This window comes from Polypterus senegalus, chromosome 3 (genome assembly GCF_016835505.1).
Source record: "Polypterus senegalus isolate Bchr_013 chromosome 3, ASM1683550v1, whole genome shotgun sequence".
Lineage (NCBI taxonomy): Eukaryota > Metazoa > Chordata > Cladistia > Polypteriformes > Polypteridae > Polypterus > Polypterus senegalus.
The window spans coordinates 243,901,274-244,045,452 of NC_053156.1; the positions used below are offsets into that span (position 1 = coordinate 243,901,274).

A 144,179-nucleotide genomic window follows, 5' to 3' on the forward strand; every position below is an offset into this window, starting at 1 on the left:
GGTAAGACTTGGTCTCCCCATGCACACATGTGACTTGCAAATGCTACGTAAGGCATTGTCGCGGTAATACATAACGGCAAGCAACAATGGTGATGTTGCTGCCGGAGTCAAACAAAGCCACCACCGAGTGCCCATTCAACATCACCACTCCCATGTTTGGAGTTGCCAGCGGGTGCGACGGAGTACAGTACCTTTCTTTGGAGGCTCAAGTGCAGTCCATCGGCTCCGTTGCTGTGTTGAGTGGACAGGTTGGCAGTAGGTGACCGGTCTCCCCACACTTGTAACAGCGTGGAGAGGCCGGTTTCTCTTTGGGTTTCAGTGGTGCTTCCGCAGCGCGTCGAGAGGGCTCGGGGTGGGCCACCTGTCCCTGTCGGTTCCCACGTGCTTGCCTTTCGGACCCCCCGGCTTGGTAGGCTGCGAGCTGACACTCCAGGACCTCCAGGAGTCCTGACATGTCCTTGTATGGGTGGCGCCGGACCTGCTGGGCGAGGGAGCTAGGTAGGGCGTTAACCAGGCCCTCACAGGCCACCTGCTCCACTACCTTCCTGGCTTGGGGACCTTCGGGCCGTAGCCACCGCCCCATTTTTCCCCAAAAGTTGAAGGCCTGCGCTCGGGCTGGCTTCTATGGGTCAAACTGCCAGGACCTCCATTCAGCCGCCTGCTGGCCCAGCGTTATGCTGTAGCGTGCCAGGATCTCCTGTTTCAGGAGGTCATAATTCGCGGCCTCCTCCTCAGGGAGATCGTAATAGGTGCGCTGCGCGGGTCCCTTCAGATAGGGCGAGATAATAGATGCCCACTTGGACCGCTGCCACTCGTTCCAGGTGGCCGTCCGTTCAAAAATGCCGAGGTATGACTCTACATCGTCAGCCTCTGTCATAGGCACCAGAGGCGGGGGCGTAGGATGAGGTAGATCAGGTCTTACTCTCCGGGCCTCGGCCAACTGGGTCCTCGTTTTCTCCAACTCCCTGTTGGTAGCGGCTTGAGCCTGTTGTAGGGCGACGATCTGTGCATTCATCCCCTGAAGTACTCAAGTCCTGTCCTTCAGTCATTTCTTTCGGACAATTATCCTGCCAGGTATGCCAATGTAAAAGACTCAATATGAGGCAGCAAAAAGGTTTGGGGTTTTCCGACCCCGTATATTGTCTACAATCCAGAACTCAAAAATCAGGTCAAAAGTATAAACAAACAGTTCATACGCGCGACGCCATTCTAGGTGTCGGCGGCCATTTTATAGGGGAGGAGCCGGAAGTGGAGGAATGCTGGGAAGGAGGCGTGAGGGATGATGGGACTGCTGATGTCAGGCAAGATGGCGGAGGAAGGGCGGAAGTGGACGTACTGCGGGAAAGGTCCTATGTTCCTAGTTCTGGAAAACAAAGGAGAAAGGTTAGTACCCCGCCACTCCCTGCCGGCAAACGTCTTCAGATGTGTTTTAAGGTCCATCCGCGGCCTCCTACACGCGCATGTGTGACACATATTATATCACAAATGTGATCAGAATTAATTAATCTCATGATATTTATGTAATAAAAACTGACATAAGACATTGTCTAGCTGTGGTTAAAATTTCTTAGGAAACAAGGAAGAAGAGTGGTGTATTGATCTAAAGCTAAGAATTGTGTTCAGAGAGTGGATAAGTCTGCATATGAGTGTATATAAAGTGTAAATAAAGGTTTGACAGGCATGCTGGTATGAAGGTTAAGAGAAATGAGACACTTCCTATACCTGATCAGTTAATTCACCAGCAATTGTATGACTGAAAAAGGTTTAAGGAGGACAGGATAAAAGAAAGTATGCTGATCATTTTAATTGTGTGCTTGCATACTAAAAGAAAGCACACATACACAGGATAGACTACAACAGGGTTATATTGGTAAAGCTGGGAAAAGGACTGGTTGAGGATTTTGGAATAGCAGAGTTGGAAATCAGGTTCATCATAGGCACCCTTATGACATTATGTATCTTTGTCAGTTGTTAATTGGTTTTCATCTAATGCTTTAGAATCTATGATTTTGGGTAAGCTTGGGGGATTGTTAAGTATGCTTTTTGGAGTATACCTGTTATACTTAACTGACGCTGTAGACAGAGGACTTTTTAATATAGCATTATATTTTGATCTTCAGTTATCCACCTCACTGAGAAATGGACCAGAGTCCTGTGAAGGTCTCCAAGACTTAAAGTGTGCGTATTTCTGTAGCACATCTAAGTGATCACCATTTACTTTAACAAGGTACTCCTTTTAATTTGGTAGGTGAATGTTGGGTTTGTGAGATGTCAGATATGAGATGTCAGTTTGGGAGATGTCAGATATGCTTCATCCCTGATGCTTTTAAAACATTACATATTTATATTCCAGGGCTCCATTGATTATCAACAATGTCCACAGATTAAACTTTTCTTTCAGCAGCATGTGTTTTATTCTTGTCCCCTCTCCCATCTATATTGCACAGCCAATATCTGCTTGATCTTTATGTTCTGCTAGTGTGTCCGTGCTTAGTAAAAGCATCAATGCCATGCCTTTTTTAGGTCTCAGGTACATTTACTTTGTGCCTAGATTTTCTGTTTATGTTAGGTCAGTTTTCCATAGTCTCCATCTTCCTGGGTAAGGGTTGCAAAGAACCTTTGATGTAGAGAACCTTAGACTGATAACTAAGAAATTGTATTTTCCAGCACTACTCTCTTTTACAGTCTCGAAGTGGAAAGTCCAAGTGCTTTCTAAATCAGACTTCCATGATATAGCTCAGGCACTGCTGGTGTCCTCATCTCTTCAGATCTTCCTCTTTCTGAAAGTTAGCTTTTTGTCCATGGTGTCTGTATATATTTCATGTTCCAGTGCTTCCATATACTTCCATTATTTTGCGTTTCAGTGTTGTCATACTGTTGATCATTCCACACTACTTCCAGCTGCTGCTTAAACTGAACCAATTGACTTTGAGCTTATTGGGTCCCAATTCAACATGCCCTCCATCTTGATCTGACAGAAACTCCATTGTCTAATGCATTTCTTATTATTTTGATTGATCACTCCTACCATCAACTGATGGATGGTTTGCTGGTTTCTGGTTATTCTATGTGCACATTATTCTCATGTATAGTAAAAGGCTGCCCTCCTCTTTCCACCTTTGCATACATGAGCATTAATTTTAGCCACTGGAAAAGCTGCGAACATCTTTTCAAATTCTTGTTAAGCTTTTGGAAGTATAAATGATCTTGGTGCTCTCTGGAACCACAGAGGATTTTCAACTTTTTCAGGAATTCCAATTAAGTATAATGCCCTTATTAATAAACTTTTGATTTCATTGCTCCTTCCTGTTTCTACTTGTTATACTGGTACCCCTGATGAAATCTCTGAAAATATTTCTTTTGGCAGATTTACACATTTTGCTTTCTAATGAGCTGTCTATTGGTGATGTTAAAACTCTTCTGGATGCTGCAGCCAATGTCGAAAAGCCCTCTTGGGTAAATTTTAATTGTGCACAACACCTCTTTGATGGATCATGTGTTGTACCTGATGGCCACAGGGTGGCACCCCAGTCCCATTACAGTTGCTTGCATTAACAGCCTATGGCCTCTGTAATGTTTTAAAGAAGAGCATGGGTGCACTGATCAAACAAATGTGGTTCTCCACAGGGCTTTCAGCCTTAGCACTGCACTGCTGTACTCACCGCACAGTGTGTCAGCAATATAATGTAAATAAAGAGCCACCTGTGACTGCAGCAGCTATAGAAAATTATACTTTATTGATTTCTTTTACATAGAAACTTATAATTTATTGATGTATACATAGATTTCATTAAAGTGGGAAAGTAGCTATTATTTCAGTACATGTTGGTGGCTGTGGTTGTATTTTCTAAAATGGATGGAAGAAGTAGCATGGAGGAAAGTTGACTCTGAGCTCTTTTGAAAGAAGTAAATCCTAGGTATTGAATTCCATGAAAATAGTGACAGAGGTTCTCACCTTGTTAATAATGAGATGAAAGACTTACATAACAGACTTCAAATTAAACGATTACTGCATTGTAATTATTGCAAATAGCCTGCTGGACTACTGTAGTGGAATAGTCAAATGAAATTATAACATCAAGTTGCTTGAAAAATTACCTTCAGTCTTGATATTAATTGGTGGCTAACCCAACAGAAAAAAAGGACTTTCTCTTTATGAAATTTTAATGGGCCCTCCCATGAGGCAACCAGCATCAACATCTTTCATTTCTAAATGAATATATAAATGAATTTTTATTTTATGGCAGAGAAAAAAATGAACTTATTCTATAGCATTAACAAAAGTCTTGTGCTCTGTATATTATTAGGAGGCCAACCTTACTAACGTAGTAATCACATCTATACTTACGTTTTCCAATTAGAAAGTTCCTTGGCTCCATGATGGAAGGGTCCACTCCAGGTAGCACCGTAAAACAGTATGGATCTATGCATCTCAGTGTCATCCAGCTCCAGTCATGATGAGATAAAGACCTTTCTTTCCAAAGTTCTGTCTGTTAAGTCTATTCGTGAACCTGTCTGTAGTGGACATTTGACTGTACAAGATGTATATGGATATTTCAGCCCTAGCACTGAGAAACTTCAGACCAACAGCTACCTTGACCTCAAAGTGGAACCAAGACATCAGCCTTGCAATATCCTAGTGCTGATGAACTACATTCGTGAGGCAGAGGATAATAAATATTGAAGTAGACTATTTGAAAACAACACTTATGTGGGCAATTAGCGGACCTCACATTCATTGAATGTCTCATCCTCATTCTTTACATCAAGGATTTTTGTTATCTTGTATTTCATTTAGAATAGTAGATTTTTAGGCATAACCTGTTTTATTGATTTTTATTTATTTTGCTGATGCCTTTTTCAAAGGCAATATACATCTTGAGAGATACAATTGATTACATCTCTTTGGTTTTCCCAATCTGAGCACAGGCAAGAGAAGTGAGTTGCTAATAGTCACAAAGTAACAGTAGTAGGAATTGAACCCACAACCTTAGAGATTGAAATCCAAATCCTTACCACTACACCACACTGCCTTCTACATATTGTATGATTGTGGTGATACCTCTGTTTGAAAGAAAGGATGAATTTCTTCAAACTCCACAGCCTGCTTTTTGGCTATACTGGCATGGTAAATTATATAGATACTAATAAATGCATCCCAGTTTGGAAACCCATTACTAAAACAAGCTTCTTCTAACTCATCTACGAAATGTAGATATTTTTCTCAGATGTCTATTCACTGCATTAATCTTACTTTTTTGTTTTTTATATGCCCAGAGTTCTTACTGTTCATACCCTACCAGTTACTTATAGCGCTGTTTACCCTGTCACTGGACACTCAATTTCGTATTTTTCTTAATTTGTCTTTATCTCCAAGATCCACAAATGATCTGTGTATTTTCAATCATGTTCCCTATAACTATGATGGCTACTGCTATATTTGGACACTTGAATATGCTTATAATTAATAAGACTTACAGTATGACCATGGGGAATTTAACAATGCTCTTATTTAGAATAATATGCAAGCTTTTTCACTTTTTCCTATTCGGTAGTCTCTTACTTTGTGTTGCTTTTAGCTGCACTAATTTAGTTTGTGAACACAATGTTCATTTGTAGTTTCCCAATGAATTGCTTTATTTAGCTCATGTGATTCCCCATGTGGCTGTACACTCTGAATTTCCAAAACCATCCTATTATAAAAGGCAAAAGGATGCCCTGGCCTCTTAGAAACCAGCGCCTGTGCCTAAAAGGCCTCGGTATGTTTATTCTTCATCTGCTGTTATTGTAATTGCATTAAGGTAAATTAACTGGCTTCTGCGATAGAGGCAGTATTCAATTCTACACACTCTGCCCTGAACATAGCGTCAGCAATAATCGTCGCTGTTGGGACTATGGTCCTGCAAAATTGAATGGCACTGGATATGTAGTTGGCCTCTCAACAAGGCACATATGCTGCTGTTGGATAGCGATATTGCAATCTGTGAAAGAACCAGCCTCGACACACACAAAAAAGTTTGGGGCAGCCACCCGTATATTATTCCAGGCTGCAAAAGGGTTATGAAAATCGCACTAGTGTGCAAAAATTGGAGTCCAAGAGCGAACAGAGGTATATGGAAGTTGACTGGTCTTTTAGGGCAGAGAACCGCAAGTAATGTCATTGAGGTACATAGCCGGAAGTGACATCCTCCTTGGGGTGGAACTGAGAGTGACATCATTCTTGAGCCCGGAACTGGAAGTGCTGTTCTTAGGGCTGGAACCAAAAGTGGTGTCGTTGGGGTTTAATCAGGCAGAATTTCCCATATGTGGTCTGCAGAAATAACAGAGGAAGATTTAGTGCACCCTGCCACCCCCTGGCCTGATGTGGAATTACTTTCATTTGGTCCATTCAGCTTCCTTCTATATGCACGTGTGTGACAACTTATTTTCCAGATTCCTCTTATAACATTTCCTCCCTGGCTGAATGTATTTGTAAAGCTGCAGCAGATGTAGATCATCTTGTGTTCACCCTCATTTTTACACTTATAAAATGAATGATGGCTTGGACATAGAACCATAAAACCTGTACCGCGGTTCTATTTTATCATTGTTACCATAGGTATTTTGTTTTGCTGCATTAAATTGTATGTTCAGATTTACCCCTCAGCTTGTATTCCTGTTCTTTCTTCTCTCTTCTCCTTCTACTCTACTTCTACAGCTCCTTCTCTTCCGTTCCCTTATCCTCTAGAGTATGAAGACATAAATGCTAAGAGAGGCATGGTAAATATATATATATATATATATAGCAGTAAAGCTGCTATATTTATTAACTCCAAATCAGTTATAGATCTTTAAGAGTGTGTCATCTCTATACAGCCAAATCCACCAATTAAGACTGGAAACAACTAAATGCAAATGCAATCATGAAAGTCATGCTGACTATTCACGTGGATATGCAGTCAAAGATTTTATACTGCCACATGAAAATGATAGGCACTGATATGGCAAAATAGTGTTTTATTGGGAGATCAGAGAGAACATGATGACAAAAGCAAAGTGGGAAAGAGCCTGAGAAATGAAAAATGAAAAGATCACAAAAGTCCAATGCATTAACCAGAAGTAAAGTCAAAATAAAAACACAAAAAGATCTTCAGACAGTTTCTTTTTTTCCATCTGAAAAATCTTTCTTAATGTCTAAACAGCATTTTTAGGAGAAGTAAGATAGTATGATGTAAGTTTTCTTTAACCTTTCTGTAAGATTTTCAAATAGCTGATACAAAAGAAGCTGATTGTAATTATCCAGGAACCTGAATGATAATGTTAATAGCATGCCACCATCTTTTATTGTGGTGGCATGATGACATTGCCACTTCTGGCCAGTAAAAATAGCACTCTGTTGCCAACAACATGGCCTGAAATAGAATACTTATCTTAAAATTGTGTGGTTTTTTTATTATATGCTTCTGTTGTTTGAACATTTTGTATTTTTTCCTCACTTCCTTTTTTGATCTCTAGTAATGTTTTTGTTATTCTCCCCCAGTCACCTTCTCCACTATTAATGTATTAAGACTATTGGATATAACTGAACGAGGCCTATATAAATTTCTTGGCTTAAGGTTTCTGTTAAGGCATTAGAAATTCCAAGTTGGCATTGTTCAGTTTCTGTTCGTGCTTCCATTTCCTAATAGTGAGTTTTATGGGCCTTTTGCTTATTTTTAATTAATCTGTTGGCTTGCTGACAATTTTTACTACAGCATTCCTCACTATTATAAACTGATATGGATTTTAAAGGTTATAAATATTAATTGTCAATTAATAGCAAAATGATTAATAAAAAAGCTGTTGAAAACATTAAATACTACATTAACATGAAGAAGCATTATCATCACCATCAAAACAAAATTTTTTGGTAATTTTCTTGGTTTACCCAGGTTCACTAGTTGTCCTCCATAATTCAATTTCTGCAGTACAAAGCGGGTATGGCAGCATACATTTTTCAGTCCAGATGCCCTATATGACAACAATTTAATATATTATGACATAATATTAAATATTATTACATAATATTCCAACATCAGGTTACAGTGGTATCAACTTAAGGCAGCATTGTTACCTATTAAAAAAAACAAACAAAAATGCCTTTGGTATGTACTGTATGTTGCATTTCATAGTTTCAGGAGTTTGTTTTCTAAACAGCTTTCCTGGATTTTTACCACTTTTATTGTCTTTAGTCTAACATATACTGTAATTAATGTATCAATACTGTCCCTTACTTAAATATAAAGTAAAAAAAAAATCCCTTGTGGGTATCATGACACACAAATAAGTCTAAAGTGCTATTTATGGCTGTGTACTTCGCACATTTATCCTTTCCTGCCAAGAATGGCATCAGGTTGTGGATCAAATTATATGGTAGAAATATGGAGAACTGCAAGGAGGTGTTGGTGACTAAGACATAGTCTAAATTTGGATTTGAGATTGGATAGTGAAAGCATTTTTGCATACTTAAATGCTGCCAAAGACAGATGGAAATTCAACAGCAAATTGAAAAAGTTTTAAAAAATGTAGCTGAAAGATTGGCATAAAATTCAAGCAAATGTTCTAAACTCAGTATTAAAACATTTAATTGTTTTCTGTGTATATGTTTAAGTGTGTACTGTATAAAATGCCCACAGTATACATATTATATATAATACTATGCACAAATAAATACACATATACATCATCCACACATTCAACTATTTTCAAATCACTTAAATCTAATTGACCACCGTGGGGAAAACAAATTAAATTGCTGTATTAAAAATTATTTAAACACAGGAAACATGCTCTCTTAAATAAAATGTATAATAATAGGCAGTGGCATTACAATATATGTGTGTATATTTTCGGTTCCCCTTCCTAGAACAGAATAACTTAATTCATACTAATGAAAAAAGGAAACACAATGTTTCCTGAAATGAGAAAAACTATACCTATAGATTAATTATATAAGTACAGTTAAACTATACTTATAGTTTATGAACTTCAACAAAACGCAAGGCAGAGGATCATTACAATGTCACAGGCAGGAATGTCATGTACCAGTTCTGTCAGACACCATGAATTAAGTTTTTCCACTGTGACCCAACTGCAGGCAAGGTTTCAGTAAGGCAGCTGGACAGATGGCTGTCTAAGATATGTTCAGACTTAGGTGACCACACCAGAGCATGCCCGACACATTAGACAACTGAGAGATTGTTTCAGATCTACCACAGTTACAGCTTCTGAAAATGCTGACAGTAGAAGCCCCTGTTGAAAGAAAGGAGAAAACTGGGAGTAGACTTAAGATACTGGATTTGTAAATCTCATGCCACACATCCAGTATCTTTTCATACTCAAGCTCACAATCTAGTACTGCTGTAGAGAAGGTGTCCTTGGATGAGAACATTTACTGTTAAATAATGGTTTTAATTATGAAATGGTAAATAGTGGTTTCATTTGAGAAGTGAAATGGGATCAAGGATATGCACTTAAAAATGACCTGGGAAAGGTAGTTGGTATGTAACTGGACTCACCTTTATAATAATTTATATAAAATACAATACCTCTTTGTACCCTTTAGCCCTAAGCCAGAAGCCCCACTTGCTAAGCCATACCTGCTATATGTGGGGAAACTCTCAATTTTCTGTCAACCAATAGTTAGCAGAGGCTCTGGCTGTCAACAGAACTTCTTACACTATTCACCAATTACTCTTTAACCTCTTGAAATGTTCACTCAAGCTTGGAATTAAAATGCTTGCAGAGTCAGTATGTAATGAGGTAGACTGAAAGCCATCCTTGCGCTGAAAAGGGCCCATTTTTGTAGGTGCAGAACTTTAAATATTAATAGAGAATAGTGCTAAGTGGAGAATCTTTTTCCAGTTTTTTTTTCAGTAGGTTACACTGCAAAAACTTTTCCAATTAGCCATTCAGTAGTTTGTCCAAATACTCTCTGGATGGTATCCAGAGGTAAGGTGAATTCTTTTGTTCATTTTAGCAAAAAAAAAAGTATCCAGAAAATGATTACAAATTTCATGTCTGCTCCAAGTCAAATCCTTGACAGTGCTAATTTTGTAAGTAGCAGTGAGTGTACATCTTTCAAACATGTATCTGCAACAACAAAACTTATGCAATACACTTGGTAGGAAATCAGTAATATCACCAAAAATTTTGTAAAATGACCTGCTGTTATTTAATAATTATAACATTTCTGTTCTAATAGTTTCTGAAACAAACAATCATTCCTCTGCTAGGTTATCTAGTGAGGTAAGGCCTACCTATGTTTTCTTTACTAGATCCAGAATCTCACTGGCATCTTTGTTGTAGTGGCACAAAGAAATCAATCAGAAGATATTAAAAGTTTTAAAACAAGATTAATATCAAATTTTCCAAATTGTCTTGGCAGGGTACTTGCTCTATAAGAAATATCAAAGGAATTGATTAACGAATAAAGCCCATCAAAACCACCTTGCATTTAAGCCCTTCAATGTTTTAAGATAAGATAAATTCTTATGATATGTAAAGATCAAAAAAGGTGTTTAGCTCCGTCAAGTTAAATATTTTCAAATTTATTTAGTATATATTGTAATACAAAGTTGGCCTTTGTGGCAACTCTTCTTATCTAAAATATCAATGGTATTTGTTAACAAAATAAATATAAGTAAGGGAGGAATACGGGGAGAACCAAAGTACAAATTAAACAAAAGTAAAAACAACTCGTCTCTCTGAGTTTATCTACATGCCATTTGTCTGGTATAGGGCTGGCTCATCCATTCTCCAGTAACTAAAAGCATTTCCCATCTCTGACTTTCTCTATCTCTCTCTCTCTCTGGACCCTGACTTTTTCATGCTGCTGTTGGAACTATCATGCTCAAACACTACTCCTGGCCCATAACTAAAATACATTTTAAGTATGAGGCAGCTTTAAATTTCTTGTGAGTGTCACTTCTGTACAAGCATCAGAAGAATATCTTTTTCCACAGAGAATACAGAGTCTCTATTTAGTTGGGTAGTACCTTAGAAAGACTCCACTAGATAGGTGTGACCGTAAAACCAAAAAACATTAATAGCATTATCAAATTATGGCTATATCCCCACTACTACAATTTCATTTATAAATGGTGCTTTTAAATGAAAATGATCTCCGTCCATATTAGTATTTTCATATATATATACAAAAGTATCTTTGTCCACACTAAAACGACCAAAAACGCATATGATGTAAATGTTTGCCCACACTGGGCATGTGTGCTTCATGTGGAAAATCCTTGTGAAGATCAGATTGCCTTGTGCGCAAGTAAGACTCTAATAATGCATTCACAACATAGAAAATGAAATAAAAGCCATCATGTCATATTAATGCATGGATCACAGTTGAAAGTCAGTCTTCAGAGCTGGCAATGGTAGTCTTGTCTTTCAATAAAACTACCACAAATGTTAAAGTGACACTTAAGAAAAAAGTGATCATCTCTTTGTTAATTCGTGAGAGGAGTAATCATAAGCAATTCACAGCAACTGAAGTGCATCTTGTATCAAACTGCATTTGTAAGCTCAGTAGAGAAAATAAATTAAAAAAATGCTTTAGCTTGTGTCTTCATCTTTGCTTTACTGCATTGTGCTTCTGTGTCTGTGTCCTGTATTCTTGTGAGCCTTGCTACATTATACAGTTGTCCACTTTATTAAGCAATTTTATTATTAATTTTGCTGCTCCTCACTGAATGGATCAATTTTAAATAAGAAACATTGAGTTATTTGCAATCTGATTTTCACAGGGCTCTGAAGGTTTAGATAGATAGATAGATAGATAGATAGATAGATAGATAGATAGATAGATAGATAGATAGATAGATAGATAGATAGATAGATAGATAGATAGATAGATAGATACTTTATTAATCCCAAGGGGAAATTCACATAATCCAACAGCAGTATACTGATACAAAGAAACAATATTAAATTAAATAGTAATAAAAATGAAAAGAATTAAAATACAATTAATGTTCGCATTTACTCCCCCGGGTGGAATTGAAGAGTCTCACTACAACTGTAACATCACCAGTATAGTCATTGAGTCAGTGTCCAACCTGCTATTTCACCAGTATAGTGACCAGTAAATTACTTGCCTTTTGTGCATGTATGCAGCATTCAGACTGCACAAAATACAGTTTAAATTCATTAAGGTAAACAATACAACAAGTTCTATGGAAAGCAAAACTTCTGTGTCCACTATGTTGGAACATAGTTTTATTCCATGGAGGGTAATATGAGACATTGTAATGTGTAGGATTCAATCAAGGAAGGGCTACTTAATAAGCACAAGCAAATGAGAATGCAATTAGAGTCTATGTTTTTGAAAAACTGCATTTCTTCCTTCCATACTGAAATGCCAATTTGGCATTTTCAAAAGTATATGGCTTTGGAGAGCATTTTCAAAAGTGTTTGTCTTTAGGGGTTGAAAATGCTGGGGTAGTGTGGATAAAAGACGTTTGTGTTTTTAAACCAAAGCATAATAGTGTGGATGTGGCCTGTATTCCAATTCTGTCTGAGTTTGCCTTAAAATAAATACTGCATCTTCCCCCTGAGGCCATATTACCTTCTTTTGTACAGTGCTTTGCTGCCTGTTCACATTCTGGGTAATCCAACAAACACAAAGGACATAGGATCGTGGTGATGTCCTTGCTCCTGGCAACCTCGTAATTCATTCAGTAGACTGAATAAATACAAATATTGACTATTCTATCAAGACAAACTCTTGCAATGAAAAATGAAAAGGAAATATGGTGACAAAGTAGAAAATGAAATAATGTGTTGGGTATTTTGAAATTGTGCAAATAGGGAATGGGGCTAAATAGGGTAAGTACAATCCTTAGATTAGAAAGATTCAGTGGATTGGATTAGGCATTGCATTGTTATACTAACAGTTAGATTGTCTGTATTGATCCAAAGGCACCTGGCAGTGCACTGATAACTCTATGGCCTCCACCTGATGATACTTAGTTACACTCCAGCTCCTCCTAATCCTAGTCAAGATAAGAAATTTCAAAGGGATAAAAAATACTAGGCCACTAGTTGAGTGGTTTCATAATAAAGTGGTTATTATTTAACTCATGTGGAGGAACAATGTTATACTCATTGTGAAAGTATTTTTTCTCTTAGCACACAAAAAGCTAGGGTGCATACATCCTTAATGGTGTGCATTTGACACTTCCAAGTGGTTATCTTACCAGCAAGAGAAGATGGACAGAACTTGGTGTTAATGATATATATGTAGGCTTGATGTATCTTCATCTTGTCACTTGCACTTCTTTTCACAATGCAGTAAGTTTTGCTTGCATAGTCACAGGAAATTAAATAACTTATAATTCATGTTGATGAGAATAGCCTGAAAATATTCATTTACTTAGACATTGTATACATTTCTTTAGATTGGGTTCTATTTAAAATAAATTTAACACTGTTCAAAAAATATACAATTTTCAGCTGTCCTATACACATGCTCTGTGACCAAAATATTTGCTTTATTATTATTTGCATGTGTACGTTAAGTGTTTCAATATAAAACAGTTTATTCATTCTCAATAATTCTTTTTGAAAAGCACAATTTCCTATTCAACTTTCAGTATTCGCCCAGCAGTTGTGGACACAAATCAGAAAATCCTGCATGGCAAAAAAGTCCATCAAAAGACACACAAACATACAAGCAACGTTATGTAGATAAATGGGTACCAGCAATGTACCTTTGGATAATGAATTCATACATAAGGACAACGTAAAAATGCCATACAGTAAGCACTCGGGCTGGGAACTTGAACAGGGTTTAAGTGCTGTGACATAATGATGCTCCATACTCAGTAACCATACTGCTTGAATTGTTATATACTGTATAAAACTAAACATTGCATAAATCTGAATGATGACTATCTGCTCACTTAACAATAAAGCATGCACATTTGTTTAATTACCTCGGTGACATTTTGCATTCTATAATTTCTAGCAGGGCTTTTTTTCCTGGCTTCCTTTCATAAATTCCTTTCTTGTGGAATGCCTTAGAGATTGTTGATTCAGTGCAGCTACTGACTTTTTCTGCCTCACTACAAGTCATTTTAGGTTTTGCAGTGGCGCCCATGAAAGAAGAGTTATAAAAGGTTAAACAATTTAGATGGATGACTAGATTCAGACAATATGGTAGTAGTTTAACATTTTTTTTACTCTGATAAATTGGGATGCACTGAACTCAATGTCTTGAAAATGATTGTGTACCCTGTCAGAGACTTCTGGTTAATTGTAATCAGAACTCTGACTTACTTACAATCTCTTTTGTTTTCAGTTTGAAGCTTTCTTCCTTTTTCCTCTTCTGACACAGAAACACAGAGAGAAAGAGAGAGAGAAGAGAGAGAGAGACAGTGCTAGTCCTCAAATTATTTTAAAATGGGAGATTCACTGATTTTCTACACAGATGCAGTCTAACAACTTTCTCTGCAACTTGTTGAGCTAGCTTATTGTATTTAACCACATTTTACATCACAGGCACAAAGAGGGTTGCTTTTACTCTATATTCTATTTTTCATTTTCAAAAGATTTGTAAAAGTTTTTGCCACTATCTCATGTAGCATGCAAGGTTTTGTAAAATAATTCAAGGAAAATCATAATTCCTAATGTTTCAGGTTTTCAAGATAAAAAATATAGAAAAAGATGTAAGAGACAAAATATTTTAAGTTACCATGAAAGTTGATCTTACACAATAACCTAAAATCCCACTGAAATAATGAACCTAAATGTTTTGTTAGAATAACTGGTTCTAAAGATGTCACCCTTACTCTCTGGTCCCTCACTAGTAATCCTGCTCTACACTGTATAAAAAGCTACATGTTAAAAATTAATGTAACAGTGAAAGGGCACTATGAATGTGGTTTTTGAAGAAAGGATGACACCAAGAGCCCAAGAAGTAGAAATTTTTTATTTTTTTATTTTTTATTTTATTTTAATGATTAAAGATGAGAGAATGATTAGCAGAGTGTGTAAACAAAGTAATAAAAAAACAATGTAAACCAACTCCTAGCCCCAGAGACAATAAGGCATTAGCAAGGAGGAGGCTTTAAATCCTATGCCAGAACAGCTTTTGGACATCCCCTGGAACCATTTCTAGACTGAGGGTGACTCTTTTTTGCTCTTGGAGAACTACACTTGAACCCTCTCTAGCAGCTACTGGTGCCTCAGGACCAAAAGGAAGCCAATCAACATTCTGCTTGTTGTGCTAGATGTGCCCGCAGCCTAGTCTTTGATGTAATGTAGTTTTTTTGCTCCTTGTCCTGTCAGAGGGACTCTTTTGGCCAAGATGTCACCTTTGAAACCATATTTTGTTACATAATAAAATTAAGGACTGGGGAAACTTGCCTTCTCCTACTTATACTTCTTGCACTCTCTGTTTTACTAGAAACCATTGTGTAATGTATTTCAAGGGCAACTATTGCATCTGGAAAGAAACATCACCCTGACATTACATTTCTTTCTAATTTAACAGGACAAAACATGACATCTTTCACAGGGTTTGTCTCCTTCTTTGCAAGCTATTGTCTGGACCTGTCTCACTCATACCCACATACCTACTGTCCCAACCAACATAATATATAAATTAGTTTGAAATAAACTTCATTCATGGTCCCTTTTAATCTGTTGAGATAGCCAAAGTACCTGGCACACTGGCTAGCACACTGATAAATAATTACCCATCAAAAGTACTAGGAATTGTTAATGGTTTATTTTGAACTGATAAGATAGCAGTGTATAAATACAAAATTAAATATGTCACAAGTCTAACAGACTATAGTTCTAGAAAACTTTGAATAAGCATTTTATAAAAGAAGTGTCAAGTTCTGGGCCTACAAGAAAAAATGGACAACTAAGTCAATGCATTTCTTTACAGATTTACTGCACAACTTATTAATACACTGTGAAAATGTATAATAGGTTACCTCTCATTGGGGTTATGTATAGGTAGATCATTCTCATTTATAAATGTATAGGGTTTTTGTACGGTACTATGCTATAACATTTAGGGAAAATGAAAAATGTATTATATCTTAAAAACAACTGAAATTACATTAATTTTAAAAAAATCCTAAATTGTTATTACAGTGTCCTTTTTGTTTTTAAACTACATGTTGGAAGCAAGTACTGTGTTTGGGACAGCTTATGGTTACTGACATTTCATAGAAATCTCCTTTAAGTTATATTAATTGGTATTATAGCGTTAATCTTAAAACTGATCAAAATGTAACTACCGCTGGTTATATTTTTGCACTGTCAGGACTATTCCATGTTATACGGTATGTTAATGCCATTAAACATACATATTAAAAGTGTATTCCTACTTTATTTCTATTAAATCTTCACTTTTTATTTTTGATAGTATGATGGACTGTTTCCTGTCCAGTGTAGCTTCCTGCATTGAGTCTGTTGCTTTTGGGACAGGCTCAGTCTCCCGTGACTCTGAACTCAGAATGACATGTTTTGTTATAGCTTTACCAACATAATAATATGCCCACTGCCCCCATTCCCTCAATGACACTGACTTGGATTAAGTTGATAGGAGAATGCCATGATTTGTGTAACTTTGAATTTGTTAGTTTAAAAAGATAACTGCAATACTTTGTGTGCTGAAGACTATAAGTACTGGGATTGGCACTATTAACATTTGTTTAGAAAATTATTCTCATTGCATTGCATACTTTCTTTATGTAAAAAAATGTTTAAAAATTCATTTTAATTGAATTTAATGTACTGTATTCTTCTTAAGAACATTTCCAGTTATGAGCTCACCACACTATAAGAAATTACAAATATCAAATGAAAAATGAAGTGTAATAAATACAAACTATAAATAACTTTGAAACATACAAAAAGAAATGTTATGAAATGTATACCAAAATATGCTTATACAATCCAAAGTACCTGCCACTGCCCTATACAGTATTTCTGTATAATGGATTAAAGCAGTGGTTCTCCCCTAGGGGGGCTCAAAGTAATAAAAATGGGGGCGTGAAGATGTGAAAAAAAGAAAACAAGAATCAAAAATATGAAAAAAACATCTGTTGAAACCAAAACAAATTAACTTAAACTACATTCTGATACTAGAACAATAAATATAGAGTTAGATAAATATCGACAAAAGTTCAGTAGGTATAATAAAATATGTATCTACATTTCAAAAAATGTTAGGGGGGGCACGATTAAAACTGTTATGAAAACTCGGGTCGCAAATACTTAACAACAACAACATTTATTTATATAGCACATTTTCATACAAACAGTAGCTCAAAGTGCTTTACATATTAAAGAATAGAAAAATGAAAGACATAATTATAAAAAATAAATCAACATTAACATCGAATAAGAGTAAGGTTCAATGGCCAGGGGGGACAGAAAAAACAAAAAAACTTCAGACGGCTGGAGAAAAAATAAAATCTGTAGGGATTCCAGACCATGATACCGCCCAGTCCCCTCTGGGCATTCTACCTAGCATAAATGAAACAGTCCTCTTTGGATTTAGGATTCTCACGGAAGGGCTTGATGATGATGATGGTCACGTAGACTTCTTCCTTTTAATCCGTCCATCATTGTTGGAGCATCATGAAGCTTTGAGTAGGTGGAGGTGGCGCAGGCCACCACCACAAAGAAACCGGAAAAAGAAACAGAAAAGAGAGAAGGGGTCAGTACCGATTTTAGAGCCACCATGAATAGTTGTTATGATGAATTGAACATACAGAGTATCAGTATTAAGTTAAATTACGATTAAAATGAAGTTATAAAAAGGCCATGTTAAAGTAATGTGTTTTCAGCAGTGTTTTAAAGTGCTCTACTGTGCAAATACTTAAATGTTGAGAAACGCTGGATTAAAGTAAGAAAGTCAATATTTATGTGTTTTTAAATGTTGACCCGTTTGCTATTACTGGTTGAAATGCTGGTGTCCTGTTTGCCATCTACACTAACTCGCCATGCTTTCATGTGTTTTCATGAGTTAAGAATTTGTTCTTTTTGCGTATGATTGGATTCTGTCATTTCTGTGACTCCTTGTTATGTTGGAACCATGAACATTACTTTGTTGTATTTACTGATTTACGAAATGATGAAAATAAACTGGATGGCTTGTTAAATAATTGAATCATTGATACTGCATATACTATAAGTTGGGCAAAACTATTGTATTTTGTGTTGTTCCCTCTATTTAATCCCATAAACTGCATATATTAGGTTGGGTTAATTGTAATATAACTGCAACATTTCATTAACATCCACTCAGCTGTTTTGGAGTAATGAATGGATTTTGTGATGTTGGCCCTCCGATTATAACAACCCAATGAAATTCTTGAAATAACATAAAGCTTGTATTTTAAATTGCATGTAGAATAGCTTAAATACAAAATTTAGTGAAAGTAGACAAGGTCATTTTTGAGTGATGCATGATTTTTGCATTGGTCCGACATTATACCATACCACCACCTCTAGCTGTCATTTTCACTGAACCACTAATGATGATAATATAGCCTTCCCTGTAAGAAAGGGCAAACCAAAACAATATGCCAAATTCATTACCATCGGTTGAACCATTTTATCATAGTAGTGTGGTTTTGATTTTCTGATGGAAGTTTTGAAAAACATTATAGACCTTAATTTGTAATGCAAAATGCCATGAACTTTGAGTAAGCTATTTTCAAATTAAGCATTTTGAACCCCCCCCCCCCTAAAATATAACCACCTTTTTAAATTTGTAAAATGCCAAGAAGCCTGGATTTTAAGATGGTTCAGCTTTATTATGCATACAAAATTTTATTAAGATTGACTCGACCATTTTGGAATAATGTGCAGTTTTTAGGCTGCCCCAATTACACTTCCCCACCTTGATTAGATTGTTAAAATGCCATATCTCCTACATTTTAACATTAAACTATGTGCACAATTTCATGAAAATTAGTTCAGCCATTTTTGCATGTTTGGTAAACACACCAAACAGAAAAAAGCAGATAAGATGTGATCTGAGGGTTGAAATGAGGTCCTTAATGCGCAAAATGGATAAATAACATTAAAAAAGCCAAAAACTTCAAAAGACAAACAGTGGCTATTTTTTTATTTATATAGATAAAGACTGGTTTTAAGTAAAATGTTCGATTGTGTTAGGCAAGGAAAATTATAAAAATGTACATTCTGTAGGCAAATTACTGTTTCATTCAAAATAAAAGAACTGAAAATTAGTCCATCATATATATTGACACAAAAAACAAACTTATTTTATATCATTTTTTAGGACTTCCAGCTGCTTGTATTAATTTTTCTTCTCCACCCACAATATCATCTTTACAAAAAGGTGTTGCAGTTATTAAAAATCAAAGACATTGGACATTGTCTGTTTGCATGGTCAAAAAACAAACTTTTATTTGAGGGCTCATTGGTTATCAGCTTTCAGGCACAAACTTGATCCCATCCCTAACAAAAATCATATGATTTTGTTAGGATGAGTCACAGACCAGTGAGTTTCTAGGAAAGATAAGTATATGACTGGATGTCAGAGGAGTAAGCTGTTGAATGCCCTTAGCTCACTAAGATAATTTTAATGAAGAGTACAACTGAAAATGACTGGAAAAGTTATGAAGTGTGATGGGGTTGTGAGTGTTATCGTTTTACAAATCAAAGTTAATATTATGTTAGCAAATTACATCTCCTAAAGGCTACCTATTAAAGATAACTGGTCTTAGCCCCAAGTCCTGAGGAACGCTGTGTCTAACCGTGGGGAGGAATAAGAAACTTCAAACTTCTGCACATGCTGAAAATTATTTGGTCTGAAGTAAACCAACTAAGAACTGTGCCTGATGGGCCAACTAAACCCTCAAGCCAATATTTATAGTGCATTATATTTCCAAAAATAGTAGGAAACCTTAACTCCTATAATATAAGGACTTTTAAAATGAATTTCATTACACTTAAGGAGAGATAAGAATTGTTCCTTATATGTTAGGCTGTAGATGAGCACTAGAGATTTTGAATACAACTCACACTCACATGTAACTTATTGAAGCTAATGATATTCAGTAGTATAGAAAATGTAGTTCTGGTGTTATTAAATTTACAGATCTTTTAACTGATTCAGCCATAGATATGGGTGATGGTCCTTTATTAACTATTGAAATGGTTATAATTACACAGAAAACATGAACATGTCTTTTACTGACAAATTCAGAAAAAAACAAATTACAAGGAATTTACAAAGCTATATGGAAATGTAGCACTGTTGCTAAAACATTTATATATAAACAGTGAACTATAGGGAATTTTTCTCTAATAAATGCAATTAAATTTGTTCTGAAGGCAAAAAAATACAACCTTTCATTACATTGTCATTCTACATTTTTTGCAGGCATTACTCAGTCTCAATGATAACACACATTAAAATACAGGATATGTAATTGAACAGCTGCATCAATTGATACATTCTTAATATTTCAAGAAAAACACTTTACTGCTGGTTCTAATGCTGGGAATTCCCTCAACTCTATATGATAATAATTTGTTAAGAAAATGTAAAAAAAATTCCTATGTTCACATTTCGTACTGTTATTTGGATGATGTAATCTGACCTGTGCATGACTTATGATTTGAAGACATGTCAGTGAAACTACACAAGTCATATGTGCAGTAGCAGAGCATTTAGGCTTTGATGAAAATTTATCAGAATATATTACCAGACTTTGTTTTGGAAATAATTAAGTTATGCAATGTACAGATGTTCAGGTAGGTGCTGTCACGTTTAAAAGTAAAGAAATTTGCTAGACACATATTAAATCTGCAAATGGGAACACAAGTGACTGCCAGATTGAAAAAGAAGCTGATATGCTATTACTATTTGCATTTGTTCTCTCAAAAGAGAGCATTATATGTGGTCTCCAGTGTCTCAAAAATCTACGTGGACATGATAAATGAGGAAGTAATATCAAACCTGAAGCAAAAATTACCTAGAATGTCTGAGACATATTTTGCCAAAGACATAAAACAATATTAATTACAGCAGGCATCTCAAACTTGGTTCTTGGAGAGTAGCAGTAGCTGCAGGTTTTCATTTCAGCTACTTTCTTAATTTGTAAATGATTAGTGCTGCTAATGTCAAGTACTTTGTTGACTTGCATTTCACGGAATCACATTTTAAGATTACAAAGGTTAAATGGTTTATTTCTTAATCTAACAGGGTGCCAGTTAACAAACAGTAAGTATTGAAATGCTTAAATACATTTGCGTGTTCAGAGAAAAAGAAAATAAACCATATTATTCATCAAAGTAAATTATTATTATTTATTTAGCAGAAGCCTTTATCCAAGGTGACTTACAAAGCAATTTACAATATATATAAGAATTAAGGTGCAAGCATCAAAGCAACAGAAAACAAGATAAAAAAAGCACAAGGGAGTAGAAACACCACATAATTATATTTATAACTAGACTAAGACAAAAATCAGTACCATAAGCTCTTTGTCAGTGCAACAACAGCTATCCTTTAGGAGAGAAACTAAGCAGATACAATATATCAAGTGAAAAGGTGTGTTTACAAAAGATGCCTAAATAAGCAAATTAGGTACAGTGAGAGTAGATAATAGGAAGATCATTAATAGGAAGATCATTCAACATTTCTGGGGCAAGAATAGAAAAACACTGTCCAGTCTTGGCAGGTCTGGCAACAGAAGGGATGGTCAGAAGAAAGACAGAGGCAGAATGGAGATTTCTTGAAGGAACGTATGGAGAGATCAAGGATTAAACATACTGAGGAGCACAACTGATCAGAGAACTTTAGACCAAGAGAAGAGTTTCGAAGTGGATCCTCACAGCAACAGGAAGCCAGTGGAGAAACCAAAGCAAAGAAGTAGTAGGAGTGAAACAACGAACATCAGTCAAGAAATTGCATTTTCAAGAAACTGAAGGGGGCTCATAGGAACTGGAGGAAATCCTGCTATGAGAGAGTTGCAATAGTCCAGCTGAGAGACAACCAGTGCCTGAATGAGTTGCAGTGCATAATTAATAATAAATATTATTATTTATGTAAAAAGAAATGACAGGAATGAATGAATGAATGAATGAATGAATGATATATGAAAGCAATGAGTCTGGAGTCATACTAAGATTCCTGACCATGACTGATAGTGAAAGGGTGACATCTTCAACAGCGATGCTTAGAGACAAATTTGAGGAAGGGGAATCAGAGGGCGAGTACAAGGTATCTGACATTGAAAAGTTAAGGTTAAGGTGATGATCATTCAGCCATGATGAGATGGCAGAGATACAGCTGGATATCGGGCTGAAATCTTTAGTATGTAAGAGGGAAATGAGAGGAAGATCGGTGGACCACTAACATAGAAGTGGTAAGAGAAGCCATGAGAAGAAATGACATTGCCTAAAGATCAAATGTAGAGAGAAAAGAGAAATGGACCCACCACTGATCCTTCAGGAACAGCTGTAGAAAATTTCTGTGGAGAAAATGCATTACTAAGCTCTAATGTAGGAGTCTAAAACACCAAAATGGATTCAGATTTTTGTTAGAATCAATTGTATGTTTAGATGCCAGTTCCTGATGTTAATGATATATGTTACTTTGCTATAGTCATGTGGCTTGGAAGTGTAAAGTATATTCTATTAGCAGTAGTAATTGGCTACTACTTTAAAAAGTAGCTGGAATAAAAACTTGCAGCCCCAGCCCAATGGGGATTGAGGCTGGGACCCCAAATGGTGGAATGGAAATTGTTTTTAAACGTATTTATACTTATTTTTTGCATTGCTCTCATTGTAGTGAATATATGAATTCAAAGTAAACCTATAGTGAAAGCTAGAAAAGGCAAGTTGTATTGTGGATTCAGAATCCACAAGGTGGCCTGTGGTAAATCTATTACACAACTCTTATAATACTTTAAAAGGCAAATTCTGCAGATGTTAAAGCTTTAAAATTAATACACTGAATATACTACAGGTCTATTAATAAACATGGTATATGTTAAATAATTGATACTGGAAAAAAATGTTCAATGCAACCAGCACAAAGTGATAAAACTTTTGAAAGAATGTATTATCTCACAGGGTTTTATTTTGTGTATTTTTCAGAATAACTTTTATTCTTCTTATTTATCTAGATCAGGGGTAGTCAAAATATTTAATGAAGGAACATGGCATTTATAAGTTTTCACAATTCCTAATCTTCTAATCAAACTCTTCTTCCTGGTGGTAACTTAATTGTCTTGTTTTTTTTTCTCTTCCTGCCTGTAGTAAATCTGTTTTTTGTTAAATTTTTGACATATTTGTCTTCAATAATGCTTTTGGCATCTATCTAGCTAGCTCATTGACATGAAATTATTGTTATTGTTTTATTTTTTTGAAACAGCAGGAGTTTGCACCGAAGATACAAGGGTGAGGAAGAAATAGTAGTGCAGGGGTTAGAATGGCTGCCCCACTGATCCTGGGACTTCACTTTTATTTCCAATCTGCCCAAGGAAATTTGGGTGCTGCCTGCATTACATCTATTTCCACATCCTAAAAGGTTAATAACTGAATATAAAATGTAATAAAATAGGAATATGACTGGGCATTGTCATCGAGAAAAGTCTTATTCAGGTGTTGATCCCCTTGCTTCTAGCAATGTTTCCACAATCCTGTACTGGGTAAAGCAGGTTGAACTCAATGACAACAAATGAGCACTAATTCTGTGTTTTTATTTTATTTTATTTAAACCCTTGCCCTTCTACTGGAAGTTAACATAACTATTTAAATCTATTAAACAGCTACAGCTCTAGTTCCAACCTCGCTGTGCTTCTCAAAATAGACGCCACATAACATAACATAGAATTCTCAAAAACAACTAATCCAGTTCTGAATTGTGGGGTGTTAGAACCCCAGCAGCACTAAGTGCAAGGTGGAAAATCATCTCGGATGGCTCACCACACCACTGCAAACCTTACTCAGGCACATCATTTGGAGATGTGGAAGGAAAATGAGATTATTTGGAAGACATGCAGAACAGAGAGAACTTGGACAACAACCATGGAAGGGAATCAAATAAAGGATGGTGGAACCATGAGGCAACATCACTATTTACTGCACTTCTATGATTTAAGTTCTTTGGAATGATGTGAAGTTTGCTGTCTTTGGAAAAGAAAACACAAACTGATGGATCATTTGAGGTTGAAGAATGAGAAGTCCAGTTAAACCAAATTTTCAATACATTATGCAAATCACCATTTTATTGAGAAATTGGTTGCAATAAATAACTGCAGTCAACAGGGTGTTTCATAGAATAAGCTGTGTCACCTCATATTATCCATAAATACTAAAACAGGTAGTTTCCAATTAGTATAGTGTGCATGGAATAATCCAGTCACAGATGTAAATGGCTTAATGGAATTGAAAAATGAATGATGCTTTGTATTTGTTGTTACAGACATGTCAGGTTGACACATTTCACTTTTGTTCAACAGCGTTTTTTGCCTCTCATTTTAATTGCTAACCTTTTAAACCAGCTTAGAAATCATGGATGACCTATTTGAGGCTATTGAAATATACCAGTTAAAGTACAATATATATTAGGACTAGTGAGCTACCCAAATATTTAAAAATGAATAAACTGCCTTCCATAAGACAGTGCCCACACGTACTGCTTTCACTCATCCTTAAATTTATATATAGCTGAAACTGGTTCAATAAAGTACGTTTAAATCCATCGTGAATTTAAAACAATTTTAAACATTAATGTGGATATTATAAGTCATGTAACTGAGCAAGTAGCTTCTCATGTTAGTTGAAGTAAAAGAAAAACGAACTGATTGAGTAAAACTGAACTTGACACTTCTCAATCGACACACGACGTTATTGGCGGCGCAGACACCGTTATTAGGCCGTAACGAGGCCCAGCGGCCTGCAGGAGGCAGTACCCACGCATTGGCGCCTCCCCTGCTGTGGTTGCAGCGTTTCTGTCTGCAGTCCTTGCAGCTCCACCGTCTGTCACTCTTTGCAATCACGGACTTAATGGCGTCTTTCCAGTCTGTTCGTGCGACCGTGTTTTAACAGGGTGTTTATAATGTAGCAATCAGGTGCCCTGTGTTTGACAGAGACGTCGCTCGCTGTAGGCTACATTCAAGATCAAGAATGTAATGAGTAAGGTGCAAACGACATATGGACGTCACCCTGATGGTTGGCAGGAAATAGGAACAGTTCCCTTTTTCGCTTCTCTTGTGGGGTAAAACACGTAATAAGAAGCGACTCGAGAAAAAGGTGCCGTGACTTGATTTGTTTTCGTCTGATTTAAATGACTTCAGGATTTGGATGTGGATTCGAACGCTGCGAGCGTATCTTTTTTTCTCTTCAGCTTTCCTGGCTTTAAAGACCGCTGAGGACACGGGCGGGAGTGGTGCCCCATACCGTAACCGTATGTTACTTTTTGCATCCAGTTAGCGATACAATTGCAGGCACCATAATTTTCTCGTTTAATCTGATTGGAAGGATAATCTCTTCAAAGCTCTGAGAATCACAACCGCTACACGCAGGGATTGGAGAGTAGGACGTGTGTGCCTAAACGGAGAATAAGGAAGCGATCGAAGGACTGAAGAGAGGAGGTGAGCCACCCCTTTTAATTGTAGGCGAACAATTACTGTAATTTAATAAGGCAAGTAATTTAGCAGAGGCATTGCAAGGTGCTTTTTGCTGTAACGTCTGAAAAGGGAAGATAATCTGTATGTGATGTTAACATGATGTATGTGAGAGTGGCGATGGGATTGTGCCAGCTTTCAAGATCATTTTTATGTACAGTACGTGTGAAGAAGTGGGTAAGTGTGAAAGAAAGCTGTTCAGTTCGCAGTGCTCAGTTATAAGCGCAGTAGCTGGCCCTGATTAAGCACCGAGATCGTCACCTCAGGTGAAGGTGTACTGAATGTCACGTTGAATTTCTTCAAGTACGAGAATAAAGTATTATAAGCTCTACAGAAGCAGATTGAAGGCTAAAGAATACTGGCATCATGCTAGTCAAGGCCTATAGGGATTTCTGGAGAAAATGGAAAAGCGGAAATTTATAGAGTAAAGGGGATCTTACTTTTTGGACTGGACGGCAGTTTCATGCTGGATAGTTTTGGTGCATTCTATCATACTTTTTATGATATACTTTTTTTTAGGATTCATAATCCGTTCATTTAAACATCACCGAGAATTATTTGTTTTTTTTTTAAAAAAAACCTTGGCTGTTCTAATCATAAGTCGATCTGCAGTCTTTTTTATTTAAATGTAGGTAAGCATTCTAGATGTTGTTTTTTGGCGGATCCCTCAAGTTAATACATTTTCCATAAACTCACTGTTTTATTAATAGGCAGCTTTTGAGAGGGAAGCCCCATGATAGTGTTTTTAAGTGCATGATATGTCTGCTATTGCAGTTCCTCTTGTGTTTCAAATCCAAGCTGTCACCTCTCACGTTCTTCAGCGCCCATATGAGTGATGGATAGATTTTTGGTGGCTGGAATGAACAGAATGTATGCTAAATTTTAGTTTTTATGTCAGAGTCCAGAAGGCATTTTGTTTCTTCACATTATAGCAACTGTTCAGTTATTTCAAGGCTATGGAAATCACTGTACAGTGTCAATATTGGTCATAATCTCGCTCATTTGATTCTGTATAATTTAAACACAGGTTCATGGTATTCTGTGAAGGTTTGGCCCCTGCTTTGCAGTCAGTCTTGTTTCCTTGCTATATATTTCTTTGTAAAAATATTGAACTAAAGTGAAAAGTGAAAATTTTATGGTAACTTTATTTGTGACTTGGAAATCCATCTCACCTGTATCCCATCTTTATCACCTTATAGTGTTCAAGTATTTCAACGTGTCTTTGCACATCCTGTCCTTTTACTATTGAATGTCTTTTTCACTTCAGACTAATTTAGAATCAAAGGAAAAGTGTCCTGTTAATAATACATTTTAAAGTAGGAAACTGGTCAGAAGTCCTGTGATACTTTCTGGCACTTTTAGCTTTAAGGCTAAAAGACTTTAGGCACCTCCAAAAATGCTAAAGTAATACAAAATTATTTTCCCCCTGTAATGTAAACAAAAAGTGTATTTTTAACAAAACTGGTCACACTGAATATTTTTATATATCAGCTGTAAGCACAATCCCAAGCCACATTACTCATTATAAATCAAATTATAATGGAAGCAGAAGCAAATTTTATAATTTGTTAAATATATGCAATGAGTCTTTTGTAGAGTATGAATTGACAATATTTTGGTTTGCTTTCCATTTCATTAGTTAATGAAATGCAAGTATTTAGGTCATTTAGTAGTATTATTATTAGTAGAAGTATTGCTATGTGTACAGTAAAAGGTGGAATCAGCATGTAACACATCACTACACTCCAGCACCATGATAAGCAAGACTTTTTATTAAAATGGCTAATTGATGTAAATATGTTGACAATTTTATTGACAGGCAGAACTGTTATGGTGCTTTTTTTTTTTTTTAAATAAATTGTTCATTGTCTCAAATTTTTCTTTATCACTTAATCAGGTTTTGCAGTATGTACAGTTCAGTCTCACATTTTTTTGGAATCAAAATTAGAACACTGTCTTTATTACAGGTCATTGAGAGCATGTTGTAAAAGGCTGAATATTTACTTTTTTTAAAATTTCTGTTATTTCCTTGTGCATTTCAGTATTCTAAAGGCGTAAGACATTGAGAACCTGGTGCAACTTTGAATATTATTATATTTATGGTGGGCTGGATATTCCTGGATGGTTATTTCTGTTTCTTTTGCTTTTTCTGAGGAGAGTTGGGGAGTGGTGTAACAGCCCACAGATACCAAAATGTATGCATACCTCAATTTAGGCATTTGTATTGCAGCATATTTTTATTATGTCTTTTGTCAAATATTATTATAATTAACAAGTAAATCCCAGTGTTATCAAACTGTAGATTTGTATGTGTGTATAATTTTATCTAGGGTATTTTTTTTTTTTTTGGGCTTCAGCCTTTTCTAACTATTTTGATGATCCATGCAGCATGTGTTTTTGCTACAAGTATTTTTAGGCTACTTTTTAATGTGTGGCAGTTTCATTAGGTGCTATGTGCTGGTACTGAAGTGCTAAAAGTAGACAATCAAAAGAGATGGGACATTTAAAATAGAGGTGGCAGCAAATCACTCTGTACAGAAGATGTTTGTACAAAAGTAAAATGAAAGAAGAGCATTGGAAAGAGTTATCAACCACTTCTGAGTAAAAGTTTGCAACTGTAGTAGCGCACACAGACTAGAAATGTTAGATCTATTTTTATTTTAAATATGTAGACTCACATTTAATTCTTGTATACATGTTAAGTAAAAATACAGTGCTATAAATTATGGTATTTCAGTTACAAATACTCTAAATGCATCATGGGGCTTTTGGGAGAAATCACTTTATATTTTATTACAGGATGCAGTGATTTGGTTCAAGCACCACTGTTGTAGTTGTGGATAAAGAGAATGTAATGAAGTTCAGTTTCTTGCAAATTTTCTACATATATACCAAGGCATACTGTAGGTATCCATAGTCCTCAATCCATCCACTTTCCTTACCCGCCTATTCACCACAGGTTTACTGGGCAGCTGGAGCCAGTCCCAACAGTAATCTGGTGCAAAATAGGAACAAACCCTGTGCAGACATTTGCATTAAAACTATTCCAACCCCACCATCGAGAAATCAAGATAATTTGACATACTGTAAGATAGATGAATGTGTGCAGAAGTATATGCCCCTTTTCTGAAGATAATGGTCAAAATAAGGCAGAAAGCATCCCTGAATGAAATGTTGTCAAATGCACTTAACTATGTCCATGCACACTGGTCACTATTACTGCATGTTATGTATGGTGCTGTTTGTGTGTTTTGTTTTTTTTTTGTTTTTTTTTATGTAGCTGTAACCTTGGATAAAATTGCATGTCGCATTTGGCTGCAGCGTTTTCACATTTCCCATGTACACTTTGTTAGAAGCTAACCATGGTCTATTAGAATAGAGCTTGTGAGAAGAGCAATGAAGTTTTGCAAGCAAAAGAAAAAAAGTAATAGAATGCAGGGCATTAATGGAAAGGAAGAATTCAGAAGTTTCAAGGCAAGGTCCACATTTTACTACCAATAGATGGTAGGGATGACCCCTAATTTTTCATGTCTCCGAAACCAAAATAAACGAATAGTAAATTATGCTTTTATTTAGATTAAAAAAAAATCAGTGGCCGCGGGTTTTTGTTCCAACCCAGTTGCCTAATTAGAAAACAATAATTACATTTCATGGCTTGTTAGTGCTTAAACTCTGATATGTCAAGTCATTCTCATATCCTAGATTTTTTTTTCCATTCTAAGGATATCATCCAAATACTTTGAAGTGTAAAATGGATGGGTAATTCTCAATCCTTCACTTTTTTCTCTTCTCTTTCCTTCAAAGTATTTAATTAAACCAAATAGTGCACAATAAATACGCACAGGTGTAAAGGGTAACAAGCAAAATGGAGAACTGCTGGTTTCTTTTGTCATTTGCATCTTATTGCTAATAAGGAGCAATTAAAAACCAAGAATGGAGCCGTTTAAGACTTGAATAAGCAATAAGGGTTCAAAATCTTAATGAGGGAGACAACGAAAATGAAGCTGAAGTGTCACTTGAGCAATAAGAGCTTCTTATTAAGCAATTGGGTTGGAACAAAAACCTGCAGCCACTGCGGCCCTCCAGGAATGACTTTGCCCATCCCTGTTCTATGCAGTCTCAAAATTAGACCCTTTTAGTCAACTAGAGTTTGCATCAGATGGTTTGGCCCAGTAAAGGAAAAATGGGAGGACATTGAAGAGTTCTCTGTGGAACTTTTTCAGAGAGATGAGGAAAATGAGTATGACACACTTTTCTGTGTAAAGCTAGTATTTCCTAAGTCAACTACAACAATTGAAAACAAAGGACCTAGAAGAAGTTCCTTTCCCTTCCACAGATCAGGTATCAATGGCTAGCCTTGTCATCACACAATGACATTGTGATGAGAGATGAGCAGAGCAAACCACATTATATTAATGTTGGGAAAGGGTAGAAGTTTAAGTTTCTGCCTCTGATCCTGTTCACCCCATACATATTCTCAATGATGCCTTCAACATCCTTGCAAACAGAGAAGGTGTTTTTCATGCCAAGGGCTCATTCTAAACTGGATGTGATCATGTTGGATTGTATAGAAATGTGGATTAATAGGCAGGAGAAGTGGTTAATATGTTTTAAGAAGTGATCCATAATTTTTAATGTAGGTTAGTCTGCAAAGGGTTTTATACTATGCACATGAATTATTGTGGCTGTGTGCAGTAATGACAGTATAGACAACCAGGAAACTTTGTGAAACCAATCAGGTCGTTTTTTTTTTTTTTTTTATTCATTCCAGGACAAGGAAAAAATAATGAAAAAAGAGCATCAATAGTGCATGTCCCTTCAACAGGGATTCAGAAATAAATTCAAGTGGTCTGGCTTAGTGGATCTCGATCCTGTGGCTTGTTCTTGTTTATGTTGGCGGGGACTGGAATGGGCAGACCTAAATTGACTTTACTGGGCGGCTCTCAGTACTGCAGGGAAAGCAAGAGAAGACAGTGTTAGCGGCAGCACCCTTTCTCGCCCCGGCAGGTTATTATATACCCCAACAGAACCTGCAAGGGAGTCCTCTGACATGCGTGAAATAACAAAGACTTTTGTGACCAGTTACTACGGCTATAGCTGGTTATTCCGGCATGTTCAGTGAAACTGTTAAGTTGTAACTATACCACTTTTTGATTGATTTTTCAACACATCAAAAAGTACTTTACATAAAATGTGGTGTTGAAGAGAGGGTTTTTGAATATTTTTCAGGTAATGTATTGAAAATCTAAATAACGTGTTTTTTTCCTGATATGACCATACCTAATGCTTGTTGACATGGTGCCAAAGGGTGGCGAGATGTTGTACCTTAGCCATTCAAGTAAGAATTTCACTGTATTCTGTATTCATTAGAAGATTTTTTTTTTTTTTAACATGCAAGTATTATCAGTTTTTGACAACTCAGCAATACTGGGCAGCTTTGCTTTGCAGCTGCCTAAAAATATGATGGTACATCAAATTGTGCCTCAGTGTTACAAGCAAATTGAACTAGGTGATAACTAGTTTGGAACTTTTGGATCTTATAAAAATTGACTTGTAATATGCGGCATTTAAGTAGTTATGCAACTCCTCTGTATATATTCTGTTTTGTCAAGTTTTCTGTCCTGTAGTCTGATCTTTATTTTTTGGAAGCATGCATGCTCAAAATGGTTAATCTGCAATCTGTAAAAAAGGCAGTAAGCCACATGGGTTGATCAGACCTCTATGGATCAGCTAAATGCAGAATTTATTGTGACAGATCCTTAATGATCTCACTCATTCTCTACACTATTATTTCAGCTTTACCAGTTTAATAAGCAATTCCTTGCCAGTACTGTAGAATTAAAATTTAAAAAAACTTCCAGAAATCGATAAGGCAGAGTACCTGTACAACCTCAAACTGATTCAGCAAATATATATATGTATGTGTGTGTGTGTGTATGTATATATATATATATATATATATATATATATATATGTGTGTGTGTGTGTGTGTGTGTGTATATATGTGTGTATATATATATATATATGTATATATGTGTGTGTATGTATTAATATGGATATTTTCTATTTTCACTGTAGATTTTATCTTATTATATTTTGTTACATAACTGTAACTTTCTTAATCAACTGAATTTCCTTTTCCAGGATAAATTTTACCTTGAACACAGACATTTCAGAATGTGGAAAATTTTACTGTGTGGTTGAAAGTGAAAGTAACCCATTTATAACCAGGAAGTTTTCTTTTTTTTTTTAAAAAAAGAAAAAATCTGTCCATTTACACAAGAAAAAATCTGTCCATTTACACAACTATTAGTCATAAGAATCTGGTGTATATCCCATTAAATGCCAGGTATAAATCATTTCTATAGGTGATTCAGTGCATTTTTTCATTGCTTTGTAATTGTCTCAAAGTGTCTTCCAGTACTTTCTCCACAGCTTCTGTGTATCCCATGATAGCAACAGTTCTGATTAAATGACATTGCATGAGCAGAAAAAATTGTGATGAGGATATCCACAAGCTCTGCAGTATTCAGGATAATAATACAGGGTTAAATAAAGGCTGATTTTTGGCAGGTATGGGCTGAATGCTCCATTTTCTTGGATATGCCACAGGACACATTGGTTGAAGTATCAACATAAAGTGTGTTTTCAAATTTAAAATATAGTAATGTATTAGACATCTTGCAATACTGGGATACATTTTGGAGATGCTATCTCCATCCTGTGTTTCCATACTAGTCCCACCATGAATTCTTTCCTCAATTTTTGTGATCAAATTTTTATTTATTTATTTATTTTTTTTTACTAATACGTAGTAAAGGAACAACATTGCTCTGTGTTTCAAAATAGAGTAAAGGTGAAGGGGAATTACATTTTATAGGTATTTAAGCCTAGAGAACATTATGAAATGAGCACAAAATTACTACAGTTTTTAGGTTATTTTTGCCTATTTGTAGCTAGTTTTAGAGTCCATAAATTATTAAATTGCAAGTCTCTAAAAGAGTGGTAAAATGCCAAATGTAATAACAAATGTCATTTGTTTATTTCTCTTTATTTTCCAAGAATATTTATGGTAAAGCATTAACAGTTAGCAAAGTAGGGTAAAAATGGTGTGGGGGTGAAAGACATTAGATTTTCTTTTGCTGGTGGATGAACTTTCCGTGTAGTAACAAGGCCATGAGATTTAATAGCAGACCGTGTGGTGCAGTGTCTAAGGCACTGATCTTTAAATTACAAGGCTGCCAGTTTAATTCAACTCTATGACTCGCTGTGTGATTTATAAACAAGCCACTTTACAATTGGAGCAAAAGCAGATTAAGATTTGTACAGTATTCGGCTCTTGTATCGGCCAAATAGAATAATAAATATTGAATTTAACCCTGCATAGCCTTCCATTTCAGAAGTGGTACAGCAGTTTGTTTATTATAAAAAAAAAAAAAAATCGTGTCATGCTTGCTGCACAAAATTTTTTTCCCCATCTTTAACCACACTCCTTTCACCAAGAGGAAGACCCTGCTCTTCCACTTGCGGCTCTTTCAAAACCCCTTGGTTCTTCTATTGCTGTATGTAGGTCATCTGTGAGCTTAAGGTAAAAATGGGTCCCAAACCCCTAAAGATTGAGAAACACTGCTGTATTTCCATCCTGCATGCATTTAAAAAAAATGTAATACTTACAAAATTTTCATTTGATGGGAATCACCGGATATTACCAATCCTTATGAGCTGGAATTGCAGCACTGCATGACTAAGTATGCATACAAGTGTGCCCAGCTATGATCCCAAAGCAAGCCCTAAATGAGCCATCAACCTCAATCTCTCACAACCTCCTCAACCACTCATTGTCTCACATTTACACATGACCCTTGCTGAACTCGTCACCATTACATTGACTGTAATCTTCATGGAGACTTACTTAATTATTTACCTATTTATGCTTACATGTTTACCTTTTATTCTGTGTATATTTGGAACTGTTAATAGTACCTGTGCTTCTCATAGTTAATTGTTTACTTAGTTTTTTTTGTGTATTCTTTTCTCTAAGACATCTATACGCTTGCTCCAAATGATATTTCATTGTATACCAGACTGACAATAAAGGTATCATGCTCTTGGGTTCAGTTCCTAAATCTCCATTGACCTCAATGCATTTCACAAAGTTTGTAAACATTTTCATGATTTCACCGAATTTGGGGTAAAGCGAACTCCGTGGGGTTTGCTCATCACTAGTTGCAACACACAAGAATAATCATATTTCCCTTTTTTATTTACGTGGTGCTGTCTTGAAATTCATGTAACTTTAATCCTCATCCACATCATGAAAGTGACTCTATAAATATGGGTTGTGATTGCACTGTGCATTTTCCCTTTGTGAATAAAATAAATTCCCAAAAGCTCTTTCTCACGTAAGCTCTAGGGGGTAGGATTGTGTATATTGGTTTTGATTTCGCTTTGACTCTCAAGTAATGTCTTATACTGTAATTTTCCTGGTTTTGTTTGATCTCCATTTTCACCCTTTTTGACCCTTTTCTGTCCCACATCTCTGTTTTCATTTCTCTTCTCACTGTATTTTACTGCTCACAATAATCTTTTCTCACTCCATTGTGTCCTTAATAGTCCTATCCTGCAAAACATTCTAACATGTTTGTCAATTGAAATGCTTTCCTATCCATACTTTCCAAATACTGATCAATCATTAATATTCCATAGTATCTTAATATGCTTATTATTATGCTTATTCATATTTCCGGCGCTGCATCCGAGTGGCTCCGTATATGACTTTATCTTTTTACCTTTTTTCTCTATTTTTCTCTATTTCCCTGATCACTTCTACCACTTTCTTTTATGTGGAATTGCTCCCTGGACACTTTTTACTATTTTTTACTACTTATTATGAATTTCTTGGGATTAATAAACTATCTATCTATCTATTAAGCTGTAACTATAGGGTGTAAGCATATGTGTTGAGATTATTGTGTAACTGCATAAATGTTACTTGATAACAGTACAATAAAGTACAGTCCACAATAAAATGTAAGCATTTGACTCCCAAATCATTTTGTGTGTTTGTTCAAAGCTAAATAATGTTTCCGTATGCTATTTAATGTGTTTTCTGATTTGGAACATGTCATTAAACAGAGTATATTTTACCATATGCTAAAAAACCTTAGTAGAAGTACTGTACTGTTAAAGTAAAAAAAAAATGCAGTTTTAATAGATATTTCATTAATGTTAGGAAAATTGCATGATTTTTATTTGATCAAATAAATTAAGCAGTGATTAAGGTTTTTTTTTTTTTTCTCTCTGCCAAACAGACAATACTTGGTTAAGTTTTTACATATTTTAAAAATACTTCCAGTCTGACAGCCAGAAATACTTGAAATATTTTGGAGTATAAATAATCATTTCAGGACTGCAGAATGCAGTTAGAAAGAAATTGGATAAAATGCATGCACTAAAATGAGTTTAATAAATGGCTTTGTTACTATCCCGGTAAGACATATTCTTCAGAATGCTCAAACATGTTGGCAGTATTGGTGACTTTTTGATTCTTTAAGAACAGTGTATTTTTTTTTTTTTTAAAGCTTTGTCTAACAGGTGAATATTAGAGGGAACTGTAAAATGGGGTATACTAGAGATGTACTAGTTTACAAATTAATAGATGGAATTATAAAATGCAGGATAGAGGATCAGTTATTCAGAACAGGTGTGCACAACAGATTTGTTGGAGGAGCAAAGATGGTTCGGCAGGAAGAGTGTGACTGAAATTTTACGAGGAAGCAACAAAATATTTTGCTTTACTGAAACGTATGTCATTATTTACCTTGAAAACGTATAAGACAGGAATTCATTCATTGAACTTACAAGTGGCAGAGATTTAAGCAGTGTGTACTAGGGCAGTCCGTTCAAATGTTACTCGAATATAATCTAATTTATTTAATAAAAAAAAAAAAAAGTCCTATTTGAAGACAAAAGCTGACATTCAATTGTAAAAGAAACAGATTTTGTTTTACCCATATTTTAAATATGGTATAGCGTTATTCAAGACAGGTTATGCAAAAAAATATTTTTTTTTGTCTGTTTTTTGTACTTTTACGATCAGCCTTTATGTAATAATGAATAGTTAGCTTGATGTCTTCATTAACAAAGCTTGCAGCCAGACCCTTTCATAATGTAGGGTGTTTCGCCCATCCCCATGTTCCACTACTCTGTACTTTGTTCTACAATTGTGCTTAGAGCAGTTGTTCTAACCACCTTTCTGGTGCTCTAAAAATTTAATTTGCATCTAATTCAGGCCCATTCAATCTTAAGCCTAAAATCCCTGACTGTTTTAAAGCTAAGACCTTTACATTAAAGGAAACGGGGAAATAACTGTCCTAATTCAGATTTTCCTTTTATTATAAATCATTTAAAAAAAAAAATCGCCACCATGAAAGCCTTGTCAAAATGGCTGGGTATTGGTACTGATGATCCGATTAACAATGCCCTGATTCAATATTGGTTTTATATTAACTGAATAACGTATATGAAGCAGTGGCTTTTTTAGAAATTTTAATGTAACAAATTTCAGTAGCACTTTATTTGAAGGGTGTTTACAGAGTGACTTCCTAACATATACATAAGCATGGAATGACATTTAAGAAGAAATAATTGATTAGTAATGAATAGTTAACATCAGTATATGATGTGTGTGTGTGTGTGTGTATATGTGTATGTGTGTGTGTGTGTGTATATATATATATATATATATATATATATATATATATATATATATATATATATATATATATATATATATATATATATATATATATATATATATATATATTTTTAATTGCAACACTGCACTTATTTAAAATTCACCTAATTTAACTAACATATGGATTACCACATCACAGTCCAAAAATTATGGGGGAGCTCCATGTTTTAATACAATGAAGTGGAATCTACTTTATAAAACATCTATATCATCTTTCAAATAATATATAATAATAATAATAATGCTTCTTTAATAATGTTATTTGAATAACCTAATTGGATATTTCATTTTTCCATCCATCATCTCAAGATTATTTTAAAGATACAGGGGAAGACTTGGGTCTTTCTATCATTCTTCAAGTTACACATCTTCAGTTGCTCACTTGTAGCAGTCACATTAATCAGTCTGAAATGTGTCCTGACAGACCTCATACAAAAAGGAAGCATTTTAAAATGAGGATCTAAAGCTGATACTTGTTGACAGCAGCATTGAATGAATGGGACAATAAAGAAAAAGAACCAACCATCATGACTGATAACGCAGCTATTCTGGAGAAATTTTAAGTCGGCTGATTTGTGTATACGCTCACTTTTGTATCTCAGTCCTGGTTGCTTTGCTGGGTGATGTGCGTTGCAAACAATTTCCTGTCGTAGAATCTGTCATTTTTTTTGGGCATGAGGCGAACTAAATGGATGCTTGTAGTTACCCGCCATCTCCAGTGTAGATTGCTTAGTCTCTACTAGTTTGGATGTCAACTGAGATTATGTAAATGGAAGACATCGGGGTAAATGATTTCTCAAATTTGTTGTTACAACAATAATTAACATCTGAGTTGCACAGCTTACATTTGCATTTCTTTTATCCAGTTGTTTACCAGTACATCGTTTGAATCTGTAGTAAGTCCACACATCTGATTTAAGTGTCTAAGATGCTGATTTCATTTAAAGAGGACACACCATTTTATGTGAGATAAAGTGCTTTATACATAGAAAACCTTAACAGGTGCATTAGTGCCATCTACTAAACCGGATGCCAAAAAAAAGATAAGCAAAAAATCTACATATAGTAATTGAGAAGGATAGAGATTCAAGAGATCCATCTTGAGACTTTAAGAATCAATACTGAATCATTTAAACGAAAAATAATAATCAGAAAATCGATATTTTTTTATCCAGGCCTACTTGTCAATTTGTCAGCCAACACATCGTGTCCCACAATTAGTCTCCATCTTGCATGGGTGCTGGTTTAACACATTGTCTAAAGCAATAAGGTTTAATTAAAAATGTCCATTTATTAAAATATAGCTACATCTATGGAGCAGAAAAAATTAGGCAGATTGTGTGGACACTGACTTGGTAATGTAACAATCCTGCTTTTCTGGGAGAGACCATAGGTGCCGAATGGCTTTTTATTCTGAATGCTGAGATATAAGCGGTATCTTCTGCTACCGATTGGACACTTCCAAAATAATAAAACATGTCAACTTTTGATCTGCTCACCTCTTGCATTCTTTCTTTTGCTTTGCTTGCTATTCTCACCCTGTTGCTCTCTTACTAACTAATCTGTATTCCTTCTGAGCCTTGTCAGGATGGCAAACCATAAAAGCAGCCACAAAAAAGGAGCTTCAATCCTTGCAAGTCACATAGGCTAACAGTGCACTTTATCATGGAAATACATATGAGCATTGTCTTGCAATTAACTTTTTTCAGGCTAAACATGTGTATTCAGTGACTGGGAGGTGCAGTAGTCTGTAGTCCCTCTAACCCAAAAGACAACCTCAGTGCTTTTTGTAAATATTTTTATCTCAAGGCAGGGACCAGTCCTGGATGGGCTGGGATATACTTTTTCCTCATACCAGGCTTATATAGAATCCTGCTTTCAGACGAACCTGTAAGATTTTGTTTCCGATACTGTGTTTTTCTACAACATCCCAAATAATGGTAGAACATGTTAACTCCACAGAGACCATTAGTGGACTGGAATTTGAACCCAGCACTCTTGAGTCAGGAGGCAGAGGTATTATTCGCTACACAACAATGTTGGCCTGTTATTTTTCTCCGTTCACTTTTCCAGGGCTTTCCACACAGTGCTATAGTGAGGAATGTGTGGAAAGCATGTGAAAATGTTTGTTTGGTGTATCATGTCTGCATGAGCAGCATTAGAGTTTCTAGGCTTTGATTTCATATTGCTCTTCTGCTACAGACCCACTGAGGTATGAAACCACATATTTAAATTAATTACCTAGGTAATAATCTGTTTGAATGGTAGTATATTATTTTTCTTGTAGTTGGTGTATAAATATGCTACGTGCTGCAATTCATGCTGAACTCTTTAATAATAGGTAGGGTGATCTACAGTAAGTGGAGAAAACGGACATGTTCACATTTATGACTGCTTGCATACCCTACCTACCTATTAAGAGTAATGTTGCAACAAACAGGACTGACCTGGCCAGACATGTCACAGAAGAATATTCTTTATTGATTAGTTTAGTGAGTCTAACAAAGCTACAGATACAGCCTTTTGTGATTTTTTTTTGCTTGCTTACACGTTTGAGGGTGCGGGTTAAACATGTTAACAGTTACTGTACCCTGTGTATTTTAACTAGGACTCCATAGTGCAGCTGTGCTTAAGCAATCTCAAGTGTTTCTTCTTTAAAGGGTTTGATTTTATTATTATTATTTTTTATATAAACACAATAATGTGCTATAGAAAGTTTCTTTTCATCACTGGAAGCCAAAAATGTAATTGGGATTCTTTTTACTTAACATCTGTATATTATCAAATGGATCTTGCAGAGAGGCAGAATGGCATACCAATAACTGCATCTAACTGGGTAGTGAAGATTTCTAGTACAAACTTGAGTAAAGGTGTAAGTCACAGAAAAGCATATAAAGATTAATTTTGGCATTTATATTTTTGCCTTTTGTGGTGCACAATTAAAGAAATACCACAGGTTTTTGAATCCTTTTATAGCTTTTTTTTAAAATGTCGGAGGCATAATTCCTTACAAGATTTTAAAGTGGACACAATGAGAACTATCAAGTAAATATCACAATTTGTACTGCACCAGATTGGCTCATCGTATAATTAGAGCCATACTTAATGAATATGTTTTCAATATAAATGCCCAAAAGTGTTTTTGCAGGAGATTCAGTGCCAGTTTTTAGGTATTTTCGTGCTTTCGTGGTGCTTAATAGTTAAAAATACATACTTTTTTTTTTGCTGCTGTATATTTTAAATTGTTTACCTGAAAATTTTCCAAATGTTCCTTGTACCATAACATTGTATGTATGTACATGAATTCTCATCTATATTTTTATTGTATATATTAATATGCCTACATAAATCTTTACTGTTACAGGAGGACAGGGTGCCAAAGTCTGTTTTTGTAGCATCGGACACCAGGCACAAAACCAATTTGCAGTCTCAACGCTTGCCGTGAATCCTAAAAATATTTGGTTATCCTAGCATGTACGTGGTTGGGGCATATTGGGAAATTAAACTATTCCTAGAAAACAGTAAGTGGGCTGGGGAATGAACACAGTACATTTGAGCTGTGAACCAAAACAGAGCTAACTGCAGTACCATTCCATCTATAAAGTATAACTTGGAGTCATTTTTGAATTTTTATTTTCTTGACTGTGACTCTTTAGATACATACAGGCAGACTAATAACACTTCATTGTACGTAGCTATACAGTTCTTTTCTTGCCAGACTTTGAGCACTTTTCCTGTTTTAGCTAGAGTGAACAAAGTTGGAAGGCTTAGCAAAATGATGAAAGCTGCTACAAGACAAGCCGTTGCAAAGAATTAAAAAAAAGTGTGCTGGCCTTTGCTGCCAAGTATGATTGCTGCTAAGTAAAGTTCTTATTGACTGAACCTAGGCACCGAGCCATTTGGCGGATGCTTGTTCCCACATTCAGTGTTCAGTTGGTCATTTCCTGATCAGTAACTTGATTATTTGAATTTGAAAGAGTGCCAGAGAATTCTGCTTAGCCAAATTAATAACATTTCCTTGTTTTGATCAGTTTAGTAGGACATTTTAATGTTTATTCACTATGAAATTTTTTTTTTAAAAGGTCTACATCCCATCATGTTCATGTAATTCAGTTTAACGTCATATCGATATTCTGATTAATAATACTGCTCAATGTAATGACGATCACTTTGTGTTTTGAGTTCGATGAAGCCGCATTTTATACTGTTAGAATAAAATTTGTATTGCATTGTTCACCTTCACAGAAAATGACAACAGATACTTCATGTTACATGTATAATGAATAAGAATTCTTATCTTACAAAGTAATTTTTTTAAGTGAAGGTCAAAATTCAGACTGTCTTCTGCATATGTGTATATTTTTTGAAGGTTATAACGTAAATTATTTATGGCATATTGAGTTATTTAATTCACCTACAATATACATATAAAATACACTTATGCAGTTTTTATGACATCTACTGTAGTAAAAATCATTTTTCATTCCACATTTTTGGGAACGGTAACATTACCAATATGTTGAGCACTGTTTTACTAGGCTTCCCTATCCCCAACAGTTTTCTCAAGCCCTTCCCATGGAATACCTTGACACTTAAGTACAACTGAGAGGCATAATCTCTTTATTGTGTTCTGTCTGTGCCCTGGGTCTCCTTTCAGTGGTCAGTGCCTGCTGCACCTACTTGGGCTAGTGCAAGTGTCACTTTCACAACAGTATTTAGTGCTTTATCATTTCTGGTCAGAACTCATCAACACTTGTTGTTTTGCTGCTAAAGAGCTTCTCGGTCACTGCAACGACCCCTTCCTCTCCCAACCCCAACCAATGTTTCTGACACTTGACCAAAAGGCACTTGCCAGTGAGCACCAATTCCAGGAGGGGATCCTAAAATATATCTTGTTGCAGGCAAAGTTCCCTTTGATTTGATTAGAGCATTCAATTGTGGATCAATTATGAATTGAGCTGTAGTCTGCTCTTTTTCGTAGTCAGGTTTGATGGGGATTACCATATCTTATGGATTCCAGTCTTTAGGTTGAAGCTAGCAAATGCAAAAGTTTAAAAGGTGATTCATTTATATAAACTACAAATACAACCTTACAGATACAGAAAGAGGTAGATGTAATTAAAGTTTTATAACAAATCATATGAAGTTTTTATGTAATTTTGTGATTTATGAGGCATAGTGATAACCAGAACTGAGTATTCAGCTACATCATGTGGTCTACACTATTTTAGTGAAGCCACTGCTATTCTGTATGGCACGGCGAAACGGCCACCCTCCTTGCACTGAAGAAAGTACAGGCCATACACCAAGAATTGCATACATCACATTTTCATTCTCTTTTTGTTGGTACTAGTGATAACATTTAAATATAGAGACGGCAGCCACTAGTTGTAGAGTAAGATTACATATTGTCTCCAAACACATTATCAACAGAAGATTAAAATGTAAACAATTGCAAATACAGACCCCAGTATAATGAAAATATTTATTTTTCTGCGTAAAATTTAAGACTTTATTGTACTTTTATTGTGACAGAGTTGTATTTTAATAGTGGCAAAAGAATAATAAAGAACTGACAACACCGTACAGATGACAAAATATATTTGCACATTGTTGGAAAAAAAGAATGAAATTGAATTGAAGCTGTTGTATAGTTAAACCTGCACTTTTATACTTTAATAATGTTACACAGAAATTAGTGGTTCAAGGAAAGCTATATTCAGTTTCTTAATTTCCAGGATAAATTGCAAATCTCATGTTGCAAGTCAAATGTGAAAAACAAATGTAGACAAGCAGAGCATATAATATAAAAGCAGAATGGTGTATATGCACGGGTCTTTGCCTAGATTAACACTGTATGGTTGTAATGGCCGACCCCCTTACCCAGCCGGCAGCTACACCTCCAAGACCTGTGGCCTGGATAATTTACTAAGAAGAATCTAACTATCAAGCCGTACCTCTAACCAAGTACACTTTTCCCCACAATCGACAGTGTAAATATAAAACTCACAAAAGCAGATATGAAAAATGTATACTGTTTAAATGTATTAAATGGAACAACAAGACAAATGCAAAAAATAGAAAGAAACTTAAATCTAAATATCCCTCCACCACATCAACAACGAGACGCCACCATATATAAATACAACAAAACCCTCTCTTGCCCCTGTAACATATAACAAACAACACAAATAACAAAAATGAATGAAATGCGGAAATGATTATGAACTTGAGTCTGGTTAAAAAAACTGTCCTGAATACGGTTGACTGAACTAATGGTAAATGAGACGTTTGATTTTCCCGGAACAAAATAGAACAGCCTCACCGTGGATCCTCGGAGCGTGGTGGATGATAAAGTCCGACCCCGGGGTCTCTCGTGATGAGGATATTGAAGTCAGTCCGGCGAATTGAAAAACAAACTGGATGAAATGCGCGTGGTGGAATACGGCAGGTATGGCTGGCTCGTGGTCGTGAAATGAAAGTCTCCTTCTCTTCCTCCTCTCTCTTACCTTCTCTCTTTTCTCACTCTCTCTCTCTCCCTTTCTGATGGCTTAAATAGTCCAGTGACGGCTGTAATTGGTTAATAGCGAACAGGTGTTTTCCAGGTTTGAAGCTGTGGTCTTCTTCCATTATCCGTCCCCCTTTATGGGACGACATTTACTGATACACACACACACACAAACACAAACAGCAAATGGGACAATGAAACGAGATGCACTCAGTACTGACAGTTGACAACACAACCTATGTAATCCCGCTACATTCTCCTAACCCCCCCACCCCCCAAACTTCAGTGCCGATACCCCTTTGAATCTGGAAATTGACTGGATACGTTTGAGAAATGACTTTGGCTGGACCTAACCATTTAGGTGCCAGCTTGGCGGAGAACCTTTTGCTGGCATCCGAGAGATGGTGAGCTCAAATCCAGACCAAATCACCCAGCTGAAAGTGCGCTTCCTTATGCCGGGCATTATATAACTTGGCATGTCTGGATGTCGAACTCACCAACCTCTGTTCGATTCTCCGCCATAATTCCTCAATTTTAAATAAATTACTGTAACTGGTGGTTTCTGGATTAGGGGCTCTGGAAAGGAGTCGGTCAAGCGGGCCCTTCAGCTGTCTGCCCAGCGCAACCAAAGCAGGCGTCTCACCTGTGGCTTCATGCAAAGCTGTGTTCAGGGCAAACCGGAGCTCGGGGAGCCATTTATCCCAATCTTGGTGGCATTCACCCACATAGGAGGCGATCATGTTCTTCAGGGTCCAGTTCACTCGCTCTGTCATGTTGGCCTGGGGATGGTAAGCTGTTGTCAGGTTTTTCTTCACTCCCCAGACTTTATAAAGTTCATCTAATACAGAGCTCGTAAACTGTGGACCCGATCTGAGATGATGTTCTTTGGCACCCCCCAGCGGGTGAAGATTTTGTTCTTCAGAGTTGAGCATATTTTGTTGGATTTAGCATCCGTTAATGCAAACAGCTCCACCCACTTTGAAAAATAATCAATCACCACCATCAGGACGGTTTTCCTCGAGCTGGTCACAAGAAATGGCCCCATCAGATCGACTCCCAAAATCTCCCCCGGTCCATCAGCGATGGTCGATTGCAAATATCCTGCCAGTTTACCAGGTGGGTTTTTGAGCTGCTGGCAGGTCAGGCACTTCTTCACGTGGTGGCAAACGTCTTTACGGACAGACGGCCACCATGCAACCCCCAGGATCTTCAGTAAAGTTTTTGTTCTTCCAAGGTGACCACCTAAAGGACTGTCATGATAGTAACTCAGTCGGGGATGAGCTCTTCCGAGACCACTAGTTGTTGCAGTAGACCCCCAAGGGAGGATGGAGTGGTCTTGTACAGAACCCCCTGGAGTTCCGCGAAGTGCACTGTTGCTCTAGCCCCTTCCTGATGTTCTGGCAGAATGGACTGGTGGCTTGTGTTTGAGCCAGGTCTTCAAGGCTTCTTGGCAGAGGGAGGACCATCTTCTTTGCCTCTGCCAAACACATCATCCCCGGTGGCTTCGACGCCCTGGACAGAGCATCAGGCATGATATTTCCACAGCCCTTCCGATAGGTCACCTTGAAAGAAAAGTTCTGGAGGAGGAGTACCCACCTGGTTAGACGAGAGGAGGTCTTCGGGTGATTAGATACCCAGGTCAGAGCATGGTGGTCTTTGTACACTTCAAACTCAACCCCCTCCAGATAATGTCTCCATTTCTCCACAGCCCACACGACAGCCAAACACTCTTTTTCAGCTGTCGAAATATTAAGCTCAGCGGCGTGCAATGCTCGAGAGGCGTAAGCGATGACATATTCGGCCTGGTGGTTATATTGCGTGAGCACGGCGCCAAGCCCCTGGTTGCTGGCATCCGTTTGTACCTGGAAAGTGAGCTGAGGATCTGGCTGGGCCAGAACGGGCGGCTTTTGAAGATGGCTCTTTAGTTGCTCAACCGCGTCCTGGCACTCTGCTGTCCGCTCCCACGGGACATCTTTTTTTCGTAAGTGGCTTAAGGGAGCCGCTATATCAGCCATCCTGGGGATGAACTTGTGATACCACCCCACTAACCCAAGGAAACGTAAAGATTTCAAATCCGTGGGCGTGGGGTAGTCTCGGATGGCTAAGGTCTTCTCGGGATCTACATCGACCCCTTCCATTGAAAGAATGTGTCTGAGAAAGCGGATGTGGGGTTGAATGAAGGTACATTTCTTCGTGTTCAGCGTAAGGTGCGCTTGATGAAATCGATGGAAGATGGTGTCCAAGTTCTGGAGATGTTGTTGAATAGAAGGGGAGTAAAAAATGACGTTGTCAATGTAAACAAACAACAACAACAACATAATTTATTTATATAGCACATTTTCATACAAACAGTAGCTCAAAGTGCTTTACATATTAAAGAATAGAAAAATGAAAGACACAATTATAAAACAAAATAAATCAACATTAATTAACATCAAATAAGAGTAAGGTTCAATGGCCAGGGGGGACAGAAAAAACAAAAAAACTTCAGACGGCTGGAGAAAAATAAAATCTGTAGGGATTCCAGACCATGAGACCACCCAGTCCCCTCTGGGCATTCTACCTAACATAAATGAAACAGTCCTCTTTGGATTTAGGATTCTCACGGAAGGGCTTGATGATGATGATGGTCACGTAGACTTCTGCCTTTTAATCCGTCCATCATTGTTGGAGCATCATGAAGCTTTGAGTAGGTGGTGGTGGCACAGGCCACCACCACAAAGAAACCGGAAAAAGAAACAGAAAAGAGAGTAGGGGTCAGTACGGATTTTAGAGCCACCATGAATAGTTATTATGAGGAAATTGAACATCTAGAGTAAGTTAAATTAAGATTAAAATTAAGTTATAAAAAGGCCATGTTAAAGTAATATGTTTTCAGCAGTGTTTTAAAGTGCTCTACTGTATCAGCCTGGCGAATTCCTATTGGCAGGCTATTCCAGATTTTAGGTGCATAGCAGCAGAAGGCCGCCTCACCACTTCTTTTAAGTTTTGTTCTTGGAATTCTAAGGAGACACTCATTTGAGGATCTGAGGTTACGATTTGGAATATAAGGTGTCAGACATTCCGATATATAAGATGGGGCGAGATTATTTAAGGCTTTATAAACCATAAGCAGAATTTTAAAGTCAATTCTGAATGATACAGGTAACCAGTGTAGTGACATTAAAACTGGAGAAATGTGTTCGGATTTTCTTTTCCTAGTTAGGATTCTAGCAGCTGCATTCTGCACTAGTTGCAAACGATTTATATCTTTTTTGGGTAGTCCTGAGAGGAGTGCGTTACAGTAATCTAGTCAACTGAAAACAAACGCGTGAACTAATTTCTCAGCATCTTTCAGTGATATAAGCGGTCTAACTGTACTTATGTTTCTTAAGTGAAAAAATGCTGTCCTAATGATCTGATTAATATGTGATTTAAAATTCAGATTACAGTCAACAATCACCCCTAAGCTTTTTACCTCCGTCTTGACTTTTAATCCTAATGTATCCAGTTTATTTCTAATAGCCTCGTTGTATCCATTATTGCTGAACCCTAAAATTTCAGTTTTCTCTTTATTTAACTTGAGAAAGTTACTATTCATCCATTCTGAGATACTAGTCAGACATTCTGTTAATGAATCAATAGAATCCGGGTCATCAGGTGCTATTGATAAGTACAGCTGTGTGTCATCAGCATAGCTGTGGTAGCTCACATTGTGCTCTGAGATAATCTGACCTAACGGAAGCATGTAGATTGAGAATAACAGCAGACCCAGGATAGAGCCTTGTGGAACACCATATCGGATATCATGTGTCTTCGAGTTATAATTCCCACAACTAACAAAAAATTTTCTCCCTGTCAGGTAGGATTCAAACCAATTTAAGACCGTGCCAGAGAGGCCCACCCATTGACTAAGGCGATTTCTAAGAATGTTGTGATCAATGGTGTCAAATGCAGCACTCAGATCAAAGAAAGCAAATCTTACCTATTAACCCCCTCAGTACTTGTTCCATGAGCCGCTGGAAGGTGGCCCCAGCATTTTTAAGCCCAAAAGGCATGACTTTGAACTGGAACAAGCCTTCAGGGGTGATGACTGCTGTCTTCCTCTTACTCTCCTCGTCCATCGGCACCTGCCAATAGCCACTGCGGAGGTCCAGTGTGATGAAAACCGCAGCTCCATGCAGTGACTCCAGAATTTCATGAACCAGGGGCATGGGATATGCGTCCAGGCTCATCTTTTCGTTAACCCCCCTGTAATCCACGCAGAAACGATAGGTGTCATCTGTCATGAGGACCACAGGGGACGCCCAGGAGGAGGAAGATGGTTCGATTATTCCCTCAGCGAGCATTTGATCTAGGTGTTCTTTAATTATTCCCTTTTTTAGTGGAGAAACACGGTAGGCGCAGTGCCTTACTGGAATTTCGTCCGAGGTGTGGATCACATGGGTAACCCCACGGGCAACTCCTAATCTTTCAGTCCACACCTCGGGCCACTTCTTCAGCACCGGCCTAACCTCTTCGGGCTGTTCCTCCACAGGGGCTGCCGCCGAGGTGCTTGCGTCACTCCTCACTGCCTCATAGAAACCAATGAATTCTGAGCCCAGATCTTCTTTTGATTTATGTATGAATTCGCATACCCCTTCCCCCGGCACCGTATACCCCCCTGGGACTGGGATGGATGGTCATCTTCATGGTGGTCAAGGATTCCAGCCCAAGGAGTAACGGGACGGACAGGTGCCAGTCATCCAGGACATATGTATCCATTTCCCAGGTGGTGGAGAGTACACTGTACCTGAAGGGGAGATTGGCTTTTGACCGGCATGGTTTGGCTCACTGGGATTTTAGGGGCTCGGTTTCTCTTGTACTGGCTTGTACTTTGTTCCAGTACGTTTTTGAGTTTCCCCAGTCTCGTTCCACTTGCGAACCCACCTTTACCAGGTCTTCCGCCGACCCCACCACCCCCATGAGACCCCCAACTAACCGTGGGTTACAGGCATTAAGGGGACATAGCCGGCCGCCACTTCAAACACAAAGTCCGATATTCATAGGCGAAGTACCGGATGGATTGCGAAGGCAGTTGCACCATGGATTGCACTTTGCAGCTTGTCCTACAGTTCGGATTCGTAGTCTTCCGGAAGAAAAGCCGCGAGGAAAGACAGACGAAAGGATCCCCAGTCTTGAATGCTCTTCTTGGCCGTCAGCCACCAGCTCCGCACTGGCCCCAAGAGGGAGGTCCCTATCACTACCATAAGTTCTTCTGGGGTTAAAGGGTTAACAGCTAGATATGCCTTCCCTTCTTCCACAAAGTTGAGGACATCATCAATGTTATATTGAGCCCTCAACCTGGGAAAGGAGAGGCGCACCCCAGGGACGGAGGGCCGATTGATGTATTCACCCCCCCCACAAGACCCGTGCGGCGTAGAATGACAGGGTGACTGACGCAAATTCTGGAGACTACTTCGGACCTCCCCCTGAAGAGATTCTTGCCAGCGCTGATCTTGCCTCTGGAGGCACAACACAAGTTCCCACCCCAGGAGTTTAATTTGACCATTTATATATTTTTTCATTTCCTCCTGGGAGGTGCTGATCCGAGCCTGCAAGGCATCTTCGCACCCGAGCGCACTTTCAGCAACCTCGCGGACTTTCTCATCCAGCTGGGTGAGTTGTTGTGCCAGATCTTCCCACGGAGGCGAGACATCCTCTAGACAGTCCTACTCAGGTCCATGGTGATCTTCAAGGTACAGCCACTGCAATGAATCCACCACTTCCTGCACCGCTGAACACGCTCTGACCGTGACGTGCTGTGCCCCGGCTACTCCTTCCTCACACCGCGGCGAAGCAATGGTGTCGTCCTGCTCGGCACACACTACCGACATGTTGTTAATTGTAAAAATGTTTAAAGGCAGACCACGATAGTATCTATTAAGATTCCTCAGAGAGGGGACCACTTATGTAACAGACGACCCCTTACCCAGCCGAAAACCTTGCAGGATTTCCGGGGAAAAGTCTGTAGGGAACTGAGAAAAACAGTCCGCATTTGCCGTCCCCTGGTCGTATGTTTTTATTACAATTATTCAGACCATTTAGCTGCCTTCTACTCGCACGTGTGTGACACTGGATTAAGTACCTTTTAAATGTTGCATGATAGTAGTGCCACATGGTTTGTCTTGTGTGCATTGGGTACTGCAACATTGCAAGGATTTTTAAGTACACTATTGTCTGTAATGCCTTGACTGATCATTTAACAGTCTTTCCCATATTTAAGAAACTATCCTTTAGTTGTAAAAAATGTAAAAATCACCTTTTTCTTTAACATGGGGTGAGGGAAAATATGCAGTTAAATAAAAATAGCAATTCTGCAGTTGTTTTAAAAATAACTTTGCAGCAGTATGCATATATTTTTAAAGCTGGTTTGAACAAATGGTTCTTGTATTACTAAAACATCTCTATGCTCTGACTGTTTAGTCTTGGAGATTAAGATGTTAATATAAAAGCTCTGTTTTTATAGGTCCATATTCAGACAAGGTCACTGTGACGCTGAGCAAGTTATCAAACAAGCTTATATTTTAGTGGAAAGACTAGGAGTATTCCAATATTTTAAGTAGACTAGATTTATTTATGTGATAGGTGACCCTTAATTTTATATATAATGGTTCACAAAACAAATGGCTAAACGGAAATACATTTGGTCATGACATATGATATTATGAATCATGGTTGCCTACTGTAAGTCTGCTATCTACAGGGAGGAACACTTAATGGTGAGTGTGTGTGTGTGTGTGTGTGAGAGAAGAGAGTGTGAGTAAATAGCGGTTCAGAGAGGAAATTACAAACATTAATTCTTATAAACCTTATGTAGGTGATTTAATCATTTACAAAGTCAAAATTTTCAACATGCATCTATTTTCATATATATAAATTTTTGTATACATTACTATGAACAATACAACCTAAGTAGGTATATGCATTTAATATGTACGTTGGTGTTTTTTAGCTGGAAATTCACAAAGGGAGCAACTGAATCACATACAGTGCATCCAGAAAGTATTCACAGCGCATCACTTTTTCCACATTTTATGTTACAGCCTTATTCCAAAATGGATTAAATTCATTTTTTAACTCAGAATTCTACACACAACACCTCATAATGACGTGAAAAAAAGTTTACTTGAGGTTTTTGCAAAATTATTAAAAATAAACTGAGAAATCACATTTACATAAGTATTCACAGCCTTTGCTCAATACTTTGTCGATGCACCTTTGGCAGCAATTGCAGCCTCAAGTCTTTTTGAATATGATGCCACAAGCTTGGCACACCTATCCTTGGCCTGTTTTGCCCATTCCTCTTTGCAGCACCTCTCAAGCTCCATCAGGTTGGATGGGAAGCATCGGTGCACAGCCATTTTAAGATCACCTTTGTCACCTCCCTGACAAAGGCCCTTCTCCTCCGATCGCTCAGTTTAGATGGCCAGCCAGCTCAAGGAAGAGTCCCGGTGGTTTCTAACTTCTTCCACTTACAGGTGATGGAGGCCACTGTGCTCACTGGGAACTTCAAAGCAGCAGAAATATTTCTGTAACCTTCCCCAGATTTGTGCCTCGAGACAATCCTGTCTCAGAGGTCTACAGACAATTCCTTTGACTTCATGCTTGATTTTTGCTCTGACATGAACTGTCAACTGTGAGACCTTATATAGACGGGTGTGTGCCTTTCCAAATCATGTCCAATCAACTGAATTTACCACAGTTGGACTCCAATTAAGCTGCAGAAACATCTCAAGGATGATCAGGGGAAACAGGATGCACCTGAGCTCAATTTTGAGCTTCATGGCAATGGCTGTGAATACTTATGTACATGTGCTTTCTCAGTTTTTTTATTTTTAATAAATTTGCAAAAATCTCAAACTTTTTTCATGTTGTCATTATTGGGTGTTGAGTGTAGAATTCTGAGGAAAAAAATGAATTTAATCCATTTTGGAATAAGGCTGTAACATAACAAAATGTGGAAAAAGTGATGCACTGTGAATACTTTCCGGATGCACTGTATCTTAAAATAGTTTTTTATTCCTAAGAGGAATCCTAATCAGAAGAGAATGATTAGATTTACAGGAACCCTAAACAATATATAGAAAATAAGGAGAGTATGATAGATGGATTGGCGGCTGGGGGGGGAATGATGAGGTCGGTTCAGAGGGTGTTACTCATAGTCTTATTTATTATTATTATTTGCATGTTGTTCTTTTCAAGCCTGGATATGCAGGGTTCCTGTCTAAATTTCTGTTAATGGCGTTTTCGTTGGATAGCCATGTTTCAGGTAGTTCTCTTGCAAGGAAATAAACTTCTATGCCATTAACATGCATATCACTAAAGCATACACAATTGATCATGTACAGTTTCCCATAGTTGTCTTGCCTAGTGAAATAAGTATGTTTTAAGCCTAGCAGTGTTTACCAGGAAATTTACTTTGGCAATAGTCCTTACAATGTAACCACATATTAACTGGGTGCCAGTAGTAAATGTGTTAGAAATTGCACCAAAAAACTGTCTGGGTGTATACCCTTGGAATGTTTATCCATAAGACAGGAAGAAGGGGAAACTGAGACAGCACATCAGATCATGTTACCATTTTGATCAATTTTATCCTGTGAATTTAGTGCCTTTTATAAAATTATGTACTAAATTTTACGTAAATTTGAACAGAAGAAGGGGGCCTTCTCCCTGGATGATTCGGGCTAGATTTGATGAGTATATTGCATTGCAGAAGGATGGGGTGTTGCCTTGGAGTTCTGATCACACCAATAAACGACCGAGCATGACATGCTTAAAAACTACAATTTACTTCGAGTACCAAAAATTAATAAATACTAGTGCTGTACCATTTTAAAGATCTTTTCTATAATTTTTCAGAACTGGTGTACTGCACAACCCTAGTGTATAGTACAATGTAATTCTTACTTGCTTGTCTCTTCAGAATAGTGACAATAATACAATACTAAGAAAGATGCCTGCCCCGCATCTACACACAAATTTAAACATGCATAAGCAGAAAAAGTATGTATGTACTGTATGTATAGTCACCAGCCACTTTATTAGGGACACCTTGCTAATGCCAGGTTGGACCCACCTTTGCCTTAATGTGGTATAATTGTTCATTGCATAGATTTAACAAGGTCCTGGAAACATTCTTCAGGAAGTTTGGTCCATATTGACATGAGAAATCTGCAGCAACTGCGTTATACTATTAGTTGCACATTCATGATGCGAATCTCCCGTTCCACCACATCCCAATGCTGCTCTATTGGATTCAGTTCTGGTGACTGGAGGCCATACTGTATGAGTATGATGAATTCCTTGTCCTATTCAAGAAACCAGTTTTAGATGATCTGAAGTTTGACATGGCACATTACTCTGCTGGAAATTGGCATCAGAAGATGGGTACAAAGTCAGCATTAAGGGATGGATATGGTCACCAGCAATACTCTGGTATGCTGTGGTATTTATATAATGCTCAATTGGTACTAAGGGGCTCAAACTGTGCCAAGAGAATATCTCTTCCACCCCCTGCAAAAAAAAAGCTGCCTAAAATGTTTTGAATTTTGCAACAGAAATTGAAACTCATCAGGGTTCAACATTTTTTCTAATCTTCTTTTCAATTTTCGTGAGACGTATGAATTGAAGTCTCAGTTGCCTATTCTTAGCTGACAGGAGTGGCACCCGGTGTGGTCTCCTGCTGCTGTAGCACATCTGCTACAAATTTGGACATGTTGTACATGCAGAGATGCCCTTCTGCATATCTTGTTTGTAATAAGTAGTTACTTGAGCTACTGTTGTCTTTCTATCAGCTCAAACTAGTCTGGTCACTCTCTTCTGACCTTTGACATCAACAAGACATTTTTGCCCAGAGAACTGCCACTCATTGGATGTTTTTTCTTTTTCAACCCAGTCTCTGTTAATCCTAGAAATGGTTGTGTGTAAAAATCCCAATAGATCAGTTTCTGGAATACTCTGACCAGCCTGTCTGGCACCAAAAAGCATGCAGCGTTCAAAGTCACTTAAATTGCCTTTCTTCCCCATTCTGATTCTCAGCTTGAACTTCAGCAGGTCATCTTGATAATGTCTACGTGCCTAAATGCATTGATTGCTGCCATGTGATTGGCTGATTAGATATTTACATTAAGAAGCAGTTGAACAGGTGTATCTAAAAGTGGTGTGTGTGTGTGTGTGTGTGTATTAAATGCGCACAGTGTTTTTTTGTGTTGCAGTATTTTTATTTTATTATGATTGGCTGTTCTGTAATTTTGCAGTTTTTGGATGGAAAGTGTTCCTAATTCTACTGGTGTGAGTGCCAATAATTCTGTCCTATTTGCCAGAAGGAAGGAGTGAGGAAGACTGACTGCAGGATGGCTGAGGTCTTTTTTTGGCCATGCATATTTTAACCTAGGCAGCTCTGTGCCAGTTATATTCTGTACCACCTTCATCACCCCTTGCAGGGCTTTATGTTCATGAGCCAAATAGTTGCCATACCTCATTGTGAAGCAGGCAGTAAGTATGAACCCTGTAGTGCACCAGCAGAACTTGGTGAGAACAGTTGGAGAAATCCTAAGCTTTCCTCCGACATCTGAGAAAGCAGAGGTTATTGGTGAGCCTTCTTGACAATAGCAAAATTGTCACAATTCAGTTACTCCGTAATGGTCAATTACCTTCTCAACAGCATCTTCTGTCTAATTTAGATGAAAGTGTGGTTCGCCTTTTGGTTGTGTTAACATTAAGGGTGAGATTGTTGTCTTGGCACCACTTTGTCTGCAGGTAAACTTCTCTTTTGTAAGCTTTCTTGTCATTTCTGGTGATCAGGCCTATAATGCTGGTGTTCTTGCCAAACTGACGTGAAGCTAGTAAGTAAAAGTGAAAAAAAGACATGCAGCTCTGGTTAGTTGTTGAGGGTGCGTGCTGCTGTAAACCTATGTAGTCACAGGGTGTACAGTGGGAGAGTGAGTCAGTTTGCTTCTTAAAGTACAGTCACGATCAGCTCAGATGTTTTATTATTGACACTCCATGGGTTATTAGACCGAGCACCTGCACCAGAAAAGGAATAAAATGAGCCAGGTGAAGAATGAGTAGGACCTAAAATAACCTTGGAAGGTAAAAGAACAGTGAGGACAGAATGGGTTCGGGATGCAGTGAGAAGAAAATTAATGTGAAGGGGTTGGGGGAAGCTTCATGAAGGAATTAAGCGATGGCACTAGTAAATTTAGTTATAAAAGAAATTCTTACTTCGGTTTTAACCTTGGTGTTTTTTTTTTTTTTAATTGGATTATTTTTTGACTTATTTACGGCATTTTAACTTTCTCACATGCACTTGATTTTATGGATTACTTATTTATGAAGGAGCACTGCACTTTGTTTTAGTCACTTATTGTTGAATAAAAATGCGTAAAGCACTTTTGGACAAGCCTCTGTTCTGTGTTTTCAATGCACTATTCCATCTTAGTATATGGCTATTTTTGTCTGGGTGCCTTAAGGGATGATGCCATCAGAGGGCAACCTGGGGATCACAGCCAAACAGTTGGAGGTGAGCAAGAAGTAGAGAAGGTGGCTCAGCACTGTACCCTGTGTAGAGGCTGTGTTGAGGGTCAACATTGAGGATGGGATGCCACCATTCCAGAAAGCTGAGGTATACAGTTCAGTTCTGGTACACTAATTTAGTTCTCTGGTAAACTTGGCACGCTCCCTTATCCACACCAGTGGACTGTGGTATTTAGCATGTATTTAAAGAGTTAAATCCATGGCACTACTGACTTTCGGTTTTATAACTAGGCGGCAAATATACAAGCTATAAAAACCTGGATGTCAACACAAATCGAATATACACAAGCCTGGTCTGCAATAGAAATAAAATTTTACAGTACTTCTTTATATTCACTTTCCTGTGCTCCAGTTAATACAAATTATTATCAGTGCACTAATAATCCAATTGCCCTTTATTCTCTCAAAATATGGAGCCAATGTAGGAAGCACTTTAAGGCAAAGAAGCTTTTATCCGTTGCTCCTCATCATGACAACCACCTCTTCCACCCTTACTGTACAGTACTTGATGTTTAGAAAATGTCCGGAGTTAAAACACTTAGAGACTTGTACATAGATAAAATCTTTGCATTCTATGAACAATTACGCTTCAAATGTAACTTCTCATCAACAAAATTCTTCCACCATTTTCAATCTAGAACCTTTGTTTGTGATAGTATGCAAGCAGCAAGAGATGATAATGATGGAGACTTTAATCTTGGTAGTTTTGCTTATATATAAATATATATAATATTTATATTTTTTTTTTGTAGTAATAGTGCAAAGAGAATGATTGTTACCTTATCCATGCAGTTAAATATGGTAGAAAATAGTTAACAATTAAATATAAAAATCTAAAAGTATTGTTTGTTTAGTAAAATTGATAAATAGTTGACAGAAAGATTTTTCCATTGGCTTAAAAGAGTAACCCTAATGCTGTATTCATCAGGCTGATTTTCTGTCTTTACCTGCAATAATCAGTCTTACCCTAGGTGGGGAGGCTGACTTTTTTTTTTTTTTTATCCCTCTAAACTTCACAGAAAGCACAATGTGGTGAAAAAACATGTCTACCTTAGTACACATTGACAAAGGCCATGAATCACTACTTTCTTTCCATGGAGAACAAGAATGATTGCAGCTCTTCTGATCAAAACACTGAAATATCACCTACAGATGCTAATGTTTGTAAAACCTCCTTTACATATTTAAAACGCAGGAAGGGGCATTTGAAGCGCTGCAACTTTACAATCATAAACAAAAGAAATCATGCTTGAATGGTTCCCTCACTACAGTGAGACATTAACGACTGTGGCATTTAGAGTGCACAGACTGCCATAATTATTTGTAAGGTCAGTAGACAGAATAATTCCTAGGGGATTTTTTTAGAACTTTTGAAGCTTGCATAACTATATGGATGAGGCATCTGCCATATACTGTATTTGAACAGGTGAAAATCTGTGAACTCATCTTTGTTTGCTAAATTAATGGTATGTTATTTTTTTCTATGGGACCTTGACGTGTATAAATATGCAGTGTGGAGAAAGACATTTTGTTCATATTTTTTCATTTTATCCATTTATGCCAGAGCAATAGATGAATAAAGGCCCCCTGTATGTATATATATTTAAATTAAAGAGCTGTCTGTATTACAGAGCTCATGTTTCTGGGATTGTATAGCAGTATTTGTGGAAAATAAGGGCATATTGCAAACCCAATGGGAATCCTCCTCTTTGTATAGTAAATACACCTGTTGATTGGAAACCTTAGAATATATTTTAAATTCTCACAAATAATGGTTGATCATTATCTTTACTAAAGTTTTATGTAAAAATAATAGTGTTATCATAGTGAACATGAGGATCACTTATATTTAAACAAAGTTATAAATGATAGTTGGCATTAATTTAAAGGGAGACACATTTAACTAAACAAAGTCAAAATTATTTTTAGAAGCACTCCACAAAGAGAGAAGAATCAATAGTTATTCCCTCTAGAATAAAGGCATTCATTTTTACGGTTTACATTTAAACCACCAAATTGAAAAGGATTAAGAGAAAACATCTGAGCTAGTTATATTTAGAGTTTTTAAACCAAAGCCTTTTTCAAACAAGCCTAAAGTCCCCTTATAGACCAACAGTACTTTCTTTTCTGTCTGTTAGAAGCGGGTGACCTTAACAGAAAATGTATATTAAAAAAAGTGCTTTTTTTGAAAGCATCACCACTAAAAAATCCTAACTAGACACTAATTTTCAAATTCACAAAAAAAAACTTTATATCAATTTAAACTACCATTGTCCCCACCTTAGTACTAAAAGATTGACAAGATTCTTCAAAGGCCGATTTTTGTAGTATTACACAATTATGGGAATAGCTTTTGAATACAGAAATCTAACATAACAGTTGCAAAAACATCTTATGGTTTATTTTATACTGTTAATTAACATTTGACTTTTTACTGCACTGTGGAGCTTAATTTCCTAGTATGTATGCCATTTAGACTTTGTGATATGGTTTGTTTGTAGCACAAGTATGCATTTCCTTTGAAGTCACATAGTCCAATTGTTTATGAATTGGGTAGCGATTGGTCATGAGAAACGCAGTGGTAGGAAGCATTTAGTCAGAAGACATACAGTAGCTGAGAACAGAAGCTGGACTGAATAAAAAATGTTTATATTTTGCTATAGTGATAAATATGCTTTTTGCATAATAGTTATTCGGGATGCCAAACATGCAATAAATGAGCACATATCATAAGCTGGCTTCAAGCATGGACTTCTATGGCTTTATAAATCACATTCCTCAAACTGTGAGTAATGAAACTGTATACCAAAGATTTAAATTAGAGATTTCATAACTGATTGTCAACCCCTTTAATTAATTTTAATAGTCATTAAAAGAGATACTGTTTAATAACACAGAAAATAATGCAAAGTTAAATTTTCTGCAAAAGACCTCCTTCATGCATTGTGTGTGACAACATGCTATATTGTGTAGTAAAATAAAATGTTTACATGCTCAGGTTCACATACTCTTTGCAGTCTGTTACATGACAGGCTCGTAGTTGAAAACAACTGTTATGATAGTATTGATATTACTGGTATGATTTTGTTGACTTTCACTATTCTTGAGTTACATGTTAAATCTGTCATTTTATTGTGACCTAGTAGTGTTTTGAAGCAAACGTAGTATCAAGGCCTACTTCATGAAGGAGCATAAATTAATGAACCTAATGTGTTGTCCTTTATTGCAAATACACAATACTTTGCCTGCAAGTTATCATGTCTGTATGATAGAACTTTTATTCAAGGCGTGTTTGTGCTTGTGCACAACTGCAACTGCATTTATCAAGGTTTATGTGGTTAGCTATTTGTTACTGTTATTTAACTTCTACCTGGTAACACAGTCGATGTTGGCTTTGAGAACAAACTTGTTGGCTGCGGCTAGCAGATTTTTTTTTTGCTTCTTCTGTGTGTGTGTGTGTGTGTGGCTCAAGATAATTCATTGGCTGCTGAAAGCCTGTACATTTGATTCATAACATGTGCTTTTCTGTTTTGTGTTTCTTTTCTCTGGCCCAAAATGCTCCTAAATTAATCTTTATCTGGCATGTTTCATTTTTGCTGAAGGCACTTGTTCTGTTTGGATGTTAATCTGACATGTTGTTTAAATACTATCCTTTTTGTGTGTGTGTGTGTTATTAAAATATATATATTTTTTAGCACCAAAGCATATACAGTACTTTTATACCAATACTATTGATATGTTGCACTTCCAGACTATAAAATGTGTGTGTGTGTGTGTTTTTTTGTGTGGTTTTTTTTTTTAGTGCTTTCTAGAGTTAAGTTTTAATCATTTTCTGGTATTGTGTAGCTGTTTTTGTAAATGACTGATTTAAATCTTTAATATCCAAGGTTTATATTCAATTTTTATTGTGCATTCTTCACTAAATTAACCTTTCATGCATTTTCAGAAAGTTGGTGATGACATGCTGTTCTATTGAAATTATACTTTTGAATGTCTGTATGATTTTGAAGAGTTACAGAAGATACAGGGCATGTAACATGGTTTAATTAATTGACACATCAGTGGTGTGTGTTTTTTTTTTTTTTTAAAGGTCTGTCTGTCCATCTAGTGATTTAATTCATGTATCCATTTTTAACACAACTGGTTACAGTATTCCATTTCATGGTCTTCAAGAAGTGAAAGCCTATCCTAACATTATGAGTTGTAAGGCAGGAGTGAACCATATATTACAAGTCGGCTGCCTGTTGTGGGTTCTTGCATAGTGGCCAATATTCCCAGAGTAACCTCTGGTTACCCAGGACCCTGATGTGTGTGTTAAGCAGTGCGCTTTATAAATAATAATAATTAATTTTACGGCATTCAGGAAAGAGTAAATACTGTTTTAATAAAACCAATTGTTTGGAAGTTATTAACGTTATGTATGCAAATTCTCGTATGTATGTATATGTATTTTTAAACCTTTTGGAGGGAAACTGGTAGTAAAACTTTTCAGAAGTTGTGTTTCCTGTGTAAACTGTCCTTTACATGCTAATTCCCTAAAATGCATTGTCAAAGAAATTCCAATCTACACAATGGTGATAGATGTACTGCTAGATTAAATGAAATTTTCCAGTTTTCAAACACAATGACCAAACTGGCTACCCTTTTAAAACCGTGATCATGTAATCTGTAACAAACATCATTATTTTTTTTACAAAGTCATGCTGAGTGTATGGCTTTGTTTTATCCGCTATTCCAGTATTTTAAAGGTATAAAGGAAGAATACGTAGTTGTTCAAATTCTTATCCTTTATGCTCAAATGACATTGTGCCAGTCACTGTACTGCATCTTATGTTTGTACTTTTTAATCAGATGGACATCTGTCCATTATACAGCGTGAATTGTGTCCAATGTGCAGCTCAAAACAGACTTAGTTGTATTTTTTGTAATACAGTATTTACATTCAAAGTTAGTGATACCTTTTGGGCAAACTTGCATTTAAATTAGCTCATGGTGTTTTTTGTCTGCCAGCCTTTTTTGCCATTTTTCTTCTCTGCAGTCTTAAAAAAAAAAAAAAGTCTGGATTACACAATGCGTTTTACTATACAAATGTACATTGTAAGCCTCCTTTCACCTCTCAGATATTTGGAAAAAGCAGAATGTATTTCATATTTGGTTAACTGACTTGCAAAGAATATCACTTCATTGTGAGTTTAGCCAGGATTTTGAGCAGAGAAATATTTTTTTTTTAAATAAACCCACAAAAATCGGTGTCGTCGCCAAGGAGAACAAGTAGGCCTTAGTTTACAGTTGAGCAATGAATTTGAAATGAAGCCTTTGAACAGAAACCAGAGAGGTAGCAGAGAGGCTTTCAGATGAAAAAAAAAACTTGGTGTTGCTAAGAGATTTTTTTTAACCTATTGCATTATTTTTAACACATTATTTCTTACTTTTGTCTACTAGACAATTTTACCTAAAGCAGATTACCAATCTGAGGCATGTAAATACAAAGAAGTGGAAAAATACATGTTTGACGTATGTGTAGGAGTGCAAAGTAAAACTGGCTAAAATACTGTACTATCGGATAATGGGGTAAAAATTTAAAAACAAAAAATTCACTATCGGTGATTTCCAGTATGTTTAGATCAATACATTGAGATATTATGTATATGCCACTCAAGCCAAAATGTGTTTTTTTTTAACCATTAATTCCAGTGATATGCAGTACTAGTTTTATTTAAAATTTATAGGAAGATTTTTATTAGTGATCTAAAAGGGCACCACCTGGGCATATACAGTACACTAAATACCTGAAAGGGGAAAACTGTGTTGTAAATACTGGTTGTATTTTGCTTATGTGTGTGGACCTTTTAGAATGACCATCTTTTTTTTTTTTTCTTTTCAGGTGAATAAGTCATGATCAACATTTTACTAGCAAATCAAAAGTGTGTGTTTTATATTTAATCTGTAGAAAGCTTTTACTCCTATTGTAAGCTTTATATGTTTTTCCTAGGATCTCTTTGTTGCCAGGAAGCAAGTTAACGTTGCTGAGCTACCTTTGTGCCACTTGAGGAAGCTGGTTTATTGTAATGAGAATATCAGTTTAAACACTATAACAACGATTGCATCAGTTGAAGCAGTTATTTTGGGCATAAGGGCAAAAAACACATGGTGTCTTTCTTATCATGCTTTGTACCTCACAATTATTATGTCTCTATTATTATTTTTTTTTTTTTGTGCTGTGCTGACTGGTTAGCAGAGTAGTGGATAAACCATATATCTAAAATTATATGCACTCTGGGTACGTCCACGGATAATCTTAAATGTGTGTATTGCAGGCAAAACATTTTATAATCCACTCCAATGTGTCTGTTCATTCATGTGTCAATTCATGGACAGTGTGACAAAATTACTACAGTCTTTAACTATAAAGTACAAAAATAAGGCTTTTAAGTCCTTTCAACTTATTTAGCGTGTGACATACAAATCTCATACAAAAATAAAATATACCCATATGAATGACAATATAAAAGGAGTGCAAATGCCTCAATTACATTGCACATCACAAATAAACATTTAAATTTTTAATATACTTTCACTCTTGGTATACTCAGCAGTATAGGCTGTCGGAGGGTATTCTTCAATGATGTGGTGGATTGTCTGTCTAGCTGCACCACAGTTGCATTATGAAGATGATTTTTCTCCCCATTTGTTGAGTAAGTCTACACAACTACCATGATTAACTGTGATTCTATTGATTCTAGTCATTACTCTTTGGGCAGGTCAGAACCGGATGGTTTTTCAGATATACATGGTAAAATGTAAGCATGGGCTGGTGAGACAACTTCCCATTCTCTTCTCCAAGACAGTGCAAAGTTAAAATCATTTTCATACAAATTTTAAGGTTTTACAAGTGGTGGGTCCCTGGATTCAAGTCTTTTGATACACCAGAAAAAGAATGAAAGGGAAGCTGCACATTATTTGGATTTTCTGGTATCCTCCTCTGCGTAAGTGGGACATTTAATATGAGGACCCAGTAAGTAGGTGTAGACCTCATCATTTCTGAGTCATTTCCACTAACTCGCTGTGTGACTGTTGATGAAATAACTATAAAAGACCACATAACAGTAGATTTTGTTTTTATTCTTGAGCGGCTTTTTATTTAATTTTTTTGCATTCTGCATATAATTTTTTTACCTTGTGCCAAGACATTGTCAGTATGAATTTTTCTGCAGGCTTTTCCTCCTACGTCCAAAAGACATGCCCAGTGTGAGTGAGTGTAGATATGTATTTGCCCAAGTCTTGAATTTAATTTCTGCCTTCTGTTTTAAAATGAAGGGGTAAACCCCAACTTTTTCCCTCCCAGCCATTTTAGAACTTATTTTTGCTTGAGATTCTGGATTCGGCAATAGTCGATATTGCCTAATGTTTGCTTTATTTTAATACTTTTTAGATATCTGATTAACATTGCTAAATATGAATTACCGGTAAGTCTTCGTTGAACCATGAAAAGGCGCTTTTTCAGGAATTTTTGGTAATCTGTAGCTTCTGTTATTGTTTGTTTAAAAAGCAACCTCCAGAAGATACATTTTTACACAATTTAACAGTTTCATGTGATTATATCGTTTAATATAAGGTTAGCTTTGTCAGTAATGCATGAAAAACTGGAATGCGGAAACTCGAGTAGTCCCAATAGAGCCATAATTTTTGTGAGAAGCCAATTCCTAACTTTTTATTTGACTGAAGTCTAGTGACTCGTGTACTTCCTGCTGACTCACTTCTGCACACTAATTTTTTTACTATTGTGGCATTATTTGCTTTCTGTTTTAAGGTATTTAGTAAAGATTAATTGTGTTCAAAATACTTGTTCCTAAAATATATACTATATTCAGTACTAGTTAAGACCTGTTTGATTAAACCATATGCAGTTCTTCAAGTTGGATGGATTATGTACTTGGATTGTTTTTAGTTTTATTCCAGTTGTTCATAAATCCAGTGTGTGTGACATATATGGCTATAACATTTCCACTGTAAACAGCCTTAGTTCATGCAGGTTGACTACATTTTAACGTTCAAAGTAATTCAGGTTTTTAAGATAATGCAGATATCTTTTTATCAAAATCTTTTCAGTCTCTCTGGCTTTGATTTATTTTTGAAGACAACAATAGAATCCCATCTGCAAATGCTTCAGTCTTGGTAACCAGTCACAAAAGCAGTTAGTCTGTTGACAAATGTCTCTCCTAAGGACCCTTTTAATACAGTTTCCATTTCTCTGTCTTATTTCCTCAGTGGCTGCAGCTGCTTAAACTAATATGTCACAGGCCGACACAGTCATCTTGGGAAATTAATATGCAGACTCCTACAGGCTATGTCTCCCTCAGTTTCTCAGTCGACTTTTTAATATTTACTTTTTGATAAAAAAATTTCAGTTTCATAATATTTTCAACATAAGCACACTAAGTGTCTTCAGTCATGTACCATGACAATAAATGCTGTATAACACTCTTAAACCTGCTTAGTACATTTTAGGGTTGCTGAGAGTAAGAGCCTTTTTTGTCAATCCTGGACACAAGATAGCACTTAACCCTGAGTAGGGTGCAAATCCATCACAGAGCAGGATCCACTGAAGAGCACATCCACAGTTACAACCAGTTAGGGCTAATTTGGATTTACCAGTTAACCTAACACACATCTTTGGGAATAGGGGAGAAAAATTGAAGTTCATGAAGGAAAACCCACACATAGAGAATGCACATACTTTACATGGACTTGAAGTGACTTGGGCATTAGGATTCAAACTTAAGATGCCACATCTATAAAGAAGCAAAGGCTAACCACTGAACTACTGTACCACCCTGACCATATTTTATTTTGTTAATAAGTGACATAGTGATTAGTCAGTCACCTGGTATAATAAAACAGACTTTATTCTGGCCCACATTTAATTTTTTTTTTTTTTTTTGATGTTTCCATATTCACTTATTGTACTGCTTCTGCGTCTTTAGAAATGATAGCTGTTCATTTAGTTGTAATCATGTGTTCTGATTAGTTTATATCAAAGTAACTGTACTACTTGTCAAAGATGGATTGGAATCCAAGTAGTCAACGTAGACCTCCGCGTTAACGTTTGTAGTGCAACATGCAATGCATACGTCTCTATTATATGATATTTGATATGGGATTCTTAAAGGCAGTGGTAAGGTTTGTGGTGTGCCATCTTTTGAAATGACGGAGATATAGCACCTGGATGGACATATAGACCCATCCTATCTGAACTTATAATTTCATGCAAAAATAAGTGTGGTTTAAGATCTCAAGATGATGGGTCTACTAAGGATTTCCCAGGTTTTAACCTGCAACAACAGTGGGAGGTTTTGCCATCAACTGTGGTGCTTCAAAGCTGTGGAATTACTGCCTGCTTGTATTGGAGATCTTTAATAAGGGTATGGTAGACTAATGTTGCATCTTTGTTTGTTACCCGACCTCCTGTTCTCTTTCTCTTCTCAGTACCCTACCATGGCACTCGGTGCCATTGCTCACCTTCCAAGTTGTTTTCTTACCTTGTTAGAAATACTCAATACGCAGGGAGCCTTAGAATTCAAGAAAGAGAAAAACAATATTGTCTAATTAGACTTGCACGCACAACTTATGTAATGCTGCAGAATAGGGTTGAGTCAGACAGTCAGCCTACATCTTCTGACAGTGCCTTTGACTTTTGTTATCACTGACCACATTCCCCAAGAGGTTTATTTTCCCTAGGGATGCTACTGACTATCTTACTGTTGTTGTGTTTTAACTTAACCTTATGTGTGTGCATTTTATAATTTGTAAAGTTTAAGTATATTTTCCATGTATACTTGTGATCTGTGTTTTATACTCAAATACAAAAATAAATTGACTTGATAGGACAGTTTGTGATCATAACATCTGACTTGTCCTTATTTATATAATTTAACAGAGAGGGGAAAAAAGTTGCATTTAATTCATGCTGGGGTTTTTTTTTCTGAATTTTTAAAAAATAAATTATGCTGATTAATTTCTTGGTAATCTCCTCACATTTTAGTGTACTGCCTTACAAACTGGCTTTACAATGGCTGTATATACTACATGGCGTTGGTGGTGGTGTTGTTGTTATTATTTATTTTATGAAGAGGTATGGTGCTTCAGTGGTTAGTATTACTCCCTCGTGGATCCATCATTTGGATTGATGATAAAATGAAAACCAAGAGACTGATAGTGATTTTTCTCTAGCTTTCACATATTTTGGAATAGGCTCAGCTTGTAAAACCTAATGATAAATACAAATGTCTATCTTTTTACTAATATCTTCAAAATAACATTCTACCAGGTGGCTAGTATTTTTTTAAAATATACTTTAATGCCATAGTAAGTATTATGATTGTTATCTGTGTAGCATTACATTCTTGTCAAGTGTGTTTTGTTTTTTAATTAGAATCATGATTCTGCAGTGTACAGCTATATATTATAGCTTTTCTATGGTCTCATAGGATTACAAAATCATCCACCGAATATGAATTTCAGGGAAAGCAGTGCTATGAAAGAATTTGTCATTGCAAGTGTCCTTATGTTTCTGTTACTGAGCATTTACCCATTTTGGTGTCACTCAGGGCACACATACTAGAGAGAGTGTGCGTGCGTGTATGTGTATATGTGTGTTGCGTTTTTATTTTTGCCTTGGTGTGAACTGTTATTGTGTTGGATAGTTTATATTAAATAAAAAGTTAAACATTTGAATATTATCTGAACAATTAAATTCTAAAGACAGGATGAGCCAGGAAAACATATGCTAGCGATCACAGTGATCTTGTTTTGATTTCATTAGAGCTTTAAGATAACCTAAAAGCCTCATCACTAGAGTAATCTGACACTTTTAATACCATCAGTAAACCTCTGTACTTAAACTGAGAAGGACTGCAATATTTTAAATATCCAGCTACTGCTGGATTCTAATCCTATTAATTCATTTTGCTCTGCTTAGGACATCTGATCACTGTGCATCTGTTAATTTTCATAACAGGCAAGCATCTTTCAAATTGATTTGTCCTTGGTAGGTTTTGATTTGTTTGAAAATCTATAATAATCATGTAAACATTCTAGGCATCATTACTGCACCCCTTAGCCTCTTTTTACTCTCATTGAATATAGTCAGAAATATATGGCTTGCCTAAAGTGTATTTATTTTCAACAGCAGCTGTGAAAAATAAAATTGCAGTCTGATGGTTTATTTTATATATACAGTGGTACCTCGGTATATATGTCCTTATTCCGTTCCAGATCCTCTGACTTCTACCAAACAGGACATATACCAAACAAATTTTTCCCATAAGAAATAATAGGAAAATGATTAATCCTTTCCCATGAAAAAAAATCCTATTGTTATTGGCATATTATACATTGATGGGGTTGTATAAAATAATTTAAACACTGCTTAATACTAAAATACATAAATACAAAAGCAATTAGATAAAATAAATGATAATTTAAACTCACTTTACTTTTTAATAACATCTTTGCTAAGAACGATGGTATCTATGATTGTGAAAAACAAACGGTATGCAATAGCCATGTCCTGGATACGCATGCCACCTTCATACTTTTCAACAATCAATTCAAATTTACGTGAAAAAACACAAAATAACGTTGTGACGATACAGGTTTGCTGTATGCTCCCATCTGTTGTTGGGGTGCCCTTGAACCCTACACCGTCGGTAATGTACCTCACTGCTAAGCTCATCTGTAACAACAAAGCAAGGGGATGGTGAAAAAGTGCTTTTATTAAAACAATCAACAAAACCAAGGTGTTCAAATTAAAGTGCAGTCTCCAAAGTTCCAATAAATAACCCATAAAATTAGAAGTGAAACATGGAGGTTAAAAACAATAGAAAAACGTCTTCTTAAAAACAACGAGGTTAAAATACAGCAGGAAGCACTCTTAAAAAAAAAAAAAAAAACAAAAAGAAGAAGCCGGTGCCTTTTTACCTGGCAGCCCCCCTACTTCCCAACAGGAGAGTCGCCCTACTTGCAGCTGACCTTCACTCTGCCTACTTCAGCTACATCATGCTCTTTCTGTCACTCTCGTGCGTGCAACCTCTTGTTTGTTCTTTCTTTTTCCTCCCCTTCTAGCCGACTCGCGCTTCTGTTTATCAAAATAAGTAGCCCCAGGAACAATCATGAATGCGGATGGTCTCTCACCTGTGCACTTGGGTGAGAAACGCCCACATCGCGAATCGCCCTGACAACCTTCAGCCACATAACCACCACGCCCCCTCACCAAGCCGCCAGCGCGGTGATTATTTTAAAGCTGGCCTTTGACAGGAGCTGTGGACCCGCTATTCCACACACGTGAAAATTCACAGAGAGTTATAAAGCGGGTTGTTCACTGAATAATAGCACGGTGTTCTAGCACGTGAGGCGTATTCCAAACAAAGGTCGTATACCAAGCAAAATTTTTCGTGTCCAAACAGGACATATACCAAGTTGGACTTATTCCAAAGCAGACGTGTATGTATGTATGTAGTGATCCCTCGCTATATCGCGCTTTGACTTTCGCAGCTTCACTACATCGCGGATTTTAAATGTAAGCATATCTAAATATATATCACTGATTTTTCGCTGGTTCGCGGATATCTGCGGACAATGGGTCTTTTAATTTATGGTACATGCTTCCTCAGTTTGTTTGCCCAGTTGATTTCATACAAGGGACACTATTGGCGGATGGCTGAGAAGCTAACCAATCAGAGCACATATTACATATTAAATAAAACTCCTCAATGATATACGATATGCTTCCTGCGCGCTGCTTCGCACACTTAAAAGCTTTAACAGCCCGTATTGATTTTTCATTTTTTGCTTTTATCTGTCTCTTTCACTCTCTCTGAGAAATGCAGGCAGATACTTATCCATCATGCAATACCATCATTGAGACTTATGATTGGCCCCATTATCTGCTCCTGACGGAGGGGGTGTGAGCAAGAGGGGCTGTTTGCACAGTGGCTGTTTGCTTAGAAGATACGGACGCGCCTGTAAAAAAATGCTGAAAGGCTACCTTCACATTGATCCCTTCATTGCGCCGCTTTATCGCAGTGCTTGCATACTTTAAAAGCGCAACAGCCCTATTGATTTTTGATTGTTTACTTTACTCTCTCTCTCTGACATTCTCCGCTCCTGATGCGCACCTTGAAGAGGAAGACATGTTTGCATTCTTTTAATTGTGAGAAAGAACTGTCATCTCTGTCTTGTCATGGAGCACAGTTTAAACTTTTGACTAAAGGGTGTTATTTCATGTCTAGAGGGCTCTAATAATGTTAAAAACGTATTTAGAAGGTCATAACCAGGTTTTCAATGCTCTAACTGCAAAAATATTAGATTTATAAATAAAGAATCCTACTTCTTGTAAATTCATTTATCTGTCTGGAGCGGATCAACCGCTATAAACGAGGGTTTACTGTATAACTGTGCGGAGAATATTTATAAACAGTGTGGGAGAGTTTCTAAGAGCTTAAAATATATAAAAATAACCATACAAACATATGGTTTCTACTTCACGGATTTTCATCTATCGCGGGGGGTTCTGGAACACAACCCCCCCGATCGAGGAGGGATTACTATATATATAATATAGAATTTTTTTTTTAATGTTTCAAAATGAATCTACTCTTTTGTTCCTTAAATGTTAAACATTTTTAATGGAGAAAAACATCAAAATCAGTTATTTCTACTCTTATTCATTTTGTGTTTTCTGCCCCAGTTGTTGGAAACAATGCAGTTTTCTGGATTGGCAATGTAAAATTGCTTAGAAATTTTTTTTTTTTTTTTTTTTGAAAGAGGCCTGTGCCTTATTCTTTGTGAATTTCTGCCATATGCTCAGTGGTTTAATTATGTTAGAAACATTCTAACCTTCAAAATTTATAAATTCTGTATTTATTGAAAATAGTTTGATCTTGATTAAATTATTTTTAGGAGAATAACTGTTGAATTTGTTTAGGCAGTTTAACCATTCCACTGATATGTTCACTCGAAGTATGGATATTTTGAATATGGATAATCTGAATTAACATGAAAATTGTTCCACTCTTAGTGTTACTTGGACAACAGGGTGAAATATTGCATAATACCTTCCAGCTTCGTCTACAATTTACATAAGATTATTATAATTTTGAACAGGTTGTCTCCAACTTGTGGTTTTACTGTAACTTCAAGATTATATTGCCCTAATTATTGTTTCTTGGATGACTGATTTTTTTTTTTTTTTTTCTTTCAGTAACTGGACTAATTATTGCATGTAAATGGCTTTTTGTACATTTTTCTTCATTTTAGTTGTATCCTGTATATTTATCTTAGTATCAGTGTCTCAAAAAGCTGAATGATTATGCTCTCTGTCATTTACCTTTTAATAGTCAAAATTTTTACTCTAATTAGTAATTTTATGTTTATTTTTCAGACTTTCTTACAATGACTACAGCAAGGTATCGACCAACTTGGGATCTGGCCCTAGACCCTTTGGTGTCCTGCAAATTGTGCCTTGGGGAGTTCCCACTTGAAAAAATGACAACCATAAGCCAATGCCAATGCATCTTTTGTACTCTGGTGTGTATCAGTTTGTGACTTGTTAAATTTAACAAAAAAATGTTAAAATTCTTAACAGCATTTTTGATTTTGTCTAATGCTGTCTAAATCATGATGAAATGTTTGGGCTGTTAAGCTCTTGTATATTGCAGTCATATTTTTTTTTCTTATCTATATCTAAACTCTGTTACTTAATACTAGTTCTTTTGGGGAATTTTAAAATGAATTATGGGCACTCTGTTACCTTTTTTTTTTAAAATACAATCTTGAATAGGACTGCCATATTTTTATAACATTGTATTAGTTGGAGTAATTTTCTTACCTTGGGTTAACATAATTTGTCCCGTCTTAAAACTTTTTGGCCACTCTTTTTTTTAAAAAAAAAAAAACACAGATTTTTTGGTACTTACTTATTTGTAAATCCATTCTATAGCTAATTCTTTGACATTCAGATTTTTACTCTAGAACTTTTTTTTTTGCCTTTCCTCCATAATTATTCTGCTACTTCATATTTCTCAAAAGGGAGCCCTGTCGTTGGTTCATTATTTCATTTTTCTCTTTCATGTATTACAGTTTTAACAAAACTAGTAGTCTTGTTGTGAAATTGATTAATTTTATTCTGTTTGAACCTCCTTAGGCAAACTCTCATCAGTCACAGGGAGGGGAAATCTAGTTAGTTGTGACAACAACAACAACAACAACAACAACATTTATTTATATAGCACATTTTCATACAAACAGTAGCTCAAAGTGCTTTACATATTAAAGAATAGAAAAATGAAAGACATAATTATAAAACAAAATAAATCAACATTAACATCGAATAAGAGTAAGGTTCAATGGCCAGGGGGGACAGAAAAACAAAAAAACTCCAGACGGCTGGAGAAAAATAAAATCTGTAGGGATTCCAGACCATGATACCGCCCAGTCCCCTCTGGGCATTCTACCTAACAAAACACAAGACACAAAATACATCTGCTCGCAATGCTTTCTTCAGTAAAGTATATGACTGGATCAAATTTAGAGAACACGAGGTTTGGTGTTTAATGAAATGAATAACTTGTAATCTGTAAATAGTACAAGTACAGGTCGAAAAAAGACAGACACACAAACTGTCAGTCATGAGAAAAACAAAATGGGGGGGAGGGACTACTTTTTAGTTGATCACACCCAGATAAGCTTGTTAAAGTTAGTCACTTTTCACAAATAAAAAAAGAAAACAAACCAAGATTTCCTTTTAGACACCTTTTTATATAGAGATTTTTGTATTTGAAAAATGTGGCAAAAACTATGGTGTGGCTTAATTAACTGAGAACCTGAAATGGCAACTTTTATTTTAACGGTTGCTCCATCAGTTTGAATGGGGTTAATTGAATTTCTTTCTTAGTCATCCCATTTCATGATTTTTAAATGTTCATAAATCTATAAGAAAATATCAGATGTAATAATTTTTTCAATATGCTTTGCTGTCATCAATACTAAAAACAAATGGTTGTATATTTAAAGCAGTAGTTCCAGAAATGTGCCGGTGAAGTTGACTTTGAATTTACTGGCAATTTTTCCTAAGTACCTTTTTAAATGGAGTTACAGGAGAGACATAACCAAAGAATTTAAGAAAGGAAAATTATCTGGCATAATTAAAGGTTTGTTAGAAGTGAAAATCCGCTTGTACCGTTGTGTGAAAGTCAGTACATCCTCCTTCAGCTCTTATTTTTGGATATAACTGACAATCTAGTCTTTTAAGATATTCACATTGGTTGACAAACAGATGTCTGATTTTATTTTGTCAATATTTGTATGTATATACAGTATGGTAAATGAGGGTTAATGTGTGCCATGCTATTCACTGAGGATTTCTACAGTATACCATATACTATCGTTCTTTTGAAATATACCTTCAAGCTTCTCCTGATGTTAGTGCTGCATTTGTTATGTATTTGCAGATATATATATATTTGACATTGTAATCTTGTTTCCACTATAAATCATCTTAGGATGTCGCATTATAAAATATAGAATAATTGGTTCTGTGTTGTATGTAGTTTTATCTACATTTTATATAATCAATAACCTAGAATTCCACAAACATTGTTTCACAAGTGTAATATGAACTTTGCCTGAAATCTGCTAATTAGTTGCAAAAAAATTTGAAATACACCATTATATTTAATTAGTCAATTAAGGGTTTAAGATGTACATAACCACAGTTAACTGGATAAACTGAAGGTTGCTAAATTTTCTTTAACTTTCAATAAATCAATTGAACTTGTTTTGCAATCACACATTTTATGTTAAACAAGAATATAAAAGTTTTTTACATTGTAATTTTTAATGTAAATACAAGTCTGATGAACCTCACAGCTGTTATATTTTCATAATTAAGTAAATACATACTGTATCTGCAAAAATACATTTCATTTTACTTTTTTGTTGAGGAAACTTCTTTTTCACTAAAAGTTATCTTTAAAATTAGTGATGGTTTTAGGCATTAATGGGAAATTGATTTGACTTATTAGGAAAAGCAATCTAAAGTTAATTACTTAAAAACCATTATTGTTTAACCTTGTAGGCTTTAGTATTTGCTAAAGAGGTACAAATTAAATGTATGTATTTAATTCTAAATGTTATTGCTGTCTAAATGCTGTAGTGCTTTTATTTTTGGATATATTTACATTTAGTGTTTGTTTGTAATATTGCCAAAATAGACCTATTCTGCTGTGTTGCAGATGACTGTGCTATATGCATTATATCTGGGGACATGTGAGAGTCTAACATTTTATGTTTCTTCAGATATGAATATGTGTAGTCTTGTGTACAGATCATTGAGTTGTGCATAATCTGGAATGTTATGTGTTTTTTTTCATAGTGCCTGAAACAGTATGTGGAGCTTCTTATCAAAGAAGGCCTTGAAGTGGCAATTAGCTGTCCTGATGCAGCCTGTCCAAAGAGAGGACATTTACTGGAAAATGAGGTATTTTATTTAACAGCTAAGATTTAAACATTTTAAGTATAAATTTCAAATTTTGAGAGTTTGTACAGTATATTTCTGACTGTTTCCTACACTGGACTAGCCTGCCTGGTTTAGATGTGCCCTGTCCCTGTATTGGATAAAGTAAGCTCAGAAGATAAATGAATGGGTTGACATTTGTAAAAATGTAACATTACTAGATAGTTTTCTTTTTGTTTTAAATCGTAAAGTAAATTTATTATATATTCTCTATTCTTAATATGCTTTAATCAGTAAAAACATCTTGTACTGCGTAATACCACTTTGCATTTAATTATTTTACATACGAATCATGTGAATGTTAGAAAAAAAAAATATCTCTCTCTCTCTCTCTCTCTCTCTCTCTCTCTATATATATATATATATATATATATATATATATATATATATATATATATATATATATATATATATATATATATATATATATATATATATATATATATACACTGCTCAAAAGAATTAAAGGAACACTTTTTAATCAGAGTATAGCATAAAGTCAATGAAACTTATGGGATATTAGTCTGGTCAGTTAAGTAGCAGAGGGGGTTGTTAATCAGTTTCAGCTGCTGTGGTGTTAATGAAATTAACAACAGATGCACTCGAGGGGCAACAATGAGATGACCCCCAAAACAGGAATGGTTTTACAGGTGGAGGCCACTGACATTTTTCCCTCCTCATCTTTTCTGACTGTTTCTTCACTAGTTTTGCATTTGGCTACAGTCACTGTCACTACTGGTAGCATGAGGCGATACCTGGACCCTACAGAGGTTGCACAGGTAGTCCAACTTCTCCAGGATGGCACATCAATACGTGTCATTGCCAGAAGGTTTGCAGTGTCTCCCTGCAAAGCCTCAAGGGCATGTAGGAGATTCTAGGAGACAAGCAGTTACTCTAGGAGAGCTGGAGAGGGCCATAGAAGGTCCATAACCCATCAGCAGGACCAGTATCTGCTCCTTTGGGCAAGGAGGAACAGGATGAGCACTGCCAGAGCCCTACAAAATGACCTCCAGCAGGCCACTGGTGTGAATGTCTCTGACCAAACAACCAGAAAGACTTCATGAGGATGACCCAAGGGCCCCATGTCCTCTAATGGGCCCTGAGCTCTCTGTCCAGCAGCATGCAGCTCGATTGGCATTCGCCATAGAATACCAGAATTGGCAGATGCACCACTGGTGCCCTGTGCTTTTTACAGATGAGAGCAGGTTCACCCTGAGCATGTGACAGAAGTGAAAGGGTCTGGAGAAGCCTTGGACTCATTGTCAGACCCTATGCTGGTACAGTGGCTCCTGGTGCACGACAATTCCTGGCCTCATGTGGTGAGAGTATGCAGGCAGTTCCTGGAGGATAAAGGAATTGATACCATTGACTGGCCACCACACTTTCCTGACATAAATCCAATAGAACACCTCTGGGACATTATGTTTTGGTCCATCCAATGCCACCAGGTTGCACCTCAGACTGTCCAGGAGCTCAGTGATGCCCTAGTCCAGATCTGGGAGGAGATCCCCCACAACACCATCTGTCATCTCATTAGAAGCATGCACTGATGTTGTCAGGCATGTATACAAGAACACAGGGGCCAAAGTGCTGCGTACAATTTTGAGTTGCTGCAATTAAATTTTGGCAAAATGGACTAGCCTGCAACATAATTTTTTCACTCTGATTTTTGGGGCGTCTTTGAATTCAGGGCTCTGTAGGTTGATCTGATGTGTTTTCAAAGTGTTCCTTAAATTTTTTTGAGCAGTTTATATATAAACTGCTCAAAAAATTAAGAACACTTTATATATATATATATATATATATATATATATATATATATATATATATATATATATATATATATATATATATAATATACACTCAGCAAAAAAAAAGAAACGTCCCTTTTTCAGGACTGTGTATTTCAACAATAATGTTTTAAAAATCCAAGTAACTTTACAGATCTTCATTGTAAAGGGTTTAAACAATGTTTTCCATGCATGTTCAATTAACCATAATCAATTAATTAACATGCACCTGTGGAATGGTTGTTAAGACCTTAACAGCTTACAGAAAGTAGGCATTTAAGGTCACAGTTCTAAAAACACAGGACACTAAAGAGACTTGTCTACCGACTGTGAAAAACACCCAAAGAAAGATGCCCAGGGTCCCTGCTCATCTGCGTGAACGTGCATTAGGCATGCTGCAGGGAGGCATGAGGACTGCTGATGTGGCTAGGGCAATAAATTGCCATGTCCGCACTGTGAGACGCCTAAGACAGCGCTACAGGGAGACAGGAAGGACAGCTGATCATCCTCGCAGTGGAAGACCACGTGTAACAACACCTGCACAGGATCGGTACATCCGAATATCACACCTGCATGACAGGTACAGGATGGCCACAACAACTGCCCGAGTCACACCAGGAACACACAATCCCTCCATAAGTGCTCAGACTGTCCGCAATAGGCTGAGAGAGGCTGGACTGAGGGCTTGTAGGCCTGTTGTAAGGCAGGTCCTTACCAGACATCACCAGCAACAACACCGCCTATGGGCACAAACCCACCTTAGCTGGACCAGACAGGAGTGGCAAAAAGTGCTCTTCACTGATGAGTCACGGTTTTGTCTCACCAGGGGTGATGGACGGATTCGTGTTTATTGTCGAAGGAATTGAGCACGTCTGGGACCTGTTGGATCGCAGGGTGAGGGCTAGGGCCATACCCCCAAGAAATGTCCAGGAACTTGCAGGTGCCTTGGTGGAAGAGTTGGGTAACATCTCACAGCAAGAACTGACAAATCTGGTCCAGTCCATGAGGAGGAGATGCACTGCAGTACTTCAAGCAGCTGGTGGCCACACCAGATACTGACTGGTACTTTTGATTTTGAGCCTCCCTTCATTCAGGGACACATTGTGAAACATTTTTAGTTTATGTCTTATGGTGTTGACTCTTTTAGTGTTCATACAAATATTTACACATTAAGTTTACTGAAAGTAAAAACGGTTGAAAGTCAGAGGACATTTCTTTTTTTGCTGAGTGTGTATATACAGTATATATATATATATATATTTTTTTTTTTGTGATATCACTTTCTCCAACTGACATATTATTCAGATTACTTTTTTTTAATATAATTGAATGCACAATTTGCAAAATACCATCTTTTTATTGGCAAACTGCACATAACTGTGAAAAATATTTTTTGACAATACCACCATATATAGTTAAGTGTTTGTAGAGTTGGTCTTTATGCTACTAGCAACAGTACAAGACCGGTATACAGTAAAGCCAAGCGCAAGTATAGCTTGATCAGTGAAACTTAATAGTATATCGTTATATTGCAGCATGATAACTGAAAACTTTTTACAAAAGTCAATTCAACAAGGTATAAAACTGTGGCCCAAAGAACGCGAGACCGCTTTTTCAGCTGCTGTTGTCACCATGATAATTGCAGGTTTCACTTAAATCACACTTGAGTAGCGAATCATGTCTTGGCAACAGTGTAATTTTAGAAAGAGTTGAGTACTGGTATACATGTTTTTAAACTATATTTTGTAAAGCCTTTTCTTACCTTTTTCTTTACAAAAGAAGAGCAAAGACTCACTAAAAAAAAAATCACCTTTTTAGGTAGGATTAAAAGAAAACGCTTAAGGCTCTGATTGCAAAGTGGCATATTAAACAAAAGTACATTATTCTATGACTAATCATACTTGCTACTGATCTGAAAACACGTAGTGACAGAAAAAGTATACATAAGAGTTGGACTTTTTTAAAGTTATAAAGAAACTGATTAATGCAAAGAAACAATTTGGAACACACAAATAGCATCAACTGCAGTGTAAAGGTAATACTTCTTAATGAAGTCTTAGTTAAATACAAAATCATATAACTATGACTACAGTATACTGAAATACTAGTGTATGTATTTTTATAATAACAGATAGTATGGAATCATGTCAAGGTTGGATGATTATTTGTACCAAACTTGAATGCAATCCAACATGTTAACTACATTGTATAATATATATATATAGATATATAGATATAGATATAGAGATATAGATATAGATATAGATATAGATATAGATATATAGATATAGATATAGATATAGATAGATAGATAGATAGATAGATAGATAGATAGATAGATAGATAGATAGATAGATAGATTATATAATATATATATATATATATATATATATATATATATATATATATATATTATATTTAATTGCCAGTCATTTTATCACTTGAATGTCACTGCCTATTACAGGATTGTTGCTGGCCATCTGCATGTCTTCATGGCCACAGTTTATCTTCTAATAGATACTTCTCAAACTGCTTTTCTAAATATGCCAATGAGTTCAGCATTCTTTAGTGGCCTTCCCAGTAACCAGATCTCAATCTAAAAGAAAATCTTTGGAGTTTGGTGCAATGAAAGATTTGCAGCATGAATATGCAGCTGCCAAATCTGCAGAAATTGTAAGATGCAATCATATCAATGTGGACCAGAATCTAAAAGGCATGTTTTCAACATCTTGTGGTATCCATGCTGTAAAGAAATTGCTCTCTTTTGAGAGCAAAAGGATGCCCTGCCCAGTAATAGTGTAGTATTCATAATAATTGGCCAGTGAGTATATATATGCAAGTAAACAGACATGTTATCTAATGTGTAGATCAGCAAACAAATGAATTTATAGTTAATTCAGTGAACCAATAGTTATTACACTGAATAATCAACCTAATGATCAGAAGAGTTGCACCTCGCTTTAAAAGTGCTCAAGCCCAGAAGCTATACTAACTAATGCCACAGTAGTGGCAGGCCAGAGTCTTTCATATTCCTTTTAGGTGACTGCAGCTCTAACAACCACAGTTCTAATTTTGCTTTAGATCCTGCAACTTCTGACTTGCACCTTAACTGAAAATAATTTATAATTAGCATGAAAATAAACATGGAAAAATAATAAAATAAAAGAAGTTGGGGCAAATCATTAACCCAGTCTTGAGAGAAAGTGAATTAGATTAGGTTAGTTGAAGAAGGCCAAGTTCTCCTATGGCCATTGACCATACATCATGATCTTTGTGATTTTTAACAAATTTAAAAAATGACAAATTTTGTATTTTTTTTACTTTTGTTTTTATATGAGTTATTAATATCACAATGATAATTCTTTATTATGTGGATTAAGAGAGTGTAAAAAGGAATTTCACCTTTTTCCCTGTGTTCTAACTGACCAAAATGGGTTAGTTTAATATATTTTCATTTTCAAGGTCTGTCACTGTACTTTAATGTGTTATATATTCAACATGAAGCTAATTATTTAATGTAATTTATAAAAGTGATGTTAAAGCTTTGCTTTCTTCTTAACAGATTGAGTGCATGGTTGCTACAGAAATTATGCAAAGATATAAAAAGCTACAGTTTGAAAGAGGTAGGTATCGTACTAATTGAATTCTGTATAGTTCCTTGAGGGGTTAGCTGTTTTTGTTCATTTGCTAAATGAATAGTTTAATGATCCTTTTTTGGGTTATCCGTTTTTTTTTTTGTTTTGTTTTGTTTTTTTTAAATGTTTTTTATTATAGGGTTTATCATTCTGTTTATATTTCCTATAATGAGTTTAAAGGGTTTTATTATAGAGAGGTAGTAAGAAAAAGTGAACAACAAGGTTGTGTTTGATTTACATCAGACAACCTATAGTTACATACCATTTACATAAGGGGGGAAAAAAAATCATGAATGTGTTTGTCATTTAAATCACATAGCCATCATCTTTGTTGGGTTATGTTCTATGTTCTAATAAATGTGTTAAACATTATAATGAAGACTGTTGGAAAGCATTTTATAATGCAGTATATTATTTAAGTCCAGGTCTGGGCACTGTCTGAGTTGAGTATGTATGTTATCTCGGGCGATTTTTTTTTTTTTTCCTCCTCATAATCCAAATATGGTGTTGGTTAGCAAATAAGAACAGACCATTCAGTCCATCAAGCTTCTTTGTTTAGCTAATAGTTGAGCTGTCCCAATATCTTATTATTAACTTGTCTTGATAGTTTGTTCCATCAATCCATCCATCCATCCTCTCCCGCTTATCCGGAGTCGGGTCACGGGTTCAGCAGCTTGAGCAGAGAGGCCCAGACTTCCCTCTCCCCGGCCACTTCTTCCAGCTCTTCTGGGAGAATCCCAAGGCGCTCCCAGGCCAGCCAGAAGACATGGTCCCTCCAGCGTGTCCTGGGTCTTCCCCGGGGCCTCCTCCTGGTTGGACGTGCCTGGAACACCTCACCAGAGAGGTTTCCAGGAGGCATCCTGATCAGATGCCCGAGCCACCTCATCTGACTCCTCTCGATGCGGAGGAGTAGCGGCTCTACTCCGAGCCCCTCCCGGACGACTGAGCTTCTCACCCTGTCTTTAATGGAAAGCTCAGAAACCCCTCTGAGGAAACTCATTTCAGCCGCTTGTATTCACAATCTCGTTCTTTCGGTCACTACCCATAGCTCATGACTATAGGTGAGGGTAGGAACGTAGATCAACTGGTAAACTGAGAGCTTTGCCTTACGGCTCAGCTCTTTTTTCACCATGACAGACCAATGCAGAGCCCGCATCACGGCGGATGCCACACCGAACCGCCTGTCAATCTCACGGTCCATTCTTCCCTCGCTCATGAACTAGACCCTGAGATACTTGAACTCCTCCTCCACTTGGGGCAGGATCTCTCCCCCAACCCTGAGAGGGCACTCCACCCTTTTCCGGCTGAGGACCATGGTCTCGGATTTGGAGGTGCTGATTTTCATCCCAGCCGCTTAACACTCAGCTACGAACCAATCCAGAGAGAGCTGAAGATCACAGCCTGATGAAGCAAACAGGACAACATCCTCTGCAAAAAGCAGTGACCCAATCCTGAGTCCACCAAACCGGACCCCTTCAACACCCTGGCTGCACCTAGAAATTCTGTCCATAAAAGTTATGAACAAAATTGGTGACAAAGGGCAGCCCTGGCGGAGTCCAACTCTCACTGGAAACGGGCTCGACTTGCTACCGGCAATGCGGATCCAAGCTCTGACACCGGTTGTACAGGGACCAAACAGCTCTTATCAGGGGATCCGGTACCCCAAACTTCCGGAGCACCCCCCACAAGATTTCCCGAGGGACACGGTTGAACGCCTTTTCCAAGTCCACAAAACTCATGTAGACTGGTTGGGCAAACTCCCATGCGCCCTCCAGGACTCTGCTAAGGGTGTAGAGCTGGTCCACTGTTCCGCGACCAGGACGAAAACCACACTGTTCCTCCTGAATCAGAGGTTTGACTATCCGACAGACCCTCCTCTCCAGAACCCCTGAAAAGACCTTTCCAGGGAGGCTGAGGAATGTGATCCCTCTGTAGTTGGAACACACCGGTCCCCCTTTTTAAAGAGGGGGACCACCACCCCTGTCTGCCAATCCAGAGGCACTGTCCCCGATGTCCATGCGATGTTGCAGAGACATGTCAACCACGTGTCAACGTATCTCATCCACCCCCGGGGCCCTGCCACCAAGGAGTTTTTTGACCACCTCGGTGACCTCAGTCCCAGAGTTGAGAGAGCCCACCTCAGAGTCCCCATGCTCTGCTTCCTCATTGGAAGGCATGTTAGTGAGATTGAGGAGGTCTTCGAAGTACTCCCCCACCGACCCACAACGTCCTGAGTCGAGGTCAGCAGCGCACCATCCCCACCATATATGGTGTTGACACTGCACTGCTTCCCCATCCTGAGACGCCGGACAGTGGACCAGAATCTCTTCGAAGCCGTCCAAAAGTCGTTCTCCATGGCCTCCCCAAACTCCTCCCATGCCCGGGTTTTTGCCTCCGCAACCACCGAAGCCGCATTTCGCTTAACCTGCCTGTACCTATCAGCTGCGTCCAGAGACCCACAGGTCAAAAAAGGTCCTATAGGACTTCTTCTTCAGCTTGACGGCATCCCTCACCGCCAGTGTCCACCAATGGGCTCGGGGATTGCCGCCGCGACGGGCACCGACCACCTTACGGCCACAGCTCCGGTCAGCTGCCTCAACAATAGGTAGGCACAGAACATGGCCCATTCGGACTCAATGTCTCCCACCTCCCTCTGGATATGGTCAAAGTTCTGCCGAAGGTGGGAGTTGAAGCTATTTCTGACAGGGGACTCTGCCAGCCATTCCCAGCAGACCCTCGCAACATGTTTGGGCCTACCAGGCCTGACTGGCATCCTCCCCAATAATCGAAGCCATCTTACCACCAGGTGGTGATCAGTTGACAGCTCTGCCCCTCACTTCACCCGAGTGTCTAAGACATGTGGCCGCAAGCCCGATGACACAACCACAAAGTCGATCATCGAACTGAGGCCTAGGGTGTCCTGGTGCCAAGTGCACATATGAACACCCCTATGCTTGAACATGGTGTTCGTTATGGACAATCCGTGACGAGCACAGAAGTCCAATAAAAAAACACCGCTCGGGTTCAGCTCGGGGGGGCCCTTCCTGATCTCACTGTCATTGTCCACGTGAGCATTGAAGTCTCCCAGCAGAACGAGGGAGTCCCCAGAAGGTATGCCCTCTAGCACCCCCTCCAGAGACTCCAAAAAGGGTGGATACTCCAAACTGCTGTGCAGCACATATGCACAAACAGTCAGGATCCTTCTCCCACCCCACCCCCCCAATGGCGGAGGGAGGCCACCCTCTCGTCCACCGGGGTAAACCCCAATGCACAGGCTCCAAGTCGAGGGGCAATAAGTATGCCCACACCTGCTCGGCGCTTCTCACCGGGGGCAACTCCAGAGTGGTAAAGAGTCCAGCCCCTCTTAAGGAGATTGGTTCCAGAGTCCAAGCTGTGCGTCGATGCGAGTCCGACTATATCTAGCCGGAACCTCTCGACCTCGCGCACTAGCTCAGGCTCCTTCCCTTTCGGAGAGTTGACATTCCACGTCCCAAGAGCCAGTTTCTGTAGCTAAGGATCAGACCGCCAAGGTCCCCGCCTTCGGCCACCACCCAACTCGCACTGCACCCAACCTCCTTGGCCCCTCCCATAGGTGGTGAGCCCATGGGAAGGAGGACCCACGTTACCTCTTTGGGCTGTGCCCGGCAGAGCCCCATGGGTGCAGGCCCGACCACCAGGCGCTCGCCATCGAGCCCCACCTCCAGGCCTGGCTCCAGAGGGGTGACCTGCGGCCGGGCAAGGGAAAACGTCGTCCAACGTTTTCGCTCATCATTGGAGTTTGTTGAACCGCTTTTTGTCTCATCCCTCACCTAGGACCAGTTTGCCTTGGGTGGCCCTACCAGGGGCATAAAGCCCCGGACAACATAGCTCCTAGGATCATTGGGACACGCAAACCCCTCCACCACGATAAGGTGATGGTTCAAGGAGGATGTTCCAGATGCCTAAAAATCTATGTAGTCTTATGTGCTTCCTGGCTTCAGTCTCAAATGCATTTCCCATAAAAACATAATGTTTTTGTTGTCCACCAGCGGTGTGTTACCATGCCTGTGATTCTTCCTTACTTTGCAATTAGTGAGTTATTGGCTTCCTGAAGCCCTGAACTGGGTAAGAGAGTTGAACTGTGAATTGACAGAATGCTAGCTATTACCTGAATAGCCTACGAAGGCCTGTCCGTCAGGTTCCTTAAGTGTTCATTTTCTGAACTCAACTGAAACGCACCATGTTCTTGAAGTTGTTTACATTCATATACAGTACATATGCTATTTATTTATCATGTTTCTTGCTTAGGCAACCATACCATCATTTTTCAGAGATTATCTGGTTTTGATTAACATGCTTGAAAATCTTGGTTATGTATTTAAAAAAAAAAACAAAAAAAAAACCACAAAACTAACTAATGGGAAGCTTTACTGTTGCTCTCATTTACTGAAGAAGATGCTCATGTGCATATATACAGGTAGTAGATGGGGGTGGGGGGGGACTTATGTCAAGATCATTTCAGTGCTAAAATTATTATTTTAATGAAAATGTCTTAGTCAATAACATGGTATTCAACCTCCACAGCAAATGTTAGATTTAATGTGTTTAACATATAGAGAAAAGCCAAGCAAAACGACACCTTTTATTGGCTAACTAAAAAGATTACAATATGCAAGCTTTCGAGGCAACTCGGGTCCCTTCTTCAGGCAAAAAGCATTTCTCATATAAAATTTCAGCTAACAGTACTGAAGCTATGAACTTATATACTGCCCAAAAACTGAAGATGACTTTAAGCTATACAGTAATCCCTCCTCGATCGCGGGGGTTGCGTTCCAGAACCCCCCACGATAGACGAAAATCCGCGAAGTAGAAACCATATGTTTGTGTAGTTATTTTTATATATTTTAAGCCCTTATAAACTCTCCCACACTGTTAACATTATTAGAGCCCTCTAGACATGAAATAACACCCTTTAGTCAAAAGTTTAAACTGTCCTCCATGACAAGACAGAGATGACAGTTCTTTCTCACAATTAAAAGAATACAAATAGATCTTCTTCTCTTCAGGAGCAGAGAATTTCAGAGGGAGAGACAGAGAGAGAGCGCTCGCAAAGAAAAGCAAACAATCAAAAAATCAATACTTGTGCTTTTAAGTTTGCCGCGGCATTTTTTAGAGGAGCGTTAGTATCTTCTAAGCAAACAGCCTCTGTGCAAACAGCCCCTCTACTCACATCTCCTTCGTCAGGCGCAGAGAACGTCAGAGAGAGAGAGAGCGAGATTAAAGCAACAATCAAAAAATCAATACGTGTGCTTTTGTGCTTTTAAATATGCCGAGCACCTCAATAAAGCGGCATTTTTTTAGAGGAGCGTCAGTATCTTTTAAGCAAACAGCCTCTGTGCAAACAGCCCCTCCGTCAGGCGCAGAGAATGTCAGAGAGGGTGAGAGAGAGGCAGAGACAAGCAAACAATCAAGCTCCGCGCGGGATGCATATCTTATAGCATTGAGGAGTTTTAGTTAATATGTAATACATGCTCTGATTGGGTAGCTTCTAAGCCATCCGCCAATAGCGTCCCTTGTATGAAATCAACAGGGCAAACAAACTGAGGAAGCGTGTAGCATAAATTAAAAGACCCAATGTCTGCAGAAATCCGCGAACCAGCGAAAAATCTGTGATATACTGTATATTTAGATGTGCTTACATTTAAAATCCGCAATAGAGTGAAACCGCGAAAGTCGAAGCACGATATAGCGAGGGATTACTGTATACAGTACAGTATTTTATGAATTTTTCATTTGAACGTGTGCATGCCATCTAGTGGTAAAAGTTTATAAATACAGCTTTGATTAACAAAGAAAACAGCCTTTGTTTCTGTCCAGTACCCTCTAAATACTAGGGCAGTTTTTAGCTGGGAATACTAGCGGTTTGGTTTCATGAGATGTCTATCTTTTTAAATGTGCAATTGAAAACTATATACTTTTTAAAATGAAGTCTGAAAGAGATATGTCCTTAAACAAAAGAGTAAACCATTTTCCTACAAACATCCTGTTGTATATGTTGGAAACTTTGATGCTAAAAATAAAAAACATTATTGTTGAAATGCAAAATAACCTCTAAGCTGCCACATATGTTAAATTTGCTTGATAGATTCTTGAAGTCTGCTTGGTAGTACTGAATTAAACATTCTTTTTGTCAGACAATGAGAATGTACTGTAGTTGTTAAGGATTTCAGGTTTGAATTTATGGTTGTATAGTGGTCATGGCCATTAACACTGGACAAAGTCATTATTTTTTCTCTTAACCCAAAATTGCTTGGCATTGGCAGCACATTCAACTACTTATTTAAAAAAAATTTTATAGAAAAAGGCACCTAGTGTAGGTCAAAAAAGGTCAACTAAAACAAAGTGCAGAAATGATTCAAATTTAAAATACTAAGACGGTCACTTGTGAAGTTCTACAAACTGAAAATGGATTGGAACAGCACAACCCACTTTGGCAGTTATCATCAGATTCCACAAATTTGTTGTCTGAGTGAATGCCTCAGTTTTTTGAATTTATAGTTTGGCATGGTCACCTGGAAATAAAACCTTAGGCTGGCAGTTCTCATATTCTGTTTCCTGCTTCTATATATATACAGTATATAATGCAAAATTGACTGACTCATTCACTCTCAAAAACCCATTTCCCATTTAGTTAAAAAGCTGGAATGTGGCAGGATTGTATATCTATGTCAGTATGTCTGCTATGAAAGGACATTTTACTGAATATATCAATGTTTAGGGGTAAAAACAATGGTAAAACTAAATACCCCAATATTCCACAAATGCCTTGATGGATGTGGTTGAAACTTGGTGACATTATAGAAAAAAAATTAGCTGACACAAGCTTTTTTATATTTCTCAATTTGTTGATATTTTATTAATATCATGTTAACTTATATGCTTTGCACTGTGCTGAGTGCATGCTTTATGCAAATGAAGATCACAGCAGAAGTGATTGACGGGCCACATGAATACCACCAGTAACAGTAGAGGGTGTGAGGACCACTGAGGATGGGACAGTGTTTCTTTACAGGAATAAAGTAGATGTGATCATGTTGTAAATTTGAAAAAGAAAACTCAATGAAATTTGATGACGATGCAGAGTTCAGTGATAACAAGTGCTTATTTGTGCACTCTTAGATGCATGCTGGCTGTCATCTTGGTTATCTGTTCCACTCCGTTAACCTCCTGGCATGAAGTATCAAGCATCACAAAGCAAGCAAGCGTATTCAAGCCTTAAAACCACTGAGCGCTGTTAAGCACTCTTGCACGATAAATGATGGAAAGCATTGAGTGCTACATAGTACCAAATCACAGAAATTATAATTGTGGGGCTTGACCCATGGAGTTTTTGGGGGGAGCGGATGAATTATCAAAGGTGAAATGCAGGATGACAGCTATGCGGCTCTTTAAAAATGCTGTGTGGAAAGGGATGTGTGCTGCTTGGCAGCTGCATGGTAGTTCAGAAATGCTGCAAAGCAACCAGAATAAAGGTTTTCATCAGCCACAGCTTGGAGCAAACAATGCTGTTTACCAGTTTCAACTCAAACAAATACTTTCTTGTAAAATTGTTTTACAATGACCATTAGCAAAAGACACGTCACTAGGAAAATCTGAAAAAGGGAGGAATTAATGTTGTATTCATGGACAATTTATGCATATTCAAAAGTAAGCAGATACAGTGACCTATTATTATATATAACATAATGCCTATCAATAATATTAGCTCTTGTTTTTAAATAAACAAAAAAACACACACACAAAATATTGTGTACAGAAAAGCAACATATTATACACCCAATTAACTGACGGCCATTGTCTTACATAATTTCCTGAGCAAAGCTTGGTAACACAGCTTGTAAAACCATATAAAAGTTTTCAAACACATTTAATCCAGTTTAGGGATGCAAGAGCTCAGGATCTATCATAGTATCACTAGGTTTAAGGCAGGAACCATGCCAGACATGGTGGTAGGTATTGGTACTGGCATTGCAGGACTTTTTCAAGAACACACCCTCATTCATGCAGTCCTTGTTTTCTGTGTACCAGAAAGAAAATCCACACAGTCATGGAGGCAGAAAAAAATAAACATACAATGGCAAGGGATTTAAACCCTGCACACTCAATTAATGAGTCAGCAGTGCTAACCACTCTTCTAATATGCCACCCCTGAAATTCATTTGCAGAAGTTGAATTTGCTGTAATTAATACTGTATTACATTTTACCCCCTTTGTATATAATTTGAACTTGTAGAATAGGGCATGTTCATGTTCATCAGCATGACACATAATTGTAACCATAGCTTTATATTTTGGAGTACCTCTATGGAAAGAACATTGTTTAACAAAAAGGAAAATCTCATTTCCTTGTTTTGCACAAATCCTACCCTCCATCAAAACATCCCCCACCTATTTTAATTTTTTTCTCTCAAATGGCAGGAATTCCCTAAACTGGCAACCTTTGTTATGAGGCTCTATGGAAAAATAGTGGCTAGAGATGATGTAAAGTAGAGCAAGGAGAATTTGATGTTTATGATATTTAGTTTGTATAGCATCTTCATTATCAGGATAAAAGGACCATCTTATGTTCTCATAGTGGCTAGTGTAACCATTTGTAAGTGAAATATGTCAATTAAAATGTAGGAAAAAAATAATTTTGGGTTTGTAAATGAAACATATTTTTTTTTTTGCAAGGAACGTAGCTTTTTTTATTTTAACATTAAAAATGAGCTAACATTTTGTGCAAAGCAATTTCTGTAATGGTAATAAAAATTTTTTAAAAAATCGTGATAATCGGAGCAAAAGTATGTGCCTTTGCGGGCAGTTCAAAAAGCAGCATTATGCAGAAGAGAATAGAACTGTAAGGTCATATCAATATAGAATTATAATATACAGAAATTGCAGCCATGAGTTGTTTATAATATAATGTAAATACTGAACACATGCTTATTCACTGTATGTGTCATGGTTTACCGAGTCACACGTTTGTTACAAAGCTTATTTGCTGTTCATGTTTAGATAACTTGCGTGACTTTGAGCTTTCATTACTTGCAGTTTTTTTTTTTTAATTTCAATTTAATGAAGCTCATTTAACTTAACTGACAGGGCTTAAAGTAGCAGGAGCAATGAGTTGTTCAAATGTTTGCCACACCAATCAGTGGAATTCATGCTGTCTGCTGTGCACAAGTTCTTCTTGCCTTTCACTGACTTGAACAAGGAATCTATTTAACCATCAAGAACAGCTATCAAATGAGTAAAGCAGAAAAATATGCAACATTTTCAAGTTGAAGTAACCTTTCTGCATGTAAATTTTAGATGACCAATGAATTGGTAATTGAGGTTGCACAGAATATTTCTGTTTTTAAGTTGGGAAATTTCATAAATTTTGCCAGGGCTTTTGACGATGGGAGCATGGAGCAGAACCCATATCTTCCTTTTGGGAGCTCTGAACCCGACACCGTCGGTAATGAGCTGGACAGTGAGGCACAACAATGAAGCAAGGGGATGGTGCAAAAGTGCAAAGTGCTTTTATTAAAACAACAAAACTCAAAACAGTGTTCAAATAAATAGTGCAGTGTCTCTCAAAAAGCTTCAAATAAATAATCCAAAAATAATAATAATTAAAATAATGGTTGAAACAGTCTTTTAAAACAAATCCCGGTGCCTTCTTTTACTGGCAACTCCCCTGCTTCTTCCGTCAAGGCTATGCACCAGGGGAGCCACCCTACCTGCAGCTGACCTTCTTACTGCCTTCTACCATGGTCTGTTCACCTCGCCGATCCTTGGCTCCGGTGGACTTCACCTGACCGTGACTTGGGCTCCCCAATGACCAGGGCTCTCATGCTGGGGCTTTCACATCCCAAGTCCTGACTCCCGCTGCCTACCCAGCCTTATGTGGTGAGCCATCCTCCTTCTGGTCACTCCTGCTCCTCAATGCTCAGCAGGAGCGACCACTACCGCCTGCTCCCGGGGTGCCAGCCAAACACCCATTCTCGCTGTTCAGCTGCAGGTGTTCGTCCTGCTCGTTCACGTACCTGCTTTCTCCTCCCTGCTTCCTACCTTCTTAACCTCCGTCCATTTTCTCTTTTTTTTTTCTTTTCCTCCCTAGCCGCCTCGCGCTTTTGTTTATTACGGGGACATGGATCAGTTGTGGCAATTACAGTGGGATGCAAAAGTTTGGGCAACCTTGTTAATAGTCATTATTTTCCTGTATAAATTGTTGGTTGTTACGATAAAAAATGTCAGTTAAATACAGTATTCCCTCGCTATATCGCGCTTCAACTTTCGCGGTTTCACTCTATCGCGGATTTTAAATGTAAGCACATCTAAATATAAATCACAGATTTTTCGCTGGTTCGCGGATTTCTGCAGACATTGGGTCTTTTAATTTATGATACACGCTTCCTCAGTTTGTTTGCCCTGTTGATTTCATACAAGGGACGCTATTGGCGGATGGCTTAGAAGCTACCCAATCAGAGCATGTATTACATATTAACTAAAACTCCTCAATGCTATAAGATATGCATCCCGTGCGGAGCTTGATTGTTTGCTTGTCTCTGCCTCTCTCTCACCCTCTCTGACATTCTCTCGCCTGACGGAGGGGCTGTTTGCACAGAGGCTGTTTGCTTAAAAGATACTGACGCTCCTCTAAAAAAAATGCCGCTTTATTGCGGTGCTCGGCATATTTAAAAGCACAAAAGCACACGTATTGATTTTTTGATTGTTGCTTTAATCTCGCTCTCTCTCTCTCTCTGACGTTCTCTGTGCCTGACGGAGGAGATGTGAGCAAAGGGCTGTTTGCACAGAGGCTGTTTGCTTAGAAGATACTAACGCTCCTCTAAAAAATGCCGCGGCAAACTTAAAAGCACAAGTATTGATTTTTTGATTGTTTGCTTTTCTTTGCGAGCGCTCTCTCTCTCTCTCCCCCTCTGAAATTCTCTGCTCCTGAAGAGAAGAAGATCTATTTGCATTCTTTTAATTGTGAGAAAGAACTGTCATCCCTGTCTTGTCATGGAGGACAGTTTAAACTTTTGACTAAAGGGTGTTATTTCATGTCTAGAGGGCTCTAATAATGTTAACAGTGTGGGAGAGTTTATAAGGGCTTAAAATATATAAAAATAACTACACAAACATATGGTTTCTACTTCGCGGATTTTCGTCTATCGCGGGGGGTTCTGGAACGCAACCCCCGCGATCGAGGAGGGATTACTGTATATCATATAGGAGACACACACAGTGATATTTGAGAAGTGAAATGAAGTTTATTGGATTTACAGAAAGTGTGCAATAATTGTTCAAACAAAATCAGGCAGGTGCATAAATTTGGGCTCCACAAAAAGAAATGAAATCAATATTTAGTAGATCCGCCTTTTGCAGAAATTACAGCCTCTAAACGCTTCCTGTAGGTTCCAATGAGAGTCTGGATTGTGGTTGAAGGTATTTTGGACCATTCCTCTTTACAAAACATCTCTAGTTCATTCAGGTTTGATGGCTTCCGAGCATGGACAGCTCTCTTTAACTCACACCACAGATTTTTAATTATATTCAGGTCTGGGGACTGAGATGGCCATTCCAGAACGTTGTACTTGTTCCTCTGCATGAATGCCTTAGTGGATTTTGAGCAGTGTTTCGGGTCATTGTCTTTTGAAAGATCCAGCCCCGGTGCAGCTTCAGCTTTGTCACTGATTCCTGGACATTGGTCTCCAGAATCTGCTGATACTGAGTGGAATCCATGCGTCCCTCAACTTTGACAAGATTCCCAGTCCCTGCACTGTCCACACAGCCCCACAGCATGATGGAACCACCACCATATTTTACTGTAGGTAGCAGGTGTTTTTCTTGGAATGCTGTGTTCTTTTTCCTCCATGCATAACGCCCTTGTTATGCCCAAATAACTCAATTTTAGTTTCATCAGTCCACAGCACCTTATTCCAAAATGAAGCTGGCTTGTCCAAATGTGCTTGAGCATACCTCAAGCGGCTCTGTTTGTGCTGTGGGCGGAGAAAAGGCTTCCTCTGCATCACTCTCGCATACAGCATCTCCTTGTGTAAAGTGCGCCGAATGGTTGAACGATGCACAGTGACTCCATCTGCTGCAAGATGATGTTGTAGGTCTTTGGTGCTGGTCTGTGGGTTGACTCTGACTGTTCTCACCATTCGCCGCTTCTGTCTATCCGAAATCTTTCTTGGTCTGCCACTTCGAGCCTTAAGTTGAACTGAGCCTGTGGTCTTCCATTTCCTCAATATGTTCCTAACTGTGGAAACAGACAGCTTAAATCTCTGGGACAGCTTTCTGTATCCTTCCCCTAAACCATGATGGTGAACAATCTTTGTATACAGGTCATTTGAGAGTTGTTTTGTGACCCCCATGTTGCTACTCTTCAGAGAAAATTAAAGGAGGAGAGAAACTTACAATTGACCCCCTTAAATACTCTTTCTCATTATAGGATTCACCTGTGTATGTAGGTCAGGGGTCACTGAGCTTATCAAGCCAATTTGAGTTCCAATAATTAGTTCTAAAAGTTTTGGAATCAATAAAATGACAACGGTGCCCAAATTTATGCACCTGCCTGATTTTGTTTGAACAATTATTGCACACTTTCTGTAAATCCAATAAACTTCATTTCACTTCTCAAATATCACTGTGTGGGTCTCCTATATGATATATTTAACTGACATTTTTTATCGTAACAACCAACGATTTATACAGGAAAATAATGACTATTAACAAGGTTGCCCAAACTTTTGCATCCCACTGTAGCAGCTCCCAGCATCAATTACCAACGCGGACGACTCCTCACCTGAGCACTTAAGTGAGGACCGTCCACATAACGAATCATGCGGGAACCGCTCCAGCCACACATACCATGCCCCCTCTCTAAGCCGCGAGTGCGGCGACTATTTATTTAAAAAGTGGCCGTTTTTGATTTGAGCTGTGAACCCGCTACACCACAGGGCTTTGAAATTACTTTTTCCAATTTTAAAAAATTTTTATTCATTTCCTTGAAGAATATTGCATGTATACCAAATGTCAACAAAATCAGTGTACTGACAACCCAGTTGTTTCATGCAGCCTAGACAGATGTGTTGATTACAGTAATTGCTTTTTGCACTTTGAAGGAGTGCATCAAAACTCTTTTTGCTGATTGTTTTTCACCATCATAGAAGCATATCACTGCTATTACTCAGTTAAGTGAAATCTTGCTCACATATTATGTATACCTTAAACTAAGGCAGAGCTGGCAGTTGTGAAGAGAAAGATAAATTTGCATTTATACAAATTACAGGGGAAGCAAAGTTCTGTGAATCATAGTCAATAGGGCAGTTGAAGTATTTTGACCTGCCCTCACCTATATTTGGTCAACAGATGCTCTACGCTGAACCACAGTGTTGGCAAATGTTGCTTTTGATGGAAGAGTATAAAGGTCTAATGCTGATTTTTGTCAGTGGTAATGCCATCTATTATAATAAATTATTCCAAGGTCAGGAGGGAGTATAGTTTAATCAAAATAAGTGCCACTGCAGTACAGCAATGAGGGAGAGAGTAGGAAAGGAACCGATTTAAAAGCCAATCAAAATAATTATCTTTTATAAAAAAAGGAAAATGAAATACTTTACCAGAAGCTCTAACAAAAGAATGCTATATTAACAAATACATTGTCATCTATAATTTACTGTTGAGACTGACGTGATACCTCTACTATTTGCAGTTATATCATTTAACATTTGTAAAAGCATACTTCTTCCTACAGTTCTTTATTTTAGAAATTTTAAAGAAGGCTTGCATCATGTAATCCATGATTGTACTTATTTCACATAATGGTCCTTACTGTTGTGTTTTGAACGAGCTGTAGATTTTTAGCAATATAGCATTGCAGTAATCTTTAATATATAAAGCAGAGTCGATGTATGTTTGTTTGTCCGCCATACAAACCTGCGCCAGGCGTCCGATCGCCACCAAACTGGGCATGGGGCTCCTTTGTGATCAGGAGGAGGTCATGGGGTATGTTTGTTTGGGGAAAAATGTTCAGACTGAAGCACAGGGCACCTTTTCACCAACAGTTCCACACACATCCCCGTACTACCAACAGGAGAAGGGCTGCTGATGCAAGACCGGATGAATCATCTCAAGAAAGGGAAACCAACAAGAGAAGGGCTGCTGATGCAAGACCAGATGAAACATCTGAAGAAAGGGAAGGGAGGCTGTAGTCGATGTATGTTTGTCCGCCATACAAGTCTGCACCAGGCGTCCGATCGCCACCAAACCAGGAGGAGGTCATGGGGTATGTTTGGTTGGGAAAAATGTGTGATGCAAGAGCAGGTGAAACCTCTCAAGAAAGGGAAAACAGGCTGTCTGCCAACAGGCGAAGGGCTGCTGATGCAACATGTGGACAAATGCAGCACGATTTAAAAAATATGGCTTTCGCATAAACCTGACAGGTTGCATATCATGAACATCCTGTCACTGTTATTGGCCGAATGGATCATATCTGTGCTCATTGCAGAGCTCTAAAATGGAAAGGAGAGTCACCAGGTTGTGTTGCTCAAATGTGAGGGTGAAACTGCCATCTCTTCTTCATCAACCTGAACCTTTACACTCTTTGATGTCAAGATCAACACCAATTTCAAAGCATTTCTTGAACAACATCAGGAAGTACAATTCCTATTTTCAAATGACTTCTTTTGGTCCAACTAAACAAATATGAGAGGATGGGTACATGCCCACATTCAAAGTGCAAGGTCAAGTTTACCATACAATAGAATCTGATGGGACAATTGAGTTTCTTTAGATATACTTCATGGGAGATATTTCCACAACAGCACATCATAGACACCGCAGAATACCTAACGTGAGACTGGACATTGTGATGTATTTAGAACGATTCCTTCGTTCTAAAGAGAACAACGCATATGTCACCCTTTTCAAGACTGCATTTCAACGTATGTCAACAGATGATTATAAAGTTGTCATAAGAGCTGACAAAATGCCACCAATGATTCAGTGCTCCAACACTTGATGAGGTTGCCATTGTAATGGTAGGCAATGACTTTTGGAAGCGGGACATTATCATTGAGAAAAGGAACAGAAGTATTCAGCGTGTGGCAGACACACACTGGTCGTATGATGCCCTTCAGTATCCACTAATCTTTTGGCAAAGCAAAGATGGGTATTACTTTGGAATTCCACAAACAGATCTATCTGTGGGCAACTGTGTTGCTGGCAAGAAACTCCGTGTAATGGACTTTTATGCTTACTGACTAATGAGTGGAGTTTCTGAAGAGAATTGCATCTTGAAATGCCGGCATCTTTTCCATAAATACATATTATTGAAGTAACTATCATAACAGGTTGCGCTGCGCAAGATGTGAAAATGTTTTCGTACCAAGAATACCACTGATTCAGAATGATTTACCCTTTGATTTCAAATGGCTACAATTTCCTGTTCCTTTTGGCTTTTGCTATGTCAATTAATAAGGCTCAAGTGCATTCACTGCAAGTTGCAGACATCAATTTGGAAAATCCCATTTATTTCTTTTTTTTTTCCCCCTATATATATAGATATATATATAAACTGCTCAAAAAAAATAAAAGGAACACTTTGAGAACACATCAGATCTCAATGGGAAAAAGAAATGCTCCTGGATATAGACTGGGTAATGTGTTAGGAACGAAAGGATGCCACATCGTTTGATGGAAATGAAAATGATCAACCTACAGAGCCCTGAATTCATACACATCCCAAAAATTAGAGTGAAAAAATTATGTGGCAGTCTAGTCCATTTTGCTAAAATTTAATTGCAGCAACTCAAAATTGTACGCAGCACTTTGTATGGCCCCTGTGTTATTGTATACATGCCTGACAACATCGGTGCATGCTTCTAATGAGATGACAGATGGTGTTGTGGGGGATCTCCTCCCAGATCTGGACCAGGGCATCACTGAGCTCCTGGACAGTCTGAGGTGCAACCTGGTGGCATTGGATGGACCAAAACATAATGTCCCAGAGGTGTTCTATTGGATTTAGGTCAGGAAAGTGTGGTGGCCAGTCAATGGTATCAATTCCTTCATCCTCCAGGAACTGCCTGCATACTCTCACCACATGAGGCCAGGAATTGTCGTGCACCAGGAGCCACTGTACCAGCATAGGGTCTGACAATGGGTCCAAGGATTTCATCCTGATACCTAATGGCAGCCAAGGTGCCTTTGTCAAGCCTGTAGCGGTCTGTGTGGCCCTCCATGGATATGCCTCCCCAGACAATCATTAACCCACCACCAAACTTCTCATGCTGAATGATGTTACAAGCAGCATAATGTTCTCCATGGCTTCTCCAGACCCTTTCACTTCTGTCACGTGCTCAGGGTGAACCTGCTGTCATCTGTAAAAAGCACAGGGCACCAGTGGTGCATCTGCCAATTCTGGTATTCTATGACGAATGCCAATCGAGCTGCATGCTGCTGGGCAGTGAGCTCAGGACCCATTAGAGGACATGGGGCCCTTGGGTCACCCTCATGAAGTCTTTCTGGTTGTTTGGTCAGAGACATTCACACCAGTGGCCTGCTGGAGGTCATTTTGTAGGGCTCTGGCAGTGCTCATCATGTTCTTCCTTGCCCAAAGAAGCAGATACTGGTCCTGCTGATGGGTTATGGACCTTCTATGGCCCTCTCCAGCTCTCCTAGAGTAACTGCTTGTCTCCTAGAATCTCCTCCATGCCCTTGAGACTGTGCAGGGAGACACAGCAAACCTTCTGGCAATGACACGTATTGATGTGCCATCCTGGAGAAGTTGGACTACCTGTGCAACCTCTATAGGGTCCAGGTATCGCCTCATGCTACCAGTAGTGACAGTGACTGTAGCCAAATGCAAAACTAGTGAAGAAACAGTCAGAAAAGATGAGGAGGGAAAAATTAACTACTTAAATGACCAGATTAATATCCCATAAGTTTCATTGACTTTATGCTATACTCTGATTAAAAAGTGTTCCCTTAATTCTTTTGAGCAGTATATATAAAATAATAGTGTATCCAAAGGCTCTGGAATAACCACTTGTATAACCTATTACAATAAAATGTGAATCAGAAAAATTTTTGTTCTTTTTCTATGTTGTGTTTCTTTCATTTGGGAAATTCATTATACATTCCCGGGCAACGCCGGGTACTCCTGCTAGTTAGTTGATAAAAATGAATAACAAAGCTTTACCATATCTCGCATATTAAGTAACCGCTTACTCTGTATTATTTATGAAATTAACAAATGTATGTCAGTTTGTTATTAGGTTCAATGATAATATGCAGATTTTATGTGGATTAGCACATACAGTACACTTTGCACTCATTTACTGTTTTACCTCACTAAAACAATTAAATAAACAACTTTGTTCACGGAGTGCTGGCAAGAGGCCCTATACTGTATATCTGACAGGTAGCCACTAGCTTCGTTATTTGACACCAGGTTGCCTATTCAAATGTATATTCTTGTCGTGTTCCATGGTTTTCTTTGTAGGATTTGGAAGCAAGTCTTTGCAATTTTTCAGAAATCCAAAGTGAGTGTATTTTATGCACTGGTTTAAGTGGTCCTGTGCACATATACTAAGTCAGGCCATTAGTGGCAGATGTTGTGCCTCATGTGTAATCTTGACCTTGGCCTCACTCTGCTGAATTAGAGTCCATCTTCCTGTACCTTGGATAAGTAATTGTCACAGTTTTTTTTTTTTTTTCCCCTTATCTTGCTTACAGATTTCTTCATAACCATTGAAGAGTTAACATGTATTTGTAAAATTAAACTGAATTCAAATTTAAACTACAGGGTGGTGGTATTAGAAACTCATGACATTTCTGATCAGTGTCTTAATAATTCCAGTGTGTTTATGGACTTGTAACCTCTCTAACTTTCAGGTAGAGCTATATCTAGTAATTTTTAAATTATGTACAGGTACAGAATTTCAGGAACATTTTAAAAATAAATAATGCTTAAACATTCATTAATTTAGATTTTGTTTTCAGTCTCAGAACAGATGGTCAAGTGGACTGAAGATGTTTAAGTACTCCTCTGGAGTAACAGAAAATGTTTTCTTTCAGGCCCCTCCCCAGAAAATACTAATGCATTTACCCTTAACCTCATGCTGCAATACCCTTAACAGCCTCTCTAAAAATATATATTAACTAGATGATTTAACTACATTTATTTCATGATTAACTAGATGATTATTTTTCTAATAGCCTGATACCTCCTGCAACAGTTTTTAAAATCCTTGATTACAAAATAGAATGAGAAATCCAATATACATGCTTCATGATAATTTGAGCTAGTTGTTGTGATTTTTTTTTTTTTTTTTTTAACCTCGGGTTCCCTTTTAGCTTTAGTTTGTTTAGTGTATTTTTCCAGAGACACAATACAGCTGCTTTCAAAATCAATCAATAAATGCCTCTCCAACAGTTACAACAACATGAGTAACACATAAGGAATGTTAGTTAAAAGTCAGCTATTTACACAGGATTTTTTTTTTCTTCAGTTGGTGTTTTACTATTTATTATTATGAACATACCCCAAAACATTTTTAACTTGGTTTAATTTACTATTAAATTATGCCTTATTTTTCAGAGGTGCTTTTGGACCCTTGTCGGACGTGGTGCCCATCCTCTTCATGTCAAGCAGTATGCCATCTTAAGGATATGGAGCTTACAATTCCACAGTCAGTAGAGTGTACATCCTGCAGTCTTGAATTTTGCTCTGCTTGCAAAGGGAATTGGCATCCTGGGCAGGCCTGTCTGGAAAACATACCTGTTGCATCATATCTACCAGGGGAAACCAGGTACAGTCAGCTTTTCATTTTTAGCCGCTGCTTAACTGTGTTGATTAACACATTCTTGTCCATCCTCCAAGGAATTACAAATGAAAGGTTTGCTTCGGACATTTTGATACATGAATTACCCTGAGCCACTGCTAGTGCAGTATATTTTTCTGTGAGCTCCACACTACAAAATGCGAAGTTTGTTTTTTTTTTTTCTCAGATTTTCTTTTTTATTCATGTTTTATTTGCATATCCTAAGGACAAAGTAAATGTAAGCCTCAAACCCTCATGTGCTGCATTGCTACATCTGTTATTTTGGAATGAGACAGTCAACTGCTACGCATTAAAATTATCCAATATGTTGCAAATTGCTGCTATGATTAAGCAGGATGATTTGAATCTTCCACGCCATGTGTTCTTGCAACAGCAGGCCATTGGATTATGGGCACATTTTTGTTTTCTGTTTTGTTTTTAAAATCATATTTGCGTTTATTGGCATTTTATTTTAAATCCTGAAATAGCTGATTAGGCTGATGTAGTAGAGATTACTTTTGTTTGTATTCATAATGATCTTCTCCTAACACCTCAAGTGACAAAAGCAATCATATGCAGAAATACGATTGCTCTCCTCTGTCAGAACATATCTTTAGTATACTTTTATAATTACTCTAAAGTTAGTATAAATTGGGGAGGTAAGAAAATTAAAACTACATAAATCTTAATCAACGTGAAATATTTTTTGACATTTTAAAAGAATATTGACATTTTATTAAAATAATGTTATCGGTTAACATCACTTTAAACTGATGCCTTTTACAATGCACCTAAAATGTACAGGTACTTATAACAGACAAACTAAAGAAGATACCCAGGTCATCTTAAATGGGGAATTAGGCCATCTCCAGTCACCAGAATACAATGAATTCACTTGGCATTGATACTGCAAGTATTTAAAGATAGAGAGAAAGAATAACACTCTTGTTTTAAAAATGAGGACATAGGGAATGCATTTTTAAAATTAAGAAAAATAATCTATTAAATTAATATGTGAGCAATTATTTTAGAGGAGTCTATAAATTCTATAATTCAAACAGAGTGTGTCTTTTATTTTAATTCTAGCTCATTTTTCAAGAGTGAAGATGATGATGCCCCAATTAAACGCTGCCCAAAATGTAAAGTATATATTGAACGTGATGAAGGCTGTGCACAGATGATGTGTAAGAACTGCAAACATGCTTTCTGCTGGTATTGCCTGGAGTCTTTGGATGTAAGTTGTTTTTTTTTTTTTCCCCCCTCTCTCTCTCTCTTCCACCCCCCTATATTCCAAAAATTATTGTTAGTTATCAAAATTTACTTATCAGAAGCGGGGGCATCATGTATAAATGTTGCATACGCACAGAAATGTTGTGTAAGAATGTTTCCACGTTCAAATCGCGATGTATAAAGCCTACACTTGGCGTAAAGCCACGCACTTTTCCATAGTACCTCATACCCTGTCGTACACAAGTTCTCCGCTCGGTTTTGCAGACTGGTGGCACCCAGCGTCAAAGCAATGCTACTGTTCCTGTGTGGTTACCCTTTATTTCTTAGAAACACATTCCTGACGTGGCTTTATAAATACATTGAAACTAACTGCATATTGTTTTTTAGTGTAATGCATCTGATTGTAATTAACCTGTAACAATATAATGGCCCAGGGAATAGCCATAGTATTCCAAATACCATAACTGCTTTAACGTTGTTACTCTCACTGCACCTTCTTGTTCTTTCAGCTGCTCCCTTTAAGGGTTGCCACAGCGTATCACCTTTTTCCATATTACTCTCACTGCACCACACAGAGTATTTTTATCACTGTATCTGAGTAGGGAATCACAGCAGCAGCTGATCGGAAAGAGAAATCGGTATACAGCATCAAGCACACGCTGCCTCAGCCATGGCAAAACATTTCAAAGCCTTTCCTGTACGGACCTCGTGGTTCAAAAACAGTTTCATCCCAAGAACTATAAATGCACTCAAACAATTGCTCCTTGTAGAACTGTTTGTACTTATAAGTACAATCACCTCACTGTAAACTTGCACTACAGTTATAATATTGAACAACCTGTGCCACTTTATAAAGCGCGTATTTACATATGATGACGATATTTTTAAGATGGAATGCAGCAAAATATTTTTATTATATTATACAGATAGAACTTTAACTTCATTTAAATAATCTGTATTGTTAATAATTAAACATGTGAGGACACTGTGCCACAGCGCTAGCAAGTTCACATATTGTCCCTGCCTTGCTTGTATATTTACTGACACTGGAAGGATAGATTGATAGAATAATTAAAAACGTACTATGAAGATATTTCAATGTTCCTTAAAAGTTTTGAAGAATTGTCGTAAGCTTACAGATGGCTTAACGTCTATTTCAGAGCTGATTGTGTGGCGATTGGGTATTTGGGGAAAGAAAAGTAAGGACAGGAATTGGAGGTTAGTATGTTTGAAAGAGACAGTACTGCTACAATAAATTATTTCATCGAAGGTTGCGCAAGGCACAGCAGCATCTTCTGTGAGACCTGAACAATCACTGCGCCATGGTGTTCTCATGTTTAATAACATGCTTTCATTCCAGTCATCATGAAAATGATATCACGTATACATCTCAGTATTTTAATTATTCAGAGAGCTGTAATATCATGAATGTAAGGGATTCTGTGTCCTGTCGGAGAAAGAGAAAGAATGGAAACACGTAGTGATTCACACAAACAGAGCATATTAAAGATCAAATACAAAACAAAGCATTTAACTTTCTACTTTAGTTACGATGGGATTTGAGAAACTAGTAAATTAAATGATTTTAAGATGAAGTTTATGATCTACTTTAATGACAAACTACGTGATTAAAGTGGAAATTTCGAGACTAAAGTTGACATTTCGTGCTTTTTTTTCCCACTGCGTGCCTATTTTTTTTGTCTATACCCTAATAAGCTCAGACGGTGGGATATGACTCCCTTTTCATGACGACTTTGATATCTGACAACTTCTTATTTTTTTTATTTTGGCACTGTGTGACTTTGTGAACTTGAGGTTTCGAGTTTATCCGACACGCTATGTCACTCAATCAACTTCCTTTTGTTGATTATACCACTGTTTAAATCAGCAAATAGTATGTTTTTCCTTTGCCTCCACTTGGTATTCACTGAAATTCTTATATTTTCCCCTGTGCTTTTCCCATTGTCTTTTCACAGAAGGCTGAGCTTAAGGGCTATTTATATTGATTTGCATATTCAATGAGGCGTAATTCTGGGAGTTTGGGCGGGACAGCAGGCGCATGCACATGCGTTATTTTTTATGCTAACCGGGATTTATGTAGCGGAAGAACGCGGAAGTTGTCAAACGCACAGATTCTTGCTTCTGGATTTTTCTGTGCGTAAGCACATTTCGGCTTTTGTGCTTACGTCATGTTATAGTGCGAGTGATTGTGTTATGTGTATTGATGTATTTGTGTTCTTTCTTTATTATCGTATTTGTGTTTTCACTTGAAAACTTTTTATATTTAAGCACACAGCCTATTTTTATATAATAAATTTTTCTACCTGCTATTGGCTAATGTATAGTCACAGTATTGCTTAACACCTAGTACTTTTCAAAAACATAAACATTATTATAAAACAAAGGAAGAAAAATTATTCATGTTCTGTCTGTATAACTGACTACAGTAAAAACTACAGTAAAAACTGAAAATATTAAATATGCATTAATGATATAATCATTATCTGATTATATCTACTGTGGAACTTTTCAATTTTTAAGCATGGCAAGAAACTTAAATTTCATACTTGTTCACAGCTTTGGTATTTGTACTATTTGACTGTACAAGTATATATGTGTGTGATATTTCATAGAATAGTTCTGGCAATGGTGTAATGCATGTTCAAATAATTCAACAATCCAAGCATCATCATTTTAAAAGTTTTAGTAAAATTCAAAGCAAAACAGTTCACACAAAAATAGAGAAAACTGATATTAAAAAGAAAAGTTCTTGTTTAAAGAAAGTTCTGTTTAAGGCTTACTTTTCTTGTTTCATTTGTCTTTGTTTGATCATATAGTCACATTATGTGTGGAAGAGTTAGCAGGGTCACAAAACTATGCCAATGCTGTATTTGTAAAGTAATTACCTTGCTAGCAGTGAGACTATTTCCAAACTAACTTAACTCTGTAGGTTTTACAGGTATAGTTAAGAAAGTTCTATTTCATGTTAACTTATAAGGGGTAAATGACTATACCATATTTAAGTAACTGAGAAACTGATACTGTACTCTACTTAAATTAAGCAGACACATGTGTGGATTTCTAATATTGTCTCTTACAAGAAGTGTACTGTAATTCTGCCTAACATGAACAAAATATACTTTTAGTTAAAAGAAAAACTTTTTTTTTTCTTTTTCTTTTTACAACAAACAAAACACTGATTTTATATAGACTCTGTATTCAGTTTAGAGTTGTGAGCTTTTTTGTACTTGTGTACTGTCTCTTATGTATATCATTTTTGCCATAGGACGACTTCCTTTTGATACATTATGACAAAGGACCATGTCGCAACAAACTTGGCCATTCCAGGGCCTCTGTAATTTGGCATAGAACTCAAGTAAGTTTACTAGTTTTTTATAAAAAAAATTTTAAACAGATTATGCATAATCATAATAATTTGTAGATCAGCATGTGACTTAGTGATTTTGTATCATCTATAATTCCACTTTAAGACCACAATAGCATTTTTTTGAATACTTTTAAAACAACAGATCTTAATTTATTTTAGGTCTGTTTGGAGATTACATAAAAATAGATTTCAAGGTAGAAGGCATTAAATATGTATGGTAAATAAAAGTATGCATTTAATACTGTATTTATTATAAGTGTTAAAAATCTGGATAGCAAACAATCAGCTTAACATTTTCGTAATTCATTTTTGAATTTCTTCTTATTTCGGCTGCTCCCATTAGGGGTTGCCACAGTGGATCATTTTCTTCTATATTGTCCTGTCTTTTGCATCTTGTTCTGTTACATCCACCACCTGCACGTCCTCTCTCTCACCACATCCTTAAACCTTCTCTTAGGTTTTCTCTTTCCTGGCAGCTCTATCATTTTCCTAATATACGCTGCATCTCTCCTCTGCACATGTCCAAACCAACGCAATCTCGCCTCTCTGACTTTGTCTCCCAACTTTCCAACCTGAGCTGACCCTCTAATGTACTCGTTTCTAGTCCTGTCCATCCTTGTCAAATCCATGCAAATCTTAACATCTAACTCTGCCACCTCCCAGCTCTGTCTCCTGTTTTCTGGTCAGTGTGACCGTCTCCAACCCATATAACAGTCTCACTACTGTCATGTAGACCTTTCTTTTCTCTCTTGCTGATACCCGTTTATCACAAATTACTCCTGACACTCTTCTCCACCCTGCCTGCACTCTCTTTTTCACTTCTCTTCCACAATCCCCATTACTCTGTACTGTTGATCCCAAGTATTTAAACTCATCCACCTTCACCAACTATACTCGCTGAATCCTCACCTTTCCTCTAACCTCCCTCTCATTCACACACATGTATTCTGGCTTGTTCCTACTGACCTTCATTCCTCTCCTCTCTAGAGCAAACCTCCAACTCTCCAGGGTCTCCTCGACCTGTTCCCTGCTCTCGCTACAGATCATAATGTCATCAGCAAACATCCTAGTTCATGGGGACTCCTACCTAATCTGATCTGTCAACCTGTCCATCACCATTGCAAAAAAAGAAAGGGCTCAAAGTCGATCCCTGATGTAATCCCCCTTCCATGTTGAATGCATCTGTCACTCCTACTGCAGTTCTCACCACTGTAACACACTATCCTGTACAAGTCTTCTCTGCCACTCATGACTTCCTCATACAATACCACAACCCTTCTCTAGGCACCCTGTCATATGCTTTCTGCAGGTCCACAAAGACACAATGCAACTTCTTCTGGGCTTCTCTATACTTCTCCATCAACACCCTCAGAGCAAAAATTGCATCTGTGGTGCTCTTTCCTGGCATGAAACCATACTGCTGCTCACTAATCCTCACCTCCCTTCTTAACCTAGCTTCTATTACTCTATCCCATAACATAATGATGTGGCTCATCAATTTTATCCCCCTGTGGTTATTACAGCTCTGTACATCCCCCTTATTCTTGAAAATTGGTACCAGTACACTTCTTCTCCACTCCTCAGGCAAACTCTAATTTTCCAAGAATCCATTAAACAATCTGGTTAAAAACTCCACTGCCATCTCTCCTAAACGCCTCCATGCTTCCACAAGTATATCATCTAGACCAAAGGCATTCCCATTCTTCATCCTCTTCATAGCTGTCCTTACTTCCTCTTTGCTAATCCTTTGCACTTTCTGATTCACTATCTCCACATCATATATCTCTCTCTCTCTCTCTCTCTCTCTCTCTCTCTCTCTCTCTCTCTCATTCTCTTCATTCATCAGTCTCTCAAAGTGAGCACATTTCCATCCTTTATCACCCTAACCTGCTGCACATCTTTCCTAGCTATGTCCCTCTGTCAAGCCATTCGGTACAGGTCCTTTTCTCCCTCTACAATCTGTTTGCAAAACACTGAAAATAATCAGAAACTAATAAATCCAACAAGAAAATGCCAATATTCACAATTCCAAATACTGTACTTACTTGGTGATCTCCTGATCTAAGCCATCTCTGCTTTAGCCATAAATAGCAAGAAAGGACTCGGAAGTGTTGCTGTCAGGGTGGCAGTGCCGCATGGGGCTCCACCCATAAAATGCAAGGAATGGAAGCACATTTAAATGGATAGCTCATAATACAAGCATAATGGAAAATACTTAGAAATATTAAGAAATAATAAAAATTGTCAACACATAACATTTCATGGCTTTTGCCAAAAGCAACACTGATAAAATATTTTATTCACAGGCTGATATAGGATAGTAACAAAAAGCAAGAGTGTATGATTAAAAAAAACATGAACAATGCAACATAATCAAAAGTAGAAATAATGTATATGGTTCATAAAATATATGTCTTAGGCAGATTACATAAGTGCAAAGCTTAACAGAATGAGATTCTTAAGAAGTGAATAGACAACATGAAAGGATAGGCTACCATCAGAATAATATTGAAGGAAACACTTCATAATCTCATTGGGACAGGAGGTAATGGACCCTAATTTTACTATCCATAATAGTGGCTGAGGGGAAAAAAGAAAAAAACATTTGTGGAGGTGCAGAGTCAGTAATTTTACCAGGATGGTGCTTGGTTCAGTGACTGCAGTCATATGCTGAGGATAGTAAACTTGGCACAGTACAACACAGAGAGAGTTACATTTGGTTAATATTTTGCAATTTATTTTTTCCATTATCCTGATGTACACTGATAAGAATTCTGTAGCAGCAAAAGTCCAGACAGTTCAGTGACTTGCTGATAAACCTATCTTGCCAAGTTACTTGCAAAGGCAATTGAGTTAGTGTGCCAAATCCCCATCACAGCAACCCTAGTAAAAGCTGGATCAGAAGCAGTTCCACATTAAGAGTTTTGTTGTTTTATGGAAAACCATTATGACCTGGCTTAGTCTTTTTCTTGGCAAGTTCATAAGTTATCTTATATAGTGTCCTTTAAAATCGCATGTATTAATTGATTTGCATCTAGTTGATGTACATCTTGTCTTGATGCATTCCAGCTTTGTGAGAAATTTATTTAAAAAATAATTGCCATGAGCCTCACTTATTTTCAGGAAGTAAAAACAGTATATTTGAATACATGTTTGGAAGATTTAAAATATGAAAATCTATCTCATTCTCAAAAGGAATACGAGTCAGTGGAGACAGTTTACAGTAGTGACCAAAAGTTTTGGTAGTGAAATGTGTTTTGCAAAATGTGAGGCCTCGGTTTTTGTGATGGCAATTTACATTGTTTTTATATTGTGCAGAGTGATCAGATGTATATTAATTCATTGCAAAGAGCTTTATTAGCATAAAAAAATAACTTTATCACAAAAAACATTTTCACTTATTTTGGTCCTGGCACAAAATGATCAGCTGCAGGGTCTTGTGGCCACCAGTGCAGAGCTTGCTCAGTACTGGCAGCAAGTGGGTGTGAGGGCATCTGCACAAACAGTGAGGTGAAGACATTTGGACAATGACGTTGCATTAAGAATGGCAGCAAAGAATCCACTTCTTTTCAGGAAAAACATCAAGGACTGACTGAAATTCTCAAAGAAGCACAAGGATTGGACAGCAGACTGGTGCAAAGTTATTTTTCAGACGAATCCTCCTTCCGTCTGTTTGGGACATCTGGAAAATCAATTGTCCGGAGAAGGAAAAGGTGAAAGCAACGAGTCCTGTGTTGTGCCAACAGTGCAGCTTCCTGAGATAATCCATGTGTGGGGTTGCTTCTCATCCATTGGAGTGGGCCCGCTCACAGTTCTGCCCAAGAACACTGTCATAAATAAAGAATAGTATAAAATGTCCTGAAAGAGCAACTTCTCCCAACAATCCAGGCACAATCTGGTGATGAATCTGGTGTTATTTTCCAGCATGATGGAGCACAGTGTCAAAATGCAAAAGTTATAACAAAGTGTCTCAGAGATCATAACATTGAAAGTTTGGACCTGTGGCCAGAAAACTGTCCAGATCCTAATCCCAATAAGAATCTGTGGTCCGTTCTCAAAAAGTGGGTGGACAAGCAGAAGCCCACAAATTGTGATTGACTCCAAGTACTAAAAAAACATAAATGGATCTCCATCAGTCAGGATTTGGCCCAGAAGCTGATAGCTATCCATCCATCCATTATCCAACCTGCTATATCCCAACTACAGGGTCACAGGGCGTCTGCTGGAGCCAATCCCAGCCAACACAGGGCGCAAGGCAGGAAACAAACCCTGGGCAGGGCGCCAGCCCACTGCAGGGCATACACACACACACACACACTAGGGACAGTTTAGGATCGCCAATGCACCTAACCTGCATGTCTTTGGACTGTGGGAGGAAACCCACACAGACACCCGGAGAACATGAAACTCCACGCAGGAAGGACCCAGGAAACGATCTCAGGGCTCCTAACTGTGAGGTGGCAGTGCTACCACTGTGCCACCATGCCACCCAAGCTAATATCCAGCATGCCAAATTGAATTGCAGAAGTTATGAAGAAGGGTCAACACAAGGAATATTGATTCTTTACATAAATTTTATGTATTTCCCAATAAAATCCTTTGAAACTTCTGAAATGTTTATAATTGTTCTTCATTATACCATAAAAACATCCATCCATTATCCAACCTGCTATATCCTAACTACAGGGTCACAGGGGTCTGCTGGAGCCAATCCCAGCTAACACAAGTGCAAGGCAGGAAACAAACCCTGGGCAGGGTGCCAGCCCCCCGCAGGGCACCTTAAAAACTATGTAAAAAAAAAGTGCTGAAGCATTAAAGTTTGCAAAACACAACATTTAAGTCACTTCCAAAACTTTTGGCCAGTACTATACAGAAGGGGTAAAGAAGGCAAACAAGATGTTAAATTATTTTGCCTGTCGTGTGGAATGTAGATCAAGGAAGTTATACTGAACCAACATAATGATTTTTGTAATATTCCCATCTCGAATATCATGTGCATTATTGATCTCCTTATTTCTAAAAGACATAGTAGCACTAGAGATTGTTCAGAGAAGGTTTCAGGACTTTGATGAATGAGTTAAGAAGAACAATTCCTGTTTTACTTATCTCTTTACATGCATCTTTTAATGTATTTATTCTTTCCAAGATTCTTGCATTTTCAGCTTGGTGGTGCACTCACTTAAAAGTAAAACATGCCTAAATTATAAAGGCTGTTTTTGTGCTAACTGACAGGAAGATGTCAACAAATTGTTAACATTGTTGTGTGTACTCAAGAAAAGAGTTACCTACTTCTTACTATTAGTAAATCCTCCTTATAGCTTAAAGCATCTTGACTCACCAAGTGAAATAAAAGACATCATACAGAGTTTCCACCTGTAAACCCCACCATTACATTCACAGTAATCCCATTTATACAAGTTATTTTAATTTTTTTCTTTTAGTTTTATGTAACATCTTCACAATTAAATTATATTAAAAAAAAAGTAAATTCTGCATTATTGTAGTCCAGTCTTTCTTATGATTTTCCTTAACACTTCACTTCGTTTTTTTTTTTTTGTTTACTATTTTTGTTTGTGTACTGCTTACCCTGATATAAATACAAATTTATTTTTTAACTATTGAAAATGCATCAAATTCTACTGTCTTGTGTTATTCTAGTAATTTACAAAACAAATAAGTAAGATTAGTTCAACTGCTTTGGGAAACATTTAGGTTAACACATTAGGTTAAATATTCGTAATATGTGTTTAATAAGTGTTTTGTTTTTTTTTTTTTTTTCCTTAGGTTGTTGGTATATTTGCAGGCTTTGGTCTCTTGCTGTTGGTGGCTTCTCCGTTTTTGCTTCTTGCTACACCTTTTGTTCTTTGCTGTAAGTGCAAGTGTAGCAAAGGAGATGATGATCCATTGCCAACCTAGGCGCCAATCATCCTGGAAGTGTTTTCTGCCTGATTTGTCAGCCTTACCTGGTCCTTTTCGATTTAGTATCCAGCACAGTTTTCTCTTACACAGTCTCCAGATCTTTAGAGACTTGTCTATGCTGGAAGAAGGACAAACTCCTAATAAATATTTAAAAGCTGGCAGAGGTGGGGCTGAAAAAAAAAGCCCATGTTGAGACACTGTGGGTGGCTTTCAGTTCAGAGCAACGTACTGCACGCTAACCTTGGTGAAGGGATGTGTGTGCATGTATGTCTGTGTGCCAGTACCTCCTCTGTGACAGCAAAGAGGCTGAAAGTTGCTTTCAAAACAGTTCACAGTAATGAGAACTGTGCACAGCTTTTTTTTTTTTTTAACATGTTTACAGATTGTTTTGAGTTTAAATAGTGATAAGTTTCAATGTGTGTAATTACTTTGTAATTTATTGATATTTTAATCATGATTTGTGTATACTTTTTTTTTTGTGTAAATGAAAACATTTTCACAAACTACTTTGAACTGCTGAAACACACCAGCCTTTTTTTTTTCCCTTTTTGCCAAAGCACGAAAGTGCAATATTAGGGCCTCTTCCTTCAAAAGGGCTTATATTTTGTTAATGAATTTTTACTTGTGTTCTAGTAACATATTATATTATAAAAGAATACCAAATGGTGAATTAAGACATACAAGCACACATAAGTAAATCAAGATTTTCTAGAGAGGGTAACATTTAATATATCATATGAACGAATCATATTTGAAAATGTGAAGCACAAGTGTTCTGTGAGTAAGAAAGGTGGCCTAGATATGCCTGTGGCCTAGATATGTTCATGTGCCTAAGTATGTAGATTTTTTTTGAGTAAAAATGTTTTTGTAACCATTCTAAAAATTAGTTAAAAAAAAAACTGCTGTACTTTTTCTTTTTTATATTGTTAGTAAATCCACTAGTCTCCATTTAAGAATTGTTCATAAGTACTTTTTTATTTTACTGGTTAAGAATCATTAGGTTAATAATAACTATGTAATATTATTCTAGAAATAGTGAAACTTATGTTTAGTTTAATTTCAGTGACAACTGTTACTTAATAAAGTTGGACATTGTATCCATATTAATTTGATGTACATATGCATGTAGATTTGTATTTGTTTTTGTATTTTTTTATGTTTCTGTAGAAAGTTACAAGAAGACCCCAATAAATTGTTAAAGCTATGCAAATATGTTATATATTTTTCATTTTAAAGGCACTGCAAAAGTTTCAGTCACTTGCAAAATATAAGATATGACTAAATTACTGGAAATATGTCTTCTCTTACAGAAAGAAATGTTGTCCACATAATGTTCTGATTAGTCAGGTAACAAATAAATAAAGCAATCTTCTACTTTATCAGTGGTTTGATTACTTTGTTTTGTAATGTGGTTTGTTAGCAGTACAATTAGTTGTGTGTTTTTGTTTGTTTTTTTTTTTTTCATAGAAACCAAATCAAGCCATTCGAGCATTTCTTTATTAATAAAGACTTTAGGCATTTTAAAACATGAAATTTTGTTTCCGTTTCACCTGAGGGTTTGTTTTCTACCCTTGTGTTAGGTTTAAGGGTAAGAATGACAAAACAAAAATAGTAGACATTCAGTGACATGCATTGTATAAATCAAGTTTTAAAGACCTTTAAATCAATATACATTGCTTTAGATGCAAAGAAAACTCTCAGACATGTTTCTATAATATGGTATTTGAATATTCAAAGCTGATATGATTTCATTTGTTTAAAAATAATGAATCCGTTTAAGGTCAGAAATTATCCTGTTTTACTGCTCTTCTTATATGCATCTGTTAATGTATTTATTCTTTTAAAGATTCTTGCATTTTCAGCTTTTACAACAATCTTAAAAAGCTCCTGCACTGCTGACAGTGAACCAAGCTTAAGCACCTTTGCAAAGTCCTGTTCTTTTAATTTTAAATGGATGGATGTAATGATAAGCTCAAATGGTTTAGGTATGGAATTTTAGTCTGAAATATATATATATATATATATATATATATATATATATATATATATATATATATATATATATATATATATATATATATAATATTTGTAAGGAAGTAACATTTAAACATTACATCTTCTTATTTCTGGTCACTGCAATGTAACACAGCTTGCCAAAGCCTATATCGGATTGTGAGTTAACATATACTGTACATTAGTGTTTTGTTTTTTTTTTTTTTTAATTTAATACTGCTATATTTAAGCAAGTGCCTTGAAATTATTGAGTGTACGTAATATTTTCATTTACAATACATTTTGCAACCACAGAAATGATGATAATGAATTGGGCAGAGCCTACTTCAGACTGACTGCTTTCTGTGCTTCTGTTGCAAATTAAGTTTAACAGACACTTTTTTTGCTTGTATTTTGCTCACTGTGAAGTATCAAGGCTGGGATGGTTCACATTGTTGTTTATGCAACTTTCTGGAAACATTCACTTTGTCTGATTTACATATACCAATACACTAACTGGTCAAATTTCTAATTAAAAAACCATTCTGTGTTCTTTCTGCACTAGACATATACAGTATTCAGTCTTTTCAGTTTGTCTGTATTTTTATCCACTTTAAAAAGGATGGACGAGATATGCATCTATATTAGACTATATTAGAATTATTTTCTTAAATTTGAGCTTTAGTGTTAATTGAAATTTAATTGAAATTTTTTTTCACCGTTTCCTATTTTTTAAGTGTATATGTAAATGGATGGATGGAATTTTATAATTCTTGTTCAGTTAATGACTTCTGAGAAACCACTGTTTTGGATAGCTTCATGAAATGTCAAAATGGTTTTAATGGTTATATTTATCGATTTATTTACTTTATTCATATTACCTTTAATTCAAGGTAAATTTTAACCTAAACCTATATTAAAATGTTAATGTAATAGTCAGGATGCTGCAGTTTGAAAGAATTATTGGGAATAGATGCATCAATACTGTAGTCATAGAGTTGTTTTTTTGTTTTGTTTTGTTTTGTTTTTTGATAAAGAAAGTTTCCAATCTAGTGACTTAAAGCAGTGTTTGTCAGCTTCTCCCTATACCGTAAATATTACAAGAGACTGTTCAAATAGCCTCTTAGCAGAAAAATACTTTCTGGAAGGAAAAATGCAAATGTCCATATAAACAGGCATTTAAATTGGTTTGTTCCTACAGTATGTACAATTTGTTTCATGTTCAAGCATGATTGCCCAGAAGTCCAGAGATTCTGTTGTCCTTTGTTTTTAATTTGCCTTTAGTATATGTGTAATTTTAATATATTATTGCCATTTTATATTTATGTATGCACTTAAAGTCTAAATATAGAACTTTATTATTGTATATGGGTAAGCATGACAAATCATGTAAATAAACTGTAGTTCAATTTGTATGTATAACTGTATGTATTTAAACCATATATATTGTGCCACTAACACTGTGAAATTAAAAGCAAATGTTGAGCATTTGAAGTAAGTCTGTCTTGAATATTTGAAAGTTAAAAAGTTAATTATATATAATATAGTGTGATAGTAGTCTTGACATACAAAAAAGGTGTGTGGCAGCCACCTGTATACTTGCACCCATGTTGCAAAAGGAAAATAACAAGCTCAATAAGTACGGTTTTGAGTCCAAAACAGAATTGATCAATGTGGGGAAGGTGGTGGGCTTTTAAGGTTGGTAAAAGGAAGTGACATCCTCAGGGGGCGGAATCAGAACTGGCATCTTTGTGCTGGAACCGGAAATGACGTCTTTGGCGTGGAATTTCCTTCTTTTGGTCCATGTAGCTGGCTCCCATGCGCATGTGTGCAACTAATTTATATATTTATATATATATATATAATATGCAAAGTTGACTCACTCAGCAACAGTGTTACAATATTTCCCATTCAGCTAAAAAGCAAAAATTTTGGCAGCATGGTACATATAGGGCAATAGGCTTCCTGTAAGAAAGGAGAATTTAATACATCAATATATACAGATTAAGAAAAACGGCCACAATAGAAAAAGTAAATTCCCCAAAATCTTTAAATTGTCTTGATGGATTTCATTAAAATTTGGTGAAGCTGTAGAAATTTTTTTTTATAAAAAAAAAACGCATGTTTTCCATTTCACCACAGCACTGGCAGCGATTGCATGGAGAAGTGGGGTGTTCAGATTTATGCAAATTAAGGCTTTCGGTATTAGTAAAGTAAAAGTAGGTGTATGTCATATGTGACAGTAAATCTGAGAAACTGATTACAGTGCATTTTTTCTATCAGTGCATAGCCTTATTAGTAAAATACAGAAAGTTGTGTTTAGCTTTGAATGAATCCTAATTTGGGGATGTTCTTTAATAGGGAGTTACACTGCAATCCTTTTCACGTTGGCACCACCAAGGACTGTATGTAGCATGATTAACAATAAGCAGCTCAAGTGAACTAATAATATTAGCCCCTGCTAAAAACAAAATACAAATATTATATACAGGAAAGTACTTGGTTGGTTACAAGATATTTCTGATAGATTCAGTTAACTAGTAGCACTATAACTGTGGCCCATTGCCTTAGAGAATGTCCTGGTTGAAGCCTGGTCACACAGCTAGTATCTGTATACAGTGGATTATTTTTTTTTTTCTCCTAGATTTTAGAAATCTATTTATCTTGTTTGGTTTTCTGTGACTCTTTTTCCTGAAACAATGGTCTTGCAACCCAAAGCTCAACATCTTCCATAAGTCAAACTCTATTACAATTTACTGTACTTTCTCCATAATACACTGATTCTCTGCCCCTCACAGTTGTTCTTATTATACTTTATTTGGCAAGTACCATTCTTTAAGGTGACCTGTGAAGTCAATACAATGTATCCCTTGAATGTTTTAACATTTTATTTTTTATACAATATTGAATCACAGTGGATTGAATTTGGCTTTTTTAACACTGATCAGTAGAAAAAGATTCTTTAATGTCAAAGTGAAAAACATATCTTTCCAATGTGCTCTGAATTAATTATGCAGCATGACCATGACCCTTGACTATTCATTTGTCTTCATCAGTGACATCTGCTAACATTTTCCAGAATGGGATCCTCTTATCCTGCAAAATCTATTTAGGGGTGGCTTCTTCCTTTTCTTCCTTTAGGGATGAAGGTTTTGTTCACTTTGCATATACACTCACCATCCCCTTTATTAGGTACAGCTGTTCAGCTACTTGTTAACAAAAATATCAGCCAATCACATGGCAGCAACTCAATTTATTCAGGTATGTAGACAGTGTCAAGACAACCTGCTGAAGTTCAAACTGAGCATTAGGATGAAGAAAGATGATTTAAGTGACTTTCAATGTGGCATGGTTGTAGATGCCAGACGGAGTGGTCTGAGTATTTACAGAAACTGCTGATCTACTAGGATTTTCTTGCACAACCATCTCTAGGGTTTACAGAGAATGAACCGAAAAATGAAAATATCCAGTGAGAGGCAGTTCTCTGGATGAAAATGCCTTGCTGATGCCAGAGTGGCCAGAGAGGTTCGAGCAATAGAAAGGCAACATTAACTCAAATAACCACTCATTACAACTGAGGTATGCAGAAGAGCATCTCTGACAGGAAACCACACTGGATGCTGCTCCTGTCAGCTAAGAACAGGCAACTGAGGCTATAAATCGCACTGGCTCACTAAAATAGGACAACAAAAGATTGGAAAAATGTTGCCTGGTCTGATGAGTCTTGATTTCTGCTGCGACATTCAGATGGCAAGGTCAGAATTTGGTGTCAACAACATGAAAGCATGGATCGATCTTGCCTTGTATCAACAGTTTAGGATGATGGTGTAATGGTGTGGGGGATATTTTCTTGACAGACTTTGGACTCCTTAGTACCAACTCCGCATCGTTTAAATGCCACAACCTAATTGAATATTGTTGCTGACCATGTCTATTCCTTTATGACCACAGTGTACCTATCTTCTGATGGCTACTTTCAGCTGGATAATGTGCCATGTCACAAAGCTCAAATCATCTCAAATTGGTTTCTTGAACAAAAAATTGAGTTCACTGTAATCAACTGGCTCCACAGTCAGCAGATCTCAATCTAATCAAGCACCTTTGCTATGTGGTGGAACATGAGATTTGCATTGTGGATGTGCAGCCTATAAATCTGAAGCAACTGTGAGATGCTATTATGTCAATATGGACCTAAATCCCTGAGGTATGCTTGTTAGCAGCACCATGTTGAATATAAGCCACAGAAAACAGTTCTGAAGGCAAAAATGAGTTCAACATGGTACTAGCAAAGTGTACTTAATAAAGTGGCTGGTCAGTGTAGACCACTTTGTGGCATTACAAACAGAAGAGGATAACAGTCCAGATGGACAGAAACAAGCAAAATCCTGGAGTTGGAAAGCTAAAGTAAGACCAATAGAGAGGTACATTGGGTTTTTGTGAACGTCTTCTACAGGGCTATTGATGCAGCTTCAAATGATTATCAGCTAACTCCTTGAGCCTGGCTTGTAGACAATTGGCTTGTCTGAAAAAGAAGATATCCAGTGTAAAAAGTCTGAGTAACCACAGAAGGGAGTCTCTCAAAATGGAAGTCTGTAAGTCTCACAAGAAAAGACTTAATCCTTTGTGCAACAAGCCATAATTACAGCACTGCAAATGGTAGTGGTTTAGTCAAGGAATGAGTAACAGTGTATGTGTTTGATATATGTGAAATGCAAAGCTGATCAACACACTCACTCATCAACAATACAAGCTGCAATTTAGCAGGATGGTAAAACTAGGTCAGTAGGTATCCACTAAGATAGACCATTTCAGGTCAGGTCAGGTTGGGGAGCATGCACTGGTATAGCACATTGCCACACCCACCACATAACGAAACAGGGCGGAAACCTGGTTGGCAACACCGCAGGAAGACACGTAGTCCAGTCCCACCCACCAGAAATGACCATCTATCTACCACAATAATGAGGATCCTGTGAGCTGGATCACCCTCAGGGAATCACGCCACATGACCATAATGCCGTTACTGATGCTCCCTCACAATGTAGGTATTGTGCCTCATTTGGGATTCCATGAGCAGCCACTCTTTCAAAACAAAGTCAAACTAGCAGTTCCCAAGGATTCTCCAAAGAAATACAGTAGCAAAGGAGTCCAGCCTTTGTTTCAGGTCACTGTAGAGCCTCCATGTCTTGCAACCATATAGCAAAACAGGAAGCACCAGGACTCTGAAGACTTGGACCTTTGTCCTTTTGCAAAAATATTGAGAGCACCAAACGCCCCTTTCCAGTGACTGCATGACCCCACATGCTATTCCTATACATCTACTGAAATCATAGGAAGAGTCAAATAAATACATGAATGTCGCTGCCAAGGTAAGTAAACCTCTTGACAAGGTCAACACTCTCTTTGCAGACATACACACTGCTGATGGCTGTGCCCAAGAGGTCAATAAAATCCTGGATCTTGGTTTTTATCCAGGACATTTGCATGTTCAGACACTCAGAGTCCTCGCTTAGTCTCCCGAGAGCCCTGATCAGAGCCTCCATTAACTCTGCGGACATCACAGCATCGTCGACAAAGTCAAGATCAGTGAATCTCTCTTCACCAGCAGACGGCCCACAGTCACTGGACATCATGACCTTGCCCAAGCATTGAACAGAGTAGGAGCAAGAACACACCCCTGACGAACCCCAGAATCAACTGGAAAAAGCGCAGTGGTTCTGCCTCCACTCTGCACCGCACTAACAGTGCCAGTGAACAGGCCAGCCATGAAATCTGGCAACTTTGAGGGGATCCCACAAAGGCTCAGGATGTCCCACAGGGCACCACAATCAACTGAGTCGAACACTTTACAAAAACTGGGAAAAGGCTGCAAAGAAACTCTGCCGATATTCGTGTTTACGCTCCATGACAACCCTTAGTGCCAGGATACATTCGATGGTAGGCTTCTTAGGTGTAAAACCATACTGCTGTGGTTGCAGGTAAATGAGCAAGTGATCACAGATCCTACTGAGGATGACCCTAGCAAGGACCTTACCTGGCATGGATAGCAGTGTTATTCCCCTGTATTTGCTGCAATCCAGGCAATCACCCTTCCTTTTCCAGATAGGGACAAGTCCCGTTTTCCAGTCAGTCTGAATGAAGCCTGTCTCCCAAATGGAAGCAAAGATTGCTTGCAATACCAGGAGGACAGCCTTACCATCAGCCCGGAGAAGTTCACTCCAGTACTACAAATCCCTGCAGCCTTCCCTGCCCTCAGCTGGTTCACCACCTGTGCAATCTCAAATATCAAACACCAGGGCTTCGATTTCATGTACTAATGTCACCATGTTCTGATCATAAGCCCCCACACTCCCCTTTATGATATGATTAGCAAAATACCCGCGCTTTGCAGCAGTGAAGTAGTGTGTTAAAGAAGTAATGAAAAAGAAAAGGAAACATTTTGAAAATAACGTAACATGATTGTCAATGTAATCAATGTAATTGTTTTGTCACTGTTATGAGTGTTGCTGTTATATATATCTATTTATATATGTATATACACATATATACACATATATATACATACATATCTATATATGTATATATATATATATATATACACACACACATTCATATATACACACACACATACAGTATACATACATATACTGTATATATAAATGTATACATACAGTATATATATCTATATCTCTATCTATCTATCTATATTATATCTATCTATATATATATATATATATATATATATATATATATATATATATATACTCAGAAAAAAAGAAACGTCCCTTTTTCAGGACTGTGTATTTCAACAATAATGTTTTAAAAATCCAAATAACTTTACAGATCTTCATTGTAAAGTGTTTAAACAATGTTTTCCATGCATGTTCAATTAACCATAATCAATTAATTAACATGCACCTGTGGAATGGTCGTTAAGACCTTAACAGCTTACAGAAAGTAGGCATTTAAGGTCACAGTTCTAAAAACGCAGGACACTAAAGAGACTTGTCTACCGACTGTGAAAAACACCCAAAGAAAGATGCCCAGGGTCCCTGCTCATCTGCGTGAACGTGCATTAGGCATGCTGCAGGGAGGCATGAGGACTGTTGATGTGGCTAGGGCAATAAATTGCCATGTCCGCACTGTGAGATGCCTAAGACAGCGCTACAGGGAGACAGGAAGGACAGCTGATCATCCATGCAGTGGAAGACCACGTGTAACAACACCTGCACAGGATCGGTACATCCGAATATCACACCTGCGTGACAGGTACAGGATGGCCACAACAACTGCCCGAGTCACACCAGGAACACACAATCCCTCCATCAGTGCTCAGACTGTCCGCAATAGGCTGAGAGAGGCTGGACTGAGGGCTTGTAGACCTGTTGTAAGGCAGGTCCTTACCGGACATCACCAGCAACAATGCCGCCTATGGGCACAAACCCACCTTCGCTGGACCAGACAGGAGTGGCAAAAAGTGCTCTTCACTGATGAGTCACGGTTTTGTCTCACCAGGGTGATGGACGGATTCGTGTTTATCGTCGAAGGAATGAGCATTACACCGAGGCCTGTACCCTGGAGCGGGATCGATTTGGATCGATGGCTAGGGCCATTCCCCCCAGAAATGTCCAGAAACTTGCAGGTGCCTTGGTGGAAGAGTGGGGTAACATCTCACAGCAAGAACGGACAAATCTGGTCCAGTCCATGAGGAGGAGTTGCACTGCAGTACTTCAAGCAGCTGGTGGCCACACCAGATACTGACTGGTACTTTTGATTTTGAGCCTCCCTTCATTCAGGGACACATTGTGAAACATTTTTAGTTTATGTCTTATGGTGTTGACTCTTTTAGTGTTCATACAAATATTTACACATTAAGTTTACTGAAAGTAAAAACAGTTGAAAGTCAGAGGACGTTTCTTTTTAGCTGAGTATATCTATCTATCTATCTATCTGTCTATCTATCTATCTATATATCTATCGTATATCTATATAACTCTATTTCTATCTATATCTTTATATCTATCTATCTATATCTATATCTATATATAGCTATATCTACAGTATATCTATATCTATATCTATATATATATATATATATTTATATATATATATATATATTTATATATATATATATATCTCCTTTGGGGTGCAAGCAGCTGGGCAGGCTATTTCGTATCAGTGCAATACGCTGCTTGTTAAAACGGATGACTCTTGCTCTTACATGCACTTAGTGTTGCGTGGGTATTATGAACTATCGTATCTGTTCAAGTTCTATTTAAATTTTAAATATAAGTAATTTTTATTTAGTTGACAGAAATATGTTTAGTAGGAATGTAAGTTAAATTTAGTCATCATTGCATAAATTTTTCTTCACCATAGAAATTTAAAGATTAAATTCAACTTCCATTCCTACCAAAGATATTTCTGGCGACTAAATACAACCTACTTATATCCAAATTCGAGCTATTGAGCTGTCACCTGCCTTCCTGAATAAGTTACCCTCACTTCGCTCTTACTTTTTTACCGTTCATTTTATCATGGCTAGTCGCGAAAAAAATATAAAACTGAAGGAGGATTACACTGAGTATGGCTTTACCAAAACAATTATTGATGGCGAATAAAGTATCCATTATTCATAAAGCTTCAATTGGTGATCTGTTTTTCTGCATTACACTCATATTTTTTCATACTTCTTCTCAAACCAAGGGGGTGTGAGGGTAAAATGAATCGAGAAGTGCTGATATATATATATTGAATATATTGAAATAGTTTTACTGTCAAATAATGCAAACAGTACACAGCACTTGTTTCACCCTAATTCTGGGCTCATCAGGTGTACACACTCACTGCACTCCCTCTCGGGAATCGAACCTCGGATGTCAGCGCTAGAGGCGAAGCCTCTCATGTTGTGCTATGCCATGTGGTTCATTTATTTGACAGTATGTAGATCGGGGTATATATATATATATAAGATAACTCCTGTAGCCACAATAAATGCCTTTATTGAATAGGCAAACCAGGGATGAACAAGATCCTTTCTATTGCAGCCACAGCCGTGACCCACATAAAAAACATCAATAATAACTCATAAACTTGCAATATTATTTAGGAAAATCGCAACATTTTACTTACCAAAAATTCGGATTATTTGTAAACAAAATCCATCGTCCTCTCTTTCCTCAAAAACAGTTCAATTTCTCTGTCATACGGATTATCCGTGTGCTTCAGTTCCATCAAAACCTCACTTTCTATCAGCTAATGCTGAAAGGTGAACCCGCCCTATGGTATTTCTGGCATAAGTTTCAATTCACTTTAGGGCTGAAAATGTCTACTCGACAGAAGCAGTGTACACAGGAATGCTCACCTCCAAATATACCAATGTGAACAGCTGCCCCATGCTCTCATTCAGATTTTGCTGGTAAAGGAAGTCAAGGTGATCAGTGGGAGATTTTCCTGCAAAATAATCCATAGCATACATTACAGTCAGTTCTGTTTTTAGCCGAGACAGATCAAAAAGCTCTTCATGGCTCTTGTGTTAAAGTGGAGAAGGCTGCCTGCGTGAAATTTTTCTTGTATTCCCAAAACTTCTGGGGCTCGAGGAGCGCGACAAACATCAGGTTTTCGTGGTCTTAAAATCTTGTCTGTGTCTGGCAAATAATATTGTCTAGAATCCTGCCATGGAGATGGCCGTAGTGCACGCGACGAAATTTCGCTCGGGGCGTTTGCGGTGCTTTCAGTGGCCTCGGAGAGTTCCCCGTATCGGCTTCTATCCAATCAATGGGTCTGAATACGGTGACGTTGCTGTACACCTGCTAGAGGGCCCTACTGACACCAACTCAAAATCTAATTGGTTGAAGCTATAGGTTAATCGACATTTATTCTGTGTTAAAGTGCCGCCACAACAGATTGTGAAATCCTCTCTGCCTGGCAACAAATGATGGCTGAAATGTGATTAGTTAAATGCTTTAATACGAAACTCCGCCTCCCACGGCTATCAAGCTGCAGTCTATTACAGTATATGGACAAAAATACATTCCAGTTATGACCATTACGCGTAGAATTTCGGAATTAAACCTGTCCATCTTTTGTAAGTAAGCTGTAAGGAATGACCCTGCCAAATTTTAGCCTTCTACCTGCACGGGAAGTTGGAGAATTAGTGATGAGTGAGTGAGTGAGTGAGTGAGGGCTTTGCCTTTTATTAGTATAGATAAAGTAAACATGCTGTGATATCCAAGGAGGACCACTAAAATTTCAGGATAAATTTATAACATACAGTAAAGTTAAATAAGAAGTCACCAATGCAGAGTACCTCCTGTATGATGTCACTTTAAAGACTAAATGGTATGGTACAAGACGTGATCTGTAAAGTGGAAGGTGGAAGGTTTGATTAAGCTCAAGCAAAGGTGTGTTTAGCAATAAAGCTCAAGGTGGGTTTCCAGGGAAAGTGAATAACAGGAAAAATGGTTTCCTTGCATCCAACACATGCAGATAGTGACTGCATCAGTTTAGATACCAGCACAGCTCAGTTAACTCATCCTACTTGACCAAAAGGGGTGAACAATTGCATATTCAATGTAGTTCATGGGTTTATATCTTTTTACCTCTTCTCTTCTGTACAATCCTTCTCTCCTGTTTGCACCTCATTTCTTCATAAAATGTTCTTCCCTAGGGCGGCACAGTGGCGCATTGGTAGCGCTGCTGCCTCGCAGTTACGAGACCCGGGTTCGCTTCCTGGGTCCTCCCTGCGTGGAGTTTGCATGTTCTCCCCGTGTCTGCGTGGGTTTCCTCCAGGTGCTCCGGTTTCCTCCCACAGTCCAAAGACATGCAGGTTAGGTGGATTGGTGATTCTAAATTGGCCCTAGTGTGTGCTTGGTGTGGGTGTGTTTGTGTGTGTTGGGACCCTGTCCAGGATAGGTTCCTGCCTTGTGCCCTGTGCTGGCTGGGTTTGGCTCCAGCAGACCCCTGTGGCCCTGTATTTGGATTCAGCGGGTTAGAAAATGGATGGATGTTCTTCCCTTCATTGTTTACATTTCAGATACTCATGTCTGCCCTCTATCACCAGATATGTCACCACAATACATTTAAGGGGAGAAAACCTGTACTTAATGTTGGCCTGTACAAAATCTCCCTAGCAACTGTTGAAGAAGCCTCCAAACCATACTACTGGCTTTTATCTTGTTCTTCTTTCACTTCAACCACTATATAAAACAACCACAAAATGAACACATTCAGTTCATTGCAAGACTGAAATGTGCAGCCTTTAAAATATGTTGCTGTTTGTAATAAGTTAATGTCCAACATGATTCAATGTGGCTTTGGCTAGGACAAAAAAGGCCAAAAAATAGAAGCTTGAACATACAACTGACAAAAAACATGAAAAGTAATACTTGAGTGAACATATAACAATATTAATAGTAATAATAATAATAAATATTAGTAAAAACTCCTAAAATTCCCATTATTCTTGCTGATTACCTATTTCAATTCAAAATAATAGTTTCCTCTAAAATTGTGTTTTACAAAAAAAAAGCCAAGGCTACTCACTAGGAAAAGGAAGAATTCATCAATGGCAGGAATGCTTTAATCATGTGTTATTGTATGTAGTAAATTCAAGAGTAAGGCACTAATAACAGCATCTGGTGGAAAAAAAATTCCATACAAAAAAGTACTGAAGTGTTATTGTCTTTTGAAATTTCTACATATTTCCATATTATATATATATATATATATATATATATATATATATATATATATATATATATATATATATATATATATATATATATATATATATATATATATATATATATATATATATATACCAGGGGGCACTCCAGCCACCCAAACACCTGACACGACAGACACAGACACAAGTGCTGTAATATAAAAAGGCTTTAATTCCATGGGAAACGTTTTCCACCCATTTCCCACTAGCAGCAATCACAGTACAGCCCAGAAATACAGCACTTCTCTCTCTTTCTTTCTTTTGCCTCAATTCCTCCACAGGCAAGCTTTGTCCCTCTTCCTCACGACTCTGGCTCTGTCTGCGAGGCAGCTGGCTCCTTTTTAAGCCACACCTAGCAGCACTCTAGGTGGCTTGTTAGGGAGGTCTGGAATTGCTCCCAGGTATGGCCAAAGCCCAAAGTAGGGCTCTGCACCTCACACAGGTCCCACAGCTCCTCCTGGCGGCATCCACGGAACCCAACAGAGCTGCGCCGACCAATAGTAATTCCCATACAGCCCTATGGGAATCCAAGGCATCGTTGCAAGCCAGGGAGACTGCCAAGCAGAAGGTCAGGGGAGATTGCGCTCTTCAAAAGCCATCTCCTCCTTATAAAGTATATGAATGTATACATCACAATCAGAAACTTTAAACGTTTGCCAGTCATTTTGGCATGTTTCTATTTATCAGTGTCAAAACCTCAAAAATAACTACATTAAATAATAGTGAAAATGTCCAAGAAAAGGATGCAAGCAGGGAAATATAGTTTTCATATAATACTCCATGAAACTGCAAATTGTTCATATGTGAAAGATAAGAGCTATCCATCTACTGTATCAGCACAGCAAACAGCAGTCCTGTGTTTATTTGTATGCATTTAAATATTGCGGCATTGAAGAGGTCTAGTACATAAAACATAAAATGTAAAATCAACAATGTTTTAAAACGGACTATAAAGTGTTTGTTCAGGGAATGCCAAATGATAGTAGACCTCAACTGAGTGTTAGTGGCTCAGTTTTATTTAGTGTGCTTATCCTGACCTCTAGTGGTCTCTAGTTGAATGCATACTTACTTAATTTTTATTATGTTAGATCATTTATTTAAAAATTTTAACAGGCATATAACCACATAAATAAAAAATACATTAAACACAGTCCACATTTAGTTACACAATTTTAGGTCTTTTATTGGGAGCAATAACATTGTATTTTCTCATTTAAATGCATATACACCTCAAATCAAAGACTGAATGAAGTTTGAAGTGTCAAAGTGTTTTCAGGTCCTTGTGTCTCTGAAGATTCTGAGGTGGTAGGCAGGGATGAAGAGCCCCAACAGATCACCTCAAAACCATTTCCCAGAAAGAGAGAGGTAGTGATAGTTGGGAACTCTGTCATCAGGGAGATTAAAGCGCAGGTTTGTTCCAGAGACAGTGAGTCTTTTATGGTGTGTTGCCTTCTAGGTGCAAAGTTAGGAGACCTCCCAGGAAGGGTGGATAGGCTCTTGGCAAGAGCGAGGGTGGATCCCGTTGTCATTGTCCATGTTAGAACAAATGACATACATAAGGATTGTCTGTCAGTTCAGCAATCCATATTTAAAAGGTTAGGTGCCAGGCTGAGGAACTGACAAGGCAATCTTCTCTGAAGTACTGTCTCTGCCATGCACCATGCAGTCCATGTAAGACTAAGGAGATTAGAAGGCTTAACGTATGGTTCAAATTTAGGTGCAGGGTATACTAAGGGGGCATTGGGACTCCTTTTGGAATAGATGGGACCTGTTATGCTGTGACAGGTTACATCTGGAACTGAGAGGCACCAATGTGTTGAGTAGGTTAGTTGAGGGTTGTTTAAACTAGGGAATGGTGGGGGCCAGGATTTTGGGACAGGCCAGGTCTTAGAACCGTACATGTAGGAACAAACAATAATTTAAGAATAAAAATGTAAATTCTAACCCAACATTTAAATATGAAGGTAAAAGGAGGAACATATTAAATATAGCTTACCTTAATGCTAGGAGTATCAAAAATAAAACAAGTGAGTAGGAGTTGTATGTAGAGGAGCATAATTATGGTTATTATTGGTAATTATATCGGTACTGACCCCTACTCTCTTTTCTGTTTCTTTTTCCGGTTTCTTTGTGGTGGTGGCCTGCGCCACCTCCACCTACTCAAAGCTTCATGATGCTCCAACAATGATGGACGGATTAAAAGGAAGAAGTCTACGTGACCATCATCATCATCAAGCCCTTCCGTGAGAACCCTAAATCCAAAGAGGACTGTTTCATTTATGTTAGGTAGAATGCCCAGAGGGGACTGGGCGGTCTCATGGTCTGGAATCCCTACAGATTTTATTTTTTCTCCAGCCGTCTGGAGTTTTTTTTGTTTTTTCTGTCCCCCCTGGCCATTGAACCTTACTCTTATTCGATGTTAATGTTGATTTATTTTTTTATAATTATGTCTTTCATTTTTCTATTCTTTAATATGTAAAGCACTTTGAGCTACTGTTTGTATGAAAATGTGCTATATAAATAAATGTTGTTGTTGTTGTTGTTATAGAGCAATAACGGAAACCTAGCTAAATAACAACGATGGATGAGTATAACACAGAGGTATACACATTTTTTAGGAAGGATAAACAAAGCAGAAAAGGAGGTAGGGTTGTTGTTTATGTCAAACAGAATTTAAGTGCAAGTCCTCTTTGGTTGGATTATGAGCCCCATCTTAGTGAGGACATGTGCCCTTACCTGGAAAGCATTAGGGAAAGAAACTTTATTTTAGGAGTGTGTTATAGACCACCCAATGCATACAGTAATTTCAACACACATCTTTTTAATAATGTAAGAAAAGGCAAGTTTACTAGTAAAGGGGAATTAAAAAGTACACACAGTGAAATAGATTATGCTTTATATAAGCATTTTCTGAGGTTTTCAGAAGTGAGGAGGTAGATAACCTCCCAGCGGCAGATGGGACTTCTAACGAGGTATTGATCATTTTGGAAATTGTAAAGAGAGAAGTGCTGCTCAGATTAAATTGGCTAAAATCAAACAATTCTCCAAGACCAGATAATATTTACACCTGACTTCTTAAGTAATAAGCAAGTACATATATAAACCATTGACACATATTTTAGGAAGTCTCTGCACACTGGGGAAAATTGTACTAGAAAATGGCAAATAATATCCTGTGATATAAAAAGGGTGACTTGGCAGAACCAAGCAACTATAGGCCAGTAAGCATCACAAGAAAATTAATGGAAGGAATTATTAAGGATAACACTGAGCAGCACATGTCAATTACAAGAGTTTTTCTATTAACATGCTGTAATTCTATGAGGGAGCAACAAAAGGGTATGATCAAAGTTTATGACGTTATTTATCTGGACTTTCAGAAAGCATTTGATAAGCTACCTGAGAGGCTTAACATCAAACTAAAAGAAGCAGAAGCAGTTTGGGCTCAGACACATCAGACACAGGAAGCTGTGGGTGATGGTGTGAGGAACCTTATCATATTTGGCTGACATTAAGAGTGGGTCAGTGCTAGGGCTGCTGGTATTGTTAATATATATAAATGATTTGGATAGGAATATAAGTAACAAGCTAGTTAAGTTTGCAAATTATACTAAGATGGTGGATTGGCAGATAGTTTAGAATCTGTTAAATTGTTACAGAGGGACTTGGACAGTATACAGGCTTGGGAAGATTTGTGGCAGATGAAATTTAATGTCAGTAAATGTGAAGTAATAAACGTAGGAAGTAAAAGTATTAGCTTTGAATACGTAATAGAAGGACTGAAAATTGAAAGTACATCTTATGAGAACGATTTAGGAGTCACTATTAACTTCAAGACAGTGTTTAGAAGCCATTAAGAAGGCTAACAGAATGTTAGTTATATAGCACGGTGTGTGGAGTACAAGTCCAAGTAGGTTATGATCAAGCTTTATAATGCACTGGTGAGGTTTCATCTTGAGTACTGTGTGCTGTTTTGGTCCCCAGGCTACAAAAAGTTCATAGCAGCTCTAGAAAATATCCAGAGAGGAGTGACAAGTCTCACTCCAGGGCTACAGGGGATGAATTATGAGAATAGATTAAAAGAGTTGAGCCTTTTCAGTTTAGGCAAAAGAAGATTAAGAGGTGAAATGATTGAAGTGAAAAAAATTGTGAAGAGAATTAGTGTAGTGTATTGAGACTGTTATTTTAAAAGGAGTTGATCAAGAACACATAGACACAGCTGGAAACTTGTTAAGGGTAAATTTCGCACAAACATTTGGACATTTTTCTACTGGAGCCAATCCCAGCTAACACAGGACGCAAGGCAGGAAACAAACCCAGGGCAGGGCACCAGTCCACCGCAGTACTTGAAAAGTTATTTTTGTTATTTATTATTATTAAAGAATGGCAGTGACTATTATAAATTCTGTGTCTAAAATGGTCTCTGCTGGCAGTGATGTTAATTTTCATACTAATAAAATATCCATGTTGATGATCTTTGCGACACACGTGTCTGTTGTGATAACTGTCATGTAGACTTATGAGGACGTCTTTCTTTATGATCTATATCGACTACCTCTGGGACATGAACGGAACTGCTTCTTGGTTTCAGTGCACCGAACCAGCTACAGTAATTGAATCCCTAAAAATGGCAATTTGAAGGAGACTGTTTAAACATAAAGCTCCAAAATAATAATACCCTGATTCATGGAATCTGTTTTTTTACACTGTGGTATACAGAGTGTTATATAAATGAGTCCAAGACATTATAAAGGTTTGGGGCAGCCACCCATATATTGTTTTTCCCAGCTGAAAATGGGTATTCGTAATCAAATACATGATGTGCATATCACAGAGTCCAAAACAGAACTGGCTATAGCAGCCTAAGATGGACACTTTAAAGGTCTTGAGAGGAACTGATGTCATCAAAGGGGCCGCAACCAGAAGTGACGTCATCAAAGAGGCCGGCTTCGGAAGTGATGTCTTCAGAGGTGCCGGAACCTTGCAGGATTTCCCGGGAAAGGTCTGTAGGGAACTGAGAAAGACAGTCAGCGCACTCTGCCACCCCCTGGTCGAATGTTGTATTAAAATTACTCAAGCTCTTTAGCTGCCTCCTACTGGCATGTGTGTGACAAGGCCCCCCCTTCAGCCCAGAACCATCAGGTCGGGCGTCCTGCACCGAGAGGTCGTGGGCACGAGAGAGAGCATCAGCGTTGGCATGGAGAGAACCCTTTTGATGCGAAAACTTGTAAGGTTAAAGGTCAAAAACCACCTAGTGACCCGTGGATTCGACTCCTTGTGAAGGGCCATCCACTGTAAAGGAGCATGATCCGTCACTAGAATGAACTCCCGGCCCAAGAGGTAGTACCTCAACTGCGTAATCGCCCATTTGATCTTAAGGGCTTCCTTTTCCACCGCTGCATACCTGGTCTCTCGATCCAACAATTTCTGGCTCAAGTACATGATGGGGTATTCAACACCATCAATGATTTGGCTCAGCACGGCACCCAGATCTGTGTCCGAAGCGTCCGTCTGGAGAATAAAAGGGAGAGAAAAATTAGGAGCTTTTAATATTGGTGCTGACATAAGAGCCTGTTTTAAGTCACTAAATGCAGCATCCGCCCTGTCAGTCCATACCACATGATTAGGAGCCTTCTTCTTTGTCAAATCAGTCAAGGGCGCCGCTCTCTCTGAAAACCAAGGTACAAACCGGCGGTAGTACCCGGCCAACACAAGAAAGGCTTGGACTTGCCTCTTGGTTCGTGGACAGGACCATTTAACAATGGCATCGATTTTTGAACACCGTGGTTTCACAGTACCCCGACCCACCAGGTAGCCCAAATATTTCCCTACTATGTGCTGGAATAGATGACGATGTCATCCAGATAGGCAGCACTATATGCATTATGGGGTTGGAGAACTTTGTCCACCAGATGCTGGAAAGTTGCAGGAGCCCCATGTAACTCGAATGGAAGAACACGATACTGCCAGTGTCCGCTAGGAGTGCTGAACACGGTCTTGACCTTTGGGAGTCTGTTAAAGGAATCTGCCAGTACCCTTTTGTCATGTCAAGCGTGGTCAAAAATTCAGTTTGACCAAGTCTCTCAAGGAGGTCATCCACGCGAGGTATGGGATAAGCATCAAAAAGGGAGACCTGGTTAAGCCAATGGAAGTCATTGCAAACCCTCCAACTGCCGTCAGGCTTACTAACCAAGACAATTGGGCTGGACCAGGGACTATAACTTTCCTCAATCACTCCTAGTTCCAGCATCCACTTGATTTCCAGCTCCACTTCTGCTTTTCTTTGCCTCAGGAAGTCTATAGGGGCGCTCCCAGACTATAACCCCTGGTTCAGTCACTATGTTGTGCGCAATCAGAGAGGTCCTTCCGGGTTTTTCACTCACCACCTCTAAGACGGACAGGATAGCTGATTTCAGCTCCTGTCTTTGTCTATAAGTTAATTCCTCGCCGAAATTAAGGGTGTCTATGTGAGCAAAGAATGAGCAGGGCTGAGGGAAGGAGGGATCTGGTTCCCTCTCCTTCCACGGCTTCAGCAAGTTCACATGATAAACCCACTCATTTGGTCTACGATTGGGTTGTTTCACCAAATAGTCGACCAATCCTTTTCTCTCCTTAATTTCATAAGGGTCTTGACAATGGGCAAGCAATTTAGAATGAGAGGTGGGAACTAATACCATGACACAATCCCCCGGCTGGAATTCTCGGAGTGTTGTGCCACGATCGTAATAACGGGCCTGTGTTGCTTCTGCCTCTTCCATATGACTTTTTAAAGTAGGTCGAATTTTCTCAAATCTATCGTGTAACTGTGCGACATATTCCAAAATATTTGTAGAGGGAAGAGCCTCTCCTTCCCAACCTTCTTTCAAAATATCCAATATACCTCGGGGTTGTCATCCGTATAACAATTCAAAAGGAGAGAACCCCGTAGAGGCTTGTGGGACTTCCCGTTAGCCAAAGAGAACGAGGGGGAGGAGTTGATCCCAATTCCTCCCATCCTCGCTGACCACCTTGCGAAGCATCTGCTTGAGAGTCTGATTAAATCTCTCTACTAGACTGTCGGTTTGCGGATGGTAAACTGTGGTCTTTAAGTGCTTTATTTTCAGTAACTTGGCCGTTTCTCTGAACGTCTCCGAGGTAAAAGGTGTTCCGTGGTCTGTTAGGACTTCTTTACAAATACCTACACGCGCAAATACTCCTACTAGTTCCCGTGCGATTGCTTTAGATGTAGCTGAGCGCAAGGGAACAGCTTCCGGATATCGGGTTGCATAATCCACGAGGACTAATATATATTTATGTCCTCGGGCTGAGGGCTCCAAGGGTCCTACAATATCGACCCCGATTCGTTCAAAGGGGATATCAGTTAAGGGAAGGGGAACGAGAGGAGCATGGTCCCTTCTAGGAATTCCTAGATACATTCTGGACAAGAAATACAAAAACGGCAAACATTCTTGTTAATTCCCGGCCAAGAAAATCTGAGCTTAATCCGCTCTGAAGTTTTTTCGGAGTCTAAATGGCCTTCAAGGAGGTGGCCGTGTGCTAATTCACAAACCTGCCGCTGGTTGGCTCGTGGAATTAACAACAGTTTCCGAACCTCCACCCCATGTTCTGCGCCCTGATATAATAGATCATTTTCTGTTACAAAGTGAGGTCCTTGTGGCATGGGCTGGTGTGTACGTTGTTCGTTGACAAGGACTACTGCATTTTTTGCAAATTTTAGGGAGTCATCATTTCACTGCTCCCTTATAAAAGAAGCCAGTGTTTGTTTAAACTGAAAGTAAATGTCGGAGAGAGGATCCGGTCTGACCTCAAGGGGAGGGGATCCCTCCCGAATCGTCGAGGCACGGGTGATGACGTATTCGCCTCAGAAATCTCCCTGTCCTCCTCATGGGCTTCTGTATCTCTCTCCACCGGCTGTGTACAGGGCGTGGAGACAGCTTGAGACGAGTTATCCCCATCTATAACAAGGCCTAAGTTTTTATCAGAAGTAGTCAATAGTTTACGGTATTTATTTTCTGACCAGTCCCATCCTAGAATCGCTGAGAAGGGAGGATTAGGGTGAACCGCCATGGAAAATTTTTTTAGCGATCCTCCCTGACTCACGAAACACAGGGCGGTGTTGTACATCCGGATGTTTCCGTGAATACATTTAATACTGGTCTTTTTTTAAATTCTCTGTCGTGGTAAAACATATCGGCAATCAACAATGCTGCCGGAATCAAACGGGGCAAGGAGTTTATAACCATTAATGACTACTGATCCTGTATTTGAACATGTCAGGGGGTTGGCAAGAGCACACAAACTATCTCCCCCCTTCCACCTACATCCCACCTCGCTCCCGGGTAGGTCACACACCCGGTGGCCCGGGAACTCAGAAACAGGCTCCGATGTATGTGTAAGAGACTTATTCAGTAAGACGTGATCTCTAGGAAATCCATTAGAGGGCCGTTCTGCTCTCCCAGATTTTGAGATTGTTTCAGGTGTTTTCATGAGCTTTATAAGCTCTTCCATAGAATGAAATTCACCCAGTCCGGCTGGGCAAAGGTTTTAGGGAGGCCTTTTAAAAAGAGGAGGCAGGCTACCTGTTGAACTACTATTTGGTAAGTTATAAGCCTGGGGTTGTATTTGAGGAGCGGAGCCTGTACTGAGTCCTTCGTGACCCCCAAACACACTCCCCCAGAAACTCGGCCCTGGTACTTTCCTACCTGGTTAATTACATGTCCGAGTCCCGGTTTCTTCTGGGACTTCATCCTGCCGACTACGCCACTGTCATATAAATGAGCCCAAGACATTATAAAGGTTTGGGGCAGCCACCCATATATTGTTTTTCCCAGCTGCAAAAGAGTATTCTTAATCAAATACACGATGTGCATATCACAGAGTCCAAAACAGAACTGGCTATAGTAGCCTAAGATGGAGACTTTAAAGGTCTTGAGAGGAACTGACGTCATCAAAGGGGCCGGCTTCGGAAGTGACGTCATCAAAGGGAGCGGCATTGGAAGTGACGTCATCAAAGGGGCCGGCTTTGGAAGTGACGTCTTCAGAGGCGCTGGAACCTTGCAGGATTTCCTGGGAAAGGTCTGTAGGGAACTGAGTAAGACAGTCATCTCACTCTGCTGCCCCTGGTCGGATGTTTTATTACAATTACTCAAGCCCTTCAGCTGCCTCCTACTCGCACGTGTGTGACAAAAGGTAATAGCGTGTGAACAGGACATTTCAAAAAACTTGTTCATTTACCCAGGAAAGCTGCCTCTATTCTATGGACTCATCTGGATTCCTTGGAGGCAGTAGCAAAACTATCATGAGCATTTACTTCTGCTCTGCCAATGACATCCGGGTCAAACTGTGGAGCACCTTCAGCAAAAAGCAAACTGTTCCACTGTGTCCAGGTAGTACAACCAGTAGTCTTGATTTTGTTTTGTTTTTTGTTTACTAGCATGCTTTAAATATTATAATATATCTGTGTGCTAATTTTGAATTGATAGCCATTTTTATTTTAAATTGATCAGGAACATATTTATTTTATTTATTTGAGCATACTTTTGGTGAAAATCAAGGTAAAAATACATTGCCTATCTGTCTTCTATTACCTCCAATGTGCATTAGGTTATAAAGTTGACACCTTTTTATATAGCCTCACAGCCAGGTCCAGATTTATGCCTAAGTAAGCTCCCAGGTATAGTAAATGCCTAGTTTACCATAATGTCTGCTTCCTGAATGAAAACCAAGGTCTTGGTAAATCTGAAGTTCACCATCACCCCTTTAGTTCTGCTAATGTCAAGTTGCAGATGGCTTCTGCAAAGTCACCCACCATGCCTCTGTATTCCTACTCTTTTCAACCACATGTACATCCCAAAGCCATTTGAATATCACTGCAGGTGATGTGTCTCAGAAGTGTACTTGAAGTGTGACATGTGTGTGATAACTACAAACACCAATTCTCAGACCTTTTGAGTGGTTATTCATTAAGCCTCAGCCGTGTGCCACGAATATGTGGATACATCAATTAGTCAAAAATGTAATTGTTAAAGTAAAAATATATGGAAATGAAGACAATTACCAAGTGACTGTCTTGGTGTGTGTCAATTCCACCACAACGTTTTGTTAATGTCTTATTAAAAGTTAAGACTCTCATTTTTATTTTTCACGCATAATTTTAGTGATTCACAGAACCACTATGCATATAAGCTTTAAATGATATTCTCATATTCTTTCGCACAAAAGAAAAATAAAAAAAACAATTATATGGGTTTCCTGTAGGAAGTTTGTCTTCTCTTGTATAGCAGAAAATAATGTTGCAGATATTTTTATTTACTACTAGCCATGCCCCGCGGCTCCACTCGCGTTGTAGTGAAGCAGGACAGTGAGGAAAGCCCTGCCCAGTTCCCCACTCCTGATGACACTCCCCTCAGCCTGCAGCCTCTGTTTCAGATTAGCGTGAATATATTACTTCTGCAAGAAAACTATAATACATAGCGCAATAAGAGAAGTCACAAAATCAACTGGAATGTACGAGCAAATTATAGAAAAAAACGTTAAGTAGTTCTCTCGTAAAAGCGGACAGACATACAGATAGACAGACATTGGATTTTATATTTATAGAGATATAATATTGTTTTAGATGCTGATGAGGGCCTTACCTGAAGTTGAATCAATGTTTGTGCTGTATACTGTATGTATTATAAGTGTGAACTTATGGTGAATGTCATAAGCTACCTGGTATACAGAATGGCAGTGGGGAGTGGCCACTGGCAGTTTGCCTTCTTGTGTGTAGTGGACACTCGCATTGATGTAATATGTGTCTAACTACTAGACTGGACCACAGAGTTGTGAGCTAAATTCTTAAAATAGTGTCTGCTCATGAATTTTTTTCACTGTTTATTTTAACTTAACTCAAATGAGCATTTTACCTTTAGCTTTTTCTTATCTAAAGAACTTTGATTGTGAATATGTTTTGTGGGGTCTATTTTGTAACAAAAAAGTAATGGCATTCTCTTTTAAAATGACCTGCACTTTCTATATGCTTATAGCCTATCACAAACCATTATTTGTAAAGTCATGAGTTGCACTTGTGCTATAGTATTATTATAACAAAATAACAAGGTTATTATAACATCTGTCAGGTCTTCTGTTTTTTCTTCTTTCGGCTGTCCTCATTAGGGGTTGCCACAGTGGATCATCTTGTTCCATATCTTCCTATCCTCTACATCTTGCTCTGTCACACCCATCACCTGCATGTCTTCTCTCACCACATCCATAAACCTTCAATTAGGATTTCCTCTTTTCCTTTTGACTGCCAGTTCTATCCTTAGCATCCTTTTCCCAATATACCCAGCATCTCTCCTCTGCACATGTCCAAACCAATGCAATCTCTCAACCGTCCAACCTTAACCAACCCTCTAATGTACTCATTTCTAATCCAGTCCATCCTCATCACACCCAATGCAAATCTTAGCATCTTTAACTCACATCCAGCTCTTCTACTGTTTTTTGGTCAGTGCCACCGTCTCCAACCCATATAACATAGCTGGTTTCACTACCGTCCTATGGACCTTCCCTTTCATTCCTATCTTGCTGATAACTATCTGTTACAAATTACTCCTGACACTTTTCTCCACCTATTCCATTATAACATCTATCAGATAATTATTAAATTATATTAATATTAAATTCACCCCTCTGTTCATCCAAATCTTAAAAGTCAACTGCTTGGCACACTAACATACATCCTCATGCCACTCTAGTATAGAGTCACCAATTATCATGAATTTGGGAGTACCTATTCATAAAGTTTCAAAAACTATAGCACAAACCCATAAGAGGAAGGAACAATCAACTTTTACTACAGGGAAAAATAAGAACTTTTATAAATTAAAAATTTATAAATCAAAAAATGAAGCACAGCAGTACAGTATATGCTCACATATAAGTCGGGTCCTAAACCCGAAAAATCTATCATAAAATCAGACCCGACTTACATGCCCATTCAAAAATGCGACACTTATTTATTTATTTACATCTTCTTGCCTCCTACACTCTTGCATCAGTTTCTCAGACGCATCGAATTTTGTTGCAGCAACGCAGTTACCAATTTCTTTCGCTAATTCAATGACATTTAATTTTAAACCAGCTTCATATTTTCTTCTGATCGAACACTCCACCGTACATAAGGGATGCTCTTACGATAAAGATGTATGAAGGTGTGACATACAAAAAACACAAATCAGTGTAAACATTGCTTCAGATTAGTTTCGGTTATTATCGTGTGGTCACGTAGGCACAATAGAGAGAGAGAGAGCGAGTGAGAGAGAGGGGGGTTAGGAGTACTTGCGAATACAGCACATTGCCGCACCCACATAGAAAAAAAGGCAGTGTGTTCCGTGGTTACTCTCTCAAGTGGACGTTAGTATATCATAATCCCTTGTACCAATAGTGTAAGTTTTTCACATTTGAATTATACGACTAACATTATAAAAAGTCCCGAATTACCCGCGGGAGAACTTAAGTATATACGGTACAAAACTACCAAGAGCATTCAAATGAACGACAAGGGACTGCTTGTTTCTCAAGCCTTTGTATGAAATGATTAGCAGATGGCGTCACCTCTTGGGATTCACCGACAAAACACACAGAACATGCACATGCAGAGGTACACAGAAAGTAAATAATTCACAAAACTGATAAGTAAGGCCAGCTCTACCATATAGGCGAACTAGGTGGTTGCCTAAACTGTTTGGGGGGCTGGGGCATTTTGTAAAATAAAATAGACACAGCCATTGGTGTCAGGAAGGGGCATCCCCCACAATACTCCTACCAGGTCTTCGATCATACATCCATGTACAGGTCTCTTGAATCTCTAAGAGTACATTCATTTTTTATTTTGTACAATTTGGGTGAAACTCCAAAGGGGAACCCCAACCCTGCTCTTCAATCAGAAAGTTATGTACAAATCGTATAAAAATCCACCACCTCTTCTTTCTGTATGTGACTCACACATAACTCCAAACTGTTACCACACCTCTAAACTCTTCAATCTGCAACAATTGCCTTCAATACTTCATGGTTTGGGTGCAACATTTTCATCAACACTGCTGAATAGTACATTCTGTAGATGAAGAGAAACACTTGAGTAGTGTAAAGCATTGTTGGGGTGCCAACCAGGTTGCCCTGTTTAATATGCTGCCATTAAACTAAACTAAACTAAACTTACTGATTTTGTTATGGCTGTCTGCAGGATGTAGGTATTTGCTGTCTTGCAAAGGAGTCACCGCTTTGAATTTTTGGCTGGTTGAGTATACAAACAATACAAAATTGTGATAACAGACCTGCTCCTTCCTTGGAGGATGTTTGTATTTACCTGAGTTGGAGATTACATATCTGACAATATTGGTTTCTAATCAGCATATCTATACTCATTCATGGTTGGTAACAACACATTTTGTTAACTTGTGTTTTCATTAATTGTTAAACCCAGGAAATTTAGATGTGCCATTGTTTAAACCGATTGTCTAGGACTGACAACGGTAGGGACTAAAGGAGATTTAAACTTCTGGGCAGGAGAAGGCAGGGGAGGGATGATCCACTGAGAACGTTGCCATGATAATCACAGAGAGCACAGGGGCTCGCTGGCAGACTGGGGTACGTGGCTGGTGCGATGTGAGGGACACGGACGGCAACACTTACCCCGAGGGAGGAACAGAATGTTCCTCAAGAAGACTGTTGTGGTTCCAGCGAGAGAGGAAAGCTACATGAAAGGACCGAGCAAAGCTGGCGGACGAGAAGTGAGGCATGTCTAGGTCTCAACAACACAAGGAGCCCAAAGTGGAGAAAAAGAACGATGAGGAGACGCTGACAGGGATTCCACAATTTGACAAAACTTCTGTTGGGAAACGAGTGTCCGGTGAACAGAGTGCATCGGTGGACAGTTGGACGATTAATTGGGGTAACAGTGCACAAACTGGACTCTGCACCACTAAAGGTTGCATCCTCCAATTCTTGTTTTTGACTGACTTTTATAGTGTGGACTGTGTGTTTTCCTTTTAAAAAAAGAAAATTCGTTCCTGATATTTTTAGATTTTGTTATATTTGTTTATCTTTTAAATGTACTTTATATTGTCTTGTGTAATAGAAGTTAGTGTTGTTTTTACTGAAATTACTTTTGTGCTTTTCATTGTGAGTTTACTCACCACCCAATTTAAACAAACCTGTGTGCTATTACCGGTAAATTTCAAGAGTTCCCAGTCTCTTAATAAAACTGGGTGGCGTAGTCAGATATTTTAACGGTGTCTAGGTTAGATTACCTGTAAGTGTGACCAGACACCTGTCACATCAGTGTTGGGGATCTCCATCTTGGAGCCATCTCAGGCTCAAAATAGACACTTCCATTTAAAACCTTTGTTTTATAGGATGTCAACTGCAAGGGGCAGGGTCAATTGCCCTCATTATTCATGCTGTAGATAAGAACATAAACAACAAAATTAGCGACAGCCCCACCTTGTCCCTGAGTGGTATGAGTCTGGAAGGGGAATAGTAACACGATTAATAAACATAAGTAACAATATTGATAAAACAATCAAAAATGAACAAAAAACGCATTAATCAAGAATTTGAAACCCAGCTGGGACTTTGGCTGAAACATAATTTCAATCAACTAATCGCACATCTTTACAATGTGGGGTGAAAAGCAGAGCACCCCAATAAAAGTAGTCACAGATGCTAGAAGAATGAGAAGGCTCCATATAGACAAGGTTCAGATTGGAACTCAAACCTGGAGCTCTGATGGTTTAAGTTTGTAGTTTTACTAACCACTGCACCAACATGTAGGGAGAAATTAAGTTACTTCATTCCATTATTAACGTTATCCAAGTTATCTAATATTCATATCAAATGTAGTCACGGTATGCTTAAATTGTTCTCCAAATGGAGGGTGAAATTATATATGGGTTCACTTTTGTACTCAAGGTGTTTATTACTATTGTGGACCTTGGATTGATGTTTGTGTGCTGGCTTCACTTCATATTGCACACCTACATTTTTTTCTCTTGTGAGTGAGTACGCTCTTCTTATTTCCGTTATATACTTTAGGGATGCTTCGGTTTAAACTCTTGCTTAAATTTGAAATGCAATACAACATTGTGAATGGGTGTCATTTTTAGTGTGAGCTTTTTCCAAAGGTACTGTTGCAGCTTTTAGTACCTTATCATTTTAGGAACTGATCTCTTTAAAGTGCTCATTTTGTTTTTATCTTTGGCCAAAATTACACTGTCAGTTTTGGATGTTCCCTAACATGAACTATGTCATATGCTTTACTTTTGTTTACTATTCTAGATGTGTGATTTAAAAAACAAAATCTGCTTGCCAGTGAGGTCATTTTCTAAACCCATTCTGGCACTAATTTAGAAAATTGTTTGTATTTTACTTTATTTTTCACTATTCTATTCTGCTATTCTGTTAAATTACACAAACAGTGGAGAGTATTATGGGTCTGTAAATACAGGTGAGAGTTAATTTTTCCTCTTCTTGTGGATGGCAGTCAGATTTGCAAATGTTCTGTCATTAAGCACTTATCTAATATGAAGCAGCTAATGGAATATGATCCTATGTGTTTTTACATTTCACAAACTACATTTTTATTTATTTCAGCATTCGTGATTAAATCTCAATTGACTCCGAGGTTTCGCTATCCTTTTGCTAACTCACCTAGTGTTTCAAGTTGATCTTGCTGTGCTCTCCTGCCAAATGAAGCACAAAATGGAAAGCAGAAATTCAAACCCATCGGCAAGGCAAAACCTGACGAAACCCAGGTGTGGACCCCTGAATTAGGCCCCACCCCAGGCATGTCTAATGCTCACCTAAATTGCAGGCTTTGGCCTGCACAGACCCCAGAATGAGGCTAATGCTGTTAAACCAGAAGATCGCAAAAATGGAGTAGCAGAAAGGGGTGAAGCTTCTAGAAAAAAAATTAAACATTAATAAAGTTTTTTTTATAGTCAAAAGGACTTATTTTGCAAAGCACAAAAATAATCAAAACCTAAGGCAAGCAAATCTTAAAATCATATATCCAACACAATATCTTCCACAAAGCAGGGTCAAAAAGCTTGGAAATCCAAAGGTCAAAAAACAAAGCAAATAGACATGAATAAAACTAACCAAAAGTCAATCAAGTCTGAAACAGCGGTTTTACCTTAAATATCTTCTGGGGCCATTACGTCAGCTGCATGGTTTGGTGGCCTCGGATCCTGAGGCTAAACATACAGGAGGCAGAGAAATTTAACATAGTACAAAAAAGGAAAAAAATGAATGAATAACAAAATATTGTATAAATAAAGCACCGAAGGAAAAAAAAATAGAAAACAAAGTTCTAAATTATACAATTAGTAACAGATCTGATTAGTTCTGATTGAGGCACTTCATTTATTTCTTAATTTGGAAAAACATTAATGAAATATTGTGGGGTTAGAAGATGGATGGATGAATGGTTTTATTCAGTTCATTTGCTATTTATTTTCATTTTAATGCATTTTTATTACATTTTATGGCTTTTGTGCTGGAATACTAAATAATTGTGGGCTATTTGTTTTTCACTGCAGTAATTTTTTGGCCATGAGAATGATTTCTTAATACCCAAGTTGCAATGTCCCTTATTGATTTTCTCTAAATTTGTTGTAATGTGATCTTTTAAGTTTTATATTTTTGTGTCTTTATTCATCCACCTAGGATATTTCTTTGTATTTTATGTTAGGGTATTACAGAATTGGGTACCATTTACTTGAGTCACATTTTTCCACATTATCCCATTTATTCTTTTCTTTATCAAAACATTATTCTTTACTTTGATTTCTGAAATGAAGCAGAAAACAAAAATGAGTTAAAAGTTAAGCCCCACGCCAGGCATGTCTAAATCCCATTCTAATGCTTTTGCATTTTATCACATTTTATAGCCTTTATTATGCATTTATTATTGGAATTGAGTTTATATATTTACACATCATTAAAAAACAATGTAATGAATGTAAAGACTTACTCAAATGTCAACAAGAAGAGAATACAACACATGTGTCTGTTGTCTTGATGATAAAAAACATTAAGTTTTGTTGTGTCAGTATTGCAAGTGAAGTATGCTTCTGCTGTCTACTCATGGTGCAGACACTGCTTAACATACATTTGCTTACTGAACAAGTGTCTTCATTAATATGCAGTGCAAACACAATAAAACACTGATTTTATACTTTCATGAGTGATGCAGAGATGCATAGATGAAAACAATTTTACATTTATGCACATATTTAGATGCATTGCTATTTTTAGTTCATACCCTTGAACAAGTTTTGTCTGCGTCTGTTGCACATGCATGTGTGTTGGATACAGTGGATAATTCTTCACAGTCCAATGAATGCTGAATGTGAATGTATTTTTTTTTTAATAAATTCATTCCGATGCAACAATCAAAATAATATGAAAAATAAATGTTTTATTTAAAAAATGTTTATGAAAACAATAGCAGCAGGAAGGTGTCTTCTTGATTGAAGGAAAATAAAAAAACAAAACTTTATTGAAAATGAAAAGAAATTACAATTGATTCGCAGTATAATGAGCAAATGGTATATAACACGAGTGTCAAACGCCAGTCCTGGACGGCCACAGTGGCTGCAGGTTTTCATTCTAACCATCTTCTTAATTAGTTTTAGCTGCTAATTACTTCTTTTAATTAACTTGACTCAGGCCCTTTAGTTGTTTCTTTTTCCTTAATTAGCAGCCAAACAATAACGAGACACAAAACAAGTCGCCACATCACACAATATCTGAAAATAAGGAAAGGTGAAGGTCTCAGTAAGGTTGATCTCTCCACTCACCGAAACACTTTGACGATGTTCTTATGAACAACAGAAAATCAACAGTTTTGGAAATGTCAGCTGTGGCAGAACGAGAGCAACAACAAGCCAGGGAATTAAATAACAAGTTTAAATTAACAGCAAGAATTGGCTTCTCATTAAGAAACTGGTTGGAGTTTGAAGCCCCAGTTTAGCTGGTCATCTGTTGGTTCGTTTCGTGTCTCATTTCTGTTTGGCTGCATTTTAATGAGGAAACAATTCAATTCAGAGGACTGAATCCTTCTTACAGAGCTATTAAAATGTGAATTAGCAGTGAAAACAGGTCACTGATTAGGAAAAGGGTTAGAATGAAAACCTGTAGCCACTGCGGCCCTCCAGGCCTGGAGTTCAACACCCGTGGTATTTAAAGTAACTCAGGTGAATTTTTGAGCATTTGGTCAGTTTTTTCACATTTCAGCTGATCGCGGTACATTAGGTCTAAAATTACACGGCAGGAAAAGTAACCAATTTATCAGAAAGGCACAACTGTTATTATTAAAGATTTTAAACAATTCATTCTGAAAAGCAATGATATTACAACAGTCTTTTTTTATGGAATTGCTTGCATGTGACCTGTATGTAATATGTGTTCCTACTTCCTTTAATATTACCCAGAGTGCTGTGCAGTTGATTCAAACAGGAAGGAGTGAAGAGTCCATATGCTTTAGTGTTCTTATTTGGTAGCATCGGCAGAGCTGAAGATGAGGGACTGCTTAAAATTCCAAGGATTAGTAAAATAACAGAATTAATAGGATTAATAAAATAACAGTGGAAGGTTTAGTTTTTAGTTAAAGGGCCTTGAAGCTTTGGAATAATCTGCTAATATAAGAGATACCCCAGCTTTTAAATCCAGGCTGAAGACTCATTGCTTTAGCTTAGCATACCCTGGCTAGAGCTGCTGATTAGATGTACATACTGAATTTCTGTTTGTTAGTCATTTGCATAGAAATATGAGTATCACAATATTTTTAAACTGTTACTAAATATCCATTTTATTTGTCTTTTCTCTCTATGTATATGTGGCACTTGGTGCCCTGCTATATTGCCAGGCTGCTCTTCTGCATATGGAAAAATCATCATGGATGAAGAAGCCTTTGGAATCACTGGATGAAAGGATTCCCTCATCAGATTGTACAACCATCACAAACTCCATTACAGAAAACCCAGGATGTGGAACAAGGCTAATTGGTTGAGGTGTCCAGGACCATGACTTTTTCTTGTACAATTTTAATCTCCACCATTGTGAACTGGCCACAGTTCATCAGTTAATTAATGGAGAGATAGTGTTGGTTTCCATTTATGTATAATCAGTTTCTACCTGTGTGTGTTTTAACAAATCTGCATTTATATGTGTACCAGTTCTGTATTTAGTAATTTATATAATCTATTCTCATATTTACACTGAGCAGGCCAAGGTGAACTTGAGCAAGGTCCTTACCCTGAAAATTGCCCCAATGGCTGACCCTGCGCCCTGACCTCCAATTTTCCCTAGTGATTAATACTACTGTACTAAATACCAGATTGTTCCTAGCAGTCTTTGCCTGCAATCAGTGAAGAGCATTATAGAAAAAATAAGTTCTATTGTATTGTATTTTTGACACATATGATTGTACTTGCTTTGTTACTTACTTTTTTATTGAATTGTGTTCTCTTATATTTTGTTTCCAAAAAAAGACTTAATAAATAAATATATAAAAAATTAAAAATTCAAACATAAATAGTAATATTTAGATGTAATCCAGTAACACTGACTAAAGGAATTTTGGATACCTACTTGCTCCAGGTAATTTGAATAGCTGCATGGTGGAATTTTTGTGTGCCCACTTGCTCCTTTTAATTCTGTAAAGCTAAGTTTCTTCTAAATCTTTTCAGAATGGACTGCATGTAATTAACTTTAATTAATCACCCATAACAGATATTCCACAAGATAACCTACTTAAAGCATAGTTACACTTTCTTCACCAGAAACATTTACAATATGTCACGTTTTGTGCTCTCATCATGCACATAGCATGAGTTGCATGGCAGATGGTTTAACTTTCTTTTTCACACATTTGTTTTACAGGCTCTTTGCACATGTATTAAGACAAATTCTCTTTAAATTACAGACAGAATGGCAGTGCTGAATCAACAATATAATGTTTTTCAAAGGAAACTGTTTTTAATAAAGGCTATGATTAACTTCAATAAAGTCAATATAGGTTGTGGAATGCTCCATTCTAGAAATGAATGGAGAGGTAATAACTTGGAGACATGTCTCCACAGAGGTGTAGGGAGGGTGGTACAGATGCTGAAGGACAGAGAGTGTTGTCAGCTTGGTCAGGCTGTACTTTGCCAAGAGGATTTTTGCCAGAGTACCGAGTCCAAACACTATTCAAGACTACAAAAGTGCTGCATGGTGTAAGCTTTGATTGCATCATTTCCATGTTGAAAATTACTTGTGCATTAGCTCTTAAAGTAATTGTTGCTTGAAGTATTACCAGCTGGTATTATCAGTATCCATTTGTAGGCTACAGCCTGAGCTAGAAGTCTAAGAATACATTTGGCATCAATGTACTTCCAGGTGCATGGTGTTAAATTATGTGTTTTTCTGCATTTGGCACATATTGATTGTGGGTTGGCAATGCACATTTCAGAAAACTGGTTTAATGTTACTGTAATAAAGATTGTGGAGATATCATGCAAGATACTGTATTTTAACCAGTATTATTTCATGAAAAAACTGCTTTTTTTGGATGATTTTATATAATAGCTTGGTGGCACTGATTTACAAAGGGATATATGTTATCAAAAGATTTCATTATGAAGGATTCTTAAACAACAGCAGCTGCTGTTAAGGAGTCCCTACTATTCAAATTGGTTATAATATGCCAACTGCCTTGGAATTTTTGTTTATTTTTTTTTTAAGTGAAACTCTTCAATGGATAGAAGACAAAACTGTTTTCCTTAAACTGCTGAACGGCTTTGCCCATTTCTATACAGCTTATTTCAGTTCATTAGTGTAACAAATGCCAAATGATACAGCTGAACTGTGATGCGAAAAATTGTCAGAAGAAGAAAAAAGAGCTTGTTTTGTACTGGCAGTTAATTTTAGATGTGAGGTTTTAGCAGTGTTGGAACTGCCAACATGTAAACAGCTCACGGCAGGGTATGAAACAAAAAATCTAAACTTGAGGTTGTGGTCTCCTCTCATAAATTAGTAAATGCTCCCTGTAGGTTAGGGATGAGCATCTGCTTCAAGTGAAAAAGTTCAAGTGCCCTAGAGTCTTGTTCATAAGTGAAAATCATGGTCAGTCTACATTCAAATACTTACCTATGGTCGCAAGCTTAGAGTAGTGATTAGACTGTGGGTACAAACAACACATTTGAGAATATAGCATAGGATTGCTGGGCTTAGACACTGATGACAAGGCAAGACCCTCAACAATACAGAACAACCATAGACTAAAAGAACTGTGTCCTCTAAAGATTGTGAGGAGTCATTTCAAGTGGTTAGATCTTTTTTAGTAGGTATACACCCTAGGTGTCTCCTATATGAGTTATACCAGACATGTCACACTAAAAGAACTCCAAGAGCCCAGATGGTGTTCTATCCCTTGGTTGGCAAGGAGCACTTCAGAATTCTGCTGCATTTTTTTTAGTAGATCTGGTGTCTTCAACTTAGCATGTTTCCACCTCAATGTTATGAGGAAAAGAGTTTTACTACCTTAACTTTAAAAAGGAGGTTTTCCTTTTAGGTCTATTATCTTTATCAAGAATGTTGGTCATTAGTGCTTCAAAACATCTCTTTACACCATCACTACAGTATTTTAAATCATTCAGACTGGATACAAATAGGATGTCAAGAATGGCCCCATTCTATCCTTGTTTTAGCAGCAGGAAATGTAGTCATGTGATGCTAATGGGAAGTCACTGTGTATATTTTGTTTCAATGTATTAGTTTTGGAAGGAGACCACTTGACCTCTGTGGATACCTGATTTTGTAGCTTCCCGGTGCTATCCCTTCCCCCTTTTCGTCTATCAGAACCTCTCATACAATACTACATGTATCACAAAGTAATTTCTGCTTGTTCCACATTCTGGATATGTTAACTCATTCCCACAAATCGCACTGTGAACCTTTTAGTCCAGTGAAGAAGGTGCTCTGTAGAGCCAATGTCATCTGCAGAAGTCAATAAAGTGAATGCTGACCTTTTAGAGAATATTAATTCCTTTGTACATAAATAGATTACTGCAATGCATGACTCTATTCAGCATAGTTTTAAAGGGAGATTGGCAGTCTTCAGCAAAACCTGGCAGCAGTGAAAACTGACATGACAAGTCTTTTTGAAGATTTGAGCATATTAGGGTAGCATGACAAATACAATTTGATCTCTGGAGGGCCGTGTTGCGTCTTTAACTGCACAACTCGTTGAACTTCAGGACAAAAATAAGCATTGCAATGTGTCATCATGGGGATTATGGACAGTGGAAATGCAACTGACTTTTTGAAAAATTTGAGGCTGGCTATCTTTTTTCTTTTATCGAATTTTGCTCCTATCATTGAGCAGCGCCACTGGATTGACATCCTACTCCAGGATTTACTTCATCCACGGCTATTGATATTGAAATTCTTAAATTATAAAGATTGTCAAATGATCCTTCCAATAAACAAGAAGAACTCCCAATCTTTCACATAAAGGGCCGCTTAAACCTATTTGCCTCAACTGCTGTTGTAAGGAAAGCAATGCAATTTTCTATTAGGGAAACGTACTGTCAGTCTGCATTCACTCTTCCATTATTCGGCCTGTCTTACACTGACTCATGTCGTAGGGAGCATCACCCTTTGATGACCTTAATCTGTCCATTGAGGAAATCATCAGTTTTTATCTCATTGGAACTTTTCCTTTGTTGCCTCTCCTAATACAATCATCCATTGCAGGTTTGGGCACTGTGGACAGGAAGTTTTAAAGTCCTAATATAATGTACTTTATTTTGGTTTGTTATGTTTGTTTATGATTTTCATGCTACTAATAAATATTTTCCCATGTATACTACAAATCAAAATTTTAAGCTTTGCTATGAAATTACATTTTGTGAAAGTCATGTTACTCATTGCTAATATTAACACATTTGCATAATTACAAACTAATAATTGAATTTAATTATTTGTTATGGTGTCCTGAGTGAGCATAATTATTTTATATGAATGCTTACACACAATTCCTTAAACTACAGCTCAATCCCCAGAAATACTCTCACAACCTGAAAAATGCCAGAGATATCTTGCAAAAGCACAAACATCATTCAAAACCACACAGACTCTTCTAAAAGTGGTATTTTTGCATATAAAACTCAACAGAAAAACAATCATATGAATAGCTTATCCTAAGTACCAACTACACATTCCTGGAATAAATGCAAAACAACGTGATCCCTCTTGCATTTTCAGTGTGCAGTGCATGGCAGTTTGATGTAAATGTTTCCAAACATATTCAAACATCTCTTCAAATAACCTGCCCTTAGTCAATATTAAACACAAATTCGATGGAAAATTTTCATTTATTTTTCTAAAAGCAATACATTTTGACCCATAATTGGGGTAAACATTAGATTTATAGCCAAAACAAATACAGAAAAAGATACAAGAAACTGTTTTTTACAAAGGGAAAAAAAGAACAAAACAAAACAAAAAAAACAGACTGCATCCTGTCTCCTGTTTGGGTCTGGCCACAGTAACCTATCTACATTCATCT

General features: G+C 37.6%; 1 protein-coding gene across 1 annotated transcript; it reads left to right on the forward strand.

Annotated features, from left to right (window-relative positions):
- The first annotated feature begins 24,939 nt into the window (after nucleotides 1–24,939).
- On the forward strand, nucleotides 24,940–108,239 carry LOC120526026 (probable E3 ubiquitin-protein ligase RNF144A-A). The gene is made up of 8 exons (XM_039748857.1): nucleotides 24,940–25,631; nucleotides 68,928–69,073; nucleotides 71,919–72,023; nucleotides 77,412–77,472; nucleotides 96,101–96,311; nucleotides 97,410–97,557; nucleotides 100,840–100,929; nucleotides 106,726–108,239. Exons 2-8 carry the CDS (start codon nucleotides 68,939–68,941, stop codon nucleotides 106,855–106,857), a joined length of 882 nt encoding a protein of 293 aa, XP_039604791.1. The 5' UTR covers nucleotides 24,940–25,631; nucleotides 68,928–68,938; the 3' UTR covers nucleotides 106,858–108,239.
- The last annotated feature ends 35,940 nt before the right edge of the window (nucleotides 108,240–144,179 follow it).

Bases quoted from the DNA above. Each gene is read 5' to 3' on its own strand.
- LOC120526026 (XM_039748857.1), top strand. From the start codon at position 68,939: ATGACTACAGCAAGGTATCGACCAACTTGGGATCTGGCCCTAGACCCT. The intron at 96,312-97,409 runs GTACAGTCAGCT...TTTTAATTCTAG, and splicing joins TATCTACCAGGGGAAACCAG to CTCATTTTTCAAGAGTGAAG. The intron at 97,558-100,839 runs GTAAGTTGTTTT...TTTTTGCCATAG, and splicing joins ATTGCCTGGAGTCTTTGGAT to GACGACTTCCTTTTGATACA.